Source organism: Coregonus lavaretus, assembly GCF_964263955.1.
Source record: "Coregonus lavaretus genome assembly, chromosome: 17".
NCBI lineage: Eukaryota > Metazoa > Chordata > Actinopteri > Salmoniformes > Salmonidae > Coregonus > Coregonus lavaretus.
The window spans coordinates 20,891,302-21,035,480 of record NC_140004.1 but is presented as its reverse complement, the minus strand read 5'-3'; the positions used below and the strand labels follow the sequence as shown (position 1 = coordinate 21,035,480).

At 42.5% G+C, this 144,179-nt stretch overlaps 3 protein-coding genes across 4 annotated transcripts; all 3 read left to right on the top strand.

The window, feature by feature from the left end:
• Positions 1–64,692: 64,692 nt before the first annotated feature.
• Positions 64,693–84,412, top strand: LOC311144621 (serine/threonine-protein phosphatase 2A 55 kDa regulatory subunit B alpha isoform-like). Of its 2 annotated transcripts, none has more exons than XM_084180666.1 (10): positions 64,693–64,956; positions 65,464–65,541; positions 75,219–75,316; positions 75,444–75,609; positions 75,807–75,919; positions 76,055–76,232; positions 76,516–76,680; positions 76,945–77,114; positions 77,446–77,537; positions 81,315–84,412. In XM_084180666.1, exons 1-10 carry the CDS (start codon positions 64,950–64,952, stop codon positions 81,589–81,591), a joined length of 1,344 nt encoding a protein of 447 aa, XP_084036792.1. In that variant the 5' UTR covers positions 64,693–64,949; the 3' UTR covers positions 81,592–84,412. The 2 variants fall into 2 exon arrangements, with proteins under 2 accessions (XP_084036792.1, XP_084036791.1); XM_084180665.1 differs by having other exon boundaries at positions 64,873–64,956; positions 75,441–75,609.
• Positions 84,413–84,814: 402 nt separating this feature from the next.
• On the top strand, positions 84,815–94,100 carry LOC311145106 (BCL2/adenovirus E1B 19 kDa protein-interacting protein 3-like). The gene is made up of 6 exons (XM_084181292.1): positions 84,815–84,897; positions 88,055–88,310; positions 88,421–88,508; positions 88,639–88,745; positions 88,952–89,101; positions 91,810–94,100. The coding sequence occupies exons 1-6, from the start codon at positions 84,849–84,851 to the stop codon at positions 91,856–91,858; spliced, it is 699 nt and encodes a 232-aa protein (XP_084037418.1). The 5' UTR covers positions 84,815–84,848; the 3' UTR covers positions 91,859–94,100.
• A 2,380-nt stretch (positions 94,101–96,480) lies between these two features.
• LOC311144886 (dihydropyrimidinase-related protein 2-like) lies at positions 96,481–130,135 on the top strand (the record flags this gene model as incomplete). The annotated part of the gene is made up of 14 exons (XM_084181054.1): positions 96,481–96,522; positions 108,934–109,022; positions 112,632–112,816; positions 114,633–114,797; positions 114,978–115,039; positions 115,836–115,916; positions 116,198–116,266; positions 116,547–116,667; positions 126,028–126,184; positions 126,386–126,527; positions 126,769–126,939; positions 129,294–129,473; positions 129,626–129,815; positions 130,044–130,135. 14 exons carry the CDS (start codon positions 96,481–96,483, stop codon positions 130,133–130,135), a joined length of 1,746 nt encoding a protein of 581 aa, XP_084037180.1.
• Positions 130,136–144,179: the final 14,044 nt, after the last annotated feature.

Genomic DNA, 144,179 nt, shown 5'->3' with positions numbered 1-144,179 from the left:
ATGAAAGTACAGCACATATATCCAAACAGAACACAAACCCCGTCCCGCTCAGCCAAAAGCATATCTAAAGCTATTCTATTCTGCCATGTCATTAAGCTAGTTACCGCTGTCTGCTCAGCTAATCCCTTTATTGCATCACGAGTGTGGTTTATAAATCTTTATAATTTATCCAATCTACGTTTTTATTAATTGTTGACCACCAGAAAATACTTGATTCAAACCCAGCTGCGATCTGATTGTGGATCCCATCAATATATATCCTTTCATCAAAGGATCCCGGGAGGAGGTCCTACTTTCTACGTGACAACTCACCAGTCTCTGACACGTTTGATTGTTTGCGTATGTAGGTGAGTTCACAATCAGTTATCACCACACATCCATCAGATGTCAGCACGGGCCTGGTTTTGGTTCCTAAAATCCTCTGGCTGCAACAAAGAGGAGAGATTAGTCATGGTCTCTTTTAGTTGTGACATTCTCTGTGTGGGAGCAGGAGCTAAGAGGCCCTACCCTGTATCCTATCTTACTAGTCCTAGAAAAACAATTAGAATCCCCTGTGATTTCAAACTGAGGCAACCCAGGTTGGGATGACTTTGTTATCGGGGGATACAGATAGTGCAAGTTACCATAAGACTCTTCCACCACATTCCCAGGTGGCTTGCATGGAGGATAAACCTGACACAAAGTTAAAGCCTGTCAAGGGGAACGGAGTAGTTGTTAACCTTGGTTTGGCTGTCCTACAGGCATAACAGTCCTCTTTAGACCGTATACTGAATTCATTCCAACCACAGGTTAAAATCTATTTACTCCGTCTCCATCTGTACTACTTCCTTCAGGTCTATAGTTTGCACTGTCTCACTACCTCCCTCAGTGAGATTTACTCTATAGGGTGCCCCAGTTGAAGAAGATATCTCACTTGTCAGGTCTGTAATCTGTTTTAGCACAATTCAGACTTTCAGACAGTACCTACCCTTATATGGGTCGCACTGCCATTTCTGATAATTCCCTACTTTCGCAATACTACACCTGTCCCTAAACTGTGTATGGAGATTGGTGATGTCCTTCCATAAGGTCCCTAGTATTTCCCCTTTCCCTACGTCTAGCTGTCTCCTATGCCTTTTCAACTTGTGTTAGGTTAACTACCACTTCTGGCTGAAACAGGAGGGTCCGTGTGTGTTAGGAATATGGCCCCCACAATCAGACAGCTACCTACCGTCAGGAGACCTGTGAATCCCCACCCTCGCCCTGAGAACATGTCAGACGCCAACCCATTGCTTCACCTTCTACCGAACTCACACAGGGATGATCAGACAGGGTAAGGGAATCTTCGTTAAGGAGCCAACCCCCGAGCCCTAGTGGTGATCGGTTCTTTCTCCTAACTCTGTGTTTGTTCATCAGGTGTAACTGGGTTTACCTTTTTGCAGTGTGTGACATGCACCCAGGTGGATCTAATAGGACTTGATAGGGCCCTTCCCAACAGGCCTGCTTCAGTCTCCTGGTGAGATAGAGTGGGTCACCTTCTCCTTTAGTTCACCTGTGGGGCACAAAACCTCTGACATACGGGTGTGGTTAATAAACTATCTTCACACATACATGTTGAGCTCTCAATTTCTAGAGCTCTCAATTTCTATTGTTGTTTTTTTTATTTTATTTAATCCTATCATTATTATTTAATCCTATCACTCCCCCTTTTTGACACATGATTTGCCCATGTGTCAATATTACCACCTTTCTAAACCATCCTTATGTAATTTATCATCCAATTGCCATGCCTATCATTTCTGAGATTGTCTTTTGCTTCTTTATTGCTCCTCCCACTTCCTTTGTCTTTTATGGCAGCTAAATTCAACTTTCATCCAGTTCAGAATCAATTAGTAATCCAATCAATCAATCTCTTATCTTGTAAAAACACTTATGTTTAGTTCAAACTCTGTTCTACCCAGGCTCTCCCGGGCTTGACCTGAAGACTAATTGTTGGACATGACAAGTCTATTTCTAGTTCACCTAAGTCTTCTGTCTAGCAACAAAGAATAAAAACCTCTATGTTCATGATTAACCCAGTTATATCTAATAGCCCACCAAAAAACCTCATCATCTGTAAATCACTACCAATGTCATATCCCTCGTTACTCTCTACCATTTGGATAACATCCCTGATGTATGTATGCCTCCTTAGAGTTCCAAATTACTTTACCATGGGCTGCCATTGCCTTCCCATAGATAAGATCACTTAATTTACCCGTATGCAGTACATAATGGAGTACCCAAGCTTTTACAGGAGTTTATCATTACCAAAAAGCTCATCATTTGTTTTTTGTTTTAACGGTTTTGGCGCTTCAAATATAGCAGTTTTCCTGGATGAGTTTAACATTCGCCCCTCCTGTGTTATAGTGTGTCCTAGGTAAATGACCTCGCTCTGCCAAAGTTGAAGTTTCTTTTTGCTCACTTTGTGTCCCTATTCTGCCAGGAAGGTTAACAATTGGATTGTATCCTTCTTACATCCCTCCTGAGTGGGATTAGCCAATAGAATATCATCTACATAAACTAACATTTGCTTCCTTCCCTAGGTTCAAACTTTCCCAAATTCCTAGTTATAGCCTGGGCTAAGATTGTAAGACTTTCCGAGTAGCCTTGAGGCATCCTAACCTAAGTCCATTTCCTTCCCTGAAAAGTAAAGCCAAATCACCCCTGACTATCCGGATGAACTGGGATACTAAAGAAAGCATTAGCTAAATCTATCACTGTAAAATAGGAGTTCTCTGGTACACATGGAACTCTGGGAATGATATTTCTATTAACCCCCTGCAAGTCCATGACCATCCTCCAGTCGGCGCTAGGTGCCTCCTTTCTAACAGGAAATGCTGGAGAGTTTCATTATACCTCATCTACAGGAATTATCACCCCTCCCTTAAGTAAATGCTCAAATGTAGGTGTTATCCCTTTTATTGCTTCTGGTTTCATAGTATATTGCTTTTGGTATGGTCTATTATCGAATCGAGGAATCACTTGTACTGGAGCTACCCCCTTAATTAGTCCTACATCTGCTGTCCTTGTGACCATAATTTGAACGGAATTGCTGCTAACTCAGCCTCCTGTTCCTGAGTTAAGAAAATATCTTCCTGTCATCCGTTAAAACTTATCTCCAGGTGGACTCTGGGCTGGGTTTTTGCTCTCCAATTCAACTTTCTTCTATATCTCCCAGTGGAGTGGCCATACTGATCCCTTTTTGGTGTATTCTGCCAGTCAGTAATGTTTTTTCCCCTGTTTTATCCATTTACCTAGTGATAACCATTCCTCTGAATGTTCTTTCACTAGGGCAACATGGGGGCTCGTCCTTTCTCTGTACAGCCTCTGGCTCTGTGAACCCATTTTAACCCAATTTGAAAAAACAACAATCACAAATAGCCAGGCCTCACTCAATTTGATAGCTCACTTTTATGACCTAAATACTGCCTAACTGAGATGAGCTAATCTCTTTCTCCTGGTTATAATCTAGAGATGGTGATACACACAAAACATGATATCCCCAGTCTTAACCCATCAATAATTGTTTGTATCATTCTAATTCCTCATATCTAATTCATTAAACCACTCAAAATTCCTCGAGTATACAATGATTATTTAATTGATTACCCTAACTCTGCTACATGTGATCTCATCTCAAATGATCCATTATCAATTATTTATTCAATCCCCTAGGAAAATCTGTCTCCCCTTATATTGTTCCTGTCCTCACTGTACTACGTTAGCTCTTCCATGATAATTAGTTCAATTTAACCCTCTATTTGCTTTGTACTATATTATACATTACGTCTAAAACAACATTACTTATGGTCAGTTTATTCCGCCATCATATTATCCAACAACACCACAATCTTAAACTCATATGGGGCGGCTGGCAGTTTAGTGACCAATAGCGCCGCGCCAACAACCGAGAGGTCGCCGGTTACAATCCCCGAGCCGACCAGGCGAAAAATCTGCCGATGTGCCCTCGAGCAAGGCACTCAACCCCAATTGCTCCCATAAATCGCTCTGGACAAGAGCGTCTGCCAAATTACCAAAAATGCAAATGTAAATATTTTCTACTTTCTCACCCATGACGCACACGTCTGCGTTCGGTGAGCAAGTTTAGAACATTCTCTCGTCAGATACCCACATGCGTTCCCAGCCAACTGCCAGTCTTTTCTGGCTCCAAAAGCCACACTTTCGCTCTCTGCAGCCCCTCCTTCTGTCTCACTTCCTCTTCTATTTTCTTCAGTTCTTCTCGTCGTTTCTCCTCTTCCCTTCGGCAGTGTCTCCAGTTCTCTTCTCCTCTGTCTCCTCTGCTTATAGTAGACAAGCCTCCCCATTCTTCTTCTCTTCTCTCTTCATTGGTACTTTTTCTCTCTTCTTCACCTTCTTCTTACCTTCCGCTCCCACTTCCCTTCAGTCGGCTCAATTCCGACACTCCTTTATTCAGATCAGCTACTGCTTCCAATAGAGCACTTACTTCCTCCCTTCTATCTCTACGATTCACCCACACCCCTTTCTCTCCTTTATCTGTTCGGTGTTGATAGCTGATTTTTCCAGCAACATCGATCACGGGTGCCATTGTTTTTAGGGGCATCTCATAAGGTGGTGGAGCCGTGGGAAGTGCGGGATATAGTCGTGAACAGCCTCTTTCATCTGACATTTTCTTCAGTTTTTCAAGCATCGCCAGTCCGATTCTCTCTTTTATTCGGGCTTTCTCCATTGCGTCTTTGGTCTTCCCACTCCTGGATTCTCCTCCACTTTTCCAGTCCTCTTCTGTTTTTCGTGTCTTTCTTCTCATTGCTTCTAATATTGCTTTTGGTTCCCCCCGCACAGGGATACCGTCCCTTGCATGTATCGAACCATCAGTCAGCCATTTTTTGTACAATTTTTCTCCTCTTCTTTTCCACTCCTTACCATCCTTTCCCCCATTAACTTCTAAGGTTGATTTTAAAAATTTTCAATGTTGTTTCTGCCATTCTTATTAATGTTTGTTATGCGTAATTAAATTCACGCCACTAGACTATGTAATCGTTCGTTTTGTCTGTAGGATATATGTTAATTTTTATATTACTATTTACTAGGATAATTTTATCTTGTTGTCATAATTTTAGTCACTTATCACAATTGTATACAGTAATAACATTCAACACATACAATATATGTACACAGTTATTATTCCTAATTATTTTGCACGCTTATTGGGTAGTCCCAATAGACAGCGTATTATACTGGCTACAACCACATAGAATTTCCAATTCAGTTTATATAGGCTCCAACCATATGTAAACTAATTTTGATCGTCTATATAACCACAGGGCTCCAACCCTTGTGAGTTAAACTTAATCACATACATAAACAGTTATTTCTCTCGTGTTGGCTCCAACCACACACGGTAACTTCTAAAAACTACAGGGCTCCAACCCTTTTTTCTCTCGTGCTGGCTACAACCATACACGGTAACTTCTAAAAACTACAGGGCTCCAACCCTTTTTTCTCTCGTGCTGGCTACAACCATACACGGTAACTTATAAAAACTACAGGGCTCCAACCCTTTTTTCTCTCGTGCTGGCTACAACCATACACGGTAAAAGCATTAATTATACAGGCTACAACCATATATAATTAGGCCATGGCTTTAACCCACATATTTATCAACCAATTTGCATTTGTCAATTAGTATAATAAATTTAGTTAATTTTAATGTATTAAATAGAATTCACTTACATCAAACAGGTGTTTCACAAAATAATTTGGATAATGCCAATATGCAGATTTCAGTTGTATAACAATAGGTATCTGCTAACCTTTTATAGAAGACCGGTCTCTTTGTGAAACACACCGTCCAACGACAGCGATGTCCAATGGGCTGGACGAATCCCAGCGAAGTTCCGCTACCAGATCACGTCGGGGTCACCAATTGTAAGAGTGCGTCAATTCAAGTCTGGTATTGGAATGAAAGACATCATTGAAGTTATTGCAAATCAAGCTAAGTTTATTAAATGCAAATGTATAAATGATAAGTATGAGGGTTCGTATACGGGCTCACTGATGCACCACGCAGGGAGATCAGAGAACTGACGGCTGTCTCACATGTTCTTCCTTAAATACCCTTGACAGAGATAGTTCCTGTTTCTGAACAGGCCTGTCTGAGTAGAGGCTGGGCGTGGTTTAGACTTGCCGCCTGTTCGTTGGCGCGCGGGTTGGTCCCAACCCCTAGGCGCTGAGTTGCCAGGCGTAGTTCTGTCTCTGGCAGATGTCCTCAAATTGATGTCCTTAATCAGCCCTGTTTCATAGCAACTTTACTCCTTGTTCTGTTCTTTTTAGTAAAACCACAGAGATACGGCCTATCGTGACTTAACAGCTGATAACTCCACTGACAGTTAGTCACACTCACCGCTTCCTTGAGTAGAATATCTATACCCTGGGTATCTGATATTGAGACACCAACAGTTTCTGTCCAAAGGTTGAACTCTTGTATTTCAACAAACAAGTTATCTGATATTGAGAAACCAATTTCCATCCAAAGGTTAAATTCTTGTATTTCAACAAACAAGTTAAATCCCAACACCCCATTCCCGAAGTTCACTCCCACTATCCTTGGTAGCAATGGTGTGTTTATATGGGATTATCCAATTGTGAAACATTAATAAAAATGAATCAGCCAATTAAATGATTGTTTTGTTTTTTATGTTTGTCTATGACGAAGATGATTAGTGATTAAGGCAGTAGCTTAACCTAGCCTGTTAATGTTAGCTAGCTACTACTAGTGGATATAATTTTAGCTAAAAGTAAGCTATAGAGATTTGACAAAATTTGCTACCATGTCTAAGAGACAAAAACTATCAGGAAGCGAATATTAAAAAAAAACGAATGAGAAAAGAGGTACAGTCTCTAAACTAGAGAAATTCGCTGATGAAATTTATCAGCGTGCAGCAATGTCCATCAGCCGGTGTGGGGAATGACAAGCCTCCGAGGACAGGCCATTCATTCGCCGAGAACAACGAGCCCCCGTTCGCTGATTCTAGCAGCGAAGAGGGCAAACCGGAGGAGTCCGAGCCATGCACTTCCACTGATGATGACAGCTCTCTGACTGGACAAGAACAGGTGGTTGCACCAGGCCTAGCCACACCTCCAAACAATGCCGGCGAAGACCCTACTATCTTGGACGCGGACTCAGATTCGTCGCTCCCAGTCCCCGATGACAGTGGTGGTGCTGCTGCTAAATCCAACTCCCAGACAAAAAACATAAAAGATCCCGGTGAGTGGCCAAAATATATGAATGGATCTTTACGGGATATGTTAGTGCAGGCTGGGCCACATCAGGATAAAGAGGGGAATTTCCCAAGAGGTGAGGGGCAACGAAAGTCTTCGGTGGCCCACTACAATAGGAGGATGGCGAACGGGGAGAGAGTGGAGAGACCATGGCTTGTCTATTCCAAGCAAAACGATGCAGCCTTCTGTTTTTGCTGCAAACTTTTTTCACACGAGTGCAAATCTGCGTTGGTCAGGGATGGGACCAGGGACTGGAAGAATCTGTGCCACCTCCTCAGCTCGCATGAGAAGTCGCATGACCACCTAGATAGTTTCCAAAGGTGGAAGGAGCTGGAGATCAGGCTGGTGTCCAAGCAAACTATCGATGCCCAAGCCCAACGGGCTATTGACGGAGAGACTCTCCACTGGCAACAGGTGCTGCAGAGGCTCATAACCCTGATACACGTAATGGCCACCCAGAACATTGCGTTATGTGGGACCACCGATAGGCTGAACGAGCCAAATAATGGGAACTTTCTGAAGTTTGTGGAAATGCTGGGTATATTTGATAGAATAATGAAGGCACATGTAAGGAGAGTACAGTCCAAAGAAACACATGTGCACTACGTAGGTAAAAGAATCCAGAACAAAATTATTGACATGCTGGCACAAGAGATCCAGCAGACAATGTGCAGTGATCTAAAAGCAGCCAAATATGTTTCTATAATTTTGGACTGCACACCAGACAAGAGAAAAACAGAGCAGATGACCATGATGGTGCGTTTTGTTTCAGCCGAGGATGATGGGTCAGTGCGCACGAGAGAGCACTTCCTGGAGATTAGTGAACTGCTTGCCGCAATGGGGGCGGGCATGACCGAGTTGCTCATCTCAAAACAGTATGAAAAATGTATGCACTCACTAACTGTACGTCGCTCTGGCTAAGAGCGTCTGCTAAATGACTAAAATGTAAATGTAAAACTACAGAAACATGGCATCGCCATCATGGACATGAGAGGGCAGGGATATGACAACCGGGCGAATATGCGGGGGACGCATAGCGGAGTTCAAAAGAGAGTGCAGGATATCAATCCTAGGGCCTTTTTTGTGCCATGCAGCGCACACTCGCTGAACCTGGTTCTCTCTGATGCAGCATCGTGTTGCTTGGAGGCGGCTGAGTTTTTTAAAACCATCCAAGAGATGTATACATTTAAACAAGGTTGGAGGCAAACAGCATTGCCGCCAAGATGAACAACTTTGGCTTCATGTAAGCAGTGGTCGTTTGGCATGACATCTTGTTCGAAGTGAATATCACCAGCAGTGTGACAGTGGCAAGTGGAGAGCGCAACATTCTCCAAGCTCAAACTCATCAAAAACTACCTGCGCTCTACTATGATTCAAGATACTCAATGGACTCGCCACCATATCAATTGAGCACGAGTTGTCTTACGAAATCAACCTCCAACAAGCAGCGCATGCTTTTGCTGTCAGGAAGGCCAGGAGAGTCAACTTGTCTTTGAATAAAAGGTAAGCGTTGATCATACACTCGCATTAATTTGTAAGATTACTCAACTATCTATCACCTGTTTACTTTGCATTTTTTATTTATTTAAATAGACTACATCCTAATCTCGCTCTCTCACTCTCTCCCCCCCTCTCTCTCCCCCCCTCTCTCTCTCCCCCTCTCTCTCCCCCCCCCCCCCTCTCTCTTCTCTCTCTGTCTCTCTCAGATGATTTGATTCCAGGACCATGGACAGCTACCGAGAGAAAACATCGCTGACTGCAGAGGAAAGAGGCCACTCTAGGCGGAGACTAAATAAATAAATGCTGAAACTGATGTTGGACAATCAAATTCGCTATGTAAATAAACTAAATTCGTTAAGGCTGGGTCATTGACATAAAGCTTATTTTACACTGCTCCAGCGAAACGAGGCCCGCCATGCATTTATGAAACCACTTGTTTCTAAAGCTCAATAGATCTCACTCTTTTTTTAAGTTCTACAGGAATATTAAAATATATGTTAAATATGTTATATAATATTGTCAAATATGTTATTTTTATTGTAATTGTAACAATTATGGGATCGTGCCATGTGGGATAACAGATGGCATATTATTAATAAGAAACTCGGTTTCCTACTATAGGTAGTTGGCTGCAAAGTGATAGCAACATTTTAACTCTCCGATGCAGGGGTTAAAGTAAAATTCCCTTCTGCCTGGTAAGGGACCTCCTAAATTATATGTGCACCAAAACATTTTATGGCCATAATCATAGAATTACACATATAATAATTGGAGCCTATTTCTTCCTATTCCAAAAAATAAGTGGTAAGCCTACCTGTTTGACAGACACAATTATGCTATCCATAGATGTCGGTATAGCCAAATACTCCAATACTGTGGCATGCACTGATTAAATACCTCGGTGCCTGGGAAGGGCTTGGTGTGTTTGGTTAAAACCAGGGCTCGAATTGAGTGAGGGTATCACATATCCTTTTTTCCCTTTTCTTTAACAAAGGGTATCTATTGGGGCGGCGCACAATTGGCCCAGCGTCGTCCAGGGTAGGGGAGGGAATGGCCGGCAGGGATGTAGAGCATGGCGTTTGCAACGCTAGGGTTGTGGGATCGATTCCCACAGGGGGCCAGTATGAAAAATAAAAAGATAATGTAAGTCGCTCTGGATAAGTCTGCTAAATGACGTAAAATGTAAAATGTATTGTTTGCTTTATATTTTGAAATAAATGCATAAAACGTATCCAAATTATATCAAGCGTTCTATAAGGATGCTTAACTCGTGTAACAGTGTTGCTTCCGTCCCTCTCCTCGCCCCTACCTGGGCTTGAACCAGGGACCCTCTGCACACATCGACCACAGTCACCCTCAAAGCATCGTTACCCATCGCTCCACAAAAGCCGTGGCCCTTGCAGAGCAAGGGAAACAACTACTTCAAGGTCTCAGAGCGAGTGACGTCACCGATTGAAACGCTACTAGTGCGCATCGCTAACTAGCTAGCCATTTCACACCGGTTACACTCGGTGATGCCTTATGGTAGAAACAAGCTCTAAAATGCCCGCGAAAGAGGTGACTGATGCATATGGGGATATATTGATTCCTCTCTATGACATTCTGAAGCTGAGCTGCAGCCTATAATATTCGAGGAGATAAAAAAAATGGACTTTGCTATTCTATCCCTATTAATTTAGCTTTTTTAAATGTTTGTTTAAACCCAGGCAGCTTTTAGGGAAGCACTTCTGTTGTTGGGTTATACAATAGACGAGTAGCCAGCAGTTGAAGCTTACATTTTTCTGCATTGGTAGAGCCACTGTCTGGGTGGAAAGGTAACTTTTGAAAGTGCCATTTGTTTTCGCCTAGGGCGGCAGAACGTCCAGGGCCGGCCCTGTACTGATGTGTATCAAAGTAGTGTAGTGGAGGTATACGACATGTCAATTATGTAGTAAAATAGACAACTCATGCACAAAGTAGCTTACATAATCGCAAAGCATGTGAAATATATTCACATGCGTGCCGCATACATAGCCGAGTTTCAGCGGAATACCATCTGCAGGCAGCAAGAGTGTGCAACTCTCAGCTGGTTTTGGCATGGAGCAGCTCACAGAAGAATGACATCGGTAGCCGGTAGAATAGGAAAGACGTTTCAACTACCAGTAAATTCTGACTAAGGCAACAATGTGTATGCAAACCAGGTATTGAAAAAGTTTAGTCCGAAGTGTTGGTTAGTAGGCTATTTGTGATGCGCAATTGTTATGCCTGTTTGCATTAGGGGCGTAGACATGTATGAGCCTGGGTGGACAGAGGCCCCCCCACTGGGGAGCCAGGAACTGACAGGCCCACCCAATCAGATTGATGTGGTTTAAGCATTGTTGTGGACTTAGACCATCAAATGGTTGTATTTTTTCTATATAAAAAAGTGTGATTTTGAGAGTGCAAATCTGACAAATCTATAGGAAAACTAATAAATAAAATTTGGGGGAAAACGTAGGATTTTCCACACAGGGTGCCTTTCCTACGCTGGGCAGGCCGTTTGGGAGCTTTTTGGCAAAATTAGAGTATACCCAATTCTCCAGGCACAACTACACCATTGCATAGGGCCGTTGGAAAGACAGCATTCACGCACAGCATGATGTTAAAGGATAAGCAGTCCATAAAATACATAATAAGCCAATAGGTCCCAATCATAAGAATACAAAAACACAACCATTAAGCATTTCCCAATCGAAATCTACAACTATTAATTCCCATTGCAAAAAACATTTCACGTTTAGCACACAAAGTATCGGTGACCTAAAGTTTAAAGTGGAACTGACAGCGTTTTAACTACTTTGCAGATATGAAACAAACAGACAATCATAATATCAGTCTAAAATATCAAATTCCCAGTTTATGCTACAAAACCAACTTCATAAGAGGTTTGAAAAATAGGTTCAATTTGACTCAACATTCCATGACGTACACTAAGGCATTGTTGGCAGAATAGATGGATGCAGTTCAATGCATGATTCATATAATTCACCAGTACATTTCTTGGTAGTCCAAAAAACATTGCTATCAGGTTGTAAATCACAGCTGGCCTGGCAAATTGTTTGCAGCCTCCATTCGGGATGCACTGTTTCAGTTTCAATGACTCAATATTCTGGACAAAAACAGACGAATGTAACTAAGGCTGGGAATGTCAATAATATAATATGCCATTTAGCAGACTCTTTTATCCAAAGCGACTTACAATCATGTGTGCATAAATTTTTACGTATGGGTGGTCCCGGGGATCGAACCCACTACCCTGGCATTACAAGCACCATGCTCTACCAATTGAGCTACAGAGGACCACTCAATACAATTAAACTAGAAAGGGTAATGATCACAAGTCAGTCATAAAATGGCTAATAGGCTAGCGTATCTATTTATGTAGAAAACAAAAAATACGGAGCCTAATGTTAGCTAGCTAGCTAGCTGCTAGGATGATGTAATGTCATGCCACTGGAGGAGTGGGTGAGTGACTGACTTTTTCCCCTCATATCGTTTTTCGATGGCTATACACAGCTAGATGTGCAGGTGTCATTTGGTTAGCTAGCAAGAACTTGAGCGAGTGTTATACAGTTAACATATCTCTTGCGTACGCAAATTCACTCTGGTTATCTACTCCGATTTCAGAGCACTCTCGTCTGAGTGTGCCAGAGCGCAGAACAACTGATTAATTTACGAACGTGCAACACCTGCTAAATATGCCCGGTGTCAGTAAACGTAGGCAAAAAAAGTAATAGTTAGTCAAGAACGCTCTAGATAACATGTAAACAGCCTAACCAGCTCAGCTAGGGCGAGTAAAATTGTCAACTTTAGCCAGTTAGCTTGGGTGCTTGGTTGAGACAAGCATGCATTGGCAGGCAAGCTGCAGAAGGACGAGGAGGCTACAATTCTCCATCATATATCAGTGCAATATTTGACGGCCAACTAGCTGAAAACTTTTGAGAGGGTTTATCTAATGTTCCTTTGTTAGATTTTAGCTCATCTTGCCCTGGCTAGCATTAGTTGTTGATCTTGATGTTGTTGATGTGCATAACTGAGGGAGAGAGAGCCTCCCTTTTCATGGTTGTTTGATCAATAGTACTGTAAGATTCCCAAATGTAAGAGGACTCCCGTGGTGTTTACATAATTGCAGAAATCCATTCAGGTGTGTTTTGTGGCTTTTGGCAAATGCGTTCTAATGATCTAAAGACACGCTGTTGCAACTGCCTGTAAACACACAGTGCAGTTCAAAGTGAATGATGGCAGGCCCGTGTGGCAATTGGCTTGTTTGTATAAAGGCCTACTGTAGTTCTGATTGGCTATAACGCAACGGTCTGTGTAGATTCAGGTCCTGGACAAGACTGATGTTTTTATTCGGTTTTATTTACTGCACTGTCTATTAATTGTCCAAACGCACAGCCACTTTCCCACTCTATATTGCTATAGAATTTTCACAAATGCCTTAGTATACGTAATTCCCAAACATTCTAAGAATTTATGAAAACGTGTCATATTCTTCCTGGTTGTGTATATGAACAGATTTTAATAAGATTTAATGTTGCTAAAATGCTGTCAGTTCTACTTTAAAATGCAACAATGTTTCACACACAAGTTATTTTCAAAGAGTTGGCTAACAACAGCAAGCGTGCTGCAATAAAACAAAACACAGTTACACTCACCAGATGATGATCATTTGAAACGTAACTTCTTAACAACAAAATCCAGCAAAGAAAAATCCTGATTGGATATTTTTTTCTCTTCAGTGTTAACCCTTTCCTTTCCAACAAAAACTGAAGAGTTTAAATCAGAACATCATTGAAAATAATAATGTCATTATCATTATTATTATATTATTATAATCATTATTTTATAAATCCTTAGCCTTTCTCTGAAGGTGTAGAAGGCCCATTGTTCCCCACTGTGTTTGGGTTAGTAATAATTTGTAGAGCGGCTCTATTTTCCCTCAGCATGCATTTTTTCACTATTCTGAATGTCTAAAAAAAATATCCATGTTGCTCTGAAATATGAACACAGAAATAATTGACATTTTGAACTCTTTTTATGGTGGGGATTTGACCAAATTACAATCATGGTCTCTGTCTTGACTCGGTCTCACCCCCCCTCTGGTCTTGGTCTTGACTCTGACTCGATTTGCTCCGGTATTGGTCTTGAATTGGTCTCGCTTTAGGTGGTCTCGACCACAACACTGTGCCGATGACAAGCATACCCATAACATGATGCAGCCACCACCATTGCTTGAAAATATAAAGAGTGGTACTCTGTGATTTGTTGTGTTGGATTTGCCCCAAACATAACACTTTGTTTTCAGGACATAAAGTTCATTTCTTTGCCACATGTTTTGCAGTTGTACTCCTCTCTGGCAACTGAGTCAGGAAGGATGTTTGTATCTTTGTAGTGACTGGATGTCATCCAAAGTGTAATTAATAACTTCACCATGCTCAAAGGGATATTCATTGTCTGCTTTTTTTTTACCCATCTACCAATAGGTGCCCTTCTTTGCGTGGCATTGGAAAAACTCCCTGGTCTTTTTGGTTGAATCTGTGTTTGAAATTCACTGCTCGACTGAGGGAACTTACAGATAACTATGTATGGGGTACAGAGATGAGGTAGTCATTCAAAAATCATGTTAAACACTAATATTGCACACAGAGTCCAATTATTATGTGACTTGTTAAGCACATTTTTACTCCTGAACTTATTTAGGCTTGCCGTAACAAAGGGGTTTAATACTTATTGACTCAAGACATTTCAGCTTTTAATTTGTAATGCATTTATGGGGTATTGTGTGTAGGCCAGTGACACAAAATCTAAATTTAAACCATTTTAAATTCAGGCTGCAACACAACAGAATGTGAAAAAAGTAAAGGGGTGTGAATACTTTCTGAAGGCACTGTAAATGGGGAAAGAATTGGGTTTTGGGATAAACACTGAAAAAAGGTTAACACAGGCTTAGGAGATCTTATATGTTTTGTTCTATGAAATAATATCAGTCAGTTAACATGGCCTTTATGAATTATGAAGCCTTTATGTGCTTTATGGGCTTTTTTTATTACATAAATGCTTTGAAATTCACAAAACGTGACGTTAGCTGATGAAGATTATCTCATAGAACAAAACGTATAAGATTTCCTAAACCTGTGTTTACACACAATACTGGCCTGCACACAATACCCCATAAACGTCAAAGTCGATTTATGTTTTCTTTTTTTTTCAAGGTAATTCAAAATGAAAAGCTGAAATGTCTTGAGTGAATAAGTATTCAACCACCATGCAACTCTGATTATTTTCGGTGTTGATCCAAAAACTCTGTTCAATTTCCAATAGACATTGTCCAACAAACCACAGCGGATTTAGTGCCTACAAAAGATGTCATTACTATTGATCTCGATAGGAGGCTACAGTGGCTTGCGAAGGTATTCACCCCCCTTGGCATTTTTCCTATTTTGTTACCTTACAACCTGGAATTAAAATTGATTTTGGGGGGGTTTGTATCATTGGATTTACACAACATGCCTACCACTTTGAAGATGCAAAATATTTGTTGTTGTTGTTGAAACAAACAAGAAATAAGACAAAAAAACAGACAACTTGAGCGTGCATAACTATTCACCCCCCCAAAGTCAATACTTTGTAGAGCCACCTTTTGCAGCAATTACAGCTGCAAGTCTCTTGGGGTATGTCTCTATAAGCTTGGCACATCTAGCCACTGGGATTTTTGCCCATTCTTTAAGGCAAAACTGCTCCAGCTCCTTCAAGTTGGATGGGTTCCGCTGGTGTACAGCAATCTTTAATCATTCATTTTACATTTGCGTAATTTAGCAGACGCTCTTATCCAGAGCGACTTACAGTTTTAGTGAGTGCATACATTCTTCATACTGGCCCCCCATGGGAATCGAACCACCAACCCTGGCTTTTCAAGCGCCATGCTCTCCCAACTGAGCTACAGGAGGCCCATTCCAAGACATTGAAATGTTTCCCCTTAAACCACTGAAGTGTTTTTTTTTTTAGGGGGTAGATCAGCTTTAATATTGCAGATAGATTGTAACTTCCATCAATGTAATTGTCTGCATCACTTCCAATCCCCCATATGTTTTTTTTTTTCTCACATATATATACAGTGGGGAGAACAAGTATTTGATACACTGCCGATTTTGCAGGTTTTCCTACTTACAAAGCATGTAGAGGTCTGTCATTTTTATCATAGGTACACTTCAACTGTGAGAGACGGAATCTAAAACAAAAATCCAGAAAATCACATTGTATGATTTTTAAGTAATTCATTTGCATTTTATTGCATGACATAAGTATTTGATACATCAGAAAAGCAGAACTTAATATTTGGTACAGAAACCTTTGTTTGCAATTACAGAGATCATACGTTTCCTGTAGGTCTAGACCAGATTTGCACACACTGCAGCAGGGATTTTGGCCCACTCCTCCATACAAACCTTCTCCAGATCCTTCAGGTTTCGGGGCTGTCGCTGGGCAATATGGACTTTCAGCTCCCTCCAAAGATTTTCTATTGGGTTCAGGTCTGGAGACTGGCTAGGCCACTCCAGGACCGTGAGATGCTTCTTACGGAGCCACTCCTTAGTTGCCCTGGCTGTGTGTTTCGGGTCGTTGTCATGCTGGAAGACCCAGCCACGACCCATCTTCAATGCTCTTACTGAGGGAAGGAGGTTGTTGGCCAAGATCTCGCGATACATGGCCCCATCCATCCTCCCCTCAATACGGTGCAGTCGTCCTGTCCCCTTTGCAGAAAAGCATCCCCAAAGAATGATGTTTCCACCTCCATGCTTCACGGTTGGGATGGTGTTCTTGGGGTTGTACTCATCCTTCTTCTTCCTCCAAACACGGCGAGTGGAGTTTAGACCAAAAAGCTAAATTTTTGTCTCATCAGACCACATGACCTTCTCCCATTCCTCCTCTGGATCATCCAGATGGTCATTGGCAAACTTCAGATGGGCCTGGACATGCGCTGGCTTGACCCAGAGTTACCTCTGCTGCAGAGGATAAGTTCATTAGAGTTACCAGCCTCAGAAACTGCAGCCCAAATAAATGCTTCACAGAGTTCAAGTAACAGACGCATCACAACATCAACTGTTCAGAGGGGACTGTGTGAATCAGGCCTTCATGGTCGAATTGCTGCAAAGAAACCACTACTAAAGGACACCAATAATAAGAAGAGACCTGCTTGGGCCAAGAAACACGAGCAATAGACATTAGACCAGTGGAAATTTGTTCTTTGTCCTTTTAGAATTCAAGGCACACTTAACCAGCATGGCTACCACAGCATTCTACAGCGATACGCCATCCCATCTTGTTTGGGCTTAGTGGGACTATCATTTGTTTTTCAACAGGACAGTGACCCAACACACCTCCAGGCTGTGTAAGGGCTATTTTGCCAAGAAGGAGAGTGATGGAGTGCTTCATCAGATGACATGGCTTCCACAATCCCCTGATCTCAACCCAATTGAGATGGTTTGGAATGAGTCGGACCGCAGAGTGAAGGAAAAGCAGCCAACAAGTGCTCAACATATGTGGGAACTCCTTCAAGACTGTTGGAAAAGCATTCCGGGTGAAAAAAATAGGGAGCAGGCAAATGTCAGGTCAAGGGCAGGCAGAGGTCAGTAATCCAGATCAGAGTCCAAGCAGTACAGAACGGTCAAACCTTCAGGAGACGCCTCACCGTGTACGCCGGCTGGCCGTTGATGAGACAGGGGAGAGGGGTGGGCCTGGAAACAGGAGACAAAGGACTATGAGACATGGGTTTGATCCTAGACACATGAAAAGTGGAATGTATACAGAGGGTACAGGGCAACAGAAGACAAACAGCAGAGGGGCTAATGATCTTGGAGATGGGGAAAGGGCAGATAAACAGGGGGGAAAGTTTGCGGGACTCCACCCGGAGGGGCAGATCTCGTGTGGACAGCCATAGCTTCTGCCCGAGACGATAACGGGGAGCCGGGGTCCGGTGGCGGGCCGCTTGTCGTCGATACCTGGAGGTGGTCTTGAGAAGAGGTGACCGGGCTCTCCTCCAGGTATGACGACAGCGGTGGACAAACATCTGGGCCGAGGGTATGCTGACCTCTTCCTCTTGCTCCGGGAAGACCCGTGGCAGAGCAGGGAAGGGTGTTGAGGGCGTATTCAACCCACACTAGTTGCTGGCTCCAGATGGTGGGGTTGGGGGAGACCAGGCAGCGCAGAATCATCTCCAGGTCTTGGTTGGTTCGCTCCGACTGGCCTTTGGACTGAGGGTGGAAACCGGAGGACTGGCCGATGACCCAATGAGTGTGCAGAACGCCTTCCAGAACTGGAACAAGAACTAAGGACCCCGGTCGGAGACCATGTCCACTGAGAGTCCATGGATCCGGAAGACGTGCTGCACCATGAGCTGGGTCATCTCTTTGGCGGAGGGTAGGTTGGGGAGAGGAATGAAGTGGGCGGCTTTGGAAAACTGGTCCACAACTGTCAGGATGGCGGTGTTGCCATCAGACAGAGGAAGACCCGTTACAAAGTCCAGGGATATGTGAGACCAGGGACAGTGAGGAACAGGCAGAGGTTGGAGGAGACCAGCCGGAGCTTGCCGAGGAGTCGTGTTCTGCGCACAGATCGTGCAGGTGGCAACGAACACGGAGACGTCAGGAGCCATGGTAGGCCACCAAAAGCATTGTCGCACAAAGGCCAGGGTCCGACGGGAGCCTGGGTGGCAGGCAAGCCTGGAGGCCCACTCCAGATCCGAGGAGCGGACAGCATCAGGAACAAATATCCGGTTATCTGGCCCCCCACCAGGGTTCGGCTGGGAACGCTACGCCTCCCGGACCTGCTTCCCTATTCTCCAACTGAGTGCCGTCGCCAAGCACAAGGTGGGAAGGATGGTCTTGGATTTCGGGGAGGTGGCCGTGGGGCTATAGCAACGTGACAGTGCATCTGCCTTGACATTCTTGGATCCTGGTCGGTATGAGAGGAAGAAGTTAAACCGGGTGAAAAGCAGAGCCCACCTAGCTTGCCTGGAATTGAGACTCATGGTGGTGCGGAGATATTCCAATTTCTTGTGGTCTGTCCACACAATTAACGGATATTCCGCCCCCTCCAGCCAGTGCCTCCATTCCTCCAACGCCATCTTCACCGCGAGAAGCTCATGATTCCCCACATCGTAATTCCGAACACTGGGACAGGACCGCCCCCTCTCCGACATCCGAAGCATCGGCCTCCACCACGAACTGTCGGGACAGATCAGGATGAACCAATATGGGAGCCGTAGTGAAATGGTGTTTGAGGTCCCAGAACGCCCGGCAGAGGCTGGGGACCATGTGAACAGAACCTTGGGAGAGGTGAGTGCAGACAGTGGGGAAGCAAGGGTGCTGTAATCCCAGATAAAGCAGCGATAAAAGTTGGCGAATCCCAGGAAACGTTGCAGCTGCACTCTGGATGTAGGCTGGGGCCAATCCACCACTGCTCTCACCTTCCCGGGATCCATCTGTACACTCCCTGCAGCGATGATGTAGCCCAGGAAGGGGATGGTGGAGCGATGGAATTTGTATTTCTCCGCTTTCACAAAAAGCTGGTTCTCCAGGAGGCGTTGGAGGACCTGTCGGACGTGGAGCACATGTTCTTGGGTGGAGCGGAAGAAGACAAGGATATTGTCGAGGTAGACGAAGACGAACCGGTTCAACATGTCGCAGAGAACATCATTAACCAGGGCCTGGAACACAGCTGGAGCATTGGTAAGGCCAAATGGCATGACCAGATACTCGTAGTGACCGCTGGCCGTGTTGAAGGCAGTCTTCCACTCGTCCCCCTCCCGTATCCGCACCAGGTTGTAGGCATTCCGTAGGTCCAGCTTGGAGAACACGTTGGCCCCCTGGAGCGGCTCGAAGGCCGAGGAGATGAGTGGTAGCGAACCTCCTGCACAAACTCCTCCAGACTGACGCATACGGCCGACTGCTGTTCCCACACTGCCGTAGCCCAGGCGAGAGCCCTCCCAGACATCAGCGTGATGAGGTACGCCATCTTAGAGTGGTCCGAGGGGAAGAAGGAGGGCTGCAGCTCGATGATGAGCGAACACTGAGCGAGAAATGCCCGACAGGTTCCCGACTCTCCAGCGAAGCGTTCCGGGGGAGGTAAGCAGGGTTTTCGGGAAACCGGGGTGGCTGGGGAGGCCATGCTGCTTACAGATGGGTTACTGAGGGGCTGGGAGGTTACCGTCATGGTAGGCTGCCTAACAGACAACCTGCGGAATTGCTCCAGCAATGTGTTAAACGCTCAGTCATGGCGTTCGGCCAAGGTCTGGAACCCTTACATGAGACCACGAAGCAACTCCTTGTGCCTTCCAATGGTGTCTCCTTGGGAGGAGATGGCGTTGCGGAGCTTGTCCGAGTCTGCTGGGTCAGTCATGGCCAGTTCGTACTATCACGTTTCAGGAGAAGACCCAGATGCAGAGAGTGTCGAAGTAAAAAAAGTTTATTACAAAAACAGGGGGCAGGCAAACGACAGGTCAAGGGCAGGCGGAGGTCAGTAATCCAGATCAGAGTCCAAAGGATACAGAACGGCAGGCAGTCTCAGGATAGGCAGAGGTCAATAATCCAGGGTGGTGTGACAAGGTACAGAACAGCAGGCAGGCTCAGGATCAGGCAGGCAGAATGGTCAAAACCGGAAAAACTAGAAAACAGGAACTTGAGAAAGACAGGAGCAAGGGGAAAACCACTGGTAGGCTTGACGTAAAACAAAATGAACTGGCAACAGACAAACAGAAAACACAGGTATGAATACACCTGGAGGGGGGTGGAGACAATCACAAAGACAGGTGAAACAAATCAGGGTGTGACAACTGGTTGAGAGAATGCCAAGAGTGTGCAAAGCTGTCATCAAGGCAAAGGGTGGCTATTGGTTTAACACTTTTTTGTTTAGTACATAATTCCATATGTGTTATTTCATAGTTTTGATGTCTTCACTATTATTCTACAATGTAAAAAATAGTACAAATAAAGAAATACCCTTGAATGTGTAGGTGTGTCCAAACTTTTGACTGGTAGTGTATATAGCATTTTCATATTTTCCACCAGGTCCTCCAACCAGGGGAGGGGGTGATAGGGGCAAAAATAAAAGGTGGATCAGAAATGATGCAATGTTATTTGATAGACTCAACTGTCATAGCTGATCTATCCCCTCCAAAAAGAAAAAACTGGTGTTATTAATTCCGACAGCTTTAATTTCAACTAAAGTATCCTGCCGCAACACATGAAAATTTTTTAACTTAATTGACTTTTAGGTTGCACTCATTTTATGTGCGTGTGTGAAAGTTAGTGTATAAGCTAATGATCCATCATGTATGACATTCCTGGGAGTGTGTAAACTTACATTTTGTATTACCATATCATTTTGTATGTTCTCAATAGTTATGTACTTGAAAATGTATCTATTGACTAATTCAGCACATTTGGGCAGACTTGATACAAAATAGTCCAGTATTGCAATGCTTCACTGGATCAATCTGAAACTTTGCTAGTGGACAAAATCGAAATTGCGCCTAAACTGCAATATTATATTGTGGCCTTTCTCTTGCATTTCAAAGATGATGGGGAATAAATTATATAGAAAACACATGTTTTTTTTGTTGGTATTATCTTTTACCAGATCTAATGTGTTATATTCTCCTACATTAATTTCACATTTCCACAAACTTCAAAGTGTTTCATTTCAAATGGTATCAAGAATATGCACATCCTTGATTCAGGTCCTGAGCTACAGGCAGTTAGATTTGGGTATGTCATTTTAGGCAACATTTGAAAAAAAGGGTCAGATTCTTAAGAGGTTAATCAAGGATAGGTAGGTCACTTCATGTCACTTTAGTGGAGGAAGGGGAGATGAGTATCATAAATGTGAATCACGAATCATAAAGTTTTAACTCCTGGAAAGTGGAAGGTTGGCCGAAACTCGGGGGAGATTAAGTGAGATTAAAAATGCTTAATACCTGGCAGCTCTTCATTGGGCAGCTTTCCATGGAGCAGTGACATGAAAGGTGACTTTCAGGCAAAGACTAGAGCTGTATAATGGACTAACTGTCATGTTGGACCAGTTTCCTCCCCAAGAGCATCAACAGGATATTCTCCATCTGTGGCCAGTTCATGAAGCATCTTATTCATGCTTATTGGGATTAAGGGACCATAAGCAATTGACAACACTTTACGGTTGATTTGTGTATAGTAGTTTTCGATCGTGAATAGCCTATACACATACAGTGCTCTAGTCTTAACTTCAATATGTATGCTTGTGTTTTGTAATCTGTTTAATTTTAAGCAGTTGTGAAATAATGCTGTGGGAGGATCCATGTGGTGATGAGCCTTTGTGACTCAGCTTGGAAAGTCGCAGGCCAAATGAAACAATGTAGAAACAAAATGTTTCTAACAGATGGGTAAGGTCACCCCTCAAAGTCCTGTAATATACAAACACAGGAACATGGACAACTGGTCTGCAAACAAGTGTCTCTGACTCACAATACACTTCCTGAAACCATACAGTGTATTACAAACACAGGTACATGACAAATTGTTGGTAATAGGAATGGTTATGAAAGATTATGTTGTACAAAATAGATGTTTGGCTTTGATAACACCAGCTCTACTGTAACCAGTGGTGTAGCGATGGTAATATGTAGGTATACGCCGTATACCCACTTTCTTTCAGTGGGCATTGCGTACACTCACTTCTTAATCCCCACAATGTGTATCAAAGTAGTGTAGTGGAGGTACGCCGTATCATTAATAAGGTTGAAGGAACAGATCAGAATGTTGATAAACTGTTATTTCTTCACATTTTAAGTAGCCATGTTTGCACGGGTGGGCCGGGGTGGGCCCGGGCCCACCCGCTGGCGAGCCAGGCCCACCCAATCAGATTGAGCGGTAGGCCTACGCGTGAATGTTCCAAAATGCAATTTGCTGGAAAACACTGTTCTAAAATGCACCGCACATGCGAGCGGTTTCAAGGACAGAGATGGAAATATCCATTAGAAAATTAGAAAGAGGAGAACAACTATCATGGGTTTCTAATATGACTAGGATAATGCCTTTGGCTGCTGGACAATGAAAGAAAATTGATTTGAAAAGCAATAGAACAGGAGAGCACATATGAGGAAGTCATTATAAAATAATTGCCTCCACGTTTCTATGGTGGGATTTTCGCTAGGCTACTTTGAAGTAAGGTAGGATGCCTCATAATATGAAATAAAACATTCAGGTTTCAAATAATTAAGGAACAGGAAAAATAGTGATACTAATGATAGGCCTAACCATCTTCTGGTAGATGGAAAGGCTTTCCCAAAAACCTTCTCAATTAAATGTTAACTAGCTACAAAGTAGCCTATGCCTACCTAGCAGAATTATACCATGATTATTTGCATCAATTCAGTGGCCATTTGTTTTGCAAAGTCCATCCTATGTGCGCTACAGAAACACCACTAACCAAACAACAGTGCTAGGTGCCTGCGCAGTTGAATTAAAGGGTAACTACACAGAACAATCAAAAGTGGTCTCCGGATGTGGTTTAAGCATTGTTGTGGACTTATAACATCCAATGTAGTTGTTTTTCTATTTTTTTGTTTTTGGAAATGTAAAAAAATATATGAAATTTGTCGATTTATGTATCTTTCTGCATGATTAATTAAATACCTGTCAATCAAATGATTATCTTCTCACGAAACTCACTTCATAGCTTGCACTACACCTTAACTTAGAACTCTATCCAAACTTTCATAGGATAGGGTGCAGTGATCTTATGTTCAATTTCGTCTGTACTGTTCCCTTGAATGAAATGGGTTTGTGCACTGGAGAATACAGGAGACTATTTCAGAGAAATGAAATTTTGGTACAGTAAGAGCAAAGCATATATCCACTTCTATGTCATTTCTGGGGGGAAATCAATAGATTTCTGGTTTTGTTTCTGCCAACTTGATGGAGGTAGTTGAGGAACAGGTACGCAGATAGATCAAATTTGAAATCAATCAAATCCAAACCCCTACATCTAAGGTGATGGAAAGGTAGGGCACAAACTGAGAAGGAAAGTTAATCTTTAAACCTGAAGGTCTAAATCAGGTTAAAAAATAGTATTGTCCACATTGTTTTGTGTGGAGGAGTAAACCAGTGATAGCAGGGTAGTAGGATTTTAGTAGTATTTGTAATCTATATTATCTTGCCTACTCAATATGAACTGAGAAAAACGGCGATACTAATTTGACATCTTTATACTGTATCACTTTTGTGTCCAAGCAGTTGAATATACAAGGGTTGGGTGGTATGGATTTGACCCTTGTTGAGGCCTCTAGCCAGATGAGAAACCCAACATGTATCTTTAATGTAGTTTAGGTCTGTGTCAGGGCCACTACCACCTCCCAAGTTGTCTGTGTCGGGTTACACAGATTTAGCTGGCGTGTACATGACACGTATGAATAGCTGTTTTTGTGGGTAGGCATAATTGCGTGGATACGAGCCATTACCTGTCCTTCCCAGGTGAGATTATTAACCCAATGGTCTTGAACTAATGAGCAGAGGACTAAACCTGTCACGTTCGTTCATAGACGGGTCAGACCAAGGCGCAGCGTGATATGCATACATGTTTATTTTAAACTTAATAAATCAACGAAACGTGACGTCCAAAGGTAACACACACAACAAACCTCACACGGAACAAGATCCCACAACACCTAATTGCCAATAGGCTGCCTAAGTATGCTCCCCAATCAGAGACAACGAGCGACAGCTGCCTCTGATTGGGAAACACACCCGGCCAAACATAGAACTACAAAACCTAGATCACAAATATAGAAAATACAACACAGAAAATCACACCCTGACTCAACAAATAAGAGTCCTCAGAGTCCGGGCGTGACAGTACCCCCCGCCCAAAGGTGCGGACTCCGACCGCACAACCTTTACTTAACAGGGTAGTGGCCGGGTGGGCATTCCGCCTCGGAGGCGGATCCGGCTCCGGGCGTGACAGCCATCTATTCTCCGCCTCCCTGTTGCGCCCCTGGTCTGGTCTGGACCTCGGCGCGCTGCTTCCCCTCTCCTTCCTCCCACTATACTCCAAGCCCTGTCTGGACCCTGGTGTAGGAGACCCCGAACCTGGAGAGGGGCTGACGTCTGGGTCTGGACTGGAGCCGCTGACCGGAGCTGGACCGGGCACCGGTGGAGCGGACTGCTCAGGCTCCGGACTGGAACCGCTGACCGGAGATGGACTGGGCACCGGTGGAGCGGACTACTCTGGCTCCGGAGTGGAGCCGCTGACCAGAGCCGGACTTGGCACCGGTGGAGCGGACTGCTCTGGCTCCAGAGTGGAGCAGCTGACCGGGTCTGGACTGGACCCCGGTGGAGCGGACTGCTCTGGCTCCGGAGTGGAGCCGCTGACCGGAGCTGGATCAGGCACCGGTGGAGCGGACTGCTCTGGCTCCGGAGTGGAGCCACTGACCGGAGCTGGACCCCGGTGGAGTGGACTGCTCTGGCTCCGGAGTGGAGCAGCTGACCGGAGCTGGATCAGGCACCGGTGGAGCGGACTACTCTGGCTCCGGAGTGGAGCCGCTGACCGGAGCTGGATCAGGCACCGGTGGAGCGGACTGCTCTGGCTCCGGAGTGGAGCCGCTGACCGGAGCTGTACCGGGCACCGGTGGAGCGGATTGCTCAGGCTCCGGACTGGAGCCGCTGACCGGAGCTGGACCGGGCACCGGTGGAGCGGATTACTCTGGCTCCGGACTGGAGCTGCTGACTGGTGCCGGACCAGGCACCGGTGGAACGGGCACGGGCCGTGCCAGACTGGACACACTCACCACTGGTCTGGTGCGAGGAGCAGGCACGGGCCGAACCGGACTAGGAACATGCACCACTGGCTTGGTGCGAGGAGCAGGAACAGGCCGGGCCAGACTGGCGACACGCACCACTGGCTTGGTGCGAGGAGCGGGAACAGGCCGGGCCGGACTGGCGACACGCACCACTGGCTTGGTGCGAGGAGCGGGAACAGGCCGGACTGGCGACGCGCACCACTGGCTTGGTGCGAGGAGCGGGAACAGGCCGGACTGGCGACGCGCACCACTGGCTTGCGAGGAGCGGGACTGGGTTCCTTTATTAACCGCCGCTCCTTCTGCTGCCTAACCAGCTCCTCTCGCCGTGCCTCTACACTTTCCTTCTCCCTTTTAGCCTCCTGTAGCGCCACCCTCTGACCGAATAACTCCTGCTCCCTCTGAACCAATAGCCCCCGTAACATGGTGGCCTCCTCTCCTAACCTGCAGATTCGCCCATCCACGGCCTCCTGCTGCCTCGTCATGCACCCTGTGTGCCCCCCCCCAAAAAAATTATTGGGGTTGCCTCTCGGGTCTCCGTCGTCGGCACGGTTGGCGCCGTTTCTCCTCTCCTACCTGGGCATCAACCTTCATCGCCTCCCGATAACGGACGGCCTCCTCCTCAGTAATTCTCCCCCAACCGAGGAGGACATCTACTAAAGTTACCTCCCGTTGAATCCCCGGCGTTTGCTCCTTCTGGGCACGCTGCTTGGTCCTTGTTTGGTGGGATCTTCTGTCACGTTCGTTCATAGACGGGTCAGACCAAGGCGCAGCGTGATATGCATACATGTTTATTTTAAACGTAATAAACAACGACAAAACAATAAACCAACGAAACGTGACGTCCAAAGGTAACACACAACAAACCTCACACAGAACAAGATCCCACAACACCTAATTGCCAATAGGCTGCCTAAGTATGCTCCCCAATCAGAGACAACGAGCGACAGCTGCCTCTGATTGGGAAACACACCCGGCCAAACATAGAACTACAAAACCTAGATCACAAATATAGAAAATACAACATAGAAAATCACACCCTGACTCAACAAATAAGAGTCCCCAGAGTCAGGGCGTGACAAAACCCAAGCCACTGCCGCCGCCACCACCACCGCCTCAATTCATCTGAATTGCACTTCAACTCAAGTCTGTAGCACTAACTCAGACAATCTCGGTCTGGTGTAATGTTGAGGTAAAATAGAGGTTCTTAAATATACAAGTATTTAGTATTTTATTATATACATTTTATTATTTATTAGGATCCCCATGGCAGTGACTATTCTTCCTGGGGTCCAAACAGAAAACTAAACACAACAACTAAAATACATAATTTACATAACACAATACAATTCAAAATATATTTAAAGAATGTCTGTGTCTCTTCACAGTCCCCATCCCGTCATAAAGTCTTATTTTATCATTTATTTGGGGTGGCAGAGAGTTCCATGTAGTCATCAAGGCTCTATTTAATACAGCCTCTGTTCTGGACCTGGGAACTGTGAAGAGACCTCTGGCTTTATGTCTTGTGTGGTACCGATGAGCAATGTTCCCTCAATTTCCTTTCGGCAATGAGCAAATTTCAGTTCTGCTGAGCGCAAACTTGAACGTTGTGAAAAGTCTGTGCAACTTCCAGCGCACGTTTACTGTGAACACTGAGTCTGTACCCGCTTTAAGTTTGAACAGTGGCCAAGTAGGCTACTGTGGCTATTTTATCATATTGTAGGCCTACCAGAGTGGCCTACCATCAAAAACAATGGAGAAAATGCATCCCATAACATTTTAACATGGAAATAGCTGATCTATCATTCAGCCTACAGCGGCTACCAATGTGTGGTGTTCAATGTAGGCCTATATTCCATGAGACCTTTGAAAAAAACATGCACGGCTTGACATTAACCTGTTTATCCACTTGTCCTTCAGACAAGGAGGTGACTGAAAAAGTTGTGTTGTTTGATGCAAGAAACTACAAAATAAATGCATTATTATTCCCATACCAAAATTCCCATACCGAAATCAGACAAATTATGCTACCCTCTGCCTATTGGCTACTTAACTAATTCAAGCCTGTCTCAAAACATAAAACTGCCCCTTTAAGACAAAAAAAAAGCTATTTACCTGACTTTCTTTTAAAGATGTTTAGAAATGTACACGTTTTGTGCTCTTGTAGGAAGCAATCACTCCCCTATTGCTGACTTCGAATTATCTATAACTGGGCTAATAACTCCACTAACTAGCAAAAGATATGAACAAAATGTGCAGATGTGGCTACATGCAGCTCTTGCTTTGATCTCAAAACAAGCGTCTACTCACGACCACAACTGTTAACACAGTCCAGTTCAAAGTAAATGGTACAGATCCATATATGGCAATGGTCTATTTGCGTACAGACCTACTGCAGCTCTGATTGGTTATGCCGCACCGGTCTGTGTAGAGTACGGGTGAGTCATGCACAATAGATTCCTACTCCGATGCGTTCTGCTTACAACAAAATCTGCATTGTTCGTTTTGTTTCGGTATGTTGCATTGAAAGTGGCTAATATTGCGTTGATCCGATCACAATTGCCACAGTAAAGGGAAACATTGATAGTGTTAACAGGGTTAACTCTAGAAAGTTGAGTGAAGTTTAATCTCGTGCTTCTCTCTGTGTGCTGATATTTCTTCTGCACTCCGTGCGGCAGTCCCGGGGAGTGGCAGTCTCGGGCTGCCCTGCGCACCCGCGCAGCTTAGAGGGAACATTGCCGATGAGTGTCCGAACTGTGCGCCAACTGCTTGAACGGACAGTTCGGTACCTTCAACCCATCAACACCTTGCACAAAGACCAATAGTGATGCAGTCAATCTCTCCTCAACTTTGAGTCAGGAGAGATTGACATTCGCCCTCTGTGTACATCAAAGTGCAATACGTGCTCCTCTGTTCTGGACCAGCTACAATTTTCCTATGCCCTTTTTTACCGCACATGACCACACAACAAGGCAGTAGCCCAGGTGCGACAAAACTAGGGCCTGTAGGACCTGCCTGGTTGTTTTAGATGTCAAGAAAGCAGAGCAACGCCTTACCATGGACAGACCTCTTTCCATTTTTGCAACCTTTGAGTCTATATGTTTTGACCATGACAGCTTGCTATCTAGGGTTACACCGAGCAGTTTAGTCTTCTCAACTTGCTCAATCGCCACATTATTTAGTAATAGATCTTAATGAGGTTTAGGGTTGAGTGAGTGATTTGTCCCAAAAACAATGCTTTTAGTTATTGAGATATTTAGCACCAGCCTTTTGCTAGTTACCCATTCTGAAACCGACTAGAGCTCTATGTTAAGGGTGTCAGTTATTTATTTTACTGTCGTGGCTGAGGTGTATACGGTTGAGTCATCAGCGTACATAGACACACAGGCTTTAATCAAGGTCAGTGGAAGGTCATTAAGTAAAAACAGAAAACAATAATGGCCCAAGCTGGTTGCCCTGTGGTACACCACACTCAACCGAATTTGCATTAGAAAGGCTTCCATTAAAGAAACCCCTCAGTTCTATTAGATAGGTAACTCTCAATCCATGATAAGGCAGAGGATGTAAATCCATAACACCTACGTTTTTTAAGCAATAGGTTATGATAAATTATATCAAAAGCTGCCTCCCACCAGGCCTGAGGGCACACCGTCTGCTAGGCTTAATTCGAAGATGTGGCAAACAAGAGTCACAATGTATTCCACTACCAACTTCAGCAATTTACCATCCAAGTTGTCAGTACCAGGTGGCTTGTCCTTATTTTATAGATAACAAAAAACAACTCTTCCACACCAACTTTGTTGAACTCAAATCTACAGTGCTTGTCTTTCATTATTTGGTCCGTTATGCATGAATATGAAGGCTCAGCATTTGTTGTTTGACTGTCATGCCTAAATTTGATAATCTTGTCAACAAAAAAGTTATTAAAGTGGTTGGCAATATCAAAGGGTTTTGTTATGAACAAGCCATCTACCTCAATGAAGGATGGAGCCGAGTTTGCTTTTTGGATAGAATTTAATTAAAGTTACTCCAGAGCTTTTTACTCTCATTCTTTATATAATGTATCTTTGTTCCATACTATAGTTTCTTCTTTTTGTTTAGTTTAGTTATATGATCTCAATTTACTGTATGTTTGCCAATCTGCTGTGTTGTCAGACTTATTTGCTATTCCCTTTGCCTCACCCCTCTCAGCTATACAATTTTTAAATTCATCATCTATCAATTTTCTTGGGTGCATGCCTATCAGTAACCGGAAGAAACAATTTCATAAATGCTTCAAGTGCGGGGTTGTTCCTTATTATACACATCGGACCAACAAATATTATTCACATCTTTGACATAGGAATCATTGCAAAACCTCTTGTATGATCGCTTATACACAATTTTAGGTCCAGTCTGTGGAACGTAGTTTTTTTTCTAGATATGGCTATTATATTATGATCACTACATCCGATGGGTGTGGATACTGCTTTAGAGCAGATTTCTGCCGCATTAGTAAAAATGTGGTCAATACACGTGGTTGATTTAGTTCCTGTTCTGTTTGTAAATACCCTGGTAGGTTGACTGATAACCTGAACCAGATTGCGGACATCGGTTACAGCGTGAAGCTTCTTTTTGAGTGGACAGCTTGATGACAACCAGTCAATATTTCGGGTCACCCAGAAAATATACCTCTGTTGATATCACATACATTCATTATCAAGCATTTCACACATATAGCGCAAATACTAACTTTTAGCCTTCTGTGGTCTATAGCAACTTCCTACGAGAATAGGATTTCGGTGAGGCAGATGAACCTATAGCCATGTTACTTCCACATCATCTGACATGAGATCCTCTCTCAGCCTAACAGGAATATGACTGAACATATATAGCAACAACACCTACATTTGCATTTCTATCTTTCCTGTAAATGCTATAACCATGTATAGCTACACTGTAAACCCGAATAAGTAAGCAGAATTTAAAAAAAGGTGAGGCAATCAGTTGCCACAATTTTTTTGAGTTCATAAACTCAAACATTTGAGTATATCATCGCTTATATATTTGGAGTTCATGTTAAATGTAATTTTAAATTATAATTAAATTAACTGATTAAGCCAACTCAAACATTTTCAGTTTATGCTACTCAGAATATTTAGTCATCTTTCTCATTGCAATAACTCAAGAGAACTTAATAATTTCAAGCATGAAAACTCAGGATATTTATGTTTCATTAACTTAACATTTATTAGTTTTTTCAATCAATCTTCTGATTACCCATAACTCAAAAAACACACTTGTTACAACTCAAAATAATTTACCACCAAACTTTAAATATTTGTGGCAACTGATTGCCTTAAAAATAATAAGTACTCTTGACTTAAGTCAAACAAAAAAACATCAAATTAAAAGTAAATATTTTTTCTATTCAGATGTTTAGTATAAACTTTTCTTGCCCAGTCTTTTAGCAAAAAAATATATTAAAAAAAAAGAAATAAAAAAAAGACATAAATAAAAATTAACAAGTCTACTTCTGGGAGTTTGTTTATACTTTAAGATGAACTATGTAATAGTAGAAAATATTCAAACTCAGAAAAGCTCAAATTACATCAAGAAAATCTCATTATGTCACAAATAGCTTATAAACTGTTAATACAACATTGCCAGGGAGGGCATCAGCAAGTCTTGGGTGGTGACCAAAAATTTGAGTTTAGAAAGATTATTTGCCCACACCTGTGCCTTTTAGCACAAAATGAAACAATCTATTTAATAATAATAGTAATAACAATAATAAAAATAATTAAGAATTAAAAAGAGAATTAAATAAACAATTACAAAGGCACACTTTTGGCCATCTGGTTGTAAACTTGCAGTGCAGCAATGTATAAACAAATTGCTTGTAAATTCTTCACAACTAAAACTGCTAAAATTTCAAAACGGTACATTAACATGTACAAAGGCAGTGTTTAGCCTTCCTTTGGCTATCTGGTTCAAATCTAGCAACTTCAGGGTGCACTGTATAGTTTTAGAAAATTAATTCAAACTCGAAAAGCAAAATTAACAATATTAATAAGACAATAAAAATTATTTTATCAATTTCCATAACTGAATAAACATCCCATCCTCAGAAGAAAATAAAGTCCCTATAACACTGTTTCCAACTAGAAAGGTGGCTACTTTACTAAAGTAAAGTAGCCTGAAACTTTGACAGTTTATTTATTTATGAAAATGTATCAATGAAGAGCTTTCCTTTCTGATAAAAATGTACTTCCCAAAACTATATAGTACACCTTTTAAAAACAAAATGCCATAGTGTATAAATATGGAGGATATATTTATTCATAATTCAAATTGAAAGTCCAAAGAGAAAACGAAGCAAGATCAAATTAATAGTATTATTTTACTACGCTACTAGGAAAAATCATGCCATAATTAAATGTATGATGTAAAAGCTTAAATGGAAATACTTCAATTAAAATCTAAAATAAAAATAAATATTTATCATTTTCAATTTGACATTTTCTCTTTCGAATTTTACGTTTTACATTTGACATTGACATTTTCAGATTCACCTTTTACATTTTGATTTAACATTAAGCTTTTCATTTAGAAGTGACAGGTGTCAATTTAAATGAGGAGGCGTGGCCCAACGGCTGGTGGGAGGGTCTGAAACGACTTCCAGCTGACAGTTGAAGCTTTGCATTTTAAATTTGACTTTTTAAATTGAATTATGGCATGATTTTTCCTAGTAGTGTAGTAAAATAATATTTTTAATTTGATCGCTTTGTTTTCTCTTTGGCCTTTCAATTTGATTTATGAATAAAAATATCCTCCATATATAAACACTTAATTCAACCCTGAATTTCAGTTTAACAACAATAAAATGTACAAAAGACAGTGTGTACTTTGTGCCATTTGGCTGAAAACCAGTTGAGTAGAGCAGCAACTTTAACATAAACAGTATTCAACATGGACCTGACATGACATATTCTCATTGTGGACTATGCTCTAACAGAGTGAGCCATCAGAATCCACCACTCCTTTTTGGATCTTCAGTTACACATACAACATCAGCTCATTTTTAAGAGTCTGCAGCTTGGGTGACAGTTTAGAGTCATCAAGACCAAGTAAGATTTTCTGTGTGAACTCAAAAGTGTTTGTCAGTCCCTTGGGATAGCTGAGATGTAGTGCATAAATCAGGCCGAACATTACCAGGAAGGCATCAGCAAGCCTGGGGAGATTGACAACCACATCACCCTCTAGGACGACAGAGACTCTCACTGGGTGGTAGTGAACTGGGCTTGTGGCATCATCACTGACTGTTGTAAGGAGGACCACTGATGCATCCCCTAGGTCTGGCTCATCCATATCATCCTTTAAAAAAATGAAAGGGAGATCATATACTAATCACATTTACTGAAACTATGGCTGTGGCAATTTTGATTACAGTTGGATGTAGGGGTGGAACGGTACATGTATTTGTATTGAACCGAAATGGTACGGGCGTCTCGGTACGGTACATGAATTTACACGAAGAATACACGGTATAAAAATAAATAAAACTTGAGTGCAAATTAATTAATGTAATGCGGAACTACTGTTAGACACGCGGTTCTTTAGGGACACCTAATCTGTAGCCCTGCCCTTAGCTCTGAAGCTCCCGAGCCCCGCCTACATGTCGAGTCAGTCAGTCCAAATGAAGCGAACTAGTCCCTTCCAAATACAACCAAACACGGACGTAGCTGTATCCCTTCTCGCCTCGACCACAAATGGCCTCCAGGCCCGTTTGATTCGCCGTTTGCTCCGGTATTAGTTGTTAGCTCTGCCGTTAGCTGTTAGCTTCGCCGTTAGCGTGTTAAGCTAACACAAACTCGTCAACTGCTCTGTGTAACCGAAGCTGCTCTTTTAACATCCCTGCTCTGTGCATTCACATATGAGAGCAGCGCTTGTCTCCCATATCACACTACTAGCTGATTGTCTTATTTTGTTTACAAGTTACAGATGGAGTCTGGAGATGATGCAGGGTACTTATTGTTTACATCTTACTTTATACACTTCAAGCTGTTACAGCTAGCTCAGTGGACAGCCTGAGACATGCACAATAAAAAAAAAAATCCTTCTGCATTTTTGTTTTGCTTTCCCCTCCATTGTACCAAACCGAACCGTGATGTCTGAACCGAGGTATGAACCGAACCGTGACTTCTGTGTACTGTTCCACCCCTAGTTGGATGTCATATAAATAACAATAAATGCACAAGTCTGAAAGACTGCTGTTCATTCTGCTGCGTTGTGCTCTCGTTGCTGAGAAAGTGAGATTACTTATGTGTTCCACTGTGAGGCTAATGACGGCTACTTGATTTTCTTTGCAGTTGATTTTTTTGATGCTGTAATGGGCTCAAAATGACACTTCACACTTATAAACATCTTGCCAGAGGTTTGTAGTTGAAACACTGGTACATATACAGAAATTCTAGTGTGTTGGAAATGAAATTAAGATATGAATTTGTTAATTTACAGTACAATAGGCCTGATATCTCTTTACTGGGACTTACCACACATGTTCTGAAAAATCCAGAGAATTATCTAGTAGATAATCAGGAAGGGCATGGAGGACAGTGGTACGCCTTGTGTGGACATCATGTAATTCCTAAGAAGATTAAAATAGTGTTGTGACAAGTTTACTAATCAAACCCAATGACAAACAGTCCCAACTAATTATTAATTAATTAACTAATTACCAATATCTGCACATAAATCTACTAATAACCTGCTGACTGGTGCAATTGTGGAATTCAAAAGCTTATTTGAAGCATTAAACTCCCAACATTACACTAAGACTCTACCTGTGAAATGTATAATCACCTGTGTATCATGGACTTTGAAAATGTTTGCCAAAGCATCTGCAGTCTTTCCAGTTTTGGAAGCTTTCTGTCTAAATAAGGCCATCAAACGAGGAGTGTGGCGATCAAGCTCGGCATAGAAAGTGTTAGGTAGGTTCTGGTTAGTTATCTGTTGGAACTCTGCATATACCTCCATTGAGGAAAGGACAGTAACAGCAATTACTTATTTTATGATGAATGAAATTAGGCAACATTACACACAATGTGACATACAGTAGCAAAGATAAAAACAGAAAAAAGAACCTACAAAATGAATTTATTTATTAAATTGATGATGATTTTACCTCAGACTGCATATGAAGAGCAGGCCAGAGGTCCATTAGCTCTTTCACCGGTGGGCAGGACATTATAATAGTCTGTCGTCGCAAGGCAAACGTGTTCAGCATCATCTTACTAATAAGGGGTAGGTTTCTCCCAGTCTTCTTTACTTCCTCAACAATAGCCTGCCTCAAAAAGGTCAAGACTTGTTGACCTCTGCACACTTAGGCCTTTTGATGTTGGAGTGTGAAGGTTCATTCTCAGGGTTTTTTCGGCTTCTTTTCCCAGCATTTACAGCGACCTCCTGACATCCAGCCCTTCTCATCTTGGTCCTGTAATTGCCCATTTTAAACTTGATGCTGTTCTTCCAGCCATTCCATCCATTGTCAGATCCTACTTCTTTTAAACAGGGGTGTTTCCTCACAAGAGCTTCAGCCACCATTGCTATCTCTTTATCACTGGGGTAAGCCTTAAAACCATATATGGTAGATGCCAGTTTGTCTAAAATATTGTGCTTTTGGTCCCTTGACAACTGAATAATGAATGAATGTATGGCAAAACAAACACTGCATGTTTCCTAAACTTATCAGGCAGGTTTCCAGGATGCCAAGTAGCTTACTCATTTCAATGTAACAATTGCCGATGAGAACCGGTGTCAAAAAAAATTAAAATCACAGACTTCATGATCGATTACCATGGCAACGAACGAAGCTTTGATTTTTTTGGGTCAGCCCTAATGTTGATTTATATAATGATTGATTATACTGAGCACATTTTCCAATAAATGAACAATTAATGATTTTATGAAGAATTACTTACCATAGAGTGGTCTTAATTTTGTCTCACTTGTATGAACCTCTTGGGAGTCAACAGCAGCAAGCCATCAATCTTGTATGCAGAGAGTGGGATTGTATCATTGAAGTCAGATTGCAGGTGGATAGACAGGCTTCCCTGTATGGCTGAGTTTCTCATAGGATCGAAGATGCTCTACATACCAGGAGTCTAGTGTGCATTGCTGATCTATACTTGGGCGGCACATTTGCTAGGACCCAGTATACAGCACAAAATTTGTGAACTTTACGTGATGTGCCGAGAGGGTTAGCGATTTCAAGATCGTCAATATATAGCTGTATTGCTAGGTGTAGATCTTCTGTTGAGAGTAACTCATTTTCCTGGAAATTAGAGCCATCACGATATGACACATAATAACCAGGCTCAGTGTTTGGTTCTCTGATCTTGCTCAGGATATCTGTGTTTTTAAACAGCTCCTGAATCATTTGAAGGATTGGAACATACATGATGGTATGACCAGGTGCTTCTAAATGGTACTCTACTGGCATTACCAATGGATAGTTGTGCTCTATAAAGGTCTTCCTTCGCTTATATGAGGACAACTCTGCACCTTTGGAGGTTGCACTAAATACAACAGAGTCCATGACAGCACTGACAACTTCATTGAGTGTGGAATCTGTGATATTGTGACCATGTCTCTGCAATTTATCATTAATTGCATCCTTGATCAATGGCTGAGATAAAGAGAAGATCTGATTCAAGTGATCAACTATTTCTTGTGAAGCTGTGTTTGACACATGAAGGATAGCCTGCATCTTTAGAAATAAAGATGCTGCATTAAGTTAGATTTTTTTGTTTTTAAGTATCACACTGCTCATCATCCTGCATTTCTGTGCTCTGAACTGGACACTCTTCATCCACATCAATAGTGACGTTAGAGTTGGTGGCTTGGAGATTCTGAGTATGTTCATAGACAATGTCACTACCAAAGTCTGATGCAATACTCGCTTGATACACTACTTTTATGGGAATTAAAAGAAGCGTATACATTTGTGCTATAGTTACAACCTTTGTATGGGCATACCACTGCCTCATGCTTTTTTAAGTGTGTTCTTATGTGACTGAGGAGTACTGACTCAGAAAAAGGTTGCTGAAATGTGCATAAAGGACACTTGAAAGTCACAAGTTCCTGAATCTCCTTTGCATTGCTGTTGTTATGTTCTTGAGTATGATATCTTGACAGATGAGTACTCAGTGCACTAAGTGTCTGAAATGTGCACATGCAATCATCGTGGAGGCATGGGAGTGGTAAAAGAAGCTGAACACAACTTACAGTGCCAAGTCATATTTGTTGCAGCTACCTGAAAACACACAAAAATATATTATTTTACAGGACACCTGTCATGAAGTTTAAACCTCCATCAGAACTATCAAAAACTGCAGTCATATTCCTCATCCTGAAGGTGTACAACAATATAGCTACACCAACATTGATTAAAACAAAGTAGATGTGTAAGATGCCTGTTAGACTATTCAAAACATTTTATTACACAAATAAGTCAAAGTTAGGTAACGTTGGGCTGGTAGCATCCATAAATTCTTATCGTAGCAATAACAAAAAAATTAATACAAAAAAATTAACCAGCTAATTCAACTTGCAGAGAATAGCTTTCAGTTAGCCTAAGGCACAACACGTGGAGTTAGCTTCTGCTTTCACTCACAACACTGACACAGCTCCAGCACAGATTTCGAGTTTTTATTGAGCAGTACATGATACCTTACTATCCACCGCTGCACGTTGGGCTCAACCAGTGTTTTACAACTACATTAGCCTAGCCATGTAGCCTATACAGCTAGCTAACTGGCGGGATGACTTTGCATGTTAGCTTGCTAACCTAACGGTTAACCGTTTTACATTGCTAACGTGACTCACTTTGTCCGTCTTAAAAACACGTTGAACCTCCAGAAACAAACATTCAAGCAAGTTTTATGTTGACTACTTACATTCACAACTCATTTGTGCAGAGCTGAGTGTTACCCTCCGGTCTCCCGCTCTTCTCCTCGGCTCCGGTCTGCTGCCTGAAGAGGAAGTGCACGCAAATACTTCAAAATAAAATATGTGAGCGCATATATGTAATTTATTAACTAGCCAACCTTGTAACAAGCAAACTATTAACAATTAATTATTTATAAACGTATATACACGTGTGTGTGTGTTATATTTTATATATACAAAATCTGATGCAATTGATTTATTCTCAATTCGTTCTTAATTTGATTCATTTGTTCTTTCAAAATAAGACATAAATTCATGTTTAATCCATATAGTTTTAAGTTTAAAAAATAATAATTTTAAGTAGCAGTTACAGTGGGGAAAAAAAGTATTTAGTCAGCCACCAATTGTGCAAGTTCTCCCACTTAAAAAGATGAGAGAGGCCTGTACTTTTCATCATAGGTACATGTCAACTATGACAGACAAATTGAGGAATTTTTTTCTCCAGAAAATCACATTGTAGGATTTTTAATGAATTTATTTGCAAATTATGGTGGGAAATAAGTATTTGGTCACCTACAAACAAGCAAGATTTCTGGCTCTCACAGACCTGTAACAACTTCTTTAAGAGGCTCCTCTGTCCTCCACTCGTTACCTGTAATAATGGCACCTGTTTGAACTTATCAGTATAAAAGACACCTGTCCACAACCTCAAACAGTCACACTCCAAACTCCACTATGGCCAAGACCAAAGAGCTGTCAAAGGACACCAGAAACAAAATTGTAGACCTGCACCAGGCTGGGAAGACTGAATCTGCAATAGGTAAGCAGCTTGGTTTGAAGAAATCAACAGTGGGAGCAATTATTAGGAAATGGAAGACATACAAGACCACTGATAATCTCCCTCGATCTGGGGCTCCACGCAAGATCTCACCCCGTGGGGTCAAAATGATCACAAGAACGGTGAGCAAAAATCCCAGAACCACACGGGGGGACCTAGTGAATGACCTGCAGAGAGCTGGGACCAAAGTAACAAAGCCTACCATCAGTAACACACTACGCCGCCAGGGACTCAAATCCTGCAGTGCCAGACGTGTCCCCCTGCTTAAGCCAGTACATGTCCAGGCCCGTCTGAAGTTTGCAGAGTGCATTTGGATGATCCAGAAGAGGATTGGGAGAATGTCATATGGTCAGATGAAACCAAAATAGAACTTTTTGGTAAAAACTCAACTCGTCGTGTTTGGAGGACAAAGAATGCTGAGTTGCATCCAAAGAACACCATACCTACTGTGAAGCATGGGGGTGGAAACATCATGCTTTGGGGCTGTTTTTCTGCAAAGGGACCAGGACGACTGATCCGTGTAAAGGAATGAATGAATGGGGCCATGTATCGTGAGATTTTGAGTGAAAACCTCCTTCCATCAGCAAGGGCATTGAAGATGAAACGTGGCTGGGTCTTTCAGCATGACAATGATCCCAAACACACCGCCCGGGCAATTAAGGAGTGGCTTCGTAAGAAGCATTTCAAGGTCCTGGAGTGGCCTAGCCAGTCTCCAGATCTCAACCCCATAGAAAATCTTTGGAGGGAGTTGAAAGTCCGTGTTGCCCAGCGACAGCCCCAAAACATCACTGCTCTAGAGGAGATCTGCATGGAGGAATGGGCCAAAATACCAGCAACAGTGTGTGAAAACCTTGTGAAGACTTACAGAAAACGTTTGACCTGTGTCATTGCCAACAAAGGGTATATAACAAAGTATTGAGAAACTTTTGTTATTGACCAAATACTTGTTTTCCACCATAATTTGCAAATAAATTCATTACAAATCCTACAATGTGATTTTCTGGAAAAAATGTTCTCATTTTGTCTGTCATAGTTGATGTGTACCTATGATGAAAATTACAGGCCTCTCATCTTTTTAAGTGGGAGAACTTGCACAATTGGTGGCTGACTAAATACTTTTTTTTCCCCCACTGTACATAAAAATGAAAAATGTTCATGTTATTCAAAAATTACAAGTTCAATAAACTCAAAAAGAAGAACATTGCTACTGGCACTCAACATTTAAGTACAACTTTTAAGAACATTTAAAGTTTACACTACTTATTACAATTAATTATTTTGAACATTCGGGTTTACAGTGTACTACTGCATCAAAGGAATCATCTTAGTGTGTTTCAGAAATGAACAGAATATGAATGTTTTCTGATGTTTCATGATCCTTATTTCTCAGGCTACATATTTTCAATGGGCTATTTTTAGTCATTTTCTGGGTTGCTTGTTTGTTTTTAGTACTATTCTGAGAGGCTGATCTGAGCTAGACATGTCCGTGACATTTACATTTGAGCCAATGGCACTGAGTGGGCTGCCCATAGTGAACCTCTCCCTAAAGCATACAGTTTAAGTGCAAACAGTGGAATTAAATTCAATGAGCATATGATTATTGCTGACAATACCCTCAGAGCTAACAGTTAAAGGAACACAAATTAGGTTACTTACATTGACTGCACTTCTATTTCTCCGGGATATAATATGATTTCCATGTCCCCTGTTGCTTATTATGACAGGGAGGACTGGAGCACTATCAAACCCATACTGAAGCCTGTTTTCCACCAGAATAAGGTCAATTACAGTCTCAAATTTATTTTTCAACTAAACATAGAACAGGCAAACCATATATTATATGTTTATGTACCTCATTGGTGCAAACCATGCCCCTGCCATGTGTGCTGACAGAGCTGAAGATGATCTGGTGACTTACCATGCCGATGGAGTGAAAACAGCAGCCTTCCTGCCTGGCAGGACTTTAATAGCACCCACACCTGCTCACCTCCACAATAATTGCTAGCCTAATCTCACACCTGCTGTTGGCTTTTCCTCAAGTGGCTACAACAGGCAGATAAATCAGCAGGCCTGCCACACACCCACCAGGTGCTGGAGCACACTTTTACTACCTTCCAGCCACCTGGTGCTAATGCTCATGGGAGGAGATTCTTCCTTCTTTATTGAATTATTTGTCTTCTCTATTTAGAGAGGGAGTTCTTTAGAGAGGAGAAAGCGGAATTGAGATTTCGGCTACTTCACCCTGCAGTGGCGGTACTGGAACTGTGTCGCTGTCTGTCACGTTGTAGACTGATTAGAAGACAGGCGCAGGAATACGTATTAGGGGTTTTATTACTCCACCCAACACACACACATAAAAAAGGGATGTAACCCAAACAAAGAGCGAGGTGTAACAATACACAGGATGAGACCCGTAAACAACCAGAGCACAATACACGCACGAGACCAACGGACATGGGACAATAATCGACAAGGACAATAGGTAACAGACGGCACACATATACACATACTAATCAGGGGGAATGGGAACCAGGTGTGCATAATGAGACAAGGCAGTCCGGGGTTGATGGTAATGATCCATGTCAGTGACGCCTAGAAAGCCGGTGATGTAGACCTCCGGAACTGGTGAACGGACTGAGCAGCAGTACCGGGGGGGATCCGTGACACCGTCCCTTTTTTGACACCTACAAGTATTATAATGTTTCCAAGGCAATCCTGTTAGCTCTACCTAATCCGTCTCGGAGCGGCAGACTTGTAGATTGGTGTTACGAACCCCGTGGCTTTAAAAGTCTAGGGTGGATGGAAAAGAGACCCGTCACATAACTCATGCGAATTACAATATTGACAAGGAACAGTGAGAACAAAATACACCGACAACCATATACTACCGTCAAACACAAAATGCTTATTATAAACACACGGTAAACGGTTTGGGGAAAAGGGGCTGAGCTGGACCCAAGGAATGAAACAAAGTAAAAAACACTTAAACTGATCTGGCCTGCCTCAAGAACTGCTAAGCTTACTGCTAACCATACAAAAATACAGTGGGTGGTCTGCTCAGGTCTAACTAGTGTGTTTAGGCAAGGTTTTCCTACGGGTAGTGTATGCCCAAGGGCGACTTGCTAAACCTCCCCTTTTCACAGGCACAAACAAACAACATAGGTCCAAATGGACTAGACAGCAAACGAGTGAGTACACAAAAACAAGACACCACAGTATCCATACTCACAAAGAAAAAGAGTCTCTGTCAGAAAACATAACTGACTGGCTTTTAAAACCAGGGGATTTGATATGGTAATGTAAACCAGAAACAGGTGGTGCAATATGGAGGAATGTCCACTGATTGGTCCACCTCAGCAATCAGCAGACAGATGTCGGACAGGGACACCCCAACGACCACCAATCAGGAAAACAAGGGACACCTGTGATTAGGGCTGAAGGAGAGGAAAAACAAATACACATACAGGATACCTATATCCGTAACACTCCCACCCTTAAAAGAGCAAACCTATAATGGTTTGCGACTCATGTACTATCACAACACACAAAACAAATTCAAAGCGCAAAAGCATCCTCACGGGATAGAAAATATATCCTATATCTCTAAACAGGAGACAAAGCATCTGCCATCACATTATCCGAACCCTTTTTATGGCGGATCTCCAAGTTATAATTTTGCACAACAAGTGCCCAACGCGTAAGGCGTTGGTTCTGGTTGTACATAGGGTGGAGTCAGAGGCAAGGTGGGGATTACAGTCATGGGAATAGATAACTATGACTTTGACACACTCCTCAACCCCTACACCTCTACCAATACTTCTATGCCAAGCACACTAATGAATTTGGATACTCACATATCAAACTACTCAGCAAAACCTAAAATATATCAACCAAGAACATTGCTTCCTGTAAAATGTACATATGTTTAAAATAAATTCCCAGAGAAGGGAATGAAGTCAATCACATAATCTCAGGCAATCCACACAATTGAATAAAAACAAATGTAAGCGCTATTAATTGACTGAAGAAATATTGTGAAGGCAGAGTAAGAGCAAGAGAGAAAGTAAATACAGTATAAACATCCAATTCCAGATAAAACTCTTGGACCCTGGAGTCTCACATGGCTGCTGGAGTCTGTCCCCCGTTATTGTTTATCAGTACTGTATATTCACATGTTCCTCTTGTCTGTCTGTATACGGCATACATATATATTGGAACTTTTTTTTTCTGGCTGCTGATCCAGTCTTCATCTGTTCTGCTTTGTTGGCAGTTCCTTATTTTATGTTTTACATAGCCATTCCCTGGAGGCAGCTGTATCTATTCCAGACAATCCATCTTATTGCCCATGGCTTATGTTGACACCAACTGGAAAAGGTAAGCATTCACATGACAAATGGAAAGAGGAGGAAAACAATGGACAAGGATCCTGCTTACAATGCTGCTCATTGCAACTATGACAGGTTACGGCAGACCAATGCGTCAGGAAAAAATAAAAAAATTTCTTCATGCACTTGCTCTGCATTCATCAGAGAGTAGAACACATTAAAGCTAATTGAGCATATTTGCCATTTGGGCTGTATTAATTGAAAAGCCATCACTGCCAGCCATGCACTAAATGACCACATTAACTGTCAGCATTATGTTTGACATCGTGCTACATTCAGCCATGCTTGGGGAGCTCTGAGTGGGCTCTTAGCAGCACTAGAACAGAGCTAAGAGTCACAGAGTGTGCCAGTGTGTAGATGGTCAGGCATTAAGTGATAGAACAAGTGGTCCAACTGCTAAAGCCTCCCATTTGATAGTTGAGAGGTGGATTTTGTCATTTCAATTATTTTTTACAGAACCTTTCAACAAGTTAAGAATCGTTCTGCCTACAGTCAAATGACGCATACTTGCAATATTGATTTATCTAGGGAACGTGTTAACAGGAAAGGAGCTCTCCAGTGTGAATGGCAACATGTAGAAATAATTGAGTAGTGACAGGAAAGTAAATCAGATTATATCTGTAAGTCTATTGGACCTGATTTCAGTTTGCTCTCTATCATATTAGATAATTTCACCCTCTTTGCTCCTCCAGTCTTGCAATGCTCCAGTCTCATATCTTGTGGTTTTCAGCTGAGGTACTGTAGCTTGGGAATAAAATGCAGATTACTGTCTCCTTCGGTCTGTCCTACACTCACTCATGTGGTTGTCTGTGCAGTGTAGTGCTTGTAAAATGACAGCAGTGCTTAATTCTAACATACAAGTATTTGCTAGATCCTTCTTGATACACTTTAAGTTATGTATTTGTTCAGGCATGAAGTAGAAATGTGCTAATAAGGCTACACTGGTCTCAGAGTTTATTAAAGGGGATTGCTAAACGTCTGGGCCATTTCCTCTTACTGGTATGTAGTATTGGACAAAAGGCTGTTTTAGTCTAGTCTAATTAGGGAAATGTGACATAATAATAATAATATGCCATTTAGCAGACGCTTTTATCCAAAGCGACTTACAGTCATGCGTGCATACATTTTTTTTGTGTATGGGTGGTCCCGGGGATCGAACCCACTACCTTGGCGTTACAAGCGCCGTGCTCTACCAGCTGACTAACTTAGATTAATTTACTTGACTTATTCAGGCTGAGTTCTGATTTGTTATATCCATCACTGTCAGTTTGCATACTTCTAATGAACATTTAAGGTGATGGGGGGAAAAAAAAAAAAATTGAAAACAATATTGCAAGAAAAAGGTGGTGTTCACAAACCGAAAATGTCTACCTATTTCGTTAGCTTGGTGTGTTGAAAGTCAATTTATTTCCCCGTACACATTATCATACAGATGTGGCGCAGTGGTCTAAGGCACTGCATCGCAGTGCTAGCTGTGCCACTAGAGATCCTGGTTCGAATCCAGGCTCTGTCGTAGCCGGCCACGACCGGGAGACCCATGGGGCGGCGCACAATTGGCCCAGCGTCGTCCAGGGTAGGGGAGGGAATGGCCGGCAGGGATGTAGCTCAGTTGGTAGAGCATGGCGTTTGCAACGCCAGGGTTGTGGGTTCGATTCCCACGTGAGGCCAGTATGAAAAATAAAAAAATAATGTATGCACTCACAAACTGTAAGTCGCTCTGGATAAGAGCGTCTGCTAAATGACTAAAATGTAAATGCGTCTCAAATCAAATTAATTAAATTGTAACGGTACTTGTTTGACTAGGGAGAATAGGACTTATTTTCAAATAGAGTTTGAGCTACATCCCAGTGGATGTGCATTTCTGAACTGGGTTCAATCTGTCCCAGCATGTGGACATTCCTGAAGCTGCTGTCCCTCCCAGGGGATCTACTGCATAATACCCCAGGGAACAAGGGAGTGAGTCTGAAAGCAGATCCATTGCAAATACTCTCTTTTAGTGTGGCTTTGTTGCTGTTAACGGGTATACAGCACAACATGCTGCATACAGTATCTTCCTTGGCTGCCTATAGCCATGGTTACTCCCATGCCTTTTGATTATCGTCTGAGATCTGGTTCAGAGGATTAAACTGTTTCCAGTTTAGATTTTATTCTGTACTGTTTATCAGGTTATTGCCTACACAGGTCAGTTAATCAATTTAACTGCTGCCAATCCCCGGCCAAATATGGTTATCCTCTTTTCCCAGGGGACATTAGAACATCATGTGCTTTTGTTTTTCTAACTCAGCCAGAAGATGATACATCTTCTAGCTTTTTTTCAACCTGATAGAAAGGAAACAGGTACATGCCTTCATGGGTTAAAAAATGTGCCCAAACCATCAGAGGCAGAGATATACAGACAATACTTATTTCCCAACAGGCAGGTTATAATCCTATTAAATCAGCTACTCTGCTCAGACAAATGAAATCATCTGTTTCAACTGGAGGGAGGCCAAGTTTACATAAATAAATTAAGAAACAGATTCACTTCCACCCCCTCTGTGATTGCACCTGGATTCAACCAAGTAGGGACATAACATATAAAACACGATAACTGACTTTTAATCAATTCCTCTCGCGTGGAATCAGTTCCCACTGGGTCTTTATATTTTGGCCTATTGTGGTCACCATTGCCAGTGATTTGCTTCCTATAAAACTGCAGTTTGAGGCAAACAAGTAATTGTGGTTTATATCAGATAACATACCTGGAAGTTTATTTGTCTGTTTTTGTAAAGGTGAACATTTTATGTCAAACATAATCTTACATTTAATGTCCCTCCTCTCCCTTAGTGTCTCATTGACACTATATCAGTAACAGTTTGCCTTCCCAAATCTGCACCATTCTCACTACAGTTTTCTTTGAACACTCTCAAAATGGTTAAGTAAGTATATTGGATATGGAGTTAATGTCCTTAAAGTGTAATTGCTTTGCATAGATTGCATCTCTTTTTAGGTCCAGTACTTATCCATGTTTGTATTTAACACACGATATCTATGCCTCAAAGTGCTATTAAGCCTCTATCACTTTCAATCAGGCGCTTTGATCATGTTTACATTTACATTTTTTACATTTTAGTCATTTAGCAGACGCTCTTATCCAGAGCGACTTACAGTTAGTGAAAAGTTAGGGAAAATCAAACCCACAACCCTGGCGTTGCAAACGCCATGCTCTATCAACTGAGCTACATCCCTGCCGGCCATTCCCTCCCCTACCCTGGACAACGCTGGGCCAATTGTGCGCCGCCCATGAGTCTCCCGGTTGCGGCCGGCTGCGACAGAGCCTGGAATCGAACCAGGATCTCTAGTGGCACAGTTAGCACTGCGATGCAGTGCCTTAGACCACTGCGCCACTCAGGAGTACAACCATCATGTGTTAGTCATGTGATATTTTAAGAAGTGTGGTCCAAGGACATGGCTGCAATCATGCCTCTTAGTGCTTGCCTAATTGTAAACAGTCACAAACATAACCACTATCATAGGCTTGGCAAGGATTGTACCTCCCATCTGCTAACTAAATTCCCAATCTGGCCCTCATACCATCATTGCCACCTAATCATCCCCAGCTTCCAATTGGCTCATTCATCCCCCCTCCTCTTCCCTGTAACTATTCACCAGGTCATTGCTATAAATGAGAATGTGTTCTCAGTCGACTTACCTTGTAAAATAAGGGTAAAAAAATATATTTAAAAAAATAATAATAAAAAAACTCCACCTTGAAAAAGCTTGGATCTTCTCACTGTCTCTGTGCTCTGGCAAAGAGCCGCTTCAAAGGACTCAGAAGTACATGTCTCGCCAAGTAGAGACTTTGCCTGAGAAGAGAACCGCGTATTGGCTGGAGAAGCTGTTGTGATTTTGGACACAATATTAATGCTTTCTTCTGAAGTATTATCAACTGATGAAGAATAATGAGAGTGATCAATACCCACTAGCTTGGAAGTATTGAAATTAATTAATACAATTCTAAATCCCCTTGTTGAACATTCTCCCAGTGAGAACTAGGAGGGCCTATAAACTGCCAATAAAGGGTATGGAGATCACTACAGTGATTTCCTCTGACATATAACACTTGCAGATCAAAGTAGTAATTCACAATGGGAATTCTATCATAGGGATATCTAGGTAAATAGTGTGGTTCATTCCCTGCATTGTGTGCAGCCTTTAACGCCATACTTTTGCTCTATGAATAATTGTCAGCATGTGCAGTAAATACATCATTTGCATCTGTGTTTAAAGGTCTTGTAGCAATTATTATTATTATTTGTATTTTTTTGAAGGGGCCTGGCATTTTGCCTGCGTAATTGTGTCTAGCCTCTTGAAGTTAATCTATACTTGTGTGTGATTGCCAATGATTCTGGTGTGTAGACTGTGTAGTCTTGAACCTGCAATGACAGACCTCTTTTTTTCTCTGTTAAACACCCCTGCTTCATTTCCTGAATAAGATATGATGAGTGAATACAATTTTCAGTTGAAAGCCCTGCAAATGGAGGAATATATTGGCAAACATTTCATTATCCTGGCCCTGAAGAAATTAACCGTTCAATTATAAAGTGGGATTGAAATGAAGGATTGGCTGACACAGTGATCATTTTTATTAGTGTGCAGGGGAATGAAAGACATGATCCAGGATGATGATGCTATGTCTTTCACCTCTGGCACTCCAATGTCTTCTTAAACCATGGTTTAAGGCTTTTCTTTAGTTTTTCCAACATAATAGGCCCACTAAAGTAGAGATGTCTAAAGCTTTTTATTATAATAGTTTGGTCATTCCACAAAAAAGAGTTCCTCTGATATTTTAAGTAGAAATGCCTGTTATGTTAAATTAAGTGCCCTTTAATATATACCACATGGAGAATTCAATTAATCTGAATTTTTATGTGAATAAAGACTTGCTAAAGTGCCAAAATTCTGCATTTTCAGATGTCCCTCTGTCAACCCTGTGTCACTTCTAGGAAGTTTTAACCCACTTAGCCCCAACATTTCTCCAAGTTTTCACCATCATTGTAAAGCCCTAGCTATTGTGTTGATTTGACAAAGTAATTTCTGAAGATGATCATTTTTAGATCAACTCTGTCAGGTGAACTGATCTCTCATTTTAATATGGTGAAACTATTCCTTAAAATGTTTAATTAAAATTCGAAAGAAATATTAAACAGGTAATAGTCAAATCATAGTGTAAAAGCAGGTGAGCTGGTTTTACTCTTTTTGGCCATTTTCTGGTGTTTTGTGGTTGAAGTCTGAGCGGGTCGAGCATAATACGTCGACCCTGTTACCCATAGATCAACAGGCAAGAAATGTTTTAACAATAAAACATTCTTTGTTACGCTTGCTTTCCTTCCATTCCCATTGTCACAAGGGGATTTATGGCTGATTTAAGATGAAAAAAATCAACCCTGTTACTTTATTTGGCACTTACAGTACATTCGGAAAGTATTCAGACCCCTTGAGTTTTTCCACATTTTGTTACATTACAGCCTTATTCTAAAATGGATTACATTTATTTTTTCCATCAACAATCTACACACAATACCCCACAATGACAAAGCGAAAACAGGTTTTTAGAAATTTTACCAAATCTATAACTTTTGGAGGATCTGAGGGACCCACTCCAAATCTTTTCAGCCTCCTGAGGGGGAAGAGGCGTTGTCGTGCCTCCTTCACGACTGTGTTGTTGTTTGTGGACCATGTTAATTCCTTAGTGATGTGGACACCGAGAAACTTGAAGCACTCGACCTGCTCCACCACAGCCCCGTTTCCTGTAGTCCACGATCAGCTACTACCATCATGTCATCAGCAAACCTAATGAAGGTGTTGGAGTCGTGCTTGGCCACGCAGTTGTGGGTGAACAGGGAGTACAGGAGGGGACTAAGTAGGCACCCCTGAGGGGCTCCCGTGTTGAGGGTCAGCGTGGCGGATGTGTTGTTGCCTACCCTCACCACCTGAAGGCGGCTCGTCAGGAAGTCCAGGATCCAGTTGAAGAGGGACGTGTTCAGTCCCAGGGTCCTGAGCTTAGTGATGAGCTTGGAGAACACTATGGTGTTGAACGTTGAGCTGTAGTTGATAAACAGCATTCTCACATAGGTGTTCCTCTTGTCCAGGTGGGAGAAGGCAGTGTGGAGAGCAATAGAGATTGTGTCATCTGTGGATCTGTTGGGGAAGTATGCAAATTAGGGTAGGTCCAGGGTCTCTGGGATGATAGTGTTGATGTGAGACATGACCAGCCTTTCAAAGCATTTCATGGCTACAGATGTGAGTGCTAGTCATTTAGACAGGTTACCTTGGCGTTCTTGGGCAGATGGACTATGATGGTCTGCTTGAGGTATTAAAGACTGGGTCAGGGAGAGGTTGAAAATGTCAGTGAAGATACTTGCCAGCTGGTCAGTGCATGCTCTGAGTACATGTCCTGGTAATCCTCCTGGCCCCGTGGCCTTATAAATGTTAACCTGTTTAAAGGTCTTACTCACATCGGCTACGGAGAGGGAGATCACAAAGTCGTCTGAAACAGCTGATGCTCTCATGCATGGTTCAGTGCTGCTTGCCTCGAAGCAAACATAGAAGCATTTAGCTCGTTTGGTAGGCTCGCGTCACTGGGCAGTTCGCAACTGGGTTTCCCTTTGTAATCCGTGATATAGTTTGCAAGCCCTGCCACATCTGATGAGCGTCAGAGCCAGTGTAGTAGGATTCGATCTTAATCCTGCATTGACGCTTTGCCTGTTTGATGGCTCGTCGGAGGTCGTAGCGCGATTTCTTATAAGAGTCCGGATTAGTGTCCGAATCCTTGAAAGCAGCAGCTCTGGCCTTTAGCTCAGTGCGGATGTTGTCTGTAATCCATGGTTTCTGGTTGGGATATGTACGTACGTACTGTACGTATGTACGGTCATTGTGGGGACGACGTCGTCAATGCACTTATCAATGAAGCCGATGACTGATGTGGTAAACTCCTCAATGTTATCGGATGAATCCTGGAACATATTCCAGTCTGTGCTAGCGAAACAGTCGAAGATGTGCTCTTTATGACAGAATGTAAAAATTATGTGAAATCAATTATTTTTTTACACTCAAAAGGCACCAATTGGTGGAACGACCCAGTTAATGGTCTTATTCCCAAGGGAAACAAATATCCAAAATCACAAGAGCCCCCCCCCCCATTTCCAAGTCATGTGTTTCACACCTACGCTGTGCTGTGTTTGAGTCGTGCTCTGGGATGCCGTTTCTGGGGTGAGCACAATACCATTTTATATTTGGTAGTGTATTGTGTCTTTGTGTGTGGTGAGGTATTTGATAAAGCAGTGTTTTGATGGTTTAGCCAGTACAGACAACTATATCAAAAGCCCAGTAATGACCACCTGGGTATTACATTTGAATGGTGTTATTATAGCAAGCGATTACTATTAGTTCATCAGCAGAAAGGGGAGACAATTTTAAATGGCTCAGCTCCATGATATAATGACAGTAAGGGAAGCTGGCAAAGCAGGAAAACGCTGTGCACTGGAAAATTAAACTCAGTGTCTTCCATAAATGATTGCATACCAGTATGGAGGTAAAAGGTAAGGAGGATTTGCCTAACAGACATTATATGAATAATCGTTTGAAAAACAGACATTAATAGGCTGTTGATGTGGCTCTCCTCTCCATGGGTCCGCCTGTGAGTCTATTGATAAGGGCATGTGTGCGCCTCAGTGGCACTATAATTCATGGGTGGTATCTATACTGTCACAGAGACCTGTGGCCTATGATAGGACTATCAGATGGAAAGGTGGGGTGGTTGTGATGGGATGCTGTACGGCCGCTGTGCTAGTCACCCGTTCACTGATATCAATTACACTCACATGTGACAGGTAATCCTCCAGTCATTCCTAATGGTTTTTATAAATGAGTCAAGTTGAGATAAATTCCACCATAATAAAAAGGTGAACATTCTCCCAGTGAAAACTAAGAGGGCCTATAAACTGTCAATAAAAGGTATGGCGATAGTGAAAAGATACAACCGTTACATTTTTTATTTTTTTATCTGTAATATAAGACATAATGTATTTAAAGAAGCAAATCAGGAGTAGGCCTATAGAGAAAAATGTTGGGGGGAGCATATGGCAAGGGTGTGTGGGGAGGGTTGGGATGTGGTAATTGATAGCTGCCTACTGAATTCCACCTGCCCTGTTTGGTAACGCTTTCTTTTATCTTTCCATTTTAGAGTTAAAATGACTCCAATGGTTGGAGGCCGTGAGGTTTTATTTCATCCACATAGCATGCCTTCTGCTTTAAACCACTAGACAGGAGATGCACTAATCAGTCAGTCCCTGGCCAGTTTCATTACCATAAAGAATCGTGCAGCCTTTGTTGCTGCTTTGATCTTGTCACTCCTTAAAAATGATACATGGCTTGCAATTTGTAAAATCAATTATTCGGAGAACGGCGAGATGAAGAAAGCACGACAGCGAGAAACTGTGGATGGTTTGAGAAGGTGTCCTTGAGGCTTTTCATGTAAGAAAAAGAGTGCACAAAGGTGTGCACAAAGTCCCTCTCTAAGGGTAGTCCCATTATGTAACTCCCTTTGAGCTTGAAAAGCTGTTCTTGTAGTTCCATTTATATACTTGTCCATTTCTCTTTCGTTAACTGACTAACCTGTGTCCTCACCAAACCTGCACCTAACAAGTCATATGCTAAACTGATTCAGAAAAGGAATTACAGACTGAGAAATAAAAAATGTCTATGCATATATCCATACAGCCTGTCAATAAAAAAAAAAAAAAGTGTTTTGTTCTCCTTCAGTTTTTACCACTCTTGGCATACAAGGCCATGTCTGTTCAGTAAACAATCTAAAAATACGTGAACAATAATGGCAAAGGGAAAAAGCAGTTGCCAGCTAAAACAGAATCCCTAGGCAAATAACCTTAGCCAGCTCACTCAAAACATTTGTAACATCAATGCACTGAATCTAGCTTCCTGTTTTGCAGTATAAACTCCCTAACCAAAACTTCCGCAGCATGCAGTGCCAAGGACAGAGCAGGTCAATGCCACAGACAAGTAGACCTAAGCTTCTTTTGTTACAAGTCAGCTGGCTGAAGGGGCACATAGCACAACAGGATATAACTGTCACGCGACGTGTATGCGGTAGCAAAGTCAAAAGCAGGACACAGAGTGGCTGGCAACGTTTTTTACTGAACACAGTAAAATCAACGTACAAAACAACAAACCTCCAAACAGGGAGGAAAGCAACAAAGACCCGTACATACAAGAACTGCCGGAATGACAACAAACAATAACACACAAAATACCAATGAGAGACAGGGGTAAATATAGGGAATACAATCCATCATAATGGGAAACAGGTGTAAACAATAAAGACCAAACAAGACAAACACCGAAACATCGATCGGCAGCAGCTAGTACTCCGGGGACGACGAACGCCGAAGCCTGCCCGAGCAAGGAGGAGGAACAGCCTTGGCTGAATCCGTGACAGTATCCCCCCCTTGACGCGCGGCCCCAGCCGTGCGCCGACCCCGGCCTCGGGGACGGCCAGGAGGACGCGGAGCAGGGCGAGTCGGATGACTCCGGTCGAAATCCCTCAACAGGGAGGGATCTAGGATGTCCCTCCTAGGGACCCAGCACCGTTCCTCCGGACCGTACCCCTCCCACTCCACGAGATACTGCAGACCCCCCATCCGACCCCTCGAATCCACGATGGAATGGACTGAGTACGCCGGAGCCCCCTCTAGTGGGGGCGGAGGAGCCTCTCGTATCTCATTCTCCTGGAGTGGACCAGCTACCACCGGCCTGAGGAGAGACACATGGAACGAGGGGTTAATGCGGTAATTAATGGGCAGTTGTAACCTATAACATACCTCGTTCAATCTCCTCAGGACTTTAAATGGCCCCACAAACCGCCGACCCAGCTTCTGGCAGGGCAGGCGAAGGGGCAGGTTTCGGGTCGAGAGCCAGACCCGATCTCCCGGTGCATAAACCGGACCCTCACTGCGGTGGCGATCGGCGCTCGCCTTTTGCCGTCTGATAGCCCGCTGCAGATGGACATGCGCAGCGTTCCATGTTTCCTCCGAGCGCCGAAACCACTCATCCACCACAGGGGCTTCGATCTGGCTCTGATGCCAGGGTGCCAGGACCGGCTGATAACCCAGCACACACTGAAAAGGCGTAAGATTAGTGCAGGCGTGGCGGAGTGGGTTTTGGGCTATCTCTGCCCAGGGGATATACCCCGACCACTCCTCCTGCCGGTCCTGGCAATAGGACCTCAGAAACCTACCCACATCCTGGTTTACTCTCCCCACCTGCCCATTACTCTCAGGGTGAAAACCCGAGGTAAGGCTAATCGAGACTCCCAAACGTTCCATAAACGCCCTCCAGACTCTAGAGGTGAACTGGGGACCCCGATCAGCCACTATATCCTCAGGCACCCCGTAGTGCCGAAAGACGTGAGTAAACAGGGCGTCGGCCGTTTGTAGGGCTGTAGGAAGACCTGGCATAGGAATGAGACGGCAGGCCTTAGAAAACCGATCCACAACGACCAAGATCGTGGTATTCCCCTGGGAGGGGGGAAGGTCCGTGACAAAATCCACCGATAGGTGAGACCACGGCCGTTGTGGAACGGGTAGAGGTTGTAACTTCCCTCTGGGCAGGTGTCTAGGCGCCTTACACTGGGCGCACACCGAGCAGGAAGAAACGTAAACCCTCACGTCCCTAGCTAAGGTGGGCCACCAGTACTTCCCGCTAAGGCAGTGCACTTTCCGAGCGGCACGTACCTCCGCCCCTCTGGACACTCTGGGGAAGTAGGGTCGGCACGTAACGCCCGCTCGATTTCCGCATCGACCTCCCACACCACCGGTGCCACCAGACAAGACTCCGGAAGTATGGGAGTGGGCTCAATGGACCTCTCCTCTGTGTCATATTGTCGGGACAGGGCGTCTGCCTTAGCGTTCTGTGACCCTGGTATATAAGTGAGCTTAAATACAAACCGGGTAAGAAACATGGCCCACCTAGCCTGACGAGGGTTCAGTCTCCTTGCTGCCCGGATGTACTCCAGGTTACGATGGTCAGTCAGAATGAGAAAAGGATGTTTAGCCCCCTCAAGCCAATGCCTCCACACCTTCAGGGCTTGGACCACCGCTAGCAGCTCCCTGTCCCCCACGTCATAATTGCGTTCCGCCGGACTGAGCTTCTTGGAATAGAAAGCACAGGGGTGGAGTTTTGGAGGCGTGCCCGAGTGCTGAGACAGTATAGCACTGATCCCCGCCTCGGACGCATACACCTCAACTTGGAACGCCAAAGAGGGATCCGGATGTGCAAGCACCGGAGCCGAGGTGAACAGGTCCTATGTCTAAACGCCCTGTCCGCCTCAGCCGACCACTGCAAACGCACCGGGCCCCCCTTTAGCAGGGAGGTGATGGGAGCTGCTACCTGTCCAAAGCCCCGGATAAACCTCCGGTAGTAATTGGCAAAACCCAAAAACCGCTGCACCTCCTTCACCGTGGTGGGAGTCTGCTAATTACGCACAGCTGAAACACGGTCAATCTCCATCTCCACCCCTGACGCGGACAACCGATGTCCCAGGAATGAGATGGACTCCTGGAAAAACAGACATTTCTCCGCCTTCACATACAGGTCATGCTCCAACAGTCTACCCAGCACCCGACACACCAGGGACACATGCTCGGCTCGTGTAGCGGAGTATATTAGAATGTCATCAATATACACCACTACACCCTGTCCATGCAAATCCCGGAAAATCTCGTCCACAAATGATTGGAAGACTGAAGGAGCATTCATTAAACCGTATGGCATGATGAGGTACTCATAGGGACCCGAGGTGGTACTGAATGCTGTCTTCCACTCATCTCCCTCCCTAATGCGCACCAGGTTGTACGCGCTCCTGAGATCCAATTTTGTGAAGAATCACACCCCGTGTAATGACTCCGTCATACTAGCAATCAGAGGGAGAGGATAGCTGTATTTGATTGTAATCTGATTGAGACCACGGTAATCAATACACGGGCGTAAACCCCCATCCTTCTTCTTCACAAAAAAGAAACTCGAGGACGCAGGGGAAGTGGACGGCCGTATGTATCCCTGTCTCAGAGATCTACACAATCTATCGCACAATCCCCCTGTCGATGAGGTGGTAATTGAGTCGCCTTCTTTTTACAGAAGGCGAGTGCCAAATCGGCATACTCAGGAGGAATGTGCATGGTGGGAATTTGGTTCGGACTTTCCACCGTCGTTGCCCCTACGGAAACACCTACACACCGCCCGACACACTGATCAGACCATCCCTTGAGAGCCCTCTGTTGCCCAACACCACGGGAAACGCAGGAGAGTCAATCAAATATAACTGTATAATCTCCTCATGGCCCTCCTGCGTCTTCATCTTAAGTGGCGCTGTGACCTCCCTAATCAATGCCGACCCCAAAGGGCGGCTATCTAGGGCATGGATGGGGAAGGGCACATCAACTGGTACAATAGGAATCCCTAACTTATACGTGAACCGGCGATCGATAAAATTCCCAGCTGCGCCTGAATCTACTAGCGCCTTATGCTGGGAGTGAGAAGAAACCTCGGTAAACACAACTTTAATACACATATGTACAACAGAGAGCTCTGGGTGAGTTGGGTGCTTACTCACCTGGAATGACTCATCAGTGCGTTGCCTACTGCCTCGATTCCTAGGAGACCCTCCCCAGCACCGAACCGCAGTGTGTCCTCTGCGGCCACAGTTGGTGCAGGGGACGGCCTCTCTCCTGGTCTCCCTAGCACCAGCACCCCCGAGCTCCATAGGGCTCGGCTCGGAAGTGCTGGGGAATGGAATGGACGGCCCCAACTCCGGACGTCCGCGGGTAGCCAACAGGGTATCTAGGCGAATCAACATGTCCACCAGCTGATCGAAGCTTAGGTTGGTGTCCCTGCAGGCCAACTCCCGATGAACGTCCTCCCTTAGGCTGCACCTGTAGTGGTCGATGAGGGCCCTCTCATTCCATCCCGCATTGGCAGCCAGAGTCCGGAAGTCCAGTGCGAACTCCTGCACGCTCCTCTTCCCCTGTCTGAGGTGGAACAGACGCTCACCCGCCGCCTTCCCCTCTGGGGGATGATCGAACACCGCCCTGAAGTGGCGGGTGAACTCTGCATAGTTGACTGTAGCGGTGTCTATTCCCCCCCACTCGGCGTTGGCCCACTCCAGTGCCTTGCCGGACAGACAGGAGATGAGGGCGGACACGCTCTCGTATCCCGAGGGCACCGGGTGGATGGTTGCCAGGTAGAGTTCCACTTGGAGCAGGAAACCCTGACACCCGGCTGCGGTGCCATCATAAGCCCTCGGGAGCGAGAGCCGAATCACACTGGACTCCGAAGGTGAAGCGATGGGTATAGCTGATGGTGGTGGTATCGTTGGAGGAGGTGTGGGCAAACCTCCTCTTTCCCATCGCCTCATGGTGTTCATCACCCCTTCCATGGCGGTGCCGAGATCCTGGATCCTTGTTGTATAACGCGCTCCTCCAGTGATCCAGCTGGCACCGCCGCTCCTGCTGACTCCATGTCTAGGTGTGTTATTCTGTCACGCGATGTGTATGCGGTAGCGAAGTCAAAAGCAGGACACAGAGCGGCTGGCAAAGTTTTTTATTGAACACAGTAAAATCAACGTACAAAACAATAAACCTCCAAACAGGGAGGAAAGCAACAAAGACCCGTACATACAAGAACTGCCAGAATGACAACAAACAATAACACACAAAATACCAATGAGAGACAGGGGTAAATATAGGGAATACAATCCAACATAATGGGAAACAGGTGTAAACAATAAAGACCAAACAAGACAAACACCGAAACATCGATCGGCAGCAGCTAGTACTCCGGGGACGACAAACGCCGAAGCCTGCCCGAGCAAGGAGGAGGAGCAGCCTCGGCTGAATCCGTGACAATAACCATTTAATTTTCGCCTTTTACTCTGTAATATAATACATCATATATTAAAAGAAGCCAAATCAGGAGTAGGCATATACAGAATTTTTTTGGGGTGAGCATTTGGTGTTGTGTAGCTACAATTAACCCTGATACTGTACTGGCTGCATCTTCTGATGAGAAGGCAGTTAACTCCTATGGTGTCTAGACAAAATGTAAATGTGAAATAGTCTATGAAGATTGAAGGAGCATTTGTCTTTTTAGGGAAGAGGGAGACAGAAAAGTAGCAAGGACATGAAATTGAGGTAATGTAAATCCCACTGCTACCCAAGGCAGGCAGTCGATGGTTTACTGTACATTGAGCTGGATATTAAAAACCTCAGATGTTCTGCTGTCCAGCTGACATTTTAATCCATTTAGAGCCACCAAGCGGAGAGTCATAGTAAGCGGACTCAGGGTCAGTGTGCACAGAGCTCTGTCATATGTCACAACAGGCGCAGTAAAAGATTACTGAAGGATGAACTTGACAGATCACTAATCCATTCTTTATCATTTGCACATTGGTCATATTTTGCTCGACTCGCCTTCAGGACAGCCTCCTTTACTGTTTCTCAGTAGCTGCCATATGACATTGGGGACCAAATGGACAGTGAGAGAAAATGAAAAGAGAAAATGACTGAAGATCCTGCTTTCTTATACAGTGGGGGGAAAAAGTATTTATTCAGCCACCAATTGTGCAAGTTCTCCCACTTAAAAAGATGAGAGAGGCCTGTAATTTTCATCATAGGTACACGTCAACTATGACAGACAAATTGAGGAGAAAAAAATCCAGAAAATCACATTGTAGGATTTTTTATGAATTTATTTGCAAATTATGGTGGAAAATAAGTATTTGGTCACCTACAAACAAGCAAGATTTCTGGCTCTCACAGACCTGTAACTTCTTCTTTAAGAGGCTCCTCTGTCCTTCACTCGTTACCTGTATTAATGGCACCTGTTTGAACTTGTTATCAGTATAAAAGACACCTGTCCACAACCTCAAACAGTCACACTCCAAACTCCACTATGGCCAAGACAAAAGAGCTGTCAAAGGACACCAGAAACAAAATTGTAGACCTGCACCAGGCTGGGAAGACTGAATCTGCAATAGGTAAGCAGCTTGGTTTGAAGAAATCAACTGTGGGAGCAATTATTAGGAAATGGAAGACATACAAGACCACTGATAATCTCCCTCGATCTGGGGCTCCACGCAAGATCTCACCCCGTGGGGTCAAAATGATCACAAGAACGGTGAGCAAAAATCCCAGAACCACACGGGGGGACCCAGTGAATGACCTGCAGAGAGCTGGGACCAAAGTAACAAAGCCTACCATCAGTAACACACTACGCCGCCAGGGACTCAAATCCTGCAGTGCCAGACGTGTCCCCCTGCTTAAGCCAGTACATGTCCAGGCCCGTCTGAAGTTTGCTAGAATGCATTTGGATGATCCAGAAGAGGATTGGGAGAATGTCATATGGTCAGATGAAACCAAAATAGAACTTTTTGGTAAAAACTCAACTCGTCGTGTTTGGAGGACAAAGAATGCTGAGTTGCATCCAAAGAACACCATACCTACTGTGAAGCATGGGGGTGGAAACATCATGCTTTGGGGCTGTTTTTCTGCAAAGGGACCAGGACGACTGATCCGTGTAAAGGAAAGAATGAATGGGGCCATGTATCGTGAGATTTTGAGTGAAAACCTCCTTCCATCAGCAAGGGCATTGAAGATGAAACGTGGCTGGGTCTTTCAGCATGACAATGATCCCAAACACACCGCCCGGGCAACGAAGGAGTGGCTTCGTAAGAAGCATTTCAAGGTCCTGGAGTGGCCTAGCCAGTCTCCAGATCTCAACCCCATAGAAAATCTTTGGAGGGAGTTGAAAGTCCGTGTTGCCCAGCGACAGCCCCAAAACATCACTGCTCTAGAGGAGATCTGCATGGAGGAATGGGCCAAAATACCAGCAACAGTGTGTGAAAACCTTGTGAAGACTTACAGAAAACGTTTGACCTGTGTCATTGCCAACAAAGGGTATATAGGGTATATCATTGCCAACAGGTGTTTCCAAACACCTGAAACACATTTTCCTGCAATCTAGATACATAATCATAATGCGTAATTCTATGTAAAAAATATAAAAAATAAACAAATATAAATATATTTTTCTGCATAAGTTATCTAAGCATACATCTTTACCTGTTCAATTGTCATTTTAATGAATGATGTACATTGATCTTTAAGAACTTTCATGCCTTAGGAGTTTAGTACAATGGCCACACTGGTGTATAGTATCATAACCCAAGAATTCAAGCAATTTTGCCAGCTAAGATAGTTAGACAAACTACTCTAACTTAATTGATAGCCTGGTAGCTAGTTATGAGGATTGGAGATCTAGCTGGCTAATTGCTAGGTGGCTAGTATTACAGAGAAACAACAAAACATGTTCATTGTATTTATTCACCAAGAAGGAATCAATAGGCTACGTACAGTAGCTTGATCAAATTAATTTACAAACATACCTCCTGCAAGGTCCTGCCCATCACCGGCAGGTAAAATCAAATCAAACGGTCACTCAACACTCTCTCTCCTCCTCCACTGACAATCTTGTCTGCACACACTAGAGTATCTAGTGTCCTGCCCAGCATATCTAGGGGGGGTACTCTTTGCCTGGTCCAGTCAGTGTGCCCCCTCCGCAAAATACAGCTGATAGATATTTTTTATAAATAATGATGATAAAACGTGGGCTTAAACATGAAGTTTAGTAATTCATTTAACATCTGATTTTTTTTTAAACAGAACTAATCTGAGGGGGCACGTGCCCTTGTGCCTCCTATGGGCATGGCACCTCGGTCAACAGAGATGCATACTCCTCACCACATGAACAACATTGAATAAGCAAACTTACAACACTCTCAACCGCTCCTTTTGTGCCATCATACTATTACGGATTTATGGACATATGGACATACAAGATATGCCTCTTTTGTTGGAGAATATTATCAATATATTGTTTATTACTATGTCATCCCTGTTTGTGAATCGGGTTGTGGTGTGGCCCACTTGAAAACCACATTCAAATATGCAGGGAGAATAGATTAGAAAATTATAATTCCAAGGATGAGGTTGAGTACATGTCAAGTAAGTTCTGCAACTCCAGGAAGTGATTGGATGTTTTAGCATTTAATTTCCATAGAGAGTGGCAAGACTCTTCTGATGAATAGGTAATGCCATCCCTGCCAGGCAATGTACCGGTCGGATTGTGGGAGGATTGCTTTAAATTCTGTTTTTTAAATAACTTGCTTGCTCCTATTTCAAATGACCCCTTTTTCTTGGGGCTACGGATGACCAATTTCATCATAGGATGTTTAGTGACTGTTTTTACTTCAGCAGTTACATACAACATCTGTGGATGTGAAAAAAACATTTCCCAAATGCATTTTTCAAGTCCTTACAAAATGACTCTAGTAGGACATTAACTATACGTCACATGGATTACAAAGTTATGCACAGGAAAGACTCTCAAGGTCAAGGGCAGAGAAAATCTATTTTTATAAATGGAGTGACTCAATTGGGCAATTAATAAGGACATGTTCTAATATCATACAGTACAGTAATATTGGCTGGGTGCAATGGAGTCTGGGGTGACCTTGATGTTCAGTATAAGCAAAGACAGCAACATAAACCAAAACATATAGAAGAAGCAATAGATTTGTCTTTTAAATATGACAAAACATATATTCAAAAAGTACCTTTCATAAAGGAGACAGAGTCAAACAGAGGAAACATTTCCACAGGGCCATCTTGTAAACAGATTCCAGAAAAGTCATTCATTTTTCTCTCCTTTCATAACAACACAAAGACATCTTGTATAACCATGAGCGGTTGCAGGGCTCACTATTGAGTCTATGTTTTAAAAAAACACAGGACAGGCAGATGGAATATCCAGAGGAAATCTATTTAAATGATTTTTTATAAAAAATAACATTTTGCCAAAACCTTTGGCCTTTGGCAGCTTTTGCAATAAATGTTAGTAACTGTGAATATTTCACAAAAGTAACATAAATTGAAACAAAGCTTTTGTATATTACATAATTGTTGCTTATGGGTTGCATGTTACTTGTTTAATATCACTAATTGAAGAAAACATGTGAGCATGTGAAAAATGTTGTTGACCACAATCCTTTTGTAATGTTGTTGTTGTAGTTGTTGTTTTAGTAGTTGTTGTTTTTGTTGTTGTTGACAATCCTTGGAAACCAACAGAACATATCATTTTATTCAGTAGAGATGGACAGTTTATGAGCTGCATCTTCTGATGATAATGCTCAGTGATTTTTTGGGTTTGGCCTATGAAATGTGCCAGAAAACAGCAAAGAAGACAACAGCTGTGTTGTTACAATTTCTTCATAGTGATTTAGTCTGGGGATGATATCAATGAAGGTTTGGCAAATACCTCTATTAATAAAAGCAGATTTTACTCTTGTTTTTGTCATCTCTGGAAAAAATTATCAGTACATTTGTGACTGCCTAAAATGTCAGATTACTTATTTCCCTTTGATTATCGAAACCTTACGGCCTCCTCTTCATTTCTAATCATAGAGGGGGCTAAGTCTTCATTAGGATGGAGGTGGCTGTGTCTTTGAAATTAATATTTCAGATAAGAAAGCATAGGCTACAGGTACTGCTGTAATCTAAAAGGTTTGAAGGATTCATTCCTGCCCTCCCAAACATCAACCCTGAAAGTACTTTCTCATGTATATTGGAACTCGTTTCAGAAAGTCAATAACTTCAGGTAGGCCTGGATGTTATGTGGTTTCCTGCACTGTCATTTTCAATTTTCTGCTGAATACACTCACTTAATGAGTCCTCTATCAAAGTTATCTATTTAACTTTAAAAGTTATCAAATGTTCAATCAAATGTGATTGGACATTAATATTTCATTCCCAACATGCAGGTCTATCTTCACTCTCATTGACATTTAATGATTTGCATAGATGGGGAGATCAGGATAATTAATAGATTTGACCACATGAGATTGGGGTATTGCAGATTACAACCAGTCAGGGGTATTGTGCAGGAGAAACATTATGCAGCCATTCTAATGTCCAAGAGAGTAGGCTTACAGGCAACAGTCTTAGTCATGTTATCTGTCAGATTTTACCACAAGGAAAACATACATCACCACACTTTGAAGCAAACAAATAATACAATGCAATTGGTGGAATCAAACTCATGAATATGATTTAGGCATATGTTTTATCATTGTACAGCAAAGAGCAATTGTCCAAGCTGGAAATGAACTGGAGCAAATATAGATTCCACATATAAGTAACATGCTTTTTGAGTCTATAGCCTACCCTTTCTTTGATAACCTTAGTGAAATGTTATGAAGGAGAGCCTCCTGGATTGAAAAAGTATATGACATGGATACTGGGTGGCATCCATGTTACTATGGTACACACAGCTTTTACTTACTAGGGGAAGGTAGAGCTGTGTAGAAGTGTTGTTTTGCCCTCTTTATCAAAATATGCAGGTTGCCTGCCAGGCATAGAAGAACCAGTTTGGAGACATATATTACATGTTACATTATTGCCATCTTGTGGTTGAAGTTGTTCTATTTTCTCCCTGATGGATATAAGGAATCAGGATAATGGGTTACGGTTCATCCCATCTGATATATTATATATAAAGCCTTTGACTAATAGTTTAATTTATTTACCCACATTCATTTAAATCAGTGGAATGTTTGGAATGTTGTTGTTCACCACACCATTAAAATACCATGAATAACATTAAACAATAAAATAGGGTTGTTCCATTTGATTTAAATAACTTTCTGACCGCACCCCTTTTGATAGGAACAAAACGTTCCATACATTTTTGCCCATGGTAGAAGTTCCTTTATGGACCTGAATGCCAAAACATTTAGAAGATAGAGGTGCTCAAAGTTGACCCGTATGCCATGAGACATAATTGTCTTTATCAGAACGGTTGAGTTAGATATCGTTTAAAAGCTTACAAACAGGGTCGTCAAACAATTTTATAATTTCTTGTTTTTTTTAATAAAATGTGGTCTTTTTATTTAACCTTTAACATCAATTATCTAAAAACACGTAAACTCAACAACAAAAAAACAATTTCTGCATATGTTTTAGTTTAAACCCTATTATTTTACATCATCTGAGGTGTTTGTGTTGTGCCCCCCATCGATAGAGACACAGCATACTCTTGAATACAGGGTGGGCGTAATTTCAATCATAGAAATAGAATACATAGAATGGACATATCTATTCAGACCACTGAAATTTAGCTGGTACATCATTACTACCACAAAGATGGCCGTTGGTTAACCCACCATTGAAAGTGCACCTAAATGGGAATGTCTATATTATTATCTATATTTCTATTATTTCAATAGGTTTCCTATGGAAGATTGACAGTATAATTTAAAACTGATATTTTTTCAAGTCAACATTATCTGATATCTGGCCCTCCACCCATCTTTGTGCTACCATTTTAAAGTTAAAATGTAAATGTTATTCCCATTTTAGTACATTTATCAGCCAAAACATGACTTCCACCCTGTATTTCAGTGCATGCTGTGTCTCAACCGATGGCGGCACAACACAAACCACCTCAGATTGTGTAGAATTGGGTTTCAACTACGACATATCCAGAACGCTGCAGCCCGTCTGTTGTTCAACCTTTCCAAGTTCTCTCATGTCACCCCACTCCTCCGCACACTCCACTGGCTTCCAGTTGAGGCTCGCATCTACTACAAGACCATGGTGCTTGCCTACGGAGCTGTGAGGGGAACGGCACCTCCTTACCTTCAGGCTCTGATCAGACCCTACACCCAAACGAGGGCACTACGTTCATCCACCTCTGGCCTGCTAGCCCCACTACCTCTACCGAAGCACAGTTCCCGCTCAGCCCAGTCAAAGCTATTCGCTGCTCTGGCACCCCAATGGTGGAACAAGCTCCCCCCGAACGCCAGGACAGCGGAGTCACTGACCACCTTCCGGAGACACTTGAAACCCTACCTCTTTAAGGAATACCTGGAATAAAAGTAATCCTTCTACCCCCAATAAAAAAAAGTGGTTGGCCCACTGGCTATCATAAATTCAATGCACCAATTTGTAAAGCGCTCTGGATAAGAGCATCTGCTATATGACGTAAATGTAAATATGAGTTTACGCGTGATAGATTTTTGGATAATTGATGCGAATGGCAAACAAAATCCTGATTTATATGTATTTTCTTTATTACGGAATTATACATTTGTTTGACAACCCTATTTGTAAGCTTTTAAATTATATAAAATTAAACCGTTTATCTTTTCCAGTGACGAAGAAAGACATGGCTGTCTCATGCTATGGTGGGGTATGCAAAATGGGTCATCTTTGAGCACTTCTATCTCCTAAATATTTTGGCATTCAGGTCCAAAAAGTAACTTTCTGACCACTTTTACCATGGGCAAATATATATAGAAAGTTTTGTTCAAGTCAAAAGGAGTGCGTTCGAAAGGTGATTGAAATAAAATGGGATGGCCCTATAATGTTACTGCATTTTTAAATCAACACATCATCTCAATACTTTCAGGTATTTAACCCCTAAGGCAAACTCAAGGGGAACCAGATTATTTTATTTGGATGACCTGTTTGAATCATTAGTGGTATTATGTTTGAATGCTTTCCAATGCATTTTTCTGATTGGTGATAGCAAAGTTGGTCGTAAATACTGCTCTTCCTTTCTTGTGAACTATATAGTGGATCCATACTATAGGAGTGGATCACCAACCATTTTGTCAGATCAGTGATTTCGTCAAGGAAAGGAGGAAGGATATTATTTAGTATTCGAAAGGGGCATGTATTGGAAAGGGAATGAATTTAAACTGTTGGGAAGCGCGCACCTGCCTCTCACTGACGTCAGTGCAGGACCAGGTTGCGCCATTTTGAAAGTAGAAGCAGGGAGAGGGAAATAATAGTTGCAAGGTGATCCGAGGAAGCGTTGTTGATTGTCAAAGCATTGCTAAGCAAGATAAGTGACAGGAGAAGTTGAAAATAGTAAGGGAAAAGAGCCACACACTCCATAGCTTCACTTGCACTCTCAGCGAGATTCTGCTTGTACACACCCTAGCCCGGCAAACTGGAAAGATAAGCAAGGGCCCCAACCAAGCCCTCGACAGAGATTCCCTCTCACCATGGCAGGTAAAGTTAACTAGCAAGCTTACAATGTCTGATGCATAAATTGAAGGGGCTTGTTTATCGCCCATAAAGTTGCTAAGTTTCTATGTATATTGTCCGCTTTCTTGCCATTTGGAGAGAAGCTAGCTAGCTAGCTAACATTAGCCTCCTCCGAGTTGGGCGTGTACTCTGCATGTTGTCCCGCGTAGCAGATGCTTCCGCTAGATTTAACGTTATAGTAGCTAGCTAACTTCAACAACATTAGCTAACTAGTTATATTAACTAGCTAACTAACTAGCTTTCTATATTTGCTATCACTTTCTCTGTATTGAAGCTACCAAACAATGATGTCAATAAGTTGCTCAATAGTTGTCTTCTCTAATTATGGAAAGTAACGTTAGTCAGTAGATTATAAAAAAGCATGCTCGCTTGCTAACTAGATATAGAAGATTCACATTAATCTTTGACATCAAAGCCATGAATGATGCAGCTTTTGATTTCTAAAGCGTTGCTCTGTTTGTGGGGTTCTAGGAGCCGGCGGCGGGGGCAATGATGTGCAGTGGTGTTTTTCTCAAGTCAAAGGAGCGATTGATGACGATGTGGCTGAAGGTAAGACTGATGATTCAGGCTCTAGACAGTTAGCTAGCTACGTTAGTTGATGTAGTCTAGCTTGGGTGCAGTCAATAATGCACTTAGCTTGCTACTGTACAGTGCCTTCAGAAAGTATTGACACCCCGTTACCTTTCCCACATTTTGTTGTGTTACAGCCTGAATTTAAAATGGATGATTTTGAGATTTTGTGCACACAATACCCCATAATGTCAGTGGACTTTTGTATGTAGAACATCTTAGAAATTAATAACTAATTCAAAGCTGAAATATCTTGAGTCAATAAGTATGTAACCCCTTTGTTATGACAAGCCTAAATAAGTCCAGGAGTGAAAAAAAAAAAGCATAACAAATCACATAATACTTGGCATGGACTCACTCTGTGCAATAATAGTGTTTAACATGATTTTTTAATAACTACCTCATCTCTGTACCCCACACATAACATTATCTGTAAGGTCCCTCAATCAAGTAGTGAATTTCAAGCACAAAGACAAGGGAGGTTTTTCAATGCCTTGGTAAGATGTGTTTTACAAATCAATACACCCAGTCACTACAAAGATCCAGGCGACCTTCCTAACTCAGTTGCCGAAGAGGAAGGAAACTGATCAGGGATCTCACCAAGCCAATGGTGATTTTAAAACAGTTAGAGTTTAATGGTTGTGATAGGAGAAACTGAGGATGGTTCAACAACATTGTATACTGAACAAAAATATAAACGCAACATACAACAATTTAAACGATTTTACTGAGTTACAGTTCGTATAAGGAAATTAGTCAATTGAAATAAATTAATTATGCCCTAATCTATGGATTTCATATGACTGGGCAGGGACGCAGCCATGGGTGAGTTTGGGAGGGCATAGGCCCACCCACTTGGGAGCCAGGCCCACCCACTGGGGAGCCAGGCCCAGCCAATCAGAATGAGATTTTCCCCACAAAAGGGCTTTATTACAGGCAGAAATACTCCTCCGTTTCATCAGCTGTGCGGGTGGCTGGTCTCAGATGATCCCGCAGGTGAAGAAGCCGGATGTGGAGGTCCTGGGATGGCGTGGTTACAAGTGGTCTGGGGTTGTGAGGCCGGTTGGACGTACCGCCAAATTCTCTAAAACGACGTTGGTAGAGAAATTAACATTACATTCTCTGGCAACAGTTCTTGTGGACATTCCTGCAGTCAGCATGCCAACTGCACGCTTCCTCAAAACTTGAGACATCTGTGTCATTGTGTTGTGTGACAAAACAGCACATTTTAGAGTGGCCTTTTATTGTCCCCAGCACAAGGTGCACCTGTGTAATGATCATGCTGTTTAATTAGCTTCTTGATATGCTTCTTGAAGTTTGTGCACATAATTTGAGACAAATAAGCTTTTTGTGAGTATGGAACATTTCTGCGATCTTTTATTTCAGCTCATGAAACATGGGACCAACACTTTACACTTTTTTTATATTTTTGTTCAGTATACTTACTCCACAATACAAACCTAAATTACAGAATGAAAAGAAGAGAGCCTGTATAGTATAAAAGTTTTTGTCCTGAATACAATCAAATTGTATTTGTTACATGCTTCGTAAACAACAGGTGTAGACTAACAGTGAAATGCTTACTTACGGGACCTTCCCAACAATGCAGAGAGAAATAATAGAAAAATAATAACACAGGGAATAAATACACAATGAGTAACGATAACTTGGCTATATACACGGGGTGCCAGTACCGAGTCGATGTGCAGGGGTACGAGGTAATTTTGAGGTAGTTATGTATATATAGGTAGGGATAAAGTGACTATACAACAGGATAGATTAACAGTAACAGCAGCGTATGTGATGGGTTAAAAGAGTTGGTGCAAAAAGGGTCAATGCAGATAGTCCGGCTAGCTATTGGTTAACTATTTAACTAACAATTTAGCAGTCTTATGGCTTGGGTTTAGAAGCTGTTCAGGGTCCTGTTGGTTCCAGACTTGGTGCATCGGTACCACTTGCTGTGCGGTATCAGAGAGAAGTCTATGGCTGTTTTCACACTTGTTCCCTTTCAGACAGTTTTTGTGAACTCAGTGCCCCTGAAGCAAACCAAGAAAATCTCGAGAGGTGGTCTGAGTTCGGTTCGCTTGAATTCCGCGGTCCGGTTCCCGTTTTTTAGGGTAATGTGAACACAAAGCTCCCCAGGTTCACTTGTCATTATTCCTGCACCACACACAAGACTTCTGCAACACCGTTTCCCCTGCCATAACCCCTCACATTGGTGCCACAAAAGATAGAAGATGATGTGCAGCGGCGTATTCATTACGCCAATTCTGTTGAAAAAACATTTTTATTAATGGAAGCAGCTACCTGAATTTGTCCAATAGAAACTCTGGTTTTAGTTAACTTTTTGGCTAATGATTACACCCCAGATTCACGTAAAAACGTGCGGTTTTTAGATATTGATTAGCGATTGTCAAGGATGCACAGAAATTCCAAAATATGTGTGGAGTTTTTAGTTCAGATTATTTGTTCGCAAGATGTGATCTACAGGCTAAGAGAGCTTCATAAGATGTTTATTCGATCGTGGGGTTTAAATAGTGTGAGAAGATGACATATTTAGTGAGATTCACAACAGGGTACAAAATCAATTCTAGCTCTTATAGGGGCAGTAGCATAAATTGGGTGTACAATTTTCAATGACAGCATTATTTAATCTGCAGTTAATCTTCTGCTATTTATTCTGTTACCAATAATACAGTGAGGGGAAAAAAGTATTTGATCCCCTGCTGATTTTGTACGTTTGCCCACTGACAAAAAATGATCAGTCTATCATTTTAATGGTAGGTTTATTTGAACAGTGAGAGAGAATAACAACAAAAAAATCCAGAAAAAAACACGTGTCAAAAATGTTATGAATTGATTTGCATTTTAATGAGGGAAATAAGTATTTGACCCCCTCTCAATCAGAAAGATTTCTGGCTCCCAGGTGTCTTTTTTATACAGGTAACGAACTGAGATTAGGAGCACGCTCTTAAAGGGAGTGCTCCTAATCTCAGTTTGTTACCTGTATAAAAGACACCTGTCCACAGAACCAATCAATCAATCAATCAGATTCCAAACTCTCCACCATGGCCAAGACCAAAGAGCTCTCCAAGGATGTCAGGGACAAGATTGTAGACCTACACAAGGCTGGAATGGGCTACAAGACCATCGCCAAGCAGCTTGGTGAGAAGGTGACAACAGTTGGTGCGATTATTCGCAAATGGAAGAAACACAAAATAACTGTCAATCTCCCTTCGGCCTGGGGCTCCATGCAAGATCTCACCTCGTGGAGTTGCAAAGATTATGAGAACGGTAAGGAATCATCCCAGAACTACACGGGAGGATCTTGTCAATGATCTCAAGGCAGCTGGGACCATAGTCACCAAGAAAACAATTGGTAACACACTACGCAGTGAAGGACTGAAATCCTGTAGCGCCCGCAAGTTCCCCCTGCTCAAGAAAGCACATATACAGGCCCGTCTGAAGTTTGCCAATGAACATCTGAATGATTCAGAGGAGAACTGGGTGAAAGTGTTGTGGTCAGATGAGACCAAAATGGAGCTCTTTGGCATCAACTCATCTCGCCGTGTTTGGAGGAGGAGGAATGCTGCCTATGACCCCAAGAACACCATCCCCACCGTCAAACATGGAGGTGGAAACATTATGCTTTGGGGGTGTTTTTCTGCTAAGGGGACAGGACAACTTCACCGCATCAAAGGGACGATGGACAGGGCCATGTACCGTCAAATCTTGGGTGAGAACCTCCTTCCCTCAGCCAGGGCATTGAAAATGGGCCGTGGATGGGTATTCCAGCATTTTGATGCAATGGCTTGTCCTGCACTTTGTAAAAACCCAGAGTTCATTGGGTGAATGTTGGGGGAAAAAATATTGGTTCCTTTCTAAACAGCAATGTGAATGCAAAGAGGACTCGGACCACCAAATAAGTGAAGTGGCCTGGCAAAAGAGTTGAGTCCTCATTCAAAGGCAAGGGCAGTGTGAATACAAAGATAACTGAGTTATTTAGCTTATTTCTTACCCCAGAGTTTAATTTAAAGAAGACTGAGATCGGTTATTTTAAAGAGGACTATATGTGAAAACACCCTATAACTTGGGTGGCTGGAGTCTTTGACAGTTTTTAGGGCCTTCCTCTGACACCGCATGGTATAGACGTCCTGGATGGCAGGGAGCTCGGACCCAGTGATGTACTAGGCCGTACACACTACCCTCTGTAGCGCCTTGCGGCCGGATGCCAAGCAGTTGCCGTACCAAGCGGTGATGCAGCCAGTCAAGATGCTCTCAATGGTGCAGCTGTAGAAATTTTTGAGTGTCTAAGGGCCCATGCCAAATATTTGCTGCCTCCTGAGGGGGAAGAGGTGTTGTCGTGCCTTCTTCACGACTGTGTTGGTGTGTGTGGACCATGATAATTCCTTAGTGATGTGAACCCAGAGGAACTTGGAAGTTCTCGACCTGCTCCACTACAGCCCCTTCGATGTGGATGGGGGGCCTGCTTGGCCCTCCGCTTCCTGTAGTCCACGATCAGATCCTTTGTCTTGCTGATTTTGAGAGAGAGGTGGTTGTCCTGGCACCACACTACCAGGTCTCTGACCACAACCCTGTAGGCCGTCTCATCATCATCAGTGATCAGGCCTACCACCGTTGTGTCGTCTACAAACTTAATGATGGTGTTCGAGTCGTGGGTGAACAGGGAGTACAGGGGGGGACTAAGCACACACCCCTGAGGGGCCCCTGTGTTGGGGGTCAGCGTGGCAGATGTGTTGCCTACCGTCACCACCTGGGGGCGGCCCTTTAGGAAGTCCATGATCCAGTTGCAGAGGGAGGTGTTTAATCCTATAGTCCTTAGCTTAGTGATGAGCTTAGTGAGAGCACTGTGGTGTTGAACACTGAGCTGTAGTCAATTAACAGCATTCTCACGTAGGTGTTCCTTTTTGACCAGGTGGGAAAGGGCTGTGGATCTGTTGGGGCGGTATGCAAATTGGAGTGGGTCTGGTATGAATGTGTTGATGTGAGCCATGACCACCCTTTCAAAGCATTTCATGACTACAGATGTGAGTGCTACGGGGCGATAGTCATTTCGACAGGTTACCTTGCCATTCTTGGGCACAGGGACTATGGTGGTCTGCTTGAAACATGTAGGTGTTACAGACTGGGTCAGGGAGAGTTTGAAAATGTCAGTGAAGATACTTGCCAGCTGGTAATCCGTCTGCCCTGCGGCCTTGTGAATGTTAACCTGTTTAAAGGTCTTACTCACATCGGCTACGGAGAGCATGATAACACAGTCGTCCGGAACAGCTGGTGCTCTCACTATGGTTCATTGTTGCTAGCCTCGAAGCGAACATAGAAGGTATTTAGCTCATCTGGGAGGCTTGGTTTCCCTTTGTAACCTGTGATAGTTTGCAAGCCCTGCCACATCCGACGAGCGTCAGAGCCGGTGTAGTAGGATTCAATCTTGGTCCTGTATTGACGCTTTGCCTGTTTGATGGTTGGTCGTAGTGCGTAGCGGGATTTCTTATAAGCATCCGGATTAGTGTCCCGCTATTTGAAAGCGGCAGCTCTAGCCTTTAGCTCAGTGTGGATGTTGCCTGTAATCCGTGGCTTCTGTTTGGGATATGTACGTACGGTACTGTTGGGACGACGTTGTTGATGCACTTATTAATGAATCCCGTAACATATTCCAGTTTGTGCTAGCGAAACAGTTATGAAGCTTAGCATACGCTTCATTGGACCACTTCCGTATTGCGCGCGTCACTGGTATTTCCTGTTTTGAGTTTTTTTGTTTGTAAGCAGGAATCAGGAGGATAGAGTTAGTCAGATTTGCCAAATGGAGTGCAAGGGAGAGCTTTGTATGCGTCTCTGTGTGTGGCGTGAAGTTGAACTAGTGTTTTTCGCCTCTAGTTGCACAGGTGACATGCTGGTAGAAATGAGGTACAACTGATTTCAGTTTTCCTGCAATAAAGTCACTGGCCACTAGGAGCGCCGCCTCTGGGTGAGCATTTTCTTGTTTGCTTATGGCCCTATACAGCCCATTGAGTGCGGTCTTAGTGCCAGCATCAGTTTGTGGTGGTAAATAGCCAGCTATGAAAAATATAGATAACTCTCTTGGTAAATAGTATGGTCTACAGCTTATCATGAAGTATTCTAACTCAGGTGAGCAGAACCTCGAGACTTCCTTAATATTAGAGATGGCGCACCAGTTGTTGTTGACAAAAAGACACACACCCGCCTCCCCGGAGCTTCCCCGACGCCTCCATTCTGTCATGTTGATGTATAGAAAAAACTGCTAGATTTATATTGACCATTTCCTTGTTCAGCTACGACTTGCCACGACTCTGAGAGACATGGGATAGTACAGTTCTTCAGATCACGTTGATAGGATAGTCTCGAACGGAGCTCATCCAGTTTATTCTCCAGTGATTGCACATTCGCTAATAGAACGGAGGGTAGAGCCGACGTATCCACACCAACGTAGTCTCGTCTGGTATCCCGCACGCCGGCGTCTATAGCGCCGTCTCCTCCTCATCCTCCTCCTTCGAGTGTCGGGATTTGGGCCTGGTCCGGGATAATCAATATCTTTCACCTCCGACTCATTGAAGTAGAAGTCCTCATCCAAATCTAAGTTAGTGATAGCTGTTCAGATGTCCAGAAGCTATTTTCGGTCATAGCAAACGATGGCGGAAACATTATGTACAAAAGATCAGTGGGGGGAAAAAACAATAGCACGATTGGTCAGGAGCCTGTAAAACGGACTCTATTCCCTCCAGCGCCATTCTACAACAAAGCGGTATGTTCGGGGCAAATCCAACACATCGCTGAGTACCACTCTTCATATTCTCAACCATGGCGGTGGCTGCATCATGTTATGGGTATGCTTGTTTTCAGCAAGGACTAGGGAGTTTTTTTTTTTATTATAAAAAGAAAAGGAATCCAGCTATAAGTACAGGCAAAATCCTAGAAAACCTGGTTCAGTCTGCTTTTCAACAGACACTGGGAGACAAATTCACCTTTTCAGCAGGACGATAAACTAAAACACAAGGCCAAATCTACACTGGAGTTGCTTACCAAGATGACATTGAATGTTCCTGAGTGGCCTGGTTACAGTTTTGACTTAAATCGGCTTAAAGATCTATGGCAAGACTTGAAAATGGCTGTCTAGCAATGATCAACGATCAACTTGACAGAGCTTGAATAATTTAAAAAAGAATCATGGGCAAATATTGTACATTCCTTAGAGACTTACCCAAAAAGACTCACAGCTGTAATTGCCGCCAAAGGTGGTTCTACAAAGTATTAACTCAGGGATGTGAATACTAATGTAAATAAGATTTCTGTATTCATTTTCAATAAATGTGCAAAAAGTTATAATAACATGTTTTCATTTTGTCATTATGGGGTATGGTACACTACCAGTCAGAAGTTTGGACACCTACTCATTCAAGGGTTTTTCTTTATTTTTACAATTTTTTACATTGTAGAATAATAGTGAAGACATCAAAACTATGAAATAACACATATGGAATCATGTAGTAAACAAAAAAGTGTTTAACAAATCAAAATATATATATATATATATATATATATATATATATATATATATATATATATATATATATATTTGCCTTGATGACAGCTTTGCACACTCTTGGCATTCTCTCAACCAGCTACACCTGGAATGCTTTTCCAGCAGTCTTGAAGGAGTTCCCACATATGCTGAGCACTTGTTGGCTGCTTTTTCTTCACTCTGCGGTCCGTCTCATCCCAAACCATCTGAATTGGGTTGAGGTCGGGGGATTGTGGAGGCCAGGTCATCTGATGCAGCCCTTACACAGCCTGGAGGTGTATTGAGTCATTGTCCTGTTGAAAAACAAATCATATAGTCCCACTAAGCCCAACCCAGATGGGATGGTGTATCACTGCAGAATGCTGTGGTAGCCATGCTGGTTAAGTGTGCCTTGAATTCTAAATAAATCACAGTCAGTGTCCCCAGCAAAGCACCATAACACCACCTCCTCCATGCTTTACGGTGGGAAATACACATGCGGAGATCATCCATTCACCTACTCTGCGTCTCACAAAGACACGGCGGTTGGAACCAAAAATCTCAAATTTGGACTCTAGACCAAAGGACACATTTCCACCGGTCTAATGTCCATTGCTCGTGTTTCTTGTCCCAAGCAGGTCTCTTCTTATTATTGGTGTCCTTTAGTAGTGGTTTCTTTGCAGCAATTTGACAATGAAGGCCTGATTCACACAGTCCCCTCTGAACAGTTGATGTTGAGATGTCTGTTACTTGAACTCTGTGAAGCATTTATTTGGGCTGCAATTTCTGAGGCTAGTAACTCTAATGAACTTATCCTCTGCAGCAGAGGTAACTCTGGGTCTTCATGAGAGCCAGTTTCATCATAGCGCTTGTTGGTTTTTACAACTGCACTTGAAGAAACTTTCAAAGTTCTTGAAATGTTCCGTATTGACTGACCTTCATGTCTTAAATAATGATGGACTGTCGTTTCTCTTTGCTTATTTGAGCTGTTCTTGCCATAATATGGACTTGGTCTTTTACCAAATAGGGCTATCTTCTGGCTATCATCAACTACAATGTAGAACATTGTGAAAAATAAAGAAAACCCTGGAATGAGTAGGTGTCCAAACTTGTTACTGTATGTAGATAGAATATTTTCAATGTCCCAATGGAAAGGTAAGATCATGTTGGGTGATTCTCGTGACTGATCTACAGTGTCAGCCATTACATGCGGTTTTGGTCTGTAGCCTACTTCATCCCATGATGCAGGTAAATAAAGCATTGGTAAAGAGCCAATGGTAACTGTTGTATTTCTACACTTAAACTCATTAAGATGCTGGTACAACCATGGTAATTTTGCTTTTTAAATTGAGAGCTAGTAGCCTACTTGGGTTTCTAGGCTGCATAGACGGTGTGCTTAGTTGCACATAAGATAAAGGGAAATAACTATTAGGTGCATTTTGGCTGACGACCTCCCTTGAAGTGTATGAATAGCTAGAGCTGAGTGTGCTTGATCGTGTGTGCACATTACAAGATTCTGTTTACAGTACAAGCTTTGCCTGAGAACAAGCATAACAAAACAGATTAGGTCAGAATCTGTGTGTGTGACTGTCCCTTTGTTAATCACACACCTTCAGACATGCAAAAGCAAGACTCAGACAGTGGCTCTGTGGGTTATGCAACAGTTTTCATGCTGCTGCAAAATAGTTTATTTCTGCTTGTTTCCTTTCCCCTTTGTCTGTTTCTATTAGAAGTGTGGGGAGGCGGTGTGTGGCTGTGGGGGATAGCACTACCCTACACTCTCAGGCTTGTGCCAACCTCAGTCAACAAGGGAGAGTTTGTTGAGTTGAGCTAAAGGCAGCGAGATGAGAATTCTATGGAAGTGGTTCGCTGCAGATGCTATATTTGTTTTACGTTTTCACTCTGGGGTGGTTAAGTACAGCTTGCTTTCCACAGCTTCACAAAATCAGATGTAGGCTACTAGTACTAGGCTCAGTAGTTTTGAAATCAGTGCGCCACAGCAGGGAGCTAGATGCATGGCAAAATGGATAGTTACCCCCCAAAACATTACAAATGTTGATACTTCTATTATTTTGCAATAAGCAATTGAACTTACTAATTACCATGTTATTTGTGACAGCTGACATCATATCCACTGTGGAATTCAATCACTCTGGGGAGCTACTAGCCACTGGGGACAAGGGGGGCCGCGTTGTCATCTTTCAGCAGGAGCTAGAGGTAAGTGGAGGTTACTGCTCAACACAGTCCACTATAATTAAGCACTTGACAGAGTCGTCTCAGTAGTATATTTATTTTTGACATGATTGGACCCAGAATCTGCGTTGTGCATGTTGTCATTGAGCAGAGTAAGAGCCAGCCACAGTGCCGTGGAGAGTACAATGTTTACAGCACCTTCCAGAGCCACGAGCCTGAGTTCGACTACTTGAAGAGCCTTGAGATCGAGGAGAAGATCAACAAGATCCGGTGGCTGCCCCAGAAGAACGCTGCACAGTTCCTCTTGTCCACGAATGGTCAGTAGAGCAGTGTGTGCATGTAGCCTTACCCTTCCTAGCCCTTTCCTCTGTTGGAGATGGGGGGGGGGGGGGGGGACTCTAGATAAGCTGTTCATTATATTGACTCATTTGTACGTTTTGAATAGGAGAGGGAGCAACGGAAATATATTGCTGATGCAGAAGCAGCATTGACATACATGTGTGCTGTCTTGCAGATAAAACTATAAAGCTGTGGAAAATCAGTGAACGGGACAAGAGACCAGAGGGGTACAACCTGAAGGAAGAGGATGGGCGTTACAGAGACCCCACCACCGTCACAAAACTACGGGTGTGTAGACCTTCACGTCCATATACCCTACACACTCAGAGACCCCAACATTGACTCATCCTATACACTACACACAAAACTCATACACCTGGCTAGAGAGAACCTGCTAAATCTCCTCCTTCCTCTTCACCATAGGTCCCAGTGTTTCAGCCCATGGACCTGATGGTGGAGGCCAGTCCCAGACGAGTGTTTGCTAATGCACACACCTACCACATCAACTCCATCTCGGTCAACAGCGACTGTGAGACCTACCTGTCTGCCGATGACCTTCGCATCAACCTCTGGAACCTGGAGATCACTGACCGCAGCTTTAGTATCCTCTCTGTGTTTGGTCCCCATCACTTTTCCTTTCAGTCTGTCTAATGAGCACTTCAGAAGGTCCTCTTGGTGATCTTGTTCCATCTTGATGTAATGCTTAAAAAAAATTTTTATTATGCATTGAGTTTGCTTGGATAGCACTGTAACCAATTTTAATGAGATAGTTCAACAACGCACAATTAAAGAAATGTTTGGGTCAGAGTAGTTCAGGTGCCCCATTTCTTATCTGTGGTGTCAGAGCGCTTATGTTTTTCCCTTGACCTCACTGACCTCCTTAGACATTGTGGACATCAAGCCAGCTAACATGGAGGAGTTGACAGAGGTGATTACAGCAGCAGAGTTCCATCCTAACCAGTGCAACACCTTTGTCTACAGCAGTAGCAAGGGCACCATCCGGCTCTGTGACATGAGAGCATCAGCTCTCTGTGACCAGCACTCCAAACGTAAGTGGAATGTGACAGTGGAGTCCATGATATTAGTTTCAGACAGAATGCTGTGCCCTGTGGAGACGACTAGTTGGTGACTAAAGTGGCATATTGATTGAAATAACTACATATGTATCCAGTTTTTCGGAGACAGATTAAAAGTACATAAAAGCCCAGCAATTTCAGAGACCTCTGAAGCAGATGCTTCATGAGTGTCCATTCCAGTCATTGACTACTCCAATGAACTGACTGAGCTAGCACACTTCTCCTTGTTTCATTCAGTGTTTGAAGAGCCTGAGGATCCAAGCAACCGCTCATTCTTCTCTGAGATCATCTCCTCCATCTCTGATGTCAAGTTCAGCCACAGTGGGCGCTACATGATGACCAGGGACTACCTCACCGTCAAAATCTGGGACCTCAACATGGAGTCCCGTCCAGTAGAGACTTATCAGGTCAGCTGGTGTCTGTGGCGGGAGATAGTGACATCATGGATGTTGCATCCAAAATTCCATTTGCTTGTCAACTCTAAACTTCTAGTTTGATACATACATCTTCCACTAGGAGAAGATGGTGTGTGTAAATGTGTCCTTTACAAAGGCGCACCTGTCCTGAATTGGTCCCTGTTGTATTTTATGTATTTCTAGCAAAGATACATTCACTTGATTGTTGTATCATTTGTTATCATTTGAAGGTATGCTTATATTAGACTGAACCAATGTGTTTTTTTTGTGCAAATATTATGTACTCCAGTGTCTTGATTCACTATCATTTTCCTCCCAACAGGTTCATGAATACCTCAGGAGTAAACTGTGCTCACTCTATGAGAATGACTGCATCTTTGATAAGTTTGAGTGCTGCTGGAATGGAAATGACAGGTGAGGCTCGTCAAGTTTTGCCATAAATTCTTAACTTGATGCTGTATCTATGAATTGAGCCTATCCGATATGGGTATTTTGGATCTGATTTTATAGTGGAAATATTCACAATAACCGATATATCTGCCGATGTATTTATTAATATAGCTGGAATGGAAGAAAAAAAAACTTTTTCTGTATAGATTGTGCTTAAAACAGCCCTACAAATATACTCAGAAAGATGCTCTTAAATTTGAGGAAAGAACATTAATGTAATGGATTTATGATGAATGGTTACTATTAACTTTTGTTTTTGACAAATGAGGCCTTGGGGTTTGCTTATGGTCATTTGGTGTATTCCAAAAGTAGATCATAAATAATACTGCACAGTATGAATGAATCATGATTTATGGAAGTGGATAATTAAACAGTAAGCAAAAATAACATAAAATACAGATAGATTGCTGGATACAGTAGAATCATGCAAAATGATTATGGAAGCTTTGCATTTGTGCCCTAAAAGGTTAAGAGCACCACATAAAATGTAGGAGCACCAGAAAGATTAAGTTTTGTTATGGAAAAACTGAAGACTGAGCTGCCTCATGCTAGCCAGCTTGACGACAACATATTTTCAATGTATTGGTATTTATCTGTTTTCATCGATTTGTAGGGCTGTAGCCAATGAATTCTGGTAGGTGTACAGTGAGGGGAAAAAAGTATTTGATCCCCTGCTGATTTTGTACGTTTGCCCACTGACAAAGAAATTATCAGTCTATAATTTTAATGGTAGGTTTATTTGAACAGTGAGAGACAGAATAACAACATTCAGAAAAAACGCATGTCAAAAATGTTATGAATTGATTTGCATTTTAATGAGGGAAATAAGTATTTGACCCCCTCTCAATCAGAAAGATTTCTGGCTCCCAGGTGTCTTTTATACAGGTAACAAGCTGAGATTAGGAGCACACTCTTAAAGGGAGTGCTCCTAATCTCAGTTTGTTACCTGTATAAAAAACACCTGTCCACAGAAGCAATCAATCAATCAGATTCCAAACTCTCCACCATGGCCAAGACCAAAGAGCTCTCCAAGGATGTCAGGGACAAGATTGTAGACCTACACAAGGCTGGAATGGGCTACAAGACCATCGCCAAACTGCTTGGTGAGAAGGTGACAACAGTTGGTGCGATTATTCGCAAATGGAAGAAACACAAAAGAACTGTCAATCTCCCTCGGCCTGGGGCTCCATGCAAGATCTCACCTCGTGGAGTTGCAATGATCATGGGAACGGTGAGGAATCATCCCAGAACTACACGGGAGGATCTTGTCAATGATCTCAAGGCAGCTGGGACCATAGTCACCAAGAAAACAATTGGTAACACACTACGCCGTGAAGGACTGAAATCCTGCAGTGCCCGCAAGGTCCCCCTGCTCAAGAAAGCACATATACAGGCCCGTCTGAAGTTTGCCGATGAACATCTGAATGATTCAGAGGAGAACTGGGTGAAAGTGTTGTGGTCAGATGAGACCAAAATCGAGCTCTTTGGCATCAACTCAATTTGCCATGTTTGGAGGAGGAGGAATGATGTGACCCCAAGAACACCATCCCCACCGTCAAACATGGAGGTGGAAACATTATGCTTTGGGGGTGTTTTTCAGCTAAGGGGACAGGACAACTTCACCGCATCAAAGGGACGATGGACGGGGCCATGTACCGTCAAATCTTGGGTGAGCACCTCCTTCCCTCAGCCAGGGCATTGAAAATGGGTCGTGGATGGGTATTCCAACATGACAATGACCCAAAACACACGGCCAAGGCAACAAAGGAGTGGCTCAAGAAGAAGCACATTAAGGTCCTGGAGTGGCCTAGCCAGTCTCCAGACCTTAATCCCATAGAAAATCTGTGGAGGGAGCTGAAGGTTCGAGTTGCCAAACGTCAGCCTCGAAACCTTAATAACTTGGAGAAGATCTGCAAAGAAGAGTGGGACAAAATCCCTTCTGAGATGTGTGCAAACCTGGTGGCCAACTACAAGAAACGTCTGACCTCTGTGATTGCCAACAAGGGTTTTGCCACCAAGTACTAAGTCATGTTTTGCAGAGGGGAGAAATATTTATTTCCCTCATTTAAAATGCAAATCAATTTATAACATTTTTGACATGCGTTTTTCTGGATTTTTTTGTTATTCTCTCTCACTGTTCAAATAAACCTACCATTAAAATTATAGACTGATCGTGTCTTTGTCAGTGGGCAAACGTACAAAATCAGCAGTGGATCAAATACTTTTTTCCCTCACTGTAACTTGAAAGGAAAAACATCAATCAAAAAATGCACCGCTGGCACAGCGCTGCCTCTCGCTCCAAGCGTTGCCTCAGTGAATGGGCCTTGCTCTCCGGCATCCTTGGGACATCCCTACCCCATTGAAGTTGAAATTTAAAATGGTTAGGGTAGGGTTTAGGCTAGGGACGTCCCAAGGATTCCAGATAGCACTAACCCTCAGTGAACTGCGTCAAGTACTCTCACACAGCTAGTTAGCGAGCGCTTGTCGTGGAAATGGGGGTGGCGAAACGTGAATTTGGACCAGTCCTTGACAAGTGACAACCCATACATCAAAACGTAGCAACGAAGCGCTACTTTGTAACCTGATGTTTTTTTTGTCTCTGAAAACATTTGAATGACAGAGGCAGAGCTTGAGGAATACCCTTCGCAAAGAGCAAATATAACACACCAGATTTAGCGGGCTTCACTAAGGGGCTGTAACGTTCACGTTGCCACAGAGTTGAACGTTCTTAGCACATTTTGGCATAGCATCCATTGTTTGTCATGACACCCAACACCCTACCATGACACTTCACGTAACAGTCTATGGCCAGTGTGCGTTTTTGGCACTTTATTGAGCTTGCGAGCTTCTATCTACTCAGCACTCACCGTAGAAGCAGTAGGCCTAACAGTTAGTTCACAGTATTTCACTCTCCTCTCCAACTGGTGTAGTTGCGTTGGGTGATAAGTGTCCAGTCTGTAGCACGCCAAGGCAAGATAGGCTAATAGCCATGTAAAGAGCTCCCTCTTCAGGGCAAATAATGAAATGCCCAAATAATTGTCAGATTCTATGAACAGCTTTTTTCCAGAGCGTTTTCTCCGCGTCTTATATCGGCCCTTTCCGGTGGATTAAACGCCAATACAAATACATCCTTAAAAGGCTCATATTGGTCAGCCTCTAATTATTAATAGCTGTCTGACATTAATCAGGAAGTTGATGCGGTATGATACATTAGATCAATGTTTGATATTGAGGACACTGAATCATCAAAGTAATAGTTGTATTTATTGTAGTGCATAGTCATTTTATGTTCCATTAGGCCTACAGAAGAAGGGTTGTAGCTACTGTAAGATACAGTACATTGGGATTTCCCCTCATCTGAACTTAGCAGCACAGGCCTTTATCAAAGGCTGCCTTTATCTCAGTCAAACAGAACTCAAGGCTCCCCCTTGCATTACGTCTGTAATGGTGGACTCAAGGTGGATCTGTCTGTATTAGCTTGTTGATACATCATGTTTTTTTTACTCATTCACCGTACACGTTTAGGTTTCCCATCCCGCACAAAAGCCACTGGATTGCCATTATAAAGACTGTTGTTCCTGTCCCTTGACATCCTTGTATACATTCCACAGTACACTTGAATGTTGTAAGGGCTGATTTAATGAATGTGTTGGCTAGATTCTGTGATTGAAAGACTGATGTGAAACCACGGTCAGTCTGCCACTACCTCTGAGTCTCATTCCACACCCTTGTCCTCCTCAGTGTTGTGATGACAGGCTCGTACAACAACTTCTTCCGGATGTTTGACCGAGGCTACCGGCAGGATGTGACCCTGGAGGCGTCTCGGGAGAGCAGTAAGCCTCGCTCTGTGCTCAAGCCCCGCAAGGTGTGCACAGGTGGGAAACGCAAGAAGGACGAGATCAGTGTAGACAGCCTGGACTTTAACAAGAAGATCCTCCACACGGCCTGGCACCCCCAGGACAACATCATTGCCGTGGCCACCACTAACAACCTCTATATATTTCAGGACAGACTGTAACTAGTATTCAATTAACACTTCATATCCCAGATCCCACTTTAGCCCCACTACTCTGGTCCCCAACACCTCATCTGGAGAAGTGCAGCATAACGCCTCTGTTTTGATGGCTTTCTTAATCTCATTTCCTTTTCAGGGGGCTCCAACAGTACCACACTTCTCCTGCCACATGGCAACTGTTGTCCACTACATCCCAAAGGAAACACTTTTCTAACACTCTAGTCTTTTGGTGGGATATTGTTTATTTTGCTAATTTCCTATGTTGCTCATTTCACGGTTTTGGTGCCACAAGCATTTTTTATATGTACAAGCATTTTTTCTTTAGATAGGGAGTGATTTCAACTGGGTTCCCACCCCTACCCCTCTATTGTTGACACACATTACAAAATGCCATTCTGCATTGACCAAATTGGCAAGCTGTCAGCTCTCTGTATTTGTCCCAGGCCGTTTGTCAAGTTGCCAAGTTTCCTCACCCTCATCTTTCACATACAGTACACACTCACTCTTAACATCGATGTAGACACACACACACAAAAGCTCAACTCAGTTGTTGGGTTGGGGTTTGGGAGTAATTTTGAGACTACTATGTAAAATGCACAGTTGTTATTCAATCTGAGACTACAGACAAGGCTTAACAGTCTGGTAAGCACAGTGTCCTTCTCCAGAGGTAACCTGCAGTATGAAGCCGTTGCTTTTCCAAGTAAATAGTAGTGGGCAGAGGTGCTGCAGGCGGCCTAATCTCACATGGAAGGGACTGGTCCCTCTTGCACTTAGCGTGCCACCATGTACAGCTCAGCACAGAGGCTTCAGTGCAGTTATTGTAGGAGAGTATTCAGGCAGAGGCATGCCTTGGCCATATTGTGCTGACCTGCATGACTTGTGTCAGTTTAAATGTGAGAGGCACTCATTTGTACCTCTGCTGCTAAGTTCCATGCATGTGTCTTGACTTATGCTTATGTTTCTTATGAATTGTTAAGGTTTCCCTCTGGATCAAGTTTTTTGTTTGTATGTTTTTTTATGATGTTGTGTACTTCAGATAGGGAATAATCACTATAATTAGTTTATTTTTGTATGAACTAAGACAGAAATATTGATAACATTTAACCCCCTCACACTACTTGGTTTAGTCTGATCACTGTTGTCTGTTAAACTGTAGATTTTGGACTGATCTGTAGACTGAAGGATTACTTGAACTAGTGATATTTAATGTGACTTATTGTATGAGCATTGTGTTAAATTCAAGTGGGCCGCTGGTCTAAATATGGAGTGCATATTAATGTACCATTTAAGAAAGGCTTAATGCATGTTGGATGTCCAAAGAGCAGTCTTTTCAGGTATCGGGGCCACTGCGGACTCATTAGGGGTCATTATCTGAATGTTTTTGTATTTGGGTTACTGTAACTGATATTGACTGGAATGGATTCGGGTGCTTCAGTTTATTTAGCTAGTTCATTTGCGCAAATTGTTTCAACTCAGTTTGTGTGTGCCATGGCTATGTTTTCTAAACATTTGCACTGAGTGAAAGAGAATGAATAATAAATAGGCCATTGTACATTGAGAATGGGAAAGGCATTATCTGTTTTCCCTGCTTCAGTTTGACTGAAGAAACGCTCTTAACCACATTCACTTTGAGGAGAGTCAGGTTGATGGACTAGACAGGTTTACTGACTTATATTTTATGATGAGATGTTTTCTCTTCGATTGTGCATAACAAGTTCTTTATGCAGGAAACAAAAACTGTTAAGTGTATCATTGGATGAAATTACTGGTTAATGTCAGCTCAGGGCATTGGAGACAGTATTTCAAACGTACAGCATGTCCAGCGTTTGTGCTGTATTTAGTTAATGTGGCATTATTTGTTCATTAAGGTTTGGGAGGTTGTCTGTAGTACATTTGTTTATATAAAGACTTGATTGAAGAGATTCCAATTGTGAGCCATTGGATCATAAGTTAGCATTAAGCTTAAGCATTGAGTCTCTCACTAGTAATGCTACCAATAAGCACTATTGCAGACTGTCTGCAGTAAAGGTCATTAGCTCTACTGGTGTTGTCACTTCCTTAGGACTCTGCCTATGTCCTTGTTGAATACTTTGATTTTCTTATGTTTGTTTTGTGGACAGTTTATAATGGCTGTCACTTTGTTAGCTGTTGTGAGAATGTGTCATGACATGAGGAACAAGAGTAGCCTACTGTACATGTTTAGTCATCGTTAAGATGTCAAATGCGCCATAGGAGAAGCCACACGTTATACCCCTAACCCCATACCACTATCACACTCTTGGCATCAGAACATCAAGGATCAGTTACAGTTACAATGTAGTTGTCAAAATTGGGTTTTAAATTTTTTATTTATTTACCTTCAGTTATTCTGAAGCATCAATACTTGGACACACCTAAACAAAATAAATGAGTACTTTCCCCCAACACACTCCTGTCTTCACAGCTCTTGTGCAAAGCCACCAAATGTCGTTCAGAAGGACCTAATTGCCTTTTTCATAGCAGAGGAAATGAGATAATCAAGTATGTTTCCTGAAGTGTCTGGCGGCTTGTCAGGCAGGAGACTGCTCAGGGGAACTTAAATATAATGTATTCATAGAACTCGCAACAGAATGCACTTTTTTATTTTTGTGAATTTCATTGATTTGTATGTTTTTATTTGTTTTGAGGGGCTCTTGATAAAGATTGTGGGACATTTTGGGTGATAAAAAAAAAAAATCAATACAGCAGTTTTAAAGGTTTACTGTATAGGTCTGTTTGCATTTGTCAAATGGAATAAAATATAGTTTAGATGAATGAGTAATAAAGAATTTCAAAACTGAACTATGAATACAACACTTTTTATAATTCGTTTTGACTATTCTTTCAGATGCTGAGATACGTTGTATTTGTATGTCCTCATAATGTATGTTATCATACAGGAAATTATCTTGGCATTACATACACAAGCAACATTACATTTTTTTTTTAAAGAAAGCGAGGAGACCAGAATATTGAGATGCGAAATACAAGGAATATGCATTGCAAACATACAAAGTCAAATATGATTGGTATTTGTGCTAGACTACACATACTCAATTTGTGCCCAAACAATATGCATTATATTGTTTTCCCTGTTTATTTGTTTTCTTGCATAGTTTGGACAACAAATTAAAGTTTACGAAATAATTGTGAAAAGTCTCCCTCCGGGCCATTCATATATGATGCGCTTCCGCGCGCCATCGCTTACGGCATATTGACGAACACTAAATACGGAAGGCAACATGTCCACCGCTCCTCAGCAAAACAATAACGAGGAGCCTGGCCTCAACGGTAAGTATAATTGTAATCCTTTTCGAACAATCTCAAAAGTTTTAAATACATTTGCAACGAATGGGCTTGCTTTTCGTGGTATGTGTTTATAATCAAAAGGATATAGCAAAAGTTGTCTCTATTGGAATTTCCTCTGCTTCCACAGGGCGGGTAGTAGGGCGTAATATTGACCGTACGTCAACTTTGCTGATCCAATGGATTTACTTTAAATATTTGAGTGACAGGATTTCAACCAACCGTGGATAACTAAACGCTAGTTTGCCTTGGGGCGAGCTTAACCCATATCAAAACAAGTCAAAATAAAATGAGAACATAAATACAAATTTGTCGAATCAGAGCCAATTTTCCGTTTTTAGTTGTGTAATGTATTTACTTAACTCAATTTCCAGCTATTCATAAGGATTTTTGGTTTATAGAGTGTGTTCCACTGCATGAATTGTCGATTATCTGAATCCACAACAAGGCGAACAGAATGCTTTGGAACTGCTTGTCTACTGTGGAAAGAATGCAAAGCATCACCACTGACTACTAGACAATGTAAATTCTAGATTAAAAATTATAATTAATTCTAGAGTAAAAATTATCTGAACAACTAACGTTATAGGCCCATCAAATGCCCATAATACTCAGTGATACTGAGTGTCGTCATCATACCATATCCTTAGGCTTTCTCATAAGATTGACTAGCCTATCTTTAGTATCAATCTAATCAGTAATACAAATAAAACGATTTCAAATGTATACCTAACATTGAAGTACTTGATAACGCAATAGGCATATAACCTACTTCCACCCCAATGACAATTACTGTATGCTGAACAGACTCAATATTCATATGACCATCAGATGCAGTCTCAAAACTGCCAAAACAGTCCACTTTGGAGGAAAAAGCACAAGATTAAGATGGTATATGTTTTTGTTATCGGTGTCCTTGTATAGTACTTTCTGTCCCTGAGGCTCTGTCCCTTTGTAAAGTATGGCGATACAGTCTGTTTCTAGTAGCATGCACTGGGAAAGTCCTAGAAGAGGTTTAGTGAGTTGGATGTGGCTCAGGCTAAACTGGTTAACAGACAGGGGTGTGGGGAATGGAGCTTTGATTTGATGCTTTAGCTTAGTTTCCAGAGATTGCATAACTCTCCTCCCTCCCTGTGTTGGAGCAGTCTGGATTCCATTCGGGCAGGCTGCTGTGAGAGGCAGTACCACTATCATTATGAAATGTAGGCTATCGGCTGGATGCACTGGATAGTGTGTTTATTTATAGACAAAAAAAACAGATCGTGGTAAATTATGAATGATATAATAGGCATACTACTACAGATAATGGACCTTACTCCTGCACATTGATCTGGTACTGGCACTCCTTATATATAGCCTCATTCTTGTGTATTTTATTCCTCTTGTGTTACTATTTTAACGTTCTACATTTAATAGAATATGCACATTATGTAAGGGGACCTGTATTGGAAATGGAACCACATAACGTCACTGGCATAGTGGAATTTAGGCCACCCAATTCCAATTGATGTCCTGATAAAGAAATGTGTGAGTAAGATATTACTAAAATGTCACCCTCTGTTAAACTAATAATGTATGACTATTAGTAGACTAGAGCTTAGAGAGTTAATCAAATGTGCTTATATAAGATACATATTTGCCCAGCAACAGAGTATTTGTGTCTAATTAGGCAAGCAGAAGTGCAAAACGTTGAAACCAATAACAGGAGACCAGTTTCAAAAACAGATGTCCCCACACAGGGAAGGGGAGTGAGAGGCTTGCAGAATATTGTGAGAACAGCGATAACTATGTATGGGAATAGAGAAAAAATGCAGCCTGCCCGAGCAAGGAGTAGGCTATGATAAGAACATGCGTGTGTGTATGTGTGACCTGATGGTCAGGAGAGCAGAGGATAACCACATGAGCTAAACCCAGGTGTGAGTTTACAAGATGTGTACAGTGGAAAAATACAGCCCGCCTAAAGCGGGGTGGGATTTTTCCTCTGACGTGTGTATAAAAATATTGACTTTCAAACACAGAGATTCACGGTGATGTCGGGACCAAGAAAATACCCTCCCTCTGGCTAGAAACTCATTGCAGGTTTTGAAAATCACTGTTTTTTTACTACCTTTGAGATGTCACAGAGAAGCATTTTTTAGGACCTTATCTTTTTAACCACAGATCATAGAAACACACTGTTTTCACATATGTAGACACTGGTATTGTGCTGGAGATAATGAATATGAAAAGTGGTGGAATTGCTCTTTAATAGGCATGGGAGCTTGTTTATGACTTGAGCGAAGACTGAGAGCATGCTTTGTTCCAAAGTTGCAGCTTAAAGCAGGCTAGACTTAGAGTCCAGTGCCATGTTTTAAACTGAACTCTCCTGAAGTGCAGTATGTTTGTTTTTATTCATGGCGTCACTTGTTTCAATAATATGCACATTAAGCCTTTTTTTACAAATAACCTCTACCGGTGTCTTTGACATCTAAAACCCTTGCATCCATGTCTATTTTTTGTTTTACAAAATGATTCTGCTTTCGTGCATATGGAGTTAGGCCTAATCCTCAAGAGTGTAGGGCAGCCATCCACCATGGCTCTCCTTGTTAACATGCACTGCTGTATGTTCCATACAGTGACTTTGCTTTACACATACTGTGAGTGGCTGAGTGCCAGACAAAGCACAGGTCTCATGCATCTGAGATAAAGGGTCCTAAACAGCAGAAGGGATGAATTGCTCTGCCAGGGGCTCTCTGCTATAGACCAACCTGAAATGCAAATGTCTGCTGATTTCAGGATCTATAGCCTAGATCTCCATTCAGCGTCAGTAAGTATTTTTGTGTCATGATGTTTTCTGTCTTTGTTGACCACGTCACTTAATTGCAAGCACTTACAGCAGCTATTTGGCCTTTTCCGAAGTACCACTGCCTTCTTTCTCCAGCTTGCTCATTTGAATCACAATAGCCACATAATAAAACAACAGTGCTACAAGTTCTCTTTTCAAAATGTCAATGTTTTTTAGTTTTGGTGCAGGTGCAGTAAGCCATGCATCGAATTTGAGAACTTGTCACTGCATCTTTACCATGGACTTATGTCACTATTATCAACATTTGTACTGATACCCACACTTACTCTGATCCCCATTTCATGGTTGTGTTTTCAGGGTCATGGGTAGAGCTGGAGATGAATGGAAACAACAGGAACCAGGCTCTGCTGCCAAACCCCAACACGGGGAATGGGAATGAGGGGGAGAGTCAGGCCCCTCAGGCCCTGGAGGTGGTGCCAGAGGAGGTGGAGGAGAGTCTGACAGGGGGGTTGGGGCACGTGCCCTCATCCTCCTCTATCCACAATGCAGACATGAAGAAGATCCTGCTGGATGCCCAGCATGAGTCCAGCCAGAGCAGCTCCTCCTGTGACAGGTAGGAAGGGAGTGTCATGTTTTTGGTGTGCCCACTCCCTGAGCTATTTTCTCCATGTTGGGGTGTTTGTATAATTTGCGTGTTTATTTTCGTCCTGTGTTGTGCCTCAGTCCTCACAGACCTTCCAGTCCAGATCAGGATCAGGATGACAGGCAGGTCACCTTTGACGTGGAGATGTCCAGTAGGAGAGGGAGCCAGGTACAACAACCCAGTCTGCTCTCATGTGTCTGTTCCTCCATCCATGCCCCTGACATCACTGTTACAGTATAGGCCTACAGTACCTCTCTGCTCACTCACCTGTGTGCTCTCTCTTTCTCCACATCTACAGTCAGAGGAGGAAGGCCCAGAGAAAGACAGAGAAGATGATATCCTGATGAACAAAGGTGCAGACTGGGTTGCAGATTGGTCCAGTCGTCCCGAAAACATTCCCCCCAAGTAAGGAGACACTGCACACAATCTAACATAAATAAACTTGTAGTCTAAATCATAGCAAAAATAGACAAAACGTATTCAATTCCATATCAATCCATGTAGAAAGTTAATGCATATAATACAAATTATAATTTTCTGTAGGAAGCCAATATAATTTGTTTCAAAATGGCCAACATGTTCAGTGATGATTTTTATTACTTTTTTTGTAGGGAGTTCCACTTCCAGCACCCCAGACACTCAGTATCCCTCAGCATGAGAAAGAGTGGAGCCATGAAGAAAGGGGGTGTCTTCTCTGCTGACTTCCTCAAAGTCTTCATCCCCTCCTTACTCCTATCTCACATCCTTGCCCTTGGTATCGGGTGAGTGACTGTACCATCTTACACAACTAGAAAATCAATTGGATGTGTGAGTATTTGTACACTGAACAAAAATATAAACGCTACATGTAAAGTGTTGGTCCCATGTTTCATGAGCTGAAATAAAATATCCCAGAAATGTTCCATACGCACAAAAAGATTATGTCTCAAAATCTTGTTCACAAATTTGTTTACATCTCTGTTAGTGAGCATTTCTCCTTTGCCAAGATAATCCATCCACCTGACAGGTGTGGCATTTCAAGAAGCTGATTAAATAGCATGATCATTACACAGGTGCACCTTGTGCTGGGGACAATAAAAGGCCACTCTAAAATGTGCAGTTTTGTCACACAACATTTTGTATACATCTGGCCCTTCATTGGACACTGTGTTAACAAATCTCCAAACGAGCTTCAATGCCATACAACACTCCTTCAGTAGCCTCCAACTGCTCTTAAACACTAGTAAAACTAAATGCATGCTCTTCAATCGAACGCTGCTGGCACCCACCCACCCGACTAGAATCACTACTCTCGACGGGTCTGACCTAGAGTATGTGGACAACTACAAATACCTAGGTGTCTGGTTAGACTGTAAACTCTCCTTCCAGACTCACATTAAGAATCTCCAATCCAAAGTTAAATCTAGAATCGGCTTCCTATTTCGCCTCGTTAAACTGACTATCCTACCGATCCTTGACTTCGGCGATGTAATTTACAAAATAGCCTCCAACACTCTACTCAGCAAATTGGATGTAGTCTATCACAGTGCCATCCGTTTTGTCTCCAAAGCCCCATACACTACCCACCACTGTGACCTGTACGCTCTTGTTGGCTGGTCCTCACTACATGTTCGTCGTCAAACCCACTGGCTCCAGGCCATCTATAAATCACTGCTAGGCAAATCCCCGCCTTATCTTAGCTCATTGGTCACCATAGCAGCACCCACCCATAGTCTGCGCTCCAGCAGGTATATCTCACTGGTCATCCCCAAAGCCAACACCTCCTTTGGCCGCCATTCCTTCCAGTTCTCTGCTGCCAATGACTGGAACGAATTGCAAAAAATCTCTGAAGCTGGAGACTCTTATCTCCCTCACTAACTTTAAGCATCAGTTGTCAGAGCACCTTACCGATCACTGCACCTGTACACAGCCCATCTGAAATTTGCCCACCCAACTACCTCATCCCTATATTGTTATTTATTTTGCTCTTTTGCACCCCAGTATCTCTATTTGCACATAATCTCTTGCACATCTAGCATTCCAGTGTTAATACTAATTGTAATTATTTTGCACTATAGCCTATTTATTGCCTTACCTCCATAACTTGCTACATTTGCACACACTGTATATATATTTTCTGTTGTATATATATTTTTTTGACTTTATGTTTTTTTACCCCATATGTAACTCTGTGTTGTTGTTTTTATCGCACTGCTTTGCTTTATCTTGGCCAGGTCGCAGTTGTAAATGAGAACTTGTTCTCAACTGGCTTACCTGGTTAAATAAAGGTAAAATAAAAATAAATAAAAAAACATAATGCCACATATGTCTAAAGTTTTGAGGGAGTGTGCGATTGGCAGGCTGACTGCAGGAATGTCCACCAGAGCGGTTGCCAGATAATTGAATGTTAATTTCTCTACCATAAGCCCCCTCCAACATTGTTTTAGCGAATTTGGCAGTACGTCCAACCGGCCTCACAACAGCAGACCACGTGTAACCACGCCACATCCGGCTTCTTTACCTGCGGGATCGTCTGAGACCAGCCACCTGGGCAGCTGATAAAACTGTGGGTTTGCACAACTGAAGAATTGCTGCACAAACTGTCAGAAATTGTCTCAGGGAAGCTCATCTGTGTGCTTGACCTGAATGCAGTTCGGCGTTATAACCGACTTCAGTGGGCAAATGCTCACCTTCGATGCCCACTGGCACGCTGGAGAAGTGTGTTCTTCAAGGATTAATCCCGGTTTCAACTGTACCAGGCAGATGGCAGATATCGTGCATGGCGTCATGCGGGCAAGCGGTTTGTTGATGTCAACGTTGTGAACAGAGTGCCCCATGGGGGCGGTGGGGTTATGGTATGGGCAGGCATAAAATTGCATTTTATCGATGGCAATTTGAATGCACAGAGATACCATGACGGGATCCTGAGGCCCATTGTCGTGCCATTCATCCGCCACCATCACCTCATGTTTCAGCATGATAATTCCTGGAAGCTGAAATGTCCCAGTTCTTCTATGGCCTGTATACTCACCAAATATGTCACCCATTGAGCATGTTTGGGATGCTCTGGATTGACGTGTATGATAGCGTGTTCCCACCAATATCCAGCAATTTCACACAGCCATTGAAGAGGAGGGGACAACTTTCCACAGGCCACAATCAACAGCCTGATCAACTCTATGCCAAGGAGATGTGTTGCGCTGCATGAGGCAAATGGTGGTCACCCCAGATACTGACTGGTTTTTTGATCCACGCCCCTACCTCTTTTTTTTAAAGGTATCTGTGACCAACAGATGCATATCTGTATACCCATTCATGTGGAATCCATTGATTAGGGCCTGATTAATTTATTTCAATTGACTGATTTCCTTATATGAACTGTAACTCAGTAAAATCTTTGAAATTGTTGCATGTTGTGTTTATATTTTTGTTCAGTGTAGATTATGTCTGCTGTTGAATCATTGTCATGCTGTACTTATTCTCTCCTTAGGGTCTACATTGGAAAGAGACTCACCACGCCTTCCACCAGCTCTTTCTAAAACCAAACTAAAGCAGTGCCTGGAAGTCGCATCAAAATTGTCTTGTCGAAAAAATAGTTGTGCTATAAGGTCCTCTTTTCCTCTGCATCCATTGTACACCTAGCTAGCTTCCACCTCCCTTTTCCGTTCTATTCATCCATTCTATATTCTGTTTTCAACTCAGATTTTTTTCATACGTTTTTACCACTTTATTTAACACTGACTCACCCCAGTCTTTTTATGTTGGGTGCTTTTGGAAGGTTCACGATTCGTGAATGTTTGGGAACCTTTACCTTTTGATACAGATTGGGCACAGTGCGAACTGTACCATCGGACAGTAATGACCACTAGCAACCCATAATAGTTCACAGCCCCTGCCTGAACCTGAGTGTGGTACTTTTGTAACAAATTATTCTCAATTCAGCTATTGAAATCCTGTACTGCACAAACACTGAGGTGGCTGGTATTGGATGGCAGGGGGCCTGAATGTTTGGGAATCTCTGAGATTTCCATATAGATGCCTTAGCTTAGACAGAGATTGTGCTGTGAGAAGTCTAGGAGTGTTTATCTTCCTGCTCCTTACTCCAAATCAGTTAATTGCATAGTGACTTGCACCTGAACCAAAAATAAGCTCCATATCTGAAGTACACCTTTCAAGAGTTGCAGTGACTGAATCAAGTGGTATTGTTGTTCAGTTTTTTTTATTGCAATGAGTTTGGAATACTTTTTAGCCCAGACTTTAATTCAGGAGAAGTTTTGTTGTATTCCACCCTATTCTAGTTATACCTAATTGTTGTCATATTTTAGTAGCCCCAAACAATATTCTATAAAGGGGGTGGTCTCTTGGTGAAAGGGTGTGAATATTAATACTAGTGGCTACTGCAGGTTTCCATTGATTATCAGGAAAACATCCTAGCAAATAGTTATACAGATGGGGGTGTTGATGCAGAAAGAGTAGCACATCTAAATGCTCTACAGTACATGGTGGAGTACTGTAGTAGTAAGGAGAAGGGGAAAGTTTGAATGAAGATGTCATTTTTATGTACAGTAGATATAGTATAGTAGATACAAATATACACAACCTGCCTGCTGTTCAGCAACTCAAATGTGTCAATGCTACACATTCTTCCTTTCTTTTGTCATATCTTATTTATTTTTTCAAGCTGATTCTAGAAACCTTTGAATTGAAGTTTTCCTGTGTGGTTACACACCCTCAGAGTGAGATCCAGTGTATAGGTCCAGGCACCATACTGAGTTGGATGTATTAGCAGACTTATGATATAACTGGCCACAAATGACTACTGCATAGTGCCAAATATAGATATCTTTTCATCTCAGCGCTTTCATTGCATTGGAAAGTTACCACTGACACTGATCTCTCAATTATTGGACAAGTTGAACTATAGGGTTAGACTAACTCAAACAGTGACATGCCCTCCTATCTCCAGCTCTGATAAGTCATCTACCTTGTTTTGACATGTCCTTTGGTGATCTATTTTGAGATTTTCATGATTCTTATGGGGAACATTTTGTGTAAGCATGGGATCTATTCAGCCATTCCCCATAGGTAGACATTATCTACCTTATTATGGCAATGTAAGCAATGCTTTTTGTATATATGTTTAACACTGACCTATTTTAAGAATTATGAAATCTGATAAAGGACTGTTTTTTGGCATGTTTTATTTTCATCACACTAGGTAATCACGCTAGGTAATTATCCCAGGAACTCCTGGGAAAGTGACTATATAGAACCAGCACTTCACCACTGTATTGAGTTGCTTGGTGATTTTGGGTTTTGTATTGTATTAGGGGGAAGGTTGGTGGGCAATGGGGATAGGTGTGATGACATGAGTGTTTTTTTTTTTCTGAGTTGGATTGTTTTTTTGTGCCTCTTCTTGGTTTGTACCAACTCAAAGTAACTCCCATTGCATGCATGCCTTTAGTTTGTAATTGGCATTTACGTAGTATAATTCACGAGATGCCAAAGGTTGTCATAGCTTTCATTAAAATTGTGAAGTCCATCCTTGTTTGTAAGGCAGAATAAGTATGCACATTATCATTGTTATGTTATTATTTTCTGATAATCCAAAATACAAACTGAAAGATGCTTTTCTTGTTTGTATGGAGGGCAGGGCCCTCAGGAATTCATTGAACATGCTTGTAAAAAAAATATTCTAGAAGCAAGAAGTTTCAGCCATGTAGTTTGATTAATTGTAATAATATTGGAAAAACTGACATTAAAATGAGAAATGAACCACAGTACTCTCAATAAGTGTTTTTCATGTTTTTGAAAGGTGAAAATGCAGACCAGAAATGTATTGTAAAACACATCACGTTGTAAAAGAAAATTATGGAAATAACATTGCTTTTTGTGAAACCCCCTCCTACTAAGGGGGGGGGGGGGGGGGTATAAGTGGGAAGAGCATATTAAAACCTTTTGAATAGGAAAAAGCGGGAGGGCATAAACTGTCTGTGCCCTCATTTTAAGTGAGAATGAGTGGAGCAGTAGAGGATTGATGCTTTCCAAATATTTGAGTTCCTTGTAAATGCATGTCAACAGAAGAGGAAGGTGGGTGATAGATTAGTGTCAATTTGTCTCTTTGGCGGCTTTACATTGCTGACCTGGATGCATGATGTGCTCTGTATCTTGATGCATGATGTGCTCTGTATCTTGATGCATGAAAGGTACAAAGAATAGCAAGGACATGTGCAGAGGTCACACATTATTGTCTGATGTTATTGAACCTAGACAGCATGGACTGGGTAGAAGTAACAGTGCATTCTCTCCATATTTTCTAACAGTGATGCACTAAATCAATAATATGGGTCAAATTGACCATTTCGCATTGATCTTAATATCGGTGAAAGGTTATAGATTGTTGCAAGCAAGGTATGTCGCCGTTTTGTCTGTCATGTAGGCCTAAATAATGTCAATTTACCCCTTTTACCACGTTACGGAGCAGTTCATGTTGAGGCTTAGAGGAATAATTATGTAAATAGAAAAGTACTGGATTTGGACGTGTCTGTCCTTTAAGCTTCAACATGAAATGTCTCTAAATTAATGTTTACATTTCTGTGTGATTTTTTTTAGTCTGTGTGTATGCCGGAACAATGTTTTGTAGGAAAGAGATCCCTCTTGGTTCATCCCATTCATGTATCCATTGATTATTGTATATTCCATGAGAGGGACAAATACCGGTCATGGCTAGCCGGGATACAGTTTATGTCAAATTGAAGTTGCTTTTTTTGCATTTTAGCTAACCCTAACCTTTTCCTAACCATAACCTAATTATCCTAACCTGCTACATTAATTATCCTAAGCTGCTGAGTAAATTCTAACCTAATACTAAAAGTCAATTCTGACATAAACTGTAAACCGGTACTATCTAGTCAAAACCACAAATACCTCATTGTAAATCCATGGCAACAGAGGAGGGGTTTGGGGATTTCAGACATTTTGATTGGCTAACCGCAGGTGTTCTGATGTTGAAGGTGGTGGTATGTTTTTTTTGTGTGTTTTTTTTCCTGGGGTTTGAGACCAAGTTGTTTGGATTTGAAAATCCAATTTTCTGTATTGGAAGGGGGCGCTAGGGGCTGTGTTTGCTTGTCCATGTTGGTGTTTGAGTGAGAAAGACAGAGGAGAACCAATCATTAAAAAAGCACATCCTCTTTGTTATAGATGCATCGTGATGACAACATCAAAATAGCCTTTCCAGACTTTGAAGTCAGGAGGACTTAGAGTTAGGTGTTAGCCAGACTAGCTGGGCCTATACAAGTGAATGGCCTCCTTTACTTGTGTCATTTTATTTGTAAGAAATAAATGAAATAGCTATTTTTTATTAAGGAATGAATTAAATCAACATGCACATCACTTTCATATTGTTTAGTGGAAAATAACAGCATGTAATCCATAAGGCTTCCACACACATTATGTATATTACTAAATAAACACTTAATTGGTTTCGATCAAAGGTGGTGGTTAAACTTTAAACCTGACAGTACCTTGTCACAATAGAGTTGGTATAGGAACATCAGTGTGTTGGCCTTTTCCTCATTCCATTAGTAACACAGGTTACATTCATGGTGACCATGCACAACTTGATTATACAGGTTAGGGTTATTCGTGACACACAAACACACACACAGCCCTTTTGACTTTGCTTGTCCTTTCTATATAAAGGAAGTTGCATTGTTTCAGACAAGTCAAATGAGCGTTAGTGTCACTCCTTCTTCTCTCATGCTCCAGACTTGGCCTGTAGCAGGTGAGCTGGAGAGCGAAGATGGGAGCAGGGTGGGACATTGCGCATGCACGGTGGCCATGGCCCTCATCACCGGTTATATTCTCGCTCCCTTTTGGTGACTGACTGTCTGGACAGGCTTGGCTCAGCATTGGAACGTGAGGAAAGACTGTCAGACCTTTTAGGTTCATTTAGCAAACCTCGTTGGACGTTGGAACGGATAGAGCTATTTGACGAATTTAGTCCTTGGTTCTGTTGCAGGCGATAGCTGCAGACACAATTTTGTCTGGGCGTCGACTGTTCTCAACCCATCCGAGCATCCATTCCTTTCATTGCTAGCGGTCTAGCTAACATCAGTGAGGTGACTACCATAATCGAGGAGGCTGACAACGCGCCGCTAAGATGTCCGGGTACCAGGGAAAGAAAAATATCCCACGCATTACAGTGAGTATAGTGTTTTAAATGCTTATACTTTTACAAAATGGTATGTAAAATCTAGACCGGCAATGCATGGCTGAATAAGCTAGCAGTGGGGATTACACAGTTAGCTTGCTAGCTACAGCTAGCATAGTCCATCTGAGGAGGAGGGGGTCCATTCATACCAATGCAATGTCACCACTTGCACTGCTATAATAAACAAAGGCACGGTAATTGGTCATAAGAAATTGAACCCATTGTAAACCGTTCATGCGCTCATGTCATTGGAATACTCATTGGCACGCGCATTTTATTATGTGCATGCTATTTTGCAGCCATTCCATATCCTACCATGTTAGACGATTTAGCCTAGCCTGCAGGCTTAGGAGAAAAAAATAGATGATTGTGACAAATATTGTATCTTCTTAATCCTTATATTCAGATGTATTATATTATACTTTTAATGCAGTATTGGTAATACTGTAGTTATAGATCTTGGGGATACCATAATATACAATCGAATGTGAGAAAAATCCCAGCAACGATTTTAGTTATTTTCCTAATTGTTTGGAAAATATATTAATTGAATACATATGTATTTGTCACAACAATTCGTCCTATCAACTCAAGACAGCAAAGGGTTAATTTGCCATGATGACATTTGAGGATGGGGACATAATAGTTGAAAGGGCAAAAACAATTTCTGTAAAGTAGGTCATTGGATGAAATCCATCCTTGCTGGTTGCTTTAAAAGCTGTGATCATGAAGGCCTAGCTTCTGACTGTATGCTGAAATATACTGTAGATACAGTAATGACATTTAGGCATTAATGGCTTGAATCAAATAACAAACCACACATTTGCGTGCGTTCCTCTCTAAAATATATGAATTATTGAAATAAAATGGTTCTTGATAGCTGTCCCTTTTGTTTCTACAAGGGCAGCATGGAGGGGAACTGGGATTGAGGGGGTGGTATATTCAGGCAGCTGTCGGATCTCCCTCACAACTGGAGGAGGTCTATCTAAACCCCTAACATCTCAGGCATTGCATACAGACTACTCAATCCCAGCAGCCCCCGGCCTTCAGATGACAGCATGGTGTCGCTTTAAAGGGGGCCCTGTTACTTGCATGAACTAGGCTACTCTTTCACCCCACCTAAGCAAAGAGAGAAGTTATGGGATGCTGGTAATGTACATGGCTTTGGCTGTGGGGAGGTATGCTGAGGAGTATTTTTCTCAGCTCTTCTGACAAGTAAATATTTGTATTATTATTATTATTTGTTTTTCTATCAGGGGGTGCTGCAGCACCCTCAGCACACCTACTTCCCGCAGCTATGCCTAGACCTACTGAACATTTGACCTGTAGCCATAGAGATAGATAGAGGACTCTAGTGCCCAAAAGCCAGTTTTAGCATGGACAACGCCATTGAGGACTTTCATCATTTCTAAGTAGTCAACTGGGTGGGACTTCCTATGGGTTATAGACATGCTCCGTAACTTTAGCAACTGTTAAGTATTTTTTTTACCGCCCGCTTTGGGCAGGATGTGTCAATGTGTAATTCATACATGGAGAATCTGAGAATTTCTATCTTACCAGGGTTTCCGTTAGGAAAATGTGGCGTCGGACATTTGACCGGCAGTATCTTAATTTAGCGGACATTTGAGGGCATCCACGGAGCATGAGGGCATCCACCCATGGAGCACTGAAATAAATCACATTTGATTACGTTAATTCATATTAACAGAACATGCAAGTCGAGGATGCAACGATGTGCGGTCCTTCTTACCTAATTCTGATGCACACTTTGAAGATGCTAGAATAACTGTCCACATTTACTTTTCCTTAGCCAACAACACGATTATCGAACAGCAAAATCACTAGCCTATGTCAATCTACTATCCCCCATAGTAGAAAAGTTTACCTATTCTATTGGTCAGCTTTTCGAGAAAGAAATAGCCTATTCCAAACAGACTCTGGAACAGTTGTGGGACGATAGATCAGAATGTTTAGCTTAAAATGTTCATAAACTATGATTTCTTCATATTATAAGAGCAGCAATGCATGCAAGGCAGTAGGCTATGGATGAATGTTCGTTCCATAATGCAATTAGCGGGAAAACACAGTTGTCAAAGGCGCATCGCAAATGCGAGCGGTTTCATGTGACAGAGATGAAAATATCAGTTCGAAATTTAGAACGAGGGGAGATCTAATATGCAACAACTAGCATGGGTTTCTTATATGACTATGATTGTGCCTTTAGCTACTGGACAATGAAAGAAAGTTCATATAAAATAATTGCCTCTGGATATGGTCTGATTTTGGCTAGGCTACGTTGAAGCAAGGTAAGACATGCCTACAGTTGAAGTCGGAAGTTTACATACACTTAGGTTGGAGTCATTAAAACTTGTTTTTCAACCACTCCACACATTTCTTGTTAACAAACTATAGTTTTGACAAGTCGGTTAGGACATCTACTTTGTGCATGACACAAGTCATTTTTCCAACAATTGTTTACAGAAAGATTATTTAACTTATAATTCACTGTATCACAATTCCAGTGGGTCAGAAGTTTACATACAGTACGTTGACTGTGCCTTTAAACAGCTTGGAAAATTCCAGAAAATGATGTCATAGCTTTAGAAGCTTCCGAAAGGCTAATTGACATCATTTGAGTCAATTGGATGTGTACCTGTGGATGTATCTCAAGGCCTACCTTCAAACTCAGTGCCTCTTTGCTTGACATCATGGGGAAATCAAAAGAAATCAGCCAAGACCTCAGAAAAAACATTGTAGACCTCCACAAGTCTGGTTCATCCTTGGGAGCAATTTCCAAACACCTCAAGTTACCACGTTCATCTGTACAAACAATAGTACGCAAGTATAAACACCATGGGACCACGCAGCTGTCATACCGCTCAGGAAGGAGACGCGTTCTGTCTCCTAGAGATGAACGTACTTTGGTGCGAAAAGTGCAAATCAATCCCAGAACAACAGCAAAGGACCTTGTGAAGATGCTGGAGGAAACAGGTACAAAAGTATCTATATCCACAGTAAAACGAGTACTATATCGACATAACCTGAAAGGCCGCTCAGCAAGGAAGAAGCCACTGCTCCAAAACCGCCATAAAAAAGACAGACTACGGTTTGCAACTGCACATGGGGACAAAGATCGTACTTTTTGGAGAAATGTCCTCTGTTCTGATGAAACAAAAATAGAACTGTTTGGCCATAATGACCATTGTTTTGTTAGGAGGAAAAAGGGGGTTGCTTGCAAGCCGAAGAACACCGTCCCAACCGTGAAGCACGGGGGTGGCAGCATCATGCTGTGGGGGTGCTTTGCTGCAGGAGGGACTGGTGGGTCTTCCAAATCGACAATGACCCCAAGCATACTTACAAAGTTGTGGCAAAATGGCTTAAGGACAACAAAGTCAAGGTATTGGAGTGGCCATCACAAAGCCCTAACCTCAATTCTATAGAAAATGTTTGGGCAGAACTGAAAAAGCATGTGCGAGCAAGGAGGCCTACAACCCTGACTCAGTTACACCAGCTCTGTCAGGAGGAATGGGACAAAATTCACCCAACTTATTGTGAGAAGCTTGTGGAAGGCTACCCAAAACGTTTGACCCAAGTTAAACAATTTAAAGGCAATGCTACCAAATACTAATTGAGTGTACAGTGAGGGAAAAAAGTATTTGATCCCCTGCTGATTTTGTACGTTTGCCCACTGACAAAGAAATTATCAGTCTATAATTTTAATGGTAGGTTTATTTGAACAGTGAGAGACAGAATAACAACAACAAAATCCAGAAAACGCATGTCGAAAATGTTAGAAATTGATTTGCATTTTAATGAGGGAAATAAGTATTTGACCCCCTCTCAATCAGAAAGATTTCTGGCTCTTTTATACAGGTAACGAGCTGAGATTAGGAGCACACAAGGGAGTGCTCCTAATCTCAGCTTGTTACCTGTATAAAAGACACCTGTCCACAGAAGCAATCAGATTCCAAACTCTCCACCACGGCCAAGACCAAAGAGCTCTCCAAGGATGTCAGGGACAAGATTGTAGACCTACACAAGGCTGGAATGGGCTACAAGACCATCGCCAAGCAGCTTGGTGAGAAGGTGACAACAGTTGGTGCGATTATTCGCAAATGGAAGAAACACAAAATAACTGTCAATCTCCCTCGGCCTGGGGCTCCATGCAAGAGCTCACCTCGTGGAGTTGCAATGATCATGAGAACGGTGAGGAATCAGCCCAGAACTACACGGGAGGATCTTGTCAATGATCTCAAGGCAGCTGGGACCATAATCACCAAGAAAACAATTGATAACACACTACGCCGTGAAGGACTGAAATCCTGCAGCGCCCGCAAGGTCCCTATGCTTAAGAAAGCACATATACATGCCCGTCTGAAGTTTGCCAATGAACATTTGAATGATTCAGAGGACAACTGGGTGAAAGTGTTGTGGTCAGATGAGACCAAAATGGAGCTCTTTGGCATCAACTCAACTCGCCGTGTTTGGAGGAGGAGGAATGCTGCCTATAACCCCAAGAACACCATCCCCACCGTCAAACATGGAGGTGGAAACATTATGCTTTGGTGGTGTTTTTCTGCTAAGGGGACAGGACAACTTCACCGCATCAAAGGGACGATGGATGGGGCCATGTATCGTCAAATCTTGGGTGAGAACCTCCTTCCCTCAGCCAGGGCATTGAAAATGGGTCGTTGATGGGTATTCCAGCATGACAATGACCCAAAACACACGGCCAAGGCAACAAAGGAGTGGCTCAAGAAGAGGCACATTAAGGTCTCCCGAGTGGCGCAGTGGTGTAATTGACTGCATCGCAGTGCTAGCTGTGCCACTAGAGATCCTGGTTCGAATCCAGACTCTGTCGTAGCCGGCCGCGACCGGGAGACCCATGGGGCGGTGCACAATTAGCCAGCGTCGTCCAGGGTAGGGGAGGGAATGGCCGGCAGGGATGTAGCTCAGTTGGTAGAGCATGGCATTTGCAACGCCGGGGTTGTGGGTTCGATTCCCACGGGGGGCCAGTATGAAAATGTATTCACTCACTTAACTGTAAGTCGCTCTGGATAAGAGCGTCTGCTAAATGACAAAAAATAAAAAATAAATCCTGGAGTGGCCTAGCTAGTCTCCAGACCTTAATCCCATAGAAAATCTGTGGAGGGAGCTGAAGGTTCGAGTTGCCAAACGCCAGGCTCGAAACCTTAATGAATTGGAGAAGATCTGCAAAGAGGAGTGGGACAAAATCCCTCCTGAGATGTGTGCAAACCTGGTGGCCAACTACAAGAAACGTCTGACCTCTGTGATTGCCAACAAGGGTTTTGCCACCAAGTAGTAAGACATGTTTTGCAGAGGGGTCAAATACTTATTTCCCTCATTAAAATGCAAATCAATTTATAACATTTTTGACATGCGTTTTTCTGGATTTTGTTGTAGTTATTCTGTGTCTCACTGTTCAAATTAACCTACCATTAAAATTATAGACTGATCATTTCTTTGTCAGTGGGCAAACGTACAAAATCAGCAGGGGATCAAATACTTTTTTCCCTTACCTTATGTAAACTTTTGACCCATTGGGAATGTGTTATAAAAGCTGAAATAAATCATTCTCTCTACTATTATTCTGACATTTCACATTCTTAAAATAAAGTGGTGATCCTAACTGACCCAAGACAGGGTATATATACTATGATTAAATGTCAGGAATTGTGAAAAACTGAGTTTAAATGTATTTAGCTTAGGTGTATGTAAACTTCCGACTTCAACTGTATGTAGTAAAACGTTCAGGTTTCATACAATCAAGTGTATGTTTTCAAAATGCAGACTGCCTCCAGCTCATTGCAAAGTGGTGTGTGACGTGCTGACGAAGCCTGCCTTCCGTTGCATATGCATTTGCTGTTTGAGATGCTGTAGCAGCAGCTCTCACACTGTCTGACAGATTTTCAGCTCGAAGCCTCTGTATCTGTATGCTGTACACGTGATCAATAAGATACTTAACGAATATACTGTACACATGCGCCAATTTAATTCCACTTATGCAAATTAACCTATAGACCGATAAGCATGACCAGTCAAATGTATTTACATTGACTGGTATTTCCATCAATTAATAGGCTAAAAAGCATGATTTTTTTCTCGGACAATTATTATTTCTCGGACAATTGGCCGGCTGCAATTTTATCGGCTTTTCTCTTTTTTTATCGGCCAAAAGCCGGCTATTATCGGCTAATGGAAACCCTGTGTTTTACCTCAATTTGCCACAAAATCCCTAATTTGAAAGCAACTGTTTTTCTGGAAGCTGTACTGCGCCATTTTCCATATATTTTCCCCCACATGGGCCAGCCCCCTAGCAATTTGAGTTCAACCAATGAGCTTCAGCCCCTCGCCATTTGAGTGACAGCTAGCCAGATGCGCATTATGCACACATCAGAGAGAGAGAGAGCAATGATGTGGTTCACATATCTGCACATATGTGATGTACTATGCAATTTTCAGGGACCACTTATGCTCGTGAGTGCTACTTTCAGAACTACTGGCTAAAAAGTATACAAAAGTACCAGAGAATCTCTTTAAGGAAGGATCACATAATTCCATCCAAGTCACCAGAAGGGATCAGCCAATGAATTATACTGGTGAGGAAACATTCCATAACTGCAGGTGGCAGTAAATCGCCAACGTTGGCTTTATACCTGTTCAAACCACACACTCTAGGTGGCAGTGTGCACCCTTTCAGTTTGTTTGCCAACTCATAGAAGTAGTAGAATAAGAAAATGGATACTTCAAAATGGAGATGGTTTTAATGGCGCTGCCCATGCTCTCACAGGCGCCATAATGGGACAGATACAATGATGCGAAGTCTATGGCTGTAGCGTAAATAATTCCAGGAGAGTGTTTGGAACAGAATGTCACAAAGATTACTCCTCCACTCATCCACAGAGCCCATCCAGCTCAGCATTTTACTGATCTGGGCTCACTGTACACGAGGCATGAGGATTCCTTTTAACTGTAGATATGGATTTTCATTACCTAACTAGTCATAATGCATTAGTGTGGCATGTTGTAAATGACATTCAGTGGAGTGGTTGCATTTAATTTCCCTCTCACTTCATCACTGTGTCAAGCGTTTACACAGCATGGAGTTGCTCAAATGTTTCACAATTATACCCTGGGCCCAATTGTTAACACCATTACCATGGAATAAATCAATTATATGCTTGTCCTTGAGGCTTTCAATCTCAGGGATGTTTATTTCTTTGAAGAAATAGTTGACCTCCACTTGTGCTTTTAGGTGGGACAGAGACTCATGAAGTCATTCTGTTTGTGAGGTGTTTATAAAAAGATGCTTCAGTAATCACCTGCCTTTGCAGTGGCAAGACATAGAAGAGTAAAACACAGTAAGTCAGTGTTTTGCAGCCTAGATCTCCTAAAACTATGGTAAGCCATTACAGTGAGGGAAAAAAGTATTTGATCCCCTGCTGATTTTGTACGTTTGCCCACTGACAAAGAAATGATCAGTCTATAATTTTAATGGTAGGTTTATTTGAACAGTGGGAGACAGAATAACAACAACAAAATCCAGAAAAACGCATTTAAATTCTTTTATAAATTGATTTGCATTTTAATGAGAGAAATAAGTATTTGACCCCCTCTCAATCAGAAAGATTTCTGGCTCCCAGGTGTCTTTTATACAGGTAACGAGCTGAGATTAGGAGCACACTCTTAAAGGGAGTGCTCCTAATCTCAGCTTGTTACCTGTATAAATGACACCTGTCCACAGAAGCAATCAATCAATCAGATTCCAAACTCTCCACCATGGCCAAGACCAAAGAGCTCCAAGGATGTCAGGGACAAGATTGTAGACCTACACAAGGCTGGAATGGGCTACAAAACCATCGCCAAGCAGCTTGGTGAGAAGGTGACAACAGTTGGTGCGATTATTCGCAAATGGAAGAAACACAAAAGAACTGTCAATCTCCATCGGCCTGGGGCTCCATGCAAGATCTCATCTCATGGAGTTGCAATGATCATGAGAACGGTGAGGAATCAGCCCAGAACTACACGGGAGGATCTTGTCAATGATCTCAAGGCAGCTGGGACCATAGTCACCAAGAAAACAATTGGTAACACACTACGCCATGAAGGACTGAAATCCTGCAGCGCCCGCAAGGTCCCCCTGCTCAAGAAAGCACATATACAGGGCCGTCTGAAGTTTGCCAATGAACATCTGAATGATTCAGAGGAGAACTGGGTGAAAGTGTTGTGGTCAGATGAGACCAAAATTGAGCACTTTGGCATCAACTCAACTCGCTGTGTTTGTAGGAGAAGGAATGCTGCCTATGACCCCAAGAACACCATCCCTACCGTCAAACATGGAGGTGGAAACATTATGCTTTGGGGGTGTTTTTCTGCTAAGGGGACAGGACAACTTCACCGCATCAAAGGGACGATGGACGGGGCCATGTACCGTCAAATCTTGGGTGAGAACCTCCTTCCCTCAGCCAGGGCATTGAAAATGGGTCGTGGATGGGTATTCCAGCATGACAATGACTCAAAACACATGGCCAAGGCAACAAAGGAGTGGCTCAAGAAGAAGCACATTAAGGTCCTGGAGTGGCCTAGCCAGTCTCCAGACCTTAAGCCCATAGAAAATCTGTGGAGGGAGCTGAAGGTTTGAGTTGCCAAACGTCAGCCTCGAAACCTTAATGACTTGGAGAAGATCTGCAAAGAGGAGTGGAACAAAATCCCTCCTGAGATGTGTGCAAACCTGGTGGCCAACGACAAGAAACGTCTGACCTCTGTGATTGCCAACAAGGGTTTTGTCACCAAGTACTAAGTCATGTTTTGCAGAGGTGTCAAATACTAATTTCCCTCATTAAAATGCAAATCAATTTATAACATTTTTGACATACGTTTTTCTGGATTTTGTTGTTGTTATTCTGTCTCTCACTGTTCAAATAAACCTACCATTAAAATTATAGACTGATCACGTCTTTGTCAGTGGGCAAATGTACAAAATCAGCAGGGGATCAAATACCTCTTTCCCTCACTGTATCTACTGAACACATTGTTGATACATGTTCTGTATGTTTCCATCTTGTGAATGCCCAGTGGACTCAACCACTAAAAGAATGGTTGCATTGATTGCATCCTTGTTTTATTTCCTAATAGGCCTATATTAAAGATACATATATTACTATGGATGATGAACAGATGAAGATAAGTAAGACAAGATCACTCAGGAAAGAGGATATTGGAACCAGTGTGCTTTATTCTCTGCATTCAGGCCTGTTATTTAAATTGTTCAGTTTGAGTGCAGAAATGTAGCCTAATCTGATGTCAATTGACCCACTTGACAATAATAGTCTGTTAGATCATGATGGACGAATGCCATTTTGGATTGCCTTTAAGATTTTGAGGCCTGTTCCAAGTCTTCTCTGCGACAATTAGTGGTAGGCTATATGTCACTGTCAGAAGGTGGAAGCACTCAGGTCAGGGTGCTAGCTAGGGGATATTAACATCCTACATCTTGTGGGCTGCTGTGCAGTCTGGAGAGAGGAGAGAGCCTCTATCAGCCTCATTACAGTAGCTACCCAGCCCACACTGACAGAGGAAGGCCTGATGAGAAGTAGGCCAGCCCGAGCCTACAGTAGCATGCTCTCCTCAGATTAAAATTGGATTTGTGCTATTCTTAAAGGTGCATTATGCAGAAATTGCTCCTCCATTTACTTGTTGCTATAATTCTAATATACTGAACAAAAATATAAACGCAACATGAGCTGAAATAAAAGACCCAGAAGTGTTCCATAAACACGAAAAGCTTATTTCTTTCAAATTTTGTGCACAAATTTGGTTACATCCCTGATAGTGAGCATTTCTCCTTTGCCAAGATAATCCATCTACCTGATAGGTGTGGCATATCAAGAAGCTGATTAAACAGCATGATCATTACACAGGTGCACCTTGTGCTGGGGACAATAAAAGGCCACTCTAAAATGTTCCGTTTTGTCACACAACACAATGCCACAGATGTCTCAAGTTTTGAGGGAGCGCGCAATTGGCATGCTGACTGTAGGAATGTCCACCAGAGCTGTTGCCAGAGAATTTAATGTTAATTTCTCTACCATAAGCTGCCTCCAACGTCGTTTTATAGAATTTGGCAGTACGTCCAACCGGCCTCAACCGCAGAACATGTGTAACCACGCCAGCCCAGGACCTCCATATCCGGCTTCTTCACCTGCGGGAGATCGTCTGAGACCAGCAACCCGGACAGCTGATGAAACTGTGGGTTTGCACAACCGAAGAATTTCTGCAAAAACTGTCAGAAACCGTCTCAGGGAAGCTCATTTGCATGCTCGTCGTTCTCACCAGGGTATTGACCTGACTGCAGTTCAGCGTTGTAAACGACTTCAGTGGACAAATACTCACCTTCAATGGCCACTGGCACGCTGGAGAAGTGTGCTCTTCATGGATTAATCCTGGTTTCAACTGTACCAGGCAGATGGCAGACAGCTTGTATGGCGTCGGGTTGGTGAGCGGTTTGCTGATGTCAACGTTGTGAACAGAGCTCCCCATGGTGGCGGTGGGGTTATGGTATGGGCAGGCATAAGCTACGGACGATGAACACAATTGCATTTTATCGATGGCAATTTGAATGCACAGAGATATCGTGACGAGATCCTGAGGCCCATTGTCGTGCCATTCAACCGCCACCATCACCTCATGTTTCATTACGATAATGCACGGTCCCATGTCTGTACACAATTCCTGGAAGCTGAAAATGTCCCAGTTCTTCCATGGCCTGCATACTCATCAGACATGTCACCCATTGAGCATGTTTGGGATGCTCTGGATCAACATGTATGACAGTGTGTTCCAGTTCCCGCCAATATTCAGCAACTTCGCACAGCCATTGAAGAGGAGAGGGACAACATTCCACAGGCCACTATCAACAGCCTGATCAACTCTATGCGAAGGAGATGTCACGCTGCATGAGGCAAATGGTGGTCACACCAGATACTGACTGGTTTTCTGATCCACGCCCCTACCTTTCTTTTAAAGGTATCTGTGACCAACAGGCGCATATCTGTATTCCCAGTCATGTGAAAGCCATAGATTAGGGCCTAATGAATTTGTCAATTGACTGATTTCCTTATATGAACTGTAACTCAGTAAAATCTTTTAAATTGTTGCATGTTGTGTTTATATTTTTGTTCAATGTATTTCACCTAATTTCGCCTAATGTAGAGAATCATTGTACCATCTAAACCGCTGTGAAATATATTTTCAATAACCAATAATATTGTATTTTCAGTTTGAAGCTGGTGTACAAAACCGAAAGTAAGGATGGGGAAGCATAGAAATAGCGCACATAGAACAGATCTACCACTTCTTAGATATGCTTTCAATGAGAATGACAGGTCTATAACTTACATTTATTTGTGAATTTGGTCTGGTATGAAAAAACATAAAAATGTATGCACTCTGGATAAGAGCATCTGCTAAATGACTAAAATGTAAATATAAATGGTCGCCCATAAAGTTACATATTGCAGCTTTAAGTGCATGCTCTTGGTCTTCCATTAACCCATGCTCTAGTCTACACGTTCCTCTGCATCTCAGACTGAACTAGGCTACCCCTCTGATCTGAGCTATTCTCCATGATCTGAGGTGTTTGTGATCGGGGTGGAATATTTTATGACTTAATGTATAAAGCCTTATTCTATATGAAATATATAGTAAAAATGTAGAATCCGAGTGCTGTCTAGTAGATTATGGATGTGGTTGCTTAAATAAGGCTTTTCTGTTGGGCATTAGCCTAATCTTTGCACTCACATAATATGGAGACACATTCTGAGTAGGTGTTGGAATTCCCCCGTTAACTGCCTCATTGGTTTGACAGAGAAAGAAACAGCTCTGGGTAGATAGAGTTGGTTATGAAGATAACTTTGAAGAAAGAGCCAAAAAAGAAAGAAAGATGTGGCCGTAAACCTGTGTCCTTCTGTTTGAATTTTTCCATGTAAACAAAACAGACTTACGTTTTTGAATACCATTGTGTGTTCCTTTGTTTCTGACTTAGCTCTGCTTATGCATTGTTGTTTGGGGTTTCTTGGCAGACAAGACAATGGCCATGTCTTGGCAAAGCCCTAGTGCTGTTCTATACAGGAATGCGTGCTAAGGATTCTATCCTTGTGTGCAGCTTGTTCGTTAGCTACTCATGGTACGCCTCTAATGTGCTTCTGTTGAAGCTCTCCTGGACGGATGGATGTGCCGGTGCTGAGTATTGGCTAGCTTACCTTTCATGGAAAATTTGTCCAATATGGAATATGCTTTTTAAATCTATCATCAATGGGTTGTGGTGCTCACTGCTATAAACAATCAAGTCAAATATAAATGAAATGATGTCTCTTCCCACAGAGTGATCGTCTCCTAATCAAAGGTGGGAAGATTGTGAATGATGACCAGTCTTTCCTTGCTGACATCTATATGGAGGATGGAGTCATCAAGTAAGTCTTATTAGTTAGAGCGCCATTGTCTTGCCTGCACCTTTGTTGGCTATGTGTGTGTGTATATATAAAAAGTATTTGATCCCCTGCTGATTTTGTACGTTTGCCCACTGACAAAGAAATGATCAGTCTATAATTGTAATGGTAGGTTTATTTGAACAGTGAGAGACAGTAGCTCAGCTGGTAGAGCACGGCGTTTGTAACGCCAAGGTAGTGGGTTCGATCCCCGGGACCACCCATACACAAAAAATGTATGCACGCATGACTGTAAGTCGCTTTGGATAAAAGCGTCTGGCTAAATGGCATATTATTATTATTATTTATTATTTATTATTAATAACAACAAAAAAATCCAGAAAAACGCAAGTAAAAAATGTTATACATTTATTTGCATTTTAGTGAGGGAAATAAGTATTTGACCCCCTCTCAATCAGAAAGATTTCTGGCTCCCAGGTGTCTTTTATACAGGTAACGAGCTGAGATTAGGAGCACACTCTTAAAGGGAGTGCTCCTAATCTCAGTTTGTTACCTGTATAAAAGACACCTGTCCACAGAAGCAATCAATCAATCAGATTCCAAACTCTCCACCATGGCCAAGAGCAAAGAGCTCTCCAAGGATGTCAGGCACAAGATTGTAGACCTACACAAGGCTGGAAAGGGCTACAAGACCATCGCCAAGCAGCTTGGTGAGAAGGTGAAAACAGTTGGTGCGATTATTCGCAAATGGAAGAAACACAATAACTGTCAATCTCCCTCGGCCTGGGGCTCCATGCAAGATCTCACCTCGTGGAGTTGCAATGATCATGAGAACGGTGAGGAATCAGCCCAGAACTACACGGGAGGATCTTGTCAATGATCTCAAGGCAGCTGGGACCATAGTCACCAAGAAAACAATTGGTAACATACTACGCCGTGAAGGACTGAAATCCTGCAGCGCCCGCAAGGTCCCCCTGCTTAAGAAAGCACATGTACAGGGCCGTCTGAAATTTGCCAATTAACATCTGAATGATTCAGAGGAGAACTGGGTGAAAGTGTTGTGGTCAGATGAGACCAAAATTGAGGTCTTTGGCATCAACTCAACTCACCGTGTTTGGAGGAGGAGGAATGCTGCCTATGACCCCAAGAACACCATCCCCACCGTCAAACATGGAGGTGGAAACATTATGCTTTGGGGGTGTTTTTCTGCTAAGGTGACAGGACAACTTCACCGCATCAAAGGGACGATGGACGGGGCCATGTACCGTCAAATCTTGGGTGAGAACCTCCTTCCCTCAGCCAGGGCATTGAAAATGGGTCGTGGATGGGTATTCCAGCATGACCGTGACCCAAAACACACTGCCAAGGCAACAAAGGAGTGGCTCAAGAAGAAGCACATTAAGGTCCTGGAGTGGCCTAGCCAGTCTCCAGACCTTAATCCCATAGAAAATCTGTGGAAGGAGCTGAAGGTTCGAGTTGCCAAACGTCAGCCTCGAAACCTTAATGACTTGGAGAAGATCTGCAAAGAGGAGTGGAACAAAATCACTCCTGAGATGTGTGCAAACCTGGTGGCCAACTACAAGAAACGTCTGACCTCTGTGATTGCCAACAAGGGTTTTGCCACCAAGTACTAAGTCATGTTTTGCAGAGGTGTCAAATACTTATTTCCCTCATTAAAATGCAAATCAATTTATAACATTTTTGACATGCGTTTTTCTGGATTCTTTTGTTGTTATTCTGTCTCTCACTGTTCAAATAAACCTACCATTTAAAATTATAGACTGATCATGTCTTTGTCAGTGGGCAAATGTACAACATCAGCAGGGGATCAAATACTTTTTTCCCTCACTGTATATATATACAGTGGGGAAAAAAAGTATTTAGTCAGCCACCAATTGTGCAAGTTCTCCCACTTAAAAAGATGAGAGAGGCCTGTCATTTTCATCATAGGTACAGTGGGGAAAAAAAGTATTTAGTCAGCCACCAATTGTGCAAGTTCTCCCACTTAAAAAGATGAGAGAGGCCTGTAATTTTCATCATAGGTACACGTCAACTATGACAGAGAAATTGAGAAAAGAAAATCCAGAAAATCACATTGTAGGATTTTTAATGAATTTATTTGCAAATTATGGTGGAAAATATGTATTTGGTCACCTACAAACAAGCAAGATTTCTGGCTCTCACAGACCTGTAACTTCTTCTTTAAGAGGCTCCTCTGTCCTCCACTCGTTACCTGTATTAATGGCACCTGTTTGAACTTGTTATCAGTATAAAAGACACCTGTCCACAACCTCAAACAGTCACACTCCAAACTCCACTATGGTCAAGACCAAAGAGCTGTCAAAGGACACCAGAAACAAAATTGTAGACCTGCACCAGGCTGGGAAGACTGAATCTGCAATAGGTAAGCAGCTTGGTTTGAAGAAATCAACTGTGGGAGCAATTATTAGGAAATGGAAGACATACAAGACCACTGATAATCTCCCTCGATCTGGGGCTCCACGCAAGATCTCACCCCGTGGGGTCAAAATGATCACAAGAACGGTGAGCAGAAATCCCAGAACCACACGGGGGACCTAGTGAATGACCTGCAGAGAGCTGGGACCAAAGTAACAAAGCCTACCATCAGTAACACACTACTCCGCCAGGGACTCAAATCCTGCATTGCCAGACGTGTCCCCCTGCTTAAGCCAGTACATGTCCAGGCCCGTCTGAAGTTTGCTAGAGTGCATTTGGATGATCCAGAAGAGGATTGGGAGAATGTCATATGGTCAGATGAAACCAAAATAACTTTTTGGTAAAAACTCAACTCATCGTGTTTGGAGGACAAAGAATGCTGAGTTGCATCCAAAGAACACCATACCTACTGTGAAGCATGGGGGTGGAAACTTCATGCTTTGGGGCTATTTTTCTGCAAAGGGACCAGGACGACTGATCCGTGTAAAGGAAAGAATGAATGGGGCCATGTATCGTGAGATTTTGAGTGAAAACCTCCTTCCATCAGCAAGGGCATTGAAGATGAAACGTGGCTGGGTCTTTTAGCATGACAATGATCCCAAACACACCTCCCGGGCAACGAAGGAGTGGCTTCGTAAGAAGCATTTCAAGGTCCTGGAGTGGCCTAGCCAGTCTCCAGATCTCAACCCCATAGAAAATCTTTGGAGGGAGTTGAAAGTCCGTGTTGCCCAGCGACAGCCCCAAAACATCACTGCTCTAGAGGAGATCTGCATGGAGGAATGGGCCAAAATACCAGCAACAGTGTGTGAAAACCTTGTGAAGACTTACAGAAAACGTTTGACCTGTGTCATTGCCAACAAGGGGTATATAACAAAGTATTGAGAAACTTTTGTTATTGACCAAATACTTATTTTCCACCATAATTTGCAAATAAATTCATAATAAATCCTACAATGTGATTTTCTGGATTTTTTTTTCTCATTTTGTCTGTCATAGTTGACATGTACCTATGATGAAAATTACAGGCCTCTCTCATCTTTTTAAGTGGGAGAACTTGCACAATTGGTGGCTGACTAAATACTTTTTTTCCCCACTGTATATATATGAAGAAAATCACAGTATATTTTTTTGTAATGCCTTTGATAATTTCTCTCAATCCATTATTCCTTCTCTCAGGCAAATTGGAGAGAACCTGATTGTTCCTGGTGGGGTGAAGATCATTGATGCCCATGGGCGCATGGTGATGCCCGGGGGCATAGATGTGCACACACGCTTCCAGATGCCAGACAGGGGCATGGTGTCAGCAGATGACTTCTACCAGGGCACCCGTGCTGCTCTGGCTGGGGGAACCACCATGATCAGTATGTACTAATGAAATGCTTCATCCCTACTGGCACACTTTATAGAAACCCGTAATACATGTGATGTCTAGGTAGATTCTGACAAACTGATACCTGGTACTGACAACCTAGATTGTAAATTGCTGAAGTTGGTAGCGGAATACATTGTGACTCCTGTTTGCCACATCTTCAATTTAAGCTTAGAAGACGGTGTGTGCCCTCAGGCCTGGAGGGAGGCAAAGGTCATTACACTGCCAAAGGATAGCAAATCACCCTTTAATGGTTCAAACAGCTGACCAATCAGCCTGTTACCAGTGGTTAGCAAACTTTAGGAAATCACGTTTGACCAAATACAATGTTATTTTACAGAAAACAAATTAACAACAGACTTTCAGAATGCTTATAGGGAAGGGCACTCAACATGCTCAACACTGACACAAATGACTGATGATTGGCTGAAAGAAATTGATAATAAGAAGATTGTGGGAGCTGTTTTGTTAGATTTCAGTGCAGCTTTTGATATCATTGACCTATTGCTGACAAAACGTAGGTGTTATGGATTTACATCCTCTGCCTTATCATGGATTGAGAGTTACCTATCTAATAGAACACAGAGGGTTTTCTTTAATGGAAGCCTCTAATGCAAATTTGGTTGAGTATGGTGTACCGCAGGGCAGCCGGCTTGGGGCATTATTGTTTTCTGTTTTTACTTAATGACCTTCCACTGACCTTGATTAAAACCTGTGTGTCTATGTACGCTGACGACTCATCCATATACACATCAGCTACGACAGTAAAATAAATAACTGACACCCTTAACATGGAGTTCCAGTCAGTTTTAGAATGGTTAACTAGCAATAAGCTGGCGCTAAATATCTCAAAAACTAAAAGCATTGTTTTTTGGGACAAATCACTCACTCAACCCTAAACCTCATTTAGATCTATTACTAAATAATGTGGCGATTGAGCAAGTTGAGAAGACTAAACTGCTCGGTGTAACCCTAGATAGCAAGCTGTCATGGTCAAAACATATAGACTCAAAGGTTGCTAAAATGGAAAGAGGTCTGTCCATGGTAAGGCGTTGCTCTGCTTTCTTGACATCTAAATCAACAAGGCAGGTCCTACAGGCCCTAGTTTTGTCGCACCTGGGCTACTGCCCAGTTGTTTGGTCATGTGCGGCAAAAAAGGGCATAGGAAAATTGTAGCTGGTCCAGAACAGAGGAGCACGTATTGTACTTTGATGTACACGGAGGGCGAATGTCAATCTCTCCTGACTCAAAGTTGAGGAGAGATTGACTGCATCACTATTGGACTTTGTGCGAGGTGTTGATGGGTTAAAGGTACCGAACTGTCTGTTCAAGCAGTTGGCACACATTTTGGACACTCATCGGTAATACACAAGACATGCAGCCAGAGGTTTCTTCACAGTACCCTGGTCCAGAACAGAGGCTGGGAAACGCACAGTATTAAAGCATTATGACTACATAGAACTCTCTGCCACCCCAGCTAACTCAAGCTAGCAATAAAACAGATAAAAGAACACCTTACGGCACGACGGGGACTGTGAAGAGACAGACATTTTTATATATTTTGTATTATGTAGTGTTATGTATATTATGTATTTTATTTGTTGTGTTTTGTTTTCTGTTTGGACCCCAGGAAGAGTAGCCACTGCCTTGACAGCGGCTAATTGGGGATCCTAATAAAATACTTATACTAAAATACTAAATCCCAGATGTTCATGTTGTCATGATTTTGAATATGTCTGGCCTCTGTAAAATGTGATAATGTTACTGCTAGTGTGTTTGTGTGTGTGTGTGTCTGTGTGTGTGTGTAGTTGATCATGTGGTTCCAGAACCTGGTGTGAGCCTGGTGGCAGCGTTCAACCAGTGGAGGGAATGGGCCGACAGCAAGTCCTGCTGTGACTACTCTCTGCATGTGGACATCACTGACTGGCACAAGGGCATGCAGGAGGAGATGGAGAGCCTGGTGAAGGACCATGGTACGCTGCTAATTACACAACCCATTCTCCCTACATTCACTCATGTCAGGGGGGTGGGGGAGCTATCACTTCTACTAAGACTGTCTTTGTGGTTTATTTCCTTCCTGTGACTGTCCTTTCCTCTCCCTTTTCTATCCCTTTATCTATTGCTACTATTGCTCATAAGTTTTCTATCTTTAGGTGTCAACTCTTTCCTGGTCTATTTGGCTTATAAGGATGTTTTCCAACTTTCCGACTCCCAGGTACGATTTGAAGCATTTCAGATTGGTATGATTTACTGGCGACGGATGGAGGAGTCAACATTTCTGGAGGCTTGTGCATGGCTTTAAAGTAATGATTGCATTGCACATTGTGTAACTAAATTGCATGACAGAATTATATTCTGTATTACATTTCTGATAAACTCTTTGAAGGCTGAATCCTAACTATAGATTAGTGAGCATAAAAAGTAGTTGTTGACGTAAATGAGAGATTTGCACGAATGTTCAAGTTACGCCTGCATATCTTAGAGTTTGCTCGCTACAGCACGTCAGTGCTCCAAATATTCTGAGATTATTGAAGCCTTTTTCACCTCTTCTGGAAAATCTACTGCTTTCTGAATGCTAGGTAAAGGATTGTCTGTCTGTGGGGTGAATGATCTCTCCCATGTGCCTCATGTCTTTCTGGGAGAACATTGTTAATGGCCCGGTATTGAGTTTTCCCACTCAGCACAGGCTGGTTAGTGTTTAGGACTGACACTGGGGATGACTCTTGCAACATGTGCTGAAAGATTGCCTGACCGTTTCCTGTGGCCTATTGCAGCTGTGAATACCTAGTTGATTGCCGTGTGAATTCTGAGTTGAACCAAGTGGTCAAGCTAAAGAAAGAAGTAGAGTAAATGAACTAATCTATGCATTTAGCACTCTCCTTCTGATTCTGATTCTCATCCAATATGTGTTGCTCTGATAAAGAGATCTCCAGTAATCTTGTAAATGTCCTCATTGCAAAAGCCTCTGGTTCCCTGGCCTGTGTTGACCGGCTGCTTTCCTCTTCCTGTAGATGTATGAGGTGTTCAGTGTCATCAGAGACCTGGGAGCCATCGCTCAGGTGCACGCAGAGAACGGGGACATCATTGCCCAGGTAACCTCTAATAAACCCTATCACCTTGTCCCAGCTTGCCTTCTCCATTGGCCAAGCGCAGGTAGCCTAACGGTTAGAGCGTTGTAACTGAAAGGTTGCTGGTTCGAATAGCCGAGGTGACAAATTGGTTGATATGCCATTGAGCAAAGCACTTATCCGTAGTTTGTTCCAGGGTTGCCATACTACTATGGCTGACCCTGTAAAACAACACATTTCACAGTTCTATTGTATGTGACAATAAATTATATATATTTTAAAGCTGTTGTCTGATGTGTTTGCAGGAGCAGTGCAGGATCCTGGAGCTGGGCATCACTGGCCCTGAGGGTCATGTACTGAGCCGCCCGGAGGAGGTAACTACAACCTCTGGTCAAGACCTGTGCTTATATCAGAACTTGATGTGTGCCTTTGGTTGCTTTACATGGACATTAGGGAAGAGGCTATATGATATTAACAGAACTCACTACAGATGTAAAGTAAATGAAAGAGTCAAGTGTCTGAGTGTTATTTTCCTATGCTTGCTTCCAGAATGCCTAGCAGCATTAAAGCTAGTCTGTAGCTCAACATGAAGGTCACTGTGTCTGGTCTGTTTGGACTGAACTCCCTCTCTCTGTGTCTGTCTCTGTTGTGTAGGTGGAGGCAGAAGCAGTCAACCGGTCAGTCACTGTGGCCAATCAGACCAACTGCCCCCTGTACATCACCAAGGTGATGAGCAAGAGTGCTGCTGACGTCATCGCCCTGGCCAGGAAAAAGGGTACTAGTAAAAAGGAGAAAGATGGACTACTGCAACACGTTTTGTATTGATTGCTCACTGTGGTTATACAGTGGGGGAAAAAAGTATTTAGTCAGCCACCAATTGTGCAAGTTCTCCCACTTAAAAAGATGAGAGAGGCCTGTAATTTTCATCATAGGTACACGTCAACTATGGATTTTTAATGAATTTATTTGCAAATTATGGTGGAAAATAAGTATTTGGTCACCTACAAACAAGCAAGATTTCTGGCTCTCACAGACCTGTAACTTCTTCTTTAAGAGGCTCCTCTGTCCTCCACTCGTTACCTGTATTAATGGCACCTGTTTGAACTTGTTATCAGTATAAAAGACACCTGTCCACAACCTCAAACAGTCACACTCCAAACTCCACTATGGCCAAGACCAAAGAGCTGTCAAAGGACACCAGAAACAAAATTGTAGACCTGCTCCAGGCTGGGAAGACTGAATCTGCAATAGGTAAGCAGCTTGGTTTGAAGAAATCAACTGTGGGAGCAATTATTAGGAAATAGAAGACATACAAGACCACTGATAATCTCCCTCGATCTGGGGCTCCACGCAAGATCTCACCCCGTGGGGTCAAAATGATCACAAGAACGGTGAGCAAAAATCCCAGAACCACACGGGGGGACCTAGTGAATGACCTGCAGAGAGCTGGGACCAAAGTAACAAAGCCTACCATCAGTAACACACTACGCCGCCAGGGACTCAAATCCTGCAGTGAAAGACGTGTCCCCCTGCTTAAGCCAGTACATGTCCAGGCCCGTCTGAAGTTTGCTAGAGTGCATTTGGATGATCCAGAAGAGGATTGGGAGAATGTCATATGGTCAGATGAAACCAAATATAACTTTTTGGTAAAAACTCAACTCGTCGTGTTTGGAGGACAAAGAATGCTGAGTTGCATCCAAAGAACACCATACCTACTGTGAAGCATGGGGGTGGAAACATCATGCTTTGGGGCTGTTTTTCTGCAAAGGGACCAGGACGACTGATCCGTGTAAAGGAAAGAATGAATGGGGCCATGTATCGTGAGATTTTGAGTGAAAACCTCCTTCCATCAGCAAGGGCATTGAAGATAAAACGTGGCTGGGTCTTTCAGCATGACAATGATCCCAAACACACCGCCCGGGCAACGAAGGAGTGGCTTCGTAAGAAGCATTTCAAGGTCCTGGAGTGGCCTAGCCAGTCTCCAGATCTCAACCCCATAGAAAATCTTTGGAGGGAGATGAAAGTCTGTGTTGCCCAGCGACAGCCCCAAAACATCACTGCTCTAGAGGAGATCTGCATGGAGGAATGGGCCAAAATACCAGGAACAGTGTGTGAAAACCTTGTGAAGACTTACAGAAAACGTTTGACCTGTGTCATTGCCAACAAAGGGTATATAACAAAGTATTGAGAAACTTTTGTTATTGACCAAATACTTATTTTCCACCATAATTTGCAAATAAATTCATTAAAAATCCTACAATGTGATTTTCTGGAGAAAAAAAATCTCAATTTGTCTGTCATAGTTGACATGTACCTATGATGAAAATTACAGGCCTCTCTCATCTTTTTAAGTGGGAGAACTTGCACAATTGGTGGCTGACTAAATACTTTTTTCCCCCACTGTAGATACACTAAATGTCAAATCCCGCATAAATCATTCCACTTGTAAATCTGTCCTTCCTTGGAGACAGAGCACGAGTAGGGCTGTTGCGGTGACTGTATTACCGCCACACCGGCGGTCACGAGTCATGAAGGCAGTCAAATTCCACGTGACCGTTTAGTCATGGTAATTAGGCTTCTCCAAGCTCGGATGCTGCTGCTGGTCATTAGTAGCCTACCAAACTTGCTAACTGCCTGGTACTCCGCACTCTATTGTCTCTCTAATCAATGCAAATGTAATCGAAAATCTAATCAAACACTTAATGAGACCTATTTGCTTATGGTTTTGCCTACGCCTAGCGAACAGTTTTTTTAGTTATATGAGAAAAAAAGATTCCATTTTATTTGGAACGGCAAGCCAGACAAAATGAAACGGGCCTATTTATATAATGAATATGAATTCGGAGGACAGAAATTGTTAAATATTAAAGCATTAGACCTATCACTAAAAGCTTCAGTCATACAAAAGTTATACTTAAATCCGAACTGGTTCTCTAGCAAATTAGTAAGATTGTCTCACCCAATGTTCAAGAATGGCCTTTTTCCCTTTATTCAGATTACAACCTCTCACTTTCAGTTATTTGAAAAGGAAATCATCTCCCAAATATCACTATTTCTAAAACAAGCCATAGAAAGTTGGTTGCAAATTCAAAACTTAGAATTTTTCAATTTAAATTATTATATAAAATTCTTGCTACCAATAGAATGTTATTTAAATGGGGGATATAATCTTCCCAGCTCTGCAGATTTTGCTGCGAAGAGACAGAATCATTAGATCATTTGTTTTGGTACTGTCCATTTGTAGCTTGTTTTTGGACACAGGTCCAGGAATGGCTAAAGGATTGCAATATTTACCTGGAGCTAACCCTGCAGATAGCATTACTGGGTGATCTTAAAAGTCATAGTCAATCGATCAATAATATAATAATACTTTTAGCAAAAATGTTTATTTTCAATTTACAATCTGTAGAAACAATGAGAATAGAAGGGTTCAGAACTTTTGTAAAACATCACAGTACAGTTGAAAAATATATGGCAAATAGAAATCCAATATGGATGGTGTTAAGAGATAGATGGGTGGTGTTGAATGGAGTTGAAGGATGGGACTAATAACAACTAATAACAACAAGATAACTAAAAATGTAAGCATACTGTTCCATAATAAGTATATACCGTAATTTTCGGACTATAAGCCGCGCCTTTTTTCCAATTTTTCGACCCTGCGGCTTATATAACGGTGCGGCTAATCTATGGATTTTTACAGCTAACGGCCACTAGAAGACCTCCTAAATCTATGGATTTTACAGGTTACAGTCCCACCAACTTTAACTCTATGGGCTCTATGACCGGTCCGCGCCCCCCACCTTTAAGCGGCGGGCTCCAGCAGGAAAAGCTGGAGGCCGGAAAAGAGTGAGACAGGTAGCGCGCAAAAGTAAAAGTGGAACCGAGAGTGGTACGAGAGACAGAACGAGAGCAAGACAGACAGACATTACGAGAGCGAGACAGTTTGTCTCTTTCCTGACAATCCCCTCTGTGCACGAACCCTTACATATGGTAATTAAACATTAAAACACCTGCGGCTTATAGTCCAGTGCGGCTTATATATGTACACATCATTCAATATCATTCAATTTAGCTGCTGCGGCTTATACTCCGGTGCGCCTTATAGTGCGGAAAATACGGTAGGTTATATGTTGAGAGCTTTTGTGAAAGAGCACAGTTAGAAAGATATGGCATATAGAAATGATCGGAGAGGTTGAGGGTAGAGGAAGTTCAGGAGTAAAAACAAACAAAATAGAATTATTGTAAAATTGACTGTGCCCATAAAATGTATATAGTATGTATAAGCTGGAAGTAGAGGCCTAAGCATTGTTGTTCACTAGTTTACTCCAATTAGGAAAGGGGTGGTGGGGTTGGAAAGTAATAAAGGGAAATATATTTATAAAAAGGATATGTATATGTACAGTGAGGGGAAAAAAGTATTTGATCCCCTGCTGATTTTGTACTTTTGCCCACTGACAAAGAAATGATCAGTCTATAATTTTAATGGTAGGTTTATTTGAACAGTGAGAGACAGAATAACAACAACAAAATCCAGAAAAACGCATGTCAAAAATGTTATAAATTGATTTACATTTTAATGAGGGAAATAAGTATTTGACCCCCTCTCAATCAGAAAGATTTCTGGCTCCCAGGTGTCTTTTATACAGGTAACAAACTGAGATTAGGAGCACACCCTTAAACGGAGAGCTCCTAATCTCATTTTCTTACCTGTATAAAAGACACCTGTCCACAGAAGCAATCAATCAATCAGATTCCAAACTCTCCACCATGGCCAAGACCAAAGAGCTCTCCAAGGATGTCAGGGACAAGATTGTAGACCTACACAAGGCTGGAATGGGCTACAAGACCATCGCCAAGCAGCTTGGTGAGAAGGTGACAACAGTTGGTGCGATTATTCGCAAATGGAAGAAACACAAAAGACCTGTCAATCTCCCTCGGCCTGGGGCTCCATACAAGATCTAACCTCGTGGAGTTGCAATGATCATGAGAACGGTGAGGAATCAGCCCAGAACTACACGGGAGGATCTTGTCAATGATCTCAAGGCAGCTGGGACCATAGTCACCAAGAAAACAATTGGTAACACACGACGCCGTGAAGGACTGAAATCCTGCAGCGCCCGCAAGGTCCCCCTGCTCAAGAAAGCACATATACAGGGCCGTCTGAAGTTTACCAATGAACATCTGAATAATTCAGAGGAGAACTGGGTGAAAGTGTTGTGGTCAAATGAGACCAAAATCGAGCTCTTTAGCATCAACTCAACTCGCCGTGTTTGGAGGAGGAGGAATGCTGCCTATGACCCCAAGAACACAAAAATGTATGCACGCATGACTGTAAGTCGCTTTGGATAAAAGCGTCTGCTAAATGGCATATTATTATTATTATTATTATTATTATAACACCATCCCCACCGTCAAACATGGAGGTGGAAACATTATGCTTTGAGGGTGTTTTTCTGCTAAGGGGACAGGACAACTTCACCGCATCAAAGGGACGATGGACGGGGACATGTACCGTCAAATCTTGGGTGAGAACCTCCTTCCCTCAGCCAGGGCATTGAACATGGGTTGTGGATGGGTATTGCAGCATGACAAAGACCCAAAACACACGGCCAAGGCAACAAAGGAGTGGCTCAAGAAGAAGCACATTAAGGTCCTGGAGTGGCCTAGCCAGTCTCCAGACCTTAATCCCATAGAAAATCTGTGGAGGGAGCTGAAGGTTCGAGGTGGCAAACGTCAGCCTCGAAACCTTAATGACTTGGAGAAGATCTGCAAAGAGAAGTGGAACAAAATCCCTCCTGAGATGTGTACAAACCTGGTGGCCAACTACAAGAAACGTCTGACCTCTGTGATTGCCAACAAGGGTTTTGCCACCAAGTACTAAGTCATGTTTTGCAGAGGGGTCAAATACTTTTTTCCCTCATTAAAATGCAAATCAATTTATAACATTTTTGACATGCATTTTTCTGGATTTTGTTGTTGTTATTCTGTCTCTCACTGTTCAAATAAACCTACCATTAAAATTATAGACTGATCGTGTATTTGTCAGTGGGCAAACGTACAAAATCAGCAGGGGATCAAATACTTTTTTCCCTCACTGTATATATACATATACAGTTGAAGTCGGAAGTTTACATACACCTTAGCCAAATACATTTAAACTCAGTTTTTCACAATTTCTGACATTTAATCCTAGTAAAAATTCCCTGTCTTAGGTCAGTTAGGATCACCACTTTATTTTAAGAATATGAAATGTCAGAGCAATAGTAGAGAGAATGATTTATTTCAGCTTTTATTTCTTTCATCACATTCCCACTGGGTCAGAAGTTTACATACACTCAATTAGTATTTGGTAGCATTGCCTTTAAATTGTTTAACTTGGGTCAAACGTTTCGAGTAGCCTTCCACAAGCTTCCCACAATAAGTTGGGTTAATTTTGGCCCATTCCTCCTGACAGAGCTGGTGTAACTGAGTCAGGTTTGTAGGCCTCCTTGCTCGCACACGCTTTTTCAGTTCTGCCCACAAATGTTCTATAGGATTGAGGTCAGGGCTTTGTGATGGCCACTCCAATACTTGACTTTGTTGTCCTTAAGCCATTTTGCCACAACTTTGGAAGTATGCTTGAGGTCATTGTCCATTTGGAAGACCCATTTGCGACCAAGTTTTAACTACCTGACTGATGTCTTGAGATGTTGCTTCAATATATCCACATAATTTCCCTTCCTCATGATGCCATCTATTTTGTGAAGTGCACCAGACCCTCCTGCAGCAAAGCACCCCCACAGCATGATGCTGCCACCCCCGTGCTTCACGGTTGTGATGGTGTTCTTCGGCTTGCAAGTTAACGCCTTTTTCCTCCAAACATAACGATGGTCATTATGGCCAAACAGTTCTATTTTTGTTTCATCAGACCAGAGGACATTTCTCCAAAAAGTACGATCTTTGTCCCCATGTGCAATTGCAAACCGTAGTCTGGCTTTTTTATGGCGGTTTTGGAGCAGTGGCTTCTTCCTTGCTGAGTGGCCTTTCAGGTTATGTCGATATAGGACTCGTTTTACTGTGGATATAGATACTTTTGTACCTGTTTCCTCCAGCATTTTCACAAGGTCCTTTGCTGTTGTTCTGGGATTGATTTGCACCCTTTCGCATCAAAGTACTTTCATCTCTAGGAGACAGAACGTGTCTCCTTCCTGAGCGGTATGACGACTGCGTGGTCCCATGGTGTTTATACTTGCGTACTGTTGTTTGTACAGATGAACGTGGTACCTTCAGGCGTTTGGAAATTGCTTCCAAGGATGAACCAGACTTGTGGAGGTCTACACATTTTTTTCTGAGGTCTTGTCTGATTTCTTTAGATTTTCCCATGATGTCAAGAAAAGAGGCACTGAGTTTGAAGGTAGGCCTTGAAATACATCCACAGGTACACCTCCAATTGACTGAAATGATGTCAATTAGCCTATCAGAAGCTTCTAAAGCCATGACATCATTTTCTGGAATTTTCCAAGCAGTTTAAAGGCACAGTCAACTTAGTGTATGTAAACTTCTGACCCACTGGAATTGTGATTCAGTGAATTATAAGTGAAATAATCTGTCTGTAAACAATTGTTGGAAAAATGACTTGTGTCATGCACAAAGTAGATGTCCTAACCGACTTGCCAAAACTATTGTTTGTTAACAAGAAATTTGTGGAGTGGTTGAAAAACGAGTTTTAATGACTCCAACCTAAGTGTATGTAAACTTCCGACTTCAACTGTATTTGCGATGAAAAAAAACATATGGGGGATTGGAAGTGATGCAGACAATTACATTGATGGAAGTTACAATCTATCTGCAATATTAAAGCTGATATTCCCCCTAAAAAAAATATTTAAAAAAGCACTTGAGAGCTCATGTTGCGCAACATTTCTATAGGCTATGGATTTGTGCGAGAAAACAGAGTAATGGTCTCTACTAAAAAGAGGAGGATTCCATCAGCTTTCTATAGGCTAGGCCTACTATATGTATTTCTCAACTTTCCTAATATTAAGCACATTGCTTATATTTACAACATAGCCTACCTGGCTGGGATGAAAATGAACCACGCGAAAAGCGTCCTCCATTCGCTATTTAAGTGCATAGATTACATGTATTTTTTCCGCTGCCCCTGTTTCGATACAGGTGCATAATAATGGTCCATTCTAAATCAAAACAAATTTCACACATATATTATTTAGTATGTCTGATGGGTGACAATATTAGCCTATCACTTGTGAATTATATATTATCACTTGTGAATGATGCCCAGCATAAGAAACAAAGCCTTTTTTTTGCTACTTTTTTTAATCATAGTCGCACACCTGATGTAGCCTAGCCCATACGCTTATATGTTTTTATAAGGTTTGTATCACAACTAAAGTGGCCAAATAACTTCTTTACAATTAAGCACATTCATCCGCTTTACAAGGGGTGTAGAGCCTAACTGGCATATATAAGCAGCGCATGAGTTTTAAGTTTGGGGAAGATAATTTTCACCATAAAAATGCACCTTTATAAAAAAGCATTACATGCATAATTGCATTTGCGGTCACTTTTGATAATGGTGTTTTCCCGCTAATGGAACATTCACGCTTATAGCCTACTACCATTTGCACATTGCTGAGCTTATAATGTGAAGAAATAGCCTAATAGTTTATCAACATTTTAAGCTAAATGTTCTGATCTGTTGCATCAGCCACATTGTTTAAAAAGTGGTTGTATTAATTTGGGATCTATTGCATCCCACAACTGTCCCAGACTATGTTTGGAATATTTTTTTCTCGCACAGAATAGAATAGGTCGACCTTTGTACTATGGGGGATAGTAGATTGACATCGGCTAGTGCTTTTGCTGTTCGTTAGGCCTACTCATCTTGTTGGCTGACAAAGTAAATGTAGACAGTTCTTCCAATATCTTCAATATGCACCTCAGAATTGGATAAAGACGCGCGCAGTTGCGGCCCCGATATGTCTGTCTTCACTTGTAGCCTGTGAGAAAGACCTGATCACTTGATGGAGAGCCATGTGAGTGAGAGGTGATTCGGAGTGCTCAGCATTCAGAGAGAAGGGCACAACGGCCGCTGGCCGCAAAAGGCATGGATTTTTTTAGGGTGCATTACGGCCACACAAAGGGGATGCCGCAATTAAATTCTAGGCATTATCAAGTGCTTGTCAAATTGTGAATGAGTAACTGATGTAGTGTGTACAGCCTGCGCAAAAAAACAAAGCAGAGCTCATGCCTTTCAAGCAACTTTTTTCAAATCATCATTAGAGTCTCATCATGCAGCCTTAAAATGTATTAAAAATCAAAACATATAGCCCAACGTTTGTAGAACAACTAAAGTTACAGTAATAACTCTAAATTAAGCATATAGGAGTACCAATTTCTTTGTTAACCGCTCAACACAGAATAGCCGTATGTGCGCACACCCTTAAATCGTTTGGAGAAAATATCCTTTCTATTCAGCTTTGTTCAATTGTATTCTTCATACTTTAATTTACGGATAGCCAGGGGCACACTCCAACACTCAGACGTAATTTACAAACAAAGCATTTGTGTTTAGTGAGTCCGCCAGATCAGAGGCAGTAGATGACCAGGGATGTTCTCTTGATAAGTGCGTGAATTTGACAATTTTCCTGTCCTGCTAAGCATTCAAAATGTAACGAGTACTTTTAGGTGTCAGGGAAAATGTATGGAGTAAAAAGTACATTCTTTTCATTAGGAATGTAATGAAGGAAAAATAAAAATTGTCAAAAATAAAAATAGTAAAGTACAGATACCAAAAAAAAACGACTTAAGTAGTACTTGAAAGTATTTTTACTTAAGTACTTTACACCACTGGGTGTAGGCTATATTACATGGATTTATTAGAGACTTTTAAAAATGTAGATGTTCCTAAGGTCTGCATCAGTGGCTTGTGTGGAAGCCAGGAGATGCTAAATGTGTTGATGTTAATTAACAGTCAATTACCGTGAGACCGACAGTTATTTGCTTGACAGTCACCGGCTGACGAAATGTCGTGACTGCCACAGCCCTAGGCACGAGCACTCTGAGGTATATTCAACACTAACTCTCCCTGCCATGCTGACCTAGTGTTTTGCTGTGTTCTGGGGTACTCTAGGTACTGTGGTGTATGGAGAGCCCATCTCTGCCAGCCTGGGCACGGACGGCACCCACTACTGGAGTAAGAACTGGGCCAAGGCAGCTGCCTTCATCACCTCCCCACCCCTCAGCCCCGACCCCACCACCCCCGACTATCTCAATTCACTGCTCTCCTGGTAGGTGCTCCATTTATACTATGGACCTCTACTCAACACAGAGCTATGCAGTAATCATGTGTTACTTACACACATCTTCCACCAGAGGGTGGTATGTCATCCTAGCCTCCTGGAAAGTCGTCACTCAAGACAAAATCATCAAACATAAGACCTATCAGTAGTCTCTCTCACTCTCCCCCTCCATCCTTTGTTCCTTTCCAGTGGTGACCTGCAGGTGACTGGTAGTGCTCATTGCACGTTCCACACCTCCCAACGTGCCGTGGGCAAAGACAACTTCACCCTCATCCCAGAGGGCACCAACGGCACTGAGGAGAGACTCTCCCTCATCTGGGACAAGTGTGTGGTGAGGCACAGTCTACTGACCTTTTTCTGCCAGTTTCCTACAATCAACCATACCACAGTCACACATGTATCCTGTTATTGTAAATAGATATCGATGTTGTGGTATTAACAATCAATCTACTTTCCCTGTTTGTGCCACAGTGATTAATGTCATCAAGTGGTTGTCTCAGTTGGTCAAGTGAATGTTTGCAGCTGTTTTGTTAGTCAGGAAGTGATAGCGCCTTGTCTTCTGATTCCCTTAGGTTACTGGAAAAATGGACGAGAACCAGTTTGTGGCTGTGACCAGCACCAATGCAGCTAAAATCTTCAACCTGTACCCCCGTAAGGGCCGCATCGCATTGGGCTCTGACGCCGACCTGGTCCTGTGGGACCCAGACGTCAGCAAGATCATCTCTGCCAAGAGCCACAACGTGGTAAGGGCCAACCCACACTGTACTGACCATGTCATGGTATTTATACATGGTTTTAGTCACACCTACTGTATGTAGGACTCAATTTCCGATCAAAATTTTCAGTTTGGACCGTGAAATTCTTCCACATTTTCATATGAAACATTGAAGCTCTTTTTCCTACGAAGCTTTGAGACAACCCAACAAGTAAAAATCTACTCACCTGAAATGACTTGTCACAGATCAGCTCATGCAGATAGATTGGTAGCCTAGCGGTTAGAGCATTGGGCCAGTAACTTGAAGGTGAAAAATCTGTTGATGTGCCCTTGAGCAAGGCGCACTTAACCATCATTTGGTCCAGGGGTGCTGTACTACTATGTCTGACCCTGTAAAACAACACATTTCACTGCATCTACAGTTGAAGTCGGAAGTTTACATACACCTTAGCCAAATACATTTAAACTCGGTTTTTCACAATTCCTGACATGAAATCCTAGTAAAAATTCCCTGTCTTAGGTCAGTTAGGATCACCACTTTATTTTAAGAATGTGAAATGTCAGAATAATAGTAGAGAGAATTATTTATTTCAGCTTTTATTTCTTTCATCACATTCCCAGTGGGTCAGAAGTTTACTTACACTCAAATAGTATTTGGTAGCATTGCCTTTTAATTGTTTAACTTGTGTCAAACATTTCGGGTAGCCTTCCACAAGCTTCCCACAAAAAGTTTTTGCCCATTCCTCCTGACAGATCTGATGTAACTGAGTCAGGTTTGTAGGCCTCCTTGCTCGCACAGGCTTTTTCAGTTCTGCCCACAAATGTTCTATAGGATTGAGGTCATGGCTTTGTGATGGCCACTCCAATACCTTGACTTTGTTGTCCTTAAGCCGTTTTGCCACAACTTTGGAAGTATGCTTGGGGTCATTGTCCATTTGGAAGACCCATTTGCGACCAAGCTTTAAATTCCTGACTGATGTCTTGAGGTGTTGCATCAATGTATCCACATAATTTTCCTTCCTCATGATGCCATCTATTTTGTGAAGTGCACCAGTCCCTCCTGCAGCAAAGCACCCCCACAGCATGATGCTGCCACCCCCGTGCTTCACGGTTGGGATGGTGTTCTTCGGCTCGCAAGCAACCCCCTTTTTCCTCCAAACATAACGATGGTCATTATGGCCAAACAGTTCTATTTTTGTTTCATCAGACCAGAGGACATTTCTCCAAAAAGTACGATCTTTGTCCCCATGTGCAATTGCAAACCGTAGTCTGGCTTTTTTATGGCGGTTTTGGAGCAGTGGCTTCTTCCTTGCTGAGCGGCCTTTCAGGTTATGTCGATATAGGACTCGTTCTACTGTGGATATAAATACTTTTGTACCTGTTTCCTCCAGCATCTTCACAAGGTCCTTTGCTGTTGTTCTGGGATCTCTAGGAGACAGAACGTGTCTCCTTCCTGAGCGGTATGACGGCTGCGTGGTCCCATGGTGTTTATACTTGCGTACTATTGTTTGTACAGATGAACGTGGTACCTTCTGGTGTTTGGAAATTGCTCCCAAGGATGAACCAGACTTGTGGAGGTCTACAATTTTTTTCTTAGCTTATTTGTTTTGATTTTCCCATGATGTCAACCAAAGAGGCACTGAGTTTGAAGGTAGGCCTTGAAATACATCCGCAGGTACACCTCCAGTTGACTCAAATGATGTCAATTAGCCTATCAGAAGCTTCTAAAGCCATGACATCATTTTCTGGAATTTTCCAAGCTGTTTAAAGGCACAGTCAACTTAGTGTATGTAAACTTCTGACCCACTGGAATTGTGATACAGTGAATTATAAGTGAAATAATATGTCTGTAAACAATTGTTGTAAAAATTACTTGTGTCATGCACAAAGTAGATGTCCTAACCGACTTGCCAAAACTATAGTTTGTTAACAAAAACAAGTTTTAATGACTCCAACCTAAGTGTATGTAAACTTCCGACTTCAACTGTATCTGGTGTGACAATAATACATTATTTTCCCCCCCACTCTGAGTCATCACTACTCTTCATTTAGAGGAGCTAGCTGGCTACATCAGCACTAGTTTCCCATTAATTTGTCAGCTGAATGTGACAGTGACCCACTGTGTTCCAGTGAGTCAGTCTCTCTCCAGGCATCTATGTTGATGTGATTGATGGCCATCACCATGCTGGCACAAGTCATTGAACGACTAAGGCTCAGACTGAAGTTAATATGGAAAAAGGCCTCACATTTCTTAAATGTTTTTTGTTTTGTTTTGCAATGTGCATATGAAAGTAGGCTTGGCGTTGTCTTTCTATGTTATTTGCCCTCTTGTACTGTGTCAGTCTATTTGTCACTGTTCTCATCAGAGCTATTCTTCTGCAGGCTGTGGACTATAATATCTTCGAGGGCATTGAGGTGCGTGGAGCTCCCCTGGTGGTGATCAGCCAGGGCAAAATCGTGTTGGAAGAGGGCAACCTCCATACCACTGAGGGCTGTGGGCGCTATGTGAGCCGCAAGCCCTTCCCTGACCATGTCTACAAGAGAATAAAGGCTCGCAGCAGGGTGAGTCTATAGTGCCGTGAAATTGACATAGAATAGATTATTGATTGTTTATGACCATTCCCACTGATAGTTATGATAGCAGAACTAGAACAGCCGAACTGATGCTGTCATCTTGTCTGTCTCTCTCGCTCTCTCTGTCTGTCTCCTCCCAGCTGACGGAGCTGAGGGGTGTCCCCAGGGGTCTCTATGACGGGCCGGTGTGTGAGAATGTGACACCTAAGGTCATGACTCCGGTCACCTCGGTGAAGACCTCTCCAGCCAAGCTGCAGCAGCAGCATCAGCAGCAGCAGCAGGGTCCTCAGCCAGTCCGCAACCTGCACCAGTCTGGCTTCAGCCTGTCTGGTGAGCACAGCTCAAAATGTCTCTCACAGCTCTCACATGGAATATCAGTAGGAATAGCATAATACTAGGATGTGTTGGCACACAAGTATTATCATTTGGCATGCATTTACAATATATTTAATCTGTTACAAATATGTTGTTTTTCTTGTCAGGAAAATCAGAGCGAAGTCTCATTCAAATCCCCCTTAAGATTACATACTTTTTTCTCTCTCCATCTCTCATGCCCAGGTGCACAAGTTGATGATAATATTCCTCGCCGCAACACCCAGCGCATCGCGGCGCCCCCTGGTGGTAGGTCGAACATCACCAGCCTGGGTTAAGCTCTCCTGTCAGCTGAGCCAGGGAGGAGATGAGCGGGAGGATCCACCCCAGCTCCCAGACAAACCAACACAACCAACGGAGGGAGCTTCATCTGTGGTCCTTCTCCCTGACTCAACTGCACCCTGGTCAAAAACACTCCATCCATATTTAACAGCTCTGTCACCTCATTCAAATAAATAAAATAGATAGCACTCAATGTTTTGTTTTGTATGACCTACATGCCATTATATGCCATCTTCATATTTTTTTAAAAGGAAGAGTCAAGTGAATTTAGACAGCGCTTGATGTTTTACTGTTTTGTGATATAAATATATTTATATCCAGTTTAAGTTTAGGCTTTGTTTACATTTTGGCTTTAAATTGTACAAGAGGAACTGTGGATTGCAGTCATGTGGCATTTGATGTAGCTGCTATTTAATGGACCTTCTTGACACGCATTGTTTCCAATAAGTGATAAATGTCGTTTTTATGAACTATGGAGACAACGCATTGAATCATTGTCAAAGACGTGGCATTTTTAACTAAAATACATCTTTATTGTTTTCCTTCCATCCTATAAGTGATGGAAGGAATGCATTTGGTATATTTTTAAGGCTTTAGAATAGTATTGTTGAAGTAACTCAGAGGACCTTTTCGCCTCTCTAAGTCAGTTTGCAGTATTTGTATGACTTTAAACAGCTGTGAGTTCTAGATATTATCCTCCCAGTCTTTCTGGTCAGTATTACCACAGAAGTTTCAGCTGAACAAATTCACTTCAATCTTCCTTTGTCTCATTGCTGCACTTTTTGTATTGTAATGTTTTTGTTGTTAATGTTATACATTTTCAATTGTGTCTAGAGCTAAAACACTACTGTAATCTCTGAAATATTGACTATTAGATCTTAGCTTGTTTGCTGATGGAATGCACAGAAGTCAAAGGAGAGGGTATGTAGGGTTAAACCATTCATCTCCTCACTCCCCTCAGTCGGAACACCTTTGACACAAAGTATGCACAATCCATTGCAGCAGGGAGAACCTTCTGCAACAAAAAAAAACGGACATTTTGCCTCTATTTCATCCTTTTTCTTCTTTGTTCACTAGCTGTCCAAAGTTAAAGCTCGCCAAGACACCAGGCTTCCTATAATCACACTGCTGTTTATTTCTAATGACACTGACAGCCATGCTGGATAAAAGGTTGCCCCTAACAACCTCTCTGGTGCTATTTGATCAATGCTGTGTATGTGCAGATGGTGGTGCCTACTTTTTCCACTCAACCACAGCAATTCAAGCTTTGTGAAAACCACTTTACGGGGGAAGCGGGGTCAGCTATTACCATTCCTCCATCATGGTCTCATACGTCACAGGTCTTCGTTTTCTATCTGCTAAAGTGCAAAAGGTGAATCTGTGAAAATGTTGATTTGTATTAGATGTTTGTTTTAGTTTTTTTCAGAATGTTTGTTCAATATCACTTGCCTGCCTATTCTATAAAGTATTGATTGATAGCACACTATAAGAACCATGTATTTATGAAAAATATATCTTAAGCACTGTCAGTGACCAAGCTAGTACAAGTGGTGCTTTGAGATCCAGTGAAAAAAGCTATGATAATGAAGTCCATTATTTACAGTGTGCTGATGATGTGGTTTGACTCCTGTCCTAATTGTTGGAGACATTAGAATAGCACCTCCTCGTAGCCCTGTGAGTGTTGACGATGGGAGCCACTTTTAACAGGTGCTCCATCATCACTCTCTTTACCCTCTTACCTATTCACATTAGACCTCACTGTTAGTGCCATTCATCAGGGTATGGACAATGTTTCACCAGACCACAAGCCCATGTTAGTTAACCACTCACTAAGCACTCACTGTGTGAAAGGTACAGTAGGGACATTTACAGTAGGCTCCTTATTCATCTGATCAGTTTTCTGTATAGCATTGTATTCTTTCCTCCTTGCCTTGTTAGGTATAGGTCATTATGCCAAGCTTGTATGTGATGTAAGTGAATTGCAGATGGGGAGGTTTCCTATAGTGTTTGTTTTTATTTCTGACGTTTAGCACTGTCATTGCCCTCCCTCCCCTCCCATCTAGTGATAAACTGTTGACCATGTATGTATTGTAGGCTACTGGGATTTTGGGATACTTATTCCTGACGGCATTGAATCCCATGGGTGTTGACTTAAATGGTTTTAAACATTAAAAAATGCAACAAAATTATGTCTCTCTAACAGTTATTTTGCTAACAGATACTGGTTTAGTTTTGATGGTCATTAAAATACAGCGGCACAACTTTGGTTTTAGTAGAGGAGGGGACATAATATATACATACACTGCTCAAAAGAATAAAGGGAACACTTAAACAACACAATGTAACTCCAAGTCAATCACACTTCTGTGAAATCAAACTGTCCACTTAGGAAGCAACACTGATTGACAATACATTTCACATGCTGTTGTGCAAATGGAATAGACAACAGGTGGAAATTATAGGCAATTAGCAAGACACCCCCAATAAAGGACTGGTTTTGCAGGTGGTGACCACAGACCACTTCTCAGTTCCTATGCTTCCTGGCTGATGTTTTGGTCACTTTTGAATGCTGGCGGTGCTTTCACTCTAGTGGTAGCATGAGACGGAGTCTACAACCCACACAAGTGGCTCAGGTAGTGCAGCTCATCCAGGATGGCACATCAATGCGAGCTGTGGCAAGAAGGTTTGCTGTGTCTCTCAGCGTTGTGTCCAGAGCATGGAGGCGCTACCAGGAGACAGGCCAGTACATCAGGAGACGTGGAGGAGGCCGTAGGAGGGCAACAACCCAGCAGCAGGACTGCTACCTCCGCCTTTGTGCAAGGAGGAGTAGGAGGAGCACTGCCAGAGCCCTGCAAAATGACCTCCAGCAGGCCACAAATGTGCATGTGTCTGCTCAAACAGTCAGAAACAGACTCCATGAGGGTGGTATGAGGGCCCGACATCCACAGGTGGGGGTTGTGCTTACAGCCCAACACCGTGCAGGACGTTTGGCATTTGCCAGAGAACACCAAGATTGGCAAATTCGCCACTGGCGCCCTGTGCTCTTCACAGGTGAAAGCAGGTTCACACTGAGCACGTGACAGAGTCTGGAGACGCCGTGGAGAACGTTCTGCTGCCTGCAACATTCTCCAGCATGACCGGTTTGGCGGTGGGTCAGTCATGGTGTGGGGTGGCATTTCTTTGGGGGGCCGCACAGCCCTCCATGTGCTCGCCAGAGGTAGCCTGACTGCCATTAGGTGGTTGGCCCTGGCTTCCTCCTAATGCAAGACGATGCTAGACCTCATGTGGCTGGAGTGTGTCAGCAGTTCCTGCAAGAGGAAGGCATTGATGCTATGGACTGGCCTGCCCGTTCCCCAGACCTGAATCCAATTGAGCACATCTGGGACATCATGTCTCGCTCCATCCACCAACGCCACGTTGCACCACAGACTGTCCAGGAGTTGGCGGATGCTTTAGTCCAGGTCTGGGAGGAGATCCCTCAGGAGACCATCCGCCACCTCATCAGGAGCATGCCCAGGCGTTGTAAGGAGGTCATACAGGCACGTGTAGGCCACACACAGTACTGAGCCTCATTTTGACTTGTTTTAAGGACATTACATCAAAGTTGGATCAGCCTGTAGTGTGGTTTTCCACTTTAATTTTGAGGGTGACTCCAAATCCAGACCTCCATGGGTTGATACATTTGATTTCCATTGATAATTTTTGTGTGATTTTGTTGTCAGCACATTCAACTATGTAAAGAAAAAAGTATTTAATAAGATTATTTCATTCATTCAGATCTAGGATGTGTTATTTTAGTGTTCCCTTTATTTTTTTGAGCAGTGTATATATACAGTGCATTCCAAAATATTCAGACCCCTTGACTTTTTCCATATTTTGTTATGTTACAGCCTTATTGTAAAATTCATTCAATTGTTTTTTTTTTTCATCAATCTACACACAATACCCCATAATGACAAAGCAAAAACAGGTTTTTAGAAATTTTTGCAAATGTATTAAAAATAAAAACAGAAATATTACATTTACATAAGTATTCAGACCCCTTACTGAGTACTTTGTTGAAGCGCCTTTGTCAGCGATTACAGCCTCCAGTCTTCCTGGGTATGACGCTACAAGCTTGGCACACCTGTATTTGGAGAGTTTCTCCCATTCTTCTCTGCAGATTCTCTCAAGCTCTGTCAGGTTGGAAGGGGAGCGTTGCTGCACAGCTATTTTCAGGTCTCTCCAGAGATGTTGGATCGGGTTCAAGTCCGGGCTCTGGCTGGGCCACTCAAGGACATTCAGAGACTTGTCCCAAAGCCACTCATGTGTTGTCTTGGCTGTGTGCTTAGGGTCGTTGTCCTGTTGGAAGGTGAACCTTCGTCCCAGTCTAAGGTCCTGAGTGCTCTGGAGCAGGACGTCATCAAGGATCTCTCTATACTTTGCTCCGTTCATCTTTGCCTCGATCCTGACTAGTCTCCCAGTCCCTGCCGCTGAAAAACATCCCCACAGCATGGGCTGCCACCACCATGCTTCACCGTAGGGATGTTGCCAGGTTTCCTCCGTAAGTGACGCTTGGCATTCAGGTCAAAGAATTCAGTCTTGGTTTCATCAGACCAGAGAATCTTGTTTCTCATGGTCTGAGTCTTTAGGTGCCATTTGGCAAACTCCAAGCTGGCTGTCATGTACCTTTTACTGAGGAATGGCTTCTTTCTGGCCACTTTACCATAAAGGCCTTATTGGTGGAGTGCTGCAGAGATGGTTGTCCTTCTGGAAGTTTCGCCCATCTCCACAGAGGAACTCTAGAGCTCTGTAAGAGTGACCATCGGGTTCTTGGTCATCTCCCTGATGAAGGTCCTTCTCCCCCGATTGCTCAGTTTGACCGGGCAGCCAGCGCTAGGAAGAGTTTTGGTGGTTCCAAACTTCTTCCATTTAAGAATGATGGAGGCCATGTGTTCTTGGGGAATTTCAATGCTGCAGAAATGTTTTGGTTCCCTTCCCCAGATCTGTGCCTCGACACAATCCTGTCTCGGAGCTCTAGAGACAATTCCTTCGACCTCATGGTTTGGTTTTTGCTCTGACATGCACTGTCAACTGTGGGACCTTATATATGTCCAATCAATTTAATTTACCACAGGTGGACTCCAATCAAGTTGTAGAAACATCTCAAGGATGATCAATGGAAACAAGATGCATCTGAGCTCAATTTCGAGTCTCATAGCAAAGGGTCTAAATACTTACGTAAATGTGATATTTCTGTTTTTTATTTGTAATACATTTGCAAAAAATAATCTAAAAACCTATTTTCGTTTTGTCATTATGGGGTATTGTGTGTAGATTGATGTGAAAACATTTGTCTTTCATCAATTTTTGAATAAGGCTGTAACGTAACAAATTGTGGAAAAGGTCAAGGGGTCTGAATACTTTCTGAACGCACTGTATATACAGCACCAGTCAAAAGTTTGGACACACCTATTCATTCAAGGGTTTTTCTTTATTTTAACTATTTTCTACATTGTAGAATAATAGTGAAGACATCAAAACTATGACATAACACATATGGAATCATGTAGTAACCAAAAAAGTGTTAAACAAATCTAAATATATTTTATATTTGAGATTCTTCAAAGTAGCCACCCTTTGCCTTGATGACAGCTTTGCACACTCTTGGCTTGCACACACTTTTTCAGTTCTGCCCACCACATTTCTACAGGATTGAGGTCAGGGCTTTGTGATGGCCACTCCAATACCTTGCCTTTGTTGTCCTTAAGCCATTTTGCCACAACTTTGGAAGTATGCTTGGGGTCATTGTCCATTTGGAAGACCCATTTGCGACCAAGCTTTAACTTCCTGACTGATCTCTTGAGATGTTGCTTCAATATATCCACATAATTTTCCTTCCTCATGATGCCATCTATTTTGTGAAGTGCAGCAGACCCTCCTGTAGCAAAGCACCCCCACAGCATGATGCTGCCACCCACGTGCTTCACGATTGGTATGGTGATCTTCGGCTTGCAAGCCACCCACTTTTTCCTCCAAACATAACGATGGTCATTATGGCCAAACAGTTCTATTTTTGTTTCATCAGACCAGAGGACATTTCTCCAAAAAACACGATCTTTGTCCCCATGTGCAGTTGCAAACCGTAGTCTGGCTTTTTTATGGCGGTTTTGGAGCAGTGGCTTCTTTCTTTTCTACATTTAGCAGATGCTCTTATCCAGAGCGACTTACAAGAGCAATTAGGTTTAAGTGCCTTGCTCAAGGGCACATCAACAGATTTTTCACCTAGTCAGCTTGGTGATTCGAACCATCATCCTTTCGGTTACTGGTCCAACGCTCTTAACCACTAGCTTCTTCCTTGCTGAGCGGCCTTTCAGGTTATGTCAATATACAGTCGTGGTCAAAAGTTTTGAGAATGACACAAATATTGGTCTTCACAAAGTTTGCTGCTTCAGTGTTTTTAGATATTTTTGTCAGATGTTACTATGGTATACTGAAGTATAATTACAAGCATTCCATAAGTGTCAAAGGCTTTTATTGACAATTACATTAAGTTTATGCAAAGAGTCAATATTTGCAGTGTTGACACTTCTTTTTCAAGACCTCTGCAATCCGCCCTGGCATGCTGTCAATTAACTTCTGGGCCACATCCTGACTGATGGCAGCCCATTCTTGCATAATCAATGCGTGGAGTTTGTCAGAATTTGTGGGTTTTTGTTTGTCCACCCGCCTCTTGAGGATAGACCACATGTTTTCAATGGGATTAAGGTCTGGGGAGTTTCCTGGCCATGGACCCAAAATGTTGATGTTTTGTTCCCCGAGCCACTTAGTTATCACTTTTGCCTTATGGCAAGGTGCTCCATCATGCTGTAAAAGGCATTGTTCATCACCAAACTGTTATTGGATGGTTGGGAGAAGTTGCTCTCGGAGGATGGGTTGGTACCATTCTTTATTCATGGCTGTGTTCTTAGGCAAAATTGTGAGTGAGCCCACTCCCTTGGCTGAGAAGCAACCCCACACATGAATGGTCTCAGGATGCTTTACTGTTGGCATGACACAGGACTGATGGTAGCGCTCACCTTGTCTTCTCCGGACAAGCTTTTTTCCAGATGCCCCAAACAATCGGAAAGGGGATTCATCAGAGAAAATTACTTTACCCCAGTCCTCAGCAGTTCAATCCATGTACCTTTTGCAGAATATCAGTCTGTCCCTGATGTTTTTCCTGGAGAGTAGTGGCTTCCTCGCTGCCCTTCTTGACACCAGGCCATCCTCCAAAAGTCTTTGCCTCACTATGCGTGCAGATGCACTCACACCTGCCTGCTACCATTCCCGAGCAAGCTCTGCACTGGTTGTGCCCCGATCCCGCAGCTGAATCAACTTTAGGAGACGGTCCTGGCGCTTGCTGGATTTTCTTGGGCGCCCTGAAGCCTTCTTCACAACAATTGAACCTCTCTCCTTGAAGTTCTTGATGATCCGATAAATGGTTGATTTAGGTGCAATCTTACTAGCAGCAATATCCTTTCCTGTGAAGCCCTTTTTGTGCAAAGCAATGATGACGGCACGTGTTTCCTTGCAGGAAACCATGGTTAACAGAGGAAGAACAATTATTTCAAGCACCACCCTCCTTTTAAAGCTTCCAGTCTGTTATTCTAACTCAATCAGCATGACAGAGTGATCTCCAGCCTTGTCCTCGTCAACACTCTTACCTGTGTTAACGAGAGAATCACTGACATGATGTCAGCTGGTCCTTTTGTGGCAGGGCTGAAATGCAGTGGAAATGTTTTTTTGGGATTAAGTTCATTTTCATGGCAAAGAGGGACTTTGCAATTAATTGCAATTAATCTGATCACTCTTCTTAACATTCTGGAGTATATGCAAATTGCCATCATAGAAACTGAGGCAGCAGACTTTGTGAAAATTAATATTTGTGTCATTCTCAAAACGTTTGACCACAACTGTAGGACTCGTTTTACTGTGGATATAGATACTTTTGTACCTGTTTCCTCCAGCATCTTCACAAGGTCCTTTGCTGTTGTTCTGGGATTGATTTGCACTTTTCGCACCAAAGTACTTTAATCTCTAGGAGACAGAACACGTCTCCTTCCTGAGCGGTATGACGGCTGCGTGGTCCCATGGTGTTTATACTTGCGTACTATTGTTTGTAGAGATGAACATGGTACCTTCAAGCATTTGGAAATTGCTCCCAAGGATGAACCAGACTTGTGGACGTCTACCATTTTTTTCTGAGGTATTAGCTGATTTCTTTTGATTTTCCCATGATGTCAAGCAAAGAGGCACTGAGTTTGAAGGTAGGCCTTGAAATACATCCACAGGTACAGAAGCTTCTAAAGCCATGACATCATTTTCTGGAATTTTCCAAGCTGTTTTAAAGGCACCATCAACTTAGTGTATGTAAACTTCTGACCCACTGTAATTGTTATACAGTGAATTATAAGTTAAATAATCTGTCTGTAAACAATTGTTGGAAAAATTACTTGTGTCATGCACAAAGTAGATGTCCTAACCGACTTTCCAAAACTATAGTTTGTTAACAAGAAATTTGTGGAATGGTTGAAAAACGAGTTTTGATGACTCCAACCTAAGTGTATGTAAACTTCCGACTTCAACTGTATATACACTACCGTTCAAAAGTTTGGGGTCACTTAGAAATGTCCTTGTTTTCGAAAGAAAAGCAATTTTTTTCACCATTAACATAACATCAAATTGATCAGAAATACAGTGTAGACATTGTTAATGTTGTAAATGGCTATTGTAGCTGGAAATGGCTGATTTTTAATGGAATGTCTACATAGGCGTACAGAGGCCCATAATCAGCAACCATCAGTCCTGTGTTCCAATGGCACGTTGTGTTTGCTAATCCAAGTTGATCATTTTAAAAGGCTAATTGATCATTAGAAAACCCTTTTGCAATTATGTTAGCACAGCTGAAAACTGTTGTGCTTATTAAAGAAGCAATAAAACTGGCCTTCTTGAGACTAGTTGAGTGTCTGGAGCATCAGCAATTGTGGGTTCGATTACAGGTTCAAAATGGCCAGAAACAAATAACTTTCTTCTGAAACTTGTCAGTCTATTCTTGTTCTGAGAAATTAAGGCTATTCCAAGCAAGAAATTGCCAAGATACTGAAGATATCGTACAACGCTGTGTACTACTCCCTTCACAGAACAGCGCAAACTGGCTATGACCAGAATATAAAGAGGAGTGGGAGGCCCCGGTGCACAACTGAGCAAGAGGACAAATACATTAGAGTGTCTAGTTTGACACGCCTCACAGGTCCTCAACTGGCAACTTCATTAAATAGTACGCGCAAAACACCAGTCTCAACGTCAACAGTGAAGAGGCGACTCCAGGATGCTGACCTTCTAGGCAGAGTTGCAAAGAAAAGGCCATATCTCAGACTGGCCAATAAAAATAAAAGATTAAGATGGGCAGTCTGAGATATGGCTTTTTCTTTGCAACTCTGCCTAGAAGGTCAGCATCCCGGAGTCGCCTCTTCACTGTTTATCGTCTTCTCACCATAAGACTAGTGAATAGCCTTCTCATAAGACTATGGGTACCTCTTTATTGTTCAGTTTTATTGGTTTAATTTTATTATGTTATATTGATACAAATTCATTTAAATTGACTTACTGAAATTCAGTCGCTGTGTCCCTCAATTGTTCCCGGATGATGTGTCTCCTCCTGGGCAGCTCACAGTAAGGGTCTGGTCTGGGCGGGTCCTCATCGTCTTTTGGTCAGACGGGAATTTCCCTCACGCTTCATTAAATGCGCCACCGGTTTTCCTCGCAGACCCTCACTGGAAAGCTCCGCAGGCAGAATCAATCATCCTGTTCATTGATGCCAAATTGTCATGGATATTACCACCAGACAAATTATCTTTACACGATAACATTTTCCATAACAGAGGTTTGTCAGACTGCCTTAAAATAGCATCTGGCTTGTCCAGTGTTTGCTGGACAGAGAGAATAAAACATTCACCTCACCTCTGTCAGAGACTGGTCTTCCCTGGCTGCCTGACCCTGCTGAGACCCCTGTCACCATCTGATCCTCCTAAAATGAGGCATGACAAAGAATTACCTTGGTGTACATTTATACATTATATTATCCAAGAATAGAATAAATAGTTCAATAATTGAAATGACCATTATTCCCAGATCCCAGACTGTAGCTTTAAGCTTAAGCTGCTGTCATGTAGCTACTGTAGGTCTACCAATCAATTCAAGATGGAACTTTGTATCATTCACTGAATATACTGCAACATTCACCTGAGCACCATAGACTGGTCTTCCCTGGCTGTCTGACCCTGCTGGGAATCTTCCGACTCCTAAAATGTAGGCTATAAAAATAGCTCAAGAGAAAGTGAAAGTTTCTCCAACTCTTCAAACTACATCTAGCATATTGGCTGATATAGCCCAGTAATACAATGTAAGGGCCATGTGAGAATCTTTGGTAATCTAACCTATTTCTTAAGTTATTTTTGCGCATTTGATATTGCCTATGGGGCTCAAAATTGCTGGGACCATGGCTGGCATGTGAGCTGCATCACATATGCCTAAAATAACCTTGCGGGACTGCGGTTGAGACCAGTTCTTGCGGTAGTGGGTGGGAGTGCGACAGAAAGCCAGCGGGTGCGGGCCGGAGCGGGATGAAGAAATTGGTCTCGCGCAGACCTCTACTGTGCACCATGACAGTGAAGCCTATAACGTTAGAGCTCTTTGTTACTGACTGTGTCAGTGTGAAAAGTAGGGAATTAGCTAGGGAAACTGACAGATCAATAAAGTTACATTCCCATACTGACTATTACAACTCACATTGCACTGAAAAAACATCAGAACATCAATCTTCAACCGTTTGGCTGATGGTTTCATCGTTTGATTCAGGTCTAGTTTGATTGAGGCAAAAATAATAGCTAATGTAAGCCAACTTTTGGCCAGCTCTCTCTCTAACGGTACATCAACTGGCGAAAGCTTGCCAAGTTAATTTACTTCTGAAACGGGACAAAACAAAGGCTACAAAACATTTCCATACAAACAACTGCTGTTAGATAGTAATAATAGCCACCTCATATCGCTATCTAACAGATAACTAGAGGCTAGAGCTGACCTGGCTGTGGTAGCTACTGTCATGACTGTCCACGAGAATCCAAATAGGTCAGATCAGGTTTGCAATGAATAACTTCAATCAGATCCCCTCTCACCCGCAGAGGGGGGTTAACAGCTCTAACAGATTTTTGACATTATTTCTTGTAATATTTATACACATTAATTAAGAGTGAATAAAAGGATGGGTTACGAATTAACATACCAGACCAGAAAACATGAAAATGGCAGCTACACGTTTCAAATGATTGGAACTTTGAAACTCAACATGAGGTGGAGAGAGTAAACTCACCTCCCAGACAATCGTTGGTACGGCTGATAAGCTGGCCTAAGTAAGGTATCTTCGAAAGTGAATTTAAGTAGAACCATCCTGCTACTCCACTCTGCTCAAGCCATCTTGTGACGCTACTCTCGTCACCCCACTGGGGACCATCGATACGGCTGGCTAGCCTATCTTCAAAGAAGCAACTTCAAGAGCGAATGGAAGGAAAATCCATTCTGTAGTTTTGTTCAGGACTACATGACAAGTAATCGGAGTCCGGACAACTATGAAGAAGAGAACAACAGTAGAAGACTTGTTGGAACCTGTTTGGACAATCAAAGCCTTACAAGCGTGCTGCGAGAAGGCCCAACTCACTTTCCAGGGCGGCCCGGTTCACCGAGAGATCCATGAGAGACTAAGACATTTCACGTAAATACATTCATGATTTGTTACTCAAAGCGGCGGCGGTTCGTGTGCAAAGTATATGGTTACTATAGAGGAGAGTAGTTTCCGAATGTGGCAATGTTAAGTGTCTCTCCCTCTTCCTCTCTTCTTTAACAAGCCATGTTGTTGTCATTCCACTAGGGACCTGTTTTCTCCAGTCAATAACCGGTGCAGAGTGTGTATGTTTATCCTGTGTTCCCATTTAATTAGCTAATAAATAAATAATTAAACAAATTTATGTAGTACTGAATCATAAGTAAGGCACTAGTTGAGTTTTTTTTTCTGTTAAGTTAAACAGCAGTTACCTGCTACCTTTTACAAATTGGTGAAAGAGCACTACACGTACACACTGAACCATGCTCAACTCTCCCGTGCTGGTCCAGCCAGAAGCTTTGCCTTCACACAGCCTGTCAGCCCGCTCTGTGGTGTCCGTGCAGTTCTAAATCCAGTCGGATAAACACTCCAAACAGCCAATCCGACCGCATGGTCCTAAAGCACACCATTGCCGCGTTATGTATGACATTCCAATGCTAAAACTCGGGGGGGTGGGGGCTGGGACACGGGACATGTCCCCCCTGTCCCCAGTGACAGTTGCGCCCCTGATAAAATACATACATACTGGTATGTATGTATATGAATATGAGAGGATAAATAAACACATTAATTAATGTGTATAAATATTACAAGAAATAATGTCAAGAATCTCATGTTCCCATTGTAATGACTACGATTTCAATTGTATTTTCAACGTTACATGTAATCCAGTAATTATAAATCACTGTTCTCAATCTAAAGGCGAATAGTCAATGTTGTTCATTGTAGTAGTTTGTCTTGAATTCTTTTGATAAATCATGCGCTTTAATTATATTTATTTGCTAATAACACCTTTGAGATGCTGGAGTAGAAATTATGTAGAAACAATTGAAGTGTAGGCTATAGGCAAGCACACTAGGTGGAGACAGTCGTCTTTGTGTGGTCAGCCTCAGAATAGCCTCTCTACAGGCTCATCATAGGGCAGCAGGTAGCCTAGCGTTTAGAGCGTTGGACCAGTAACCGAAAGATCGCTGCTTCGAATACCCTGTACTACTATGGCTCACCCTGTAAAACAACACATTTCACTGCACCTATCCGGTGTATGTGACAATTAAACATATATTTTTATTTTTCAGGGGCGCAACTTTGGTTTTAGAAGTGTGGGGGACATAATGTTTATTAAAATAAAAAATAATAATTGTTGGATAAACACTCCAAACAGCCTACCCAACTGCTCGGAGGCGTCCACATGGTCCTAAAGCACACTGTTGCCTCGTTTTGTATCACATTCCAATGATTAAACTTGGGGGGACAAAAATGCAATTTCAGAATGTGCTGGTGCGATAGATGGGGGTACTGAATCCTGGCAACAACATGGGCTAATTAGTCAACCAGCAGTTTCATGATTATCCACGACCATGCAGTTGTCCAATTACGACTGAATCTAGTTATGTGAGGGCACACTAATTGATAGTGTAGTGGAGAAGGGAGAGGGGGTCGATCAATCCACCCCCACAGACGAGAGCTTCTGAAAACAAACACTGTAGAAGAACTTCAGTGGAATAAAGCTCCAGGGGAATCCTATGTGCACATGTAGTCATCATCAGTGTTTTCCTAGAACTGCAAACAGTGAGAACGTAGCAGTCACTATTGACCAGCATGTTCTCTCACACACACATTTCTCATTCATTGCACATGCAGTGCCCACATGAAGAAAGACTACACAGTTTACTATATAATACTACAGTACTTACTATAGAATTCTCTAGTAAACTAGTATACTGTAGAATACTATACTACCCACTGTAGTATCCCTAGATCATGTGTAGTACTTACCATAGAAGGTTGTACTATAAAGGGAGATACCTAGTCAGTCATAGAACTGAATGCATTCAAGTGAAATCAGAGAGGTGTGGGGGGCTGCCTTAATCGACATCCACGTCATCGGCGCCCTGGGAACAGTGGGTTAACTGCCTTGCTCAGGGGCAGAACAACAGATTTTTACCTTGTCAGCTCAGGTATTCAATCCAGCAACCTTTCGGTTACCGGCCCAACGCTCCGACCCGCCAGGCTACCTGCCGCCCACTCAATACTTCCTTATTATCCCCCCCAAAAACAGTAGTAAATACTTCAGTAATGTCTGCCAATTACACTACATTATTTTTATATATAAATACTACAGCATTTAATTTGCATGTACCCTG

What these genes read in the sequence shown, in the direction of transcription:
- LOC311145106 (XM_084181292.1), top strand. Translation starts at nt 84,849, where the DNA reads ATGTCCACCGCTCCTCAGCAAAACAATAACGAGGAGCCTGGCCTCAAC. An exon ending in CGAGGAGCCTGGCCTCAACG is followed by an intron (nt 84,898 to 88,054) that starts GTAAGTATAATT and finishes TTGTGTTTTCAG; the next exon opens with GGTCATGGGTAGAGCTGGAG. An exon ending in CCCGAAAACATTCCCCCCAA is followed by an intron (nt 88,746 to 88,951) that starts GTAAGGAGACAC and finishes CTTTTTTTGTAG; the next exon opens with GGAGTTCCACTTCCAGCACC.
- LOC311144621 (XM_084180665.1), top strand. An exon ending in TCTTTCAGCAGGAGCTAGAG is followed by an intron (nt 75,317 to 75,440) that starts GTAAGTGGAGGT and finishes GTTGTCATTGAG; the next exon opens with CAGAGTAAGAGCCAGCCACA. An exon ending in CTGTGACCAGCACTCCAAAC is followed by an intron (nt 76,681 to 76,944) that starts GTAAGTGGAATG and finishes TGTTTCATTCAG; the next exon opens with TGTTTGAAGAGCCTGAGGAT.